The 144,179-nt window shown below is 45.1% G+C and overlaps 1 protein-coding gene across 4 annotated transcripts; it reads left to right on the forward strand.

Moving 5' to 3' along the window:
* Window positions 1-16,508: 16,508 nt before the first annotated feature.
* TNC (tenascin C) lies at window positions 16,509-110,090 on the forward strand. 4 transcript variants are annotated; one of them, XM_030858879.2, is made up of 28 exons: window positions 16,509-16,714; window positions 43,214-43,807; window positions 46,613-48,022; window positions 49,319-49,582; window positions 50,676-50,791; window positions 51,538-51,694; window positions 55,784-56,053; window positions 56,807-56,992; window positions 57,236-57,325; window positions 58,751-59,014; window positions 66,687-66,959; window positions 67,995-68,267; window positions 68,874-69,146; window positions 71,869-72,141; window positions 74,443-74,715; window positions 82,904-83,176; window positions 84,730-85,002; window positions 90,640-90,762; window positions 91,897-92,040; window positions 93,868-93,987; window positions 95,799-95,942; window positions 96,707-96,837; window positions 100,088-100,220; window positions 101,800-101,951; window positions 102,722-102,818; window positions 103,694-103,855; window positions 106,649-106,812; window positions 109,366-110,090. In XM_030858879.2, the coding sequence occupies exons 2-28, from the start codon at window positions 43,351-43,353 to the stop codon at window positions 109,474-109,476; spliced, it is 6,606 nt and encodes a 2,201-aa protein (XP_030714739.1). In that variant the 5' UTR covers window positions 16,509-16,714; window positions 43,214-43,350; the 3' UTR covers window positions 109,477-110,090. The 4 variants fall into 4 exon arrangements, with proteins under 4 accessions (XP_030714739.1, XP_030714741.1, XP_030714750.1 ...); XM_030858881.2 differs by lacking the exon at window positions 68,874-69,146; XM_030858890.2 differs by lacking the exons at window positions 66,687-66,959; window positions 67,995-68,267; window positions 68,874-69,146; window positions 71,869-72,141 and having other exon boundaries at window positions 16,510-16,714.
* Window positions 110,091-144,179: the final 34,089 nt, after the last annotated feature.

Here is a 144,179-nt window from a genome sequence, read left to right on the forward strand (position 1 = left end):
TACAATGAGATATCACCTCACACCAGTCAAAATGGCTATCATCAAAAAATCCACAAACAGTAAATGCTGGAGAGGGTGTGGAGAGAAGGGAACCCTCCCACACTATTTGTGGGAATGTAAATTGGTACAGCCCCTATGGAGAACAGTATGAAGGTTCCTTAAAAAACTAAAAATAGAGCTACCATATGATCCTGCAATCCCACTCCTGGGCATATATCCAGAGAAAAACATGGTCTCAAAGGACACATGCACCCCAACGTTCACTGCAGCACTGTTTACAATAGCCAAGACATGGAAGCAACCTAAATGTCCTTTGACAGAGGAATGGATAAAGAAGATGTGGCACATATATACAATGGAATATTAGCCATTAAAAAGAATGAAATAATGCCATTTGCAGCAACATGGATGGACCTAGAGATTGTCATACTGAGTGAAGTCAGTCAAACAGAGAAAGAGAAATATTGTATGATATGGCTTATAAGCAGAATCTAAAAGGAAATGATACAGGCTTCCGGGAAGATGGCAGAAGAGTAAGACACGGAGATCACCTTTCTCCCCACAGATACACCAGAAATACATCTACACGTGGAACAACTCCTACAGAACACCTACTGAACGCTGGCAGAAGACCTCAGACCTCCCAAAAGGCAAGAAACCCCCCACGTACCTGGGTAGGGCAAAAGAAAAAACAGAGACAAAAGAATAGGGATGGGACCCGCACCAGTGGTAGGGAGCTGTGAAGGAGGAAAGGTTTACACACACTAGGAAGCCCCTTCGCGGGTGGAGACTGAGGATGGCGGAGGGGGAAAGCTTCAGAGCCGCAGAGGAGAGCACAGTAACAGAGGTGCGGGGAGCAAAGCGGAGAGATTCCCGCACAGAGGATCAGGGCCGACCGGCACTCACCATCCCGAGAGGCTTGTCTGCTCACTCGCCAGGGCGGGCGGGGCCTGGAGTTGAGGCTCGGGCTTCGGTCGGAGCGCCGGGAGAGGACTGGGGCTGGCGGCGTGAACACAGCCTGCAGGGAGTTAGTGCGCCACGGGGCTAGCCGGGAGGGAGTCCGGGAAAAGTCTGGACCTGCCGAAGAGGCAAGAGACTTTTTCTTCCCTCTTTGTTTCCAGGTGCGCGAGGAGAGGGGATTAAGAGCGCTGTTTAAAGGAGCTCCAGAGACTGGCGTGAGCCGCGGCTAAAAGCGCGGACCCCAGAGACGGACATGAGACGCTAAGGCTGCTGCTGCCACCACCAAGAAGCCTGTGTGCGAGCACAGGTCACTATCCACACCCCCCTTGCGGGGAGCCTGTGCAGCCCGCCACTGCCAGGGTCCCGCGATCCAGGAACAACTTCCGCGGGCGAATGCACGGCGCACCGCAGGCTCGTGCAACGTCACGCCGCCTCTGACGCCGCAGGCTCGCCCCGCCCTCCGTGCCCCTCCCTCCCCCACAGCCTGACTGAGCCACAGCCCCCGAATCAGCGGCTCCTTTAACCCCGTCCTGTCTGAGCGAAGAACAGACGCCCTCCGGCGACCTACACGCAGAGGCGGGGCCAAATCCAAAGCTGAGCCCCTGGGAGCTGTGCGAACAAAGAAGAGAAAGGGAAATCTCTCCCAGCAGCCTCAGGAGCAGCGGATTAAAGCTCCACAATCAACTTGATATACCCTGCATCTGTGGAATACCTGAATAGACAACGAATCATCCCGAATTAAGGAGATGGACATTGAAAGCAAGATTTATGATTTTTTCCTTTTCCTCTTTTTAGGAGTGTGTATGTGTATGCTTCTGTGTGAGATTTTGTCTGTATAGCTTTGCTTCCACCATTTGTCCTAGGGTTCTATCCGTCCGTTTTTTGTTTGTTTTAAATTTTTCTTTCTTTTTTTCTCTTAATAATTATTTTTTTATTTTAATAACTTTATTATATTTTATCTTACTTTATTTTATTTTACTTTATCTTCTTTCTTTCTTTTTTTCCTTGCTTCCTTCCTTCCTCGCTCCCTCCCTCCCTCCTTTCTTTCTTTCTACTTCTACTAATTCTTTCTTTCTACTTTTTCTCCCTTTTATTCTGAGCCATGTGGATGAAAGGATCTTGGTGCTACAGCCAGGAGTCAGTGCTGTGCCTCTGAGGTGGGAGAGCCAACTTCAGGGCACTGGTCCACAAGAGACCTCCCAGCTCCACATAATATCAAACGGCAAAAATCTCCCAGAGATCTCCATCTTAACACCAGCACCCAGCTTCACTCAACGACCAGCAAGCTGCAGTGCTGGACATCCTATGCCAAACAACTAGAAAGACAGGAACACAACCCCACCCATTAGCAGAGAGGCTGCCTAAAATCATAATAAGTCCACAGACACCACAAGACACACCACCAGACGTGGACCTGCCCACCAAAAAGACAAGATCCAGCCTCATCCACCAGAACACAGGCACTAATCCCCTCCACCAGGAAGCCTACACAACGCACTGAACCAACCTTAGCCACTGGGGACAGACACCAAAAACAACGGGAACTACAAACCTGCAGCCTGCAAAAAGAAGACCCCAAACACAGTAAGATAAGCAAAATGAGAAGACAGAAAAACACACAGCAGATGAAGGAGCAAGATAAAAACCCACCAGACCTAACAAATGAAGAGGAAATAGGCAGTCTACCTGAAAAAGAATTCAGAATAATGATAGTAAAGATGATCCAAAATCTTGGAAATAGAACAGACAAAATGCAAGAAACATTTAACAAGGACCTAGAAGAACTAAAGATGAAACAAACAATGATGAACAACACAATAAATGAAATTAAAAATACTCTAGATGGGATCACTAGCAGAATAACTGAGGCAGAAGAACAGATAAGTGACCTGGAAGATAAAATAGTGGAAATAACTACTGCAGAGCAGAATAAAGAAAAAAGAATGAAAAGAACTGAGGACAGTCTCAGAGACCTCTGGGACAACACTAAATGCACCAACATTCGAATTATAGGGGTTCCAGAAGAAGAAGAGAAAAAGAAAGGGACTGAGAAAATATTTGAAGAGATTATAGTTGAAAACTTCCCTATTATGGGTGAGGAAATAGTTAATCAAGTCCAGGAAGCACAGAGAGTCCCATACAGGATAAATCCAAGGACAAACATGCCAAGACGCATATTAGTCAAACTGTCAAAAATTAAATACAAAGAAAACATATTAAAGGCAGCAAGGAAAAAACAACAAATAACACACAAGGGAATCCCCATAAGGTTAACAGCTGATCTTTCAGCAGAAACTCTGCAAGCCAGAAGGGAGTGGCAGGACATATTGAAAGTGATGAAGGAGAAAAACCTGCAACCAAGATTACTCTACCCAGCAAGGATCTCATTCAGATTTGATGGAGAAATTAAAACCTTTACAGACAAGCAAAAGCTGAGAGAGTTCAGCACCACCAAACCAGCTTTACAACAAATGCTAAAGGAACTTCCTAGGCAAGAAACACAAGAGAAGGAAAAGACCTACAATAACGAACCCAAAACAATTAAGAAAATGGGAATAGGAACATACATATCGATAATTACCTTAAATGTAAATGGACTAAATGCTCCCACCAAAAGACATAGATTAGCTGAATAGATACAAAAACAAGATCCATATACATGCTGTCTACAAGAGACCCACTTCAGACCTAGAGACACATACAGACTGAAAGTAAGGGGATGGAAAAAGATATTTCATGCAAATGGAAACCAAAAGAAAGCTGGAGTAGCAATTCTCATACCAGACAAAATAGACCTTAAAATAAAGACTATTAGAAGAGACAGAGAAGGACACTACATAATGATCAAGGGATCGATCCAAGAAGAAGATATAACAATTGTAAATATTTATGCACCCAACCTAGGAGCACCTCAATACATAAGGCAAATACTAACAGCCATAAAAGGGGAAATCGACAGTAACACATTCATACTAGGGGACTTTAACACCCCACTTTCACCAATGGACAGAACATCCAAAATGAAAATAAGTAAGGAAACACAAGCTTTAAATGATACATTAAACAAGATGGACTCAATTGATATTTATAGGACATTACATCCAAAAACAACAGAATACACATTTTTCTCAAGTGCTCATGGAACATTCTCCAGGATAAATCATATTTTGGGTCACAAATCAAGCCTTGGTAAATTTAAGAAAATTGAAATTGTATCAAGTATCTTTTCCGACCACAGCGCTATGACACTAGATAGCAATTACAGGAAAAGATCTATAAAAAATATAAACACATGGAGGCTAAACAATACACTACTTAATAACGAAGTGATCACTGAACAAATCAAAGAGGAAATAAAAAAGTACCTAGAAACAAATGACAATGGAGACACGACGACCCAAAACCTATGGGATACAGCAAAAGCAGTTCTAAGAGGGAAGTTTATAGCAATACAATCCTACCTTAAGAAACAGGAAACATCTTGAATAAACAATCTAACCTTGCACCTAAAGCAATTAGAGAAAGAAGAACAAAATAACCCCAAAGTTAGAAGAAGGAAAGAAATCATAAAAATAAGATCAGAAATAAATGAAAAAGAAATGAAGGAAACGATAGCAAAGATCAATAAAACTAAAAGCTGGTTCTTTGAGAAGATAAACAAAATTGATAAACCATTAGCCAGACTCATCAAGAAAAAAAGGGAGAAGACTCAAATCAATAGAATTAGAAATGAAAACGGAGAAGTAACAACTGACACTGCAGAAATACAAAAGATCATGAGAGATTACTACAAGCGACTCTATGCCAATAAAATGGACAACCTGGAAGAAATGGACAAATTCTTAGAAATGCACAACCTGCCAAGACTGAATCAGGAAGAAATAGAAAATATGAACAGACCAATCACAAGCACTGAAATTGAAACTGTGATTAAAAATCTTCCAACAAACAAAAGCCCAGGACCAGATGGCTTCACAGGCGAATTCTATCAAACATTTAGAGAAGAGCTAACACCTATCCTTCTCAAACTCTTCCAAAATATAGCAGAGGGAGGAACACTCCCAAACTCATTCTATGAGGCCACCATCACCCTGATACCAAAACCAGACAAGGATGTCACAAAGAAAGAACACTACAGGCCAATATCACTGATGAACATAGATGCAAAAATCCTCAACAATATACTAGCAAACAGAATCCAACAGCACATTAAACGGATCATACACCATGATCAAGTGGGGTTTATTCCAGGAATGCAAGGACTCTTTAATATATGCAAATCAATCAATGTGATACACCATATTAACAAATTGAAGGAGAAAAACCATATGATCATCTCAATAGATGCAGAGAAAGCTTTCGACAAAATTCAACACCCACTTATGATAAAAACCATCCAGAAAGTAGGCATAGAGGGAACTTTCCTCAACATAATGAAGGCCATATATGACAAACCCACAGCCAACATCGTCCTCAATGGTGAAAAACTGAAAGCATTTCCACTAAGATCAGGAACAAGACAAGGTTGCCCACTCTCACCACTCTTATTCAACATAGTTTTGGAAGTTTTAGCCACAGCAATCAGAGAAGAAAAGGAAATAAAAGGAATCCAAATCAGAAAAGAAGAAGTAAAGCTGTCACTGTTTGCAGATGACATGATACTATACATAGAGAATCCTAAAGATGCTACCAGAAAACTACTAGAGCTAATCAATGAATTTGGTAAAGTAGCAGGATACAAAATTAATGCACAGAAATCTCTGGCATTCCTATACACTAATGATGAAAAATCTGAAAGTAAAATCAAGAAAACACTCCCATTTACCATTGCAACAAAAAGAATAAAATATCTAGGAATAAATCTACCTAAGGAGACAAAAGACCTGTATGCATATAAGATACTGATGAAAGAAATTAAAGATGATACAAATAGATGGAGTGATATACCATGTTATTGGATTGGAAGAATCAACATTGTGAAAATGACTGTACTACCCAAAGCAATCTACAGATTCAATGCAATCCCTATCAAAATACCACTGGCATTTTTCACAGAACTAGAACAAAAAATTTCACAATTTGTATGGAAACACAAAAGACCCCGAATAGCCAAAGCAATCTTGAGAACGAAAAACGGAGCTTGAGGAATCAGGCTCAAAGCTACAGTAATCAAGACAGTATGGTACTGGCACAAAAACAGAAAGATAGATCAATGGAACAGGATAGAAAGCCCAGAGATAAATCCACGCACATATGGTCACCTCATCTTTCATAAAGGAGGCAGGAATGTACAGTGGAGAAAGGACAGCCTCTTCAATAAGTGGTGCTGGGAAAACTGGACAGCTACATGTAAAAGTATGAGATTAGATCACTCCCTAACACCATACACAAAAATAAGCTCAAAATGGATTAAAGACCTAAATGTAAGGCCAGAAACTATCAAACTCTTAGAGGAAAACATAGGCAGAACACTCTATGACATAAATCACAGCAAGATCCTTTTTAACCCACCTCCTAGAGGAATGGAAATAAAAACAAAAATAAACAAATGGGACCTAATGAAACTTCAAAACTTTTGCACAGGAAAGGAAACCATAAACAAGACCAAAAGACAACCCTCAGAATGGGAGAAAATATTTGCAAATGAACAAACTGACAAAGGATTGATCTCCAAAATTTACAAGCAGCTCATGCAGCTCAATAACTAAAAAACAAACAACCAAATCCAAAAATGGGCAGAAGACCTAAATAGACATTTCTCCAAAGAAGATATACAGACTGCCAACAAACACATGAAAGAATGCTCAACATCATTAATCATTAGAGAAATGCAAATCAAAACTACAATGAGATATCATCTCACACCAGTCAGAATGGCCATCATCAAAAAATCTAGAAACAAAAAATCCTGGAGAGGGTGTGGAGAAAAGGGAACCCTCTTGCACTGTTGGTGGGAATGTAAACTGATACAGCCACTGTGGAGAACAGTATGGAGATTCCTTAAAAAACTACAAATAGAACTACCATATGACCCAGCAATCCCACTACTGGGCATATACCCTGAGAAAACCATAATTCAAAAAGAGTCATGTACCAAAATATTCATTGCAGCTCTATTTACAATAGACCGGAGATGGAAACAACCTAAGTGTCCATCATCGGATGAATGGATAAAGAAGATGTGGGACATATATACAATGGAATATTACTCAGCCATAAAAAGAAACGAAATTGAGCTATTTGTAATGAGGTGGATAGACCTAGAGTCTGTCATACAGAGTGAAGTAAGTCAGAAAGAGAAAGACAAATACCGTATGCTAACACACATATATGGAATTTAAGAAAAAAAAATGTCATGAAGAACCTAGGGGTAAGACAGGAATAAGGACACAGACCTACTAGAGAATGGACTTGAGGATATGGGGAGGGGGAAGGGTAAGCTTTGACAAAGCGAGAGAGAGGCATGGACATTTATACACTACCAAACGTAAGGTAGATAGCTAGTGGGAAGCAGTCTCATAGCACAGGGAGATCAGCTTGGTGCTTTGTGACTGCCTGGAGGGCTGGGATAGGGAGGGTGGGAGGGAGGGAGACGCAAGAGGGAAGAGATATGGGAACATATGTATATGTATAACTGATTCACTTTGTTATAGAGCAGAAACTAACAAACCATTGTAAAACAATTATACTCCAATAAAGATGTAAAGAAAAAAAAAAGAAAAGAAATGATACAAAAATGAATTTACTTACAAAACAGAAACAGACTCACAGACTTAGAGCACAAACTTATGATTACGCGGGGTGGGGGGAAGGGTGGGAGGAAGGGATAGTTAGGGAGTTTGGGATTGACATGTACACACTGCTATATTTGTAATGGATAACCAACAAGGACCTACTGTATAGTACAGGGAACTCTGCTCAATATTATGTAACAACCTAAATGGGAAAAGAGTTTGAAAAAGAAATGTATATGTATGAAAGAATCACTTTGCTGTAGACCTGAAACTATCACAACATTGTTAATCAACTATATGCCAATATAAAAGAAAAATTAAATTAGAAAAAAAGAAAGTATTCTAAATCTAATGAGATAGAGTTACCGTTTTTAAGCCCCTGTTATGCACAAGGCAGGCCCATTTAGCCCTTGTTATCAGTTTCCTACGGCTGCTTTAACAAATCACCACAAACTTAGTGGCTTAAAACAACAGAAGTTTTTTCTCTTACAGTTCTGGAGGGAAGAGTCTGAAATGAGTTTTACTCAGCTAAAATCAACTTGTCCACAGGGCTGGGGCCTTCTGGAGGCTCCAGGGAAGAATCTGTTCCTTGCCTCTTTTAAAGTCTGGTAATGGCCAGCATTCCTTGGCTTGTGGCCACATCACTTCAATTTCTGTTCCCTGGTCACATTGCCTTTTCCTCTCCTGTAAGCAAATCTCCCTCTGCCTACTCTTATAAGGTCGCTTGTGATTGCATCCAGGATAATCTCCTTGTGTCACAATCCTTAAATTACATCTGAAAAGTCCCTTTTGCCGTATAAGGTAACATTCACTGGTTCTGGGAAATTAGGGTATGGCTATCTCGGGGGAGCCATTATTCAACCTACTACAGTCCTGTCAGCTCTATGAAGGGAGTACCCTCACTCTCATTTTACAGTCAAAGACACAGATGGGGCTCATAGGAGTGAAGGAATTTGAAACATTTCACACACTAGTAAATGGCAGAGCGGGAATTAAACCTAAGTCTGTCTATTTTCCAGTCACAGGCTTCTTATTTTATACCACTGTACCCAAAATACAGTCAGGGAGGAAGAATTTTTCTCTCCCCTTCCAGGTCCTTCTGGCTGCTCTAAGAATTAAATTGACATGAGGCAGATTAACAAGAGAAAATCAAACAAATTTTAATAACATGTATACATGGCAGAGACCCAGAGAAACCGAGTAACTCTCCAAATGGCTGACACCCTCACCTTAAATACCATCTTCCTCTAAAGACAAAAGAGCATGTTGGAGTAGCTGGGACTTGAAAGGGGAAAAAGGAAATTCATATGGAAATGGAAAAGCAAATGTTTGGTAAACAAATGTTTGCTGGGCCTCAGCAGAAACAATGGAACAGAGAGTAGACTCTGATCTCTAGGCCCTGCTCAATTTCCTTCACCACCATGCCTAACCTGTATTCTTTGCAGATACCTCTCCTGATAGCTCTCTTCTAGGACAGGCCTTTTACCTAAATTCTTTAGGCAGCTAAGCCATAGGTAAAATGAAAGAATTCTTGAGTCTTTTGGGCCTCGATTGTTTTCAGCTCAAAATAATCTCTATGACAAAGTTTGGGGATGGCAAACTTTGCTCCCCTACAAGACTAATAACACAAGACTCTATAAATGGTTTCCGTGGTGGAAACCAAAGAGCCCAGTATTTTGCACATGGAGACTTCTGCCAAACCATGCATTGGCTCTGTGACTTTAAGCAAGTCCCTTGATCTCTTCTCACCTGTATATGGGGGAAGCTTAGGTATGAGGACTGAAATAATGGCACTGCTTGGTAACTGTTACTAGAAATATAAGTGAGTATATTTGCCATCAGTCCTGCCATTGGAAGGCTGTGGGGTAGGGAAGGAGTACAGGTGAGACTGCTCCGTCAGGACCAAGACCAGCCCAGGGGAACTCCCCAGGGAGGGAAGTGATTCCCATACCTCTGTGATAGCTGTACATCAACCTCTAGGCCCTGCTGGGGGAGCTTCTAGCTCTGAGGCAAGCAATACCATCCCGCCGACTCTGACTAGGGGAGAATTTTCAAGCACCACCTGAAGACACAGAATGTGTAAAGACTTGGAAACGATGGGAGAACAGGACCCTTAAAGCCTGCTGTTGATTGCATGTGCACAGCAGGATGGAGGGGGATCTATGAAGGATGTTTAAGTAAACAGAGTAACCAGTACACTCAGTCTGGTCAACCTGGGAATCCCAAGGCCTGTAACAAAAGGTGCTATGTATTTTTTTACATGCTTACACATTTTTTTTTCCTTTAACCCTTTTTATTTTAGTGAGCTCATTTTTGGAACATAGCTTGAGGTTATCTTTTCCATCATTTAAAAATGAGAAAATAAAGGCCCAGAATAGAAAAGCGACTTACCTAGAATAGCCAATAGGCATCGTTTTGAGATTATTTTAGAGTGTAGCAAACATAAACATTTGATTAAGTGTATTTCCTTTAATCCTGAGAATAACTCTAAGAAGTACCAGTTATTAATGTACCCATTTTACAAATGAGGCACTGATAACAAAGAAGTAAAATAATTTGTCCAAGGCCCCACTTCTTTTCCTAACTAGTTAGTGGTTGAATTAGGATGGGAACAAAGTCCACGCCAGTACTTTCACAGCTCCAGCATTAGCACTGACAGACATGGCCTTCTCATGGTCTCTTGCTGCCACACTACCCGAAGAAACACAAGCAAAGCCCCTCTTGCCTCATTAGACTGTTACGCACAAACTCCATAATCCCTCAGGGTGGTCCATCCGAGTCCAAGAATGTCATTTTTGCCTTTGGCTACCTGTTAAATTAAGTACATGAGGAAGCACCCCCAATCACAGGAGGTTGGGGATAGAGCCCACAGCCTGGGTTTGGATCTTCTTGCTGTCATTTATTACTCACGTGACTCGGACAATTTACTTAAGCTCTCTGTTCCTCACCGCTCCCATCTGCAAAATGGGAATAATGATAGTATCAACCCGATGGGCTCACTGTACAGATGGCTGAACTTCATATATGCAAACTACTTAAAAAGTGCCTAACAGGAACAACTCAGTCAATGTGGGCCACTCAAATCCATCTTTGTCCACAAAAGAAATCTAAGAAAAACCGAGAAGAGAAACAAAGAAAAGGGACAAATTCAACATCCTCACAAGTATCTAACTCAGTTGTGACAAATCAGTCAAAAAAATTCAACCTGCCTTGGCTTCAAAGCTGTGTATTCCCTCCGCAACCTGCGTTAAGTCCTGAGATCCTTTGCCTACTCATATTCATCACAGCAGCCTGCGTGCACACCAGTAAACACGACCAAAAATATCCCCTCAGCTCTTCTACAACTCTAGACCTTCCAACTCGGCACTGGTCAATGCTCATCGTTTGAATCCTTCCCTCTTCCCCTTTGGCTCCAGCTAAGAGGTCATCCTTAGAAAGTATTAGCAAACAAGACAGCACCTGGCGGTTTCAACTCCCTTCTCTCCCCTGCTAACCCCTGCAGAGCCCAGAAATACTTTAGATGGAAGCTGGGATTCATGCACAACACAGCCGTGCCGAGTGTGAGCTTTCGACTGCAATTTGGGGTGGGTCATTCATCATCAAAAAAATCTGCATAAGGCATCACAGTTTACTGAGCACTTTCTCTTCCACTCTCCTACTTGGTCTTCACACCAACTCTGGGAGGGACTTGAGGTAGGGATTTCTTATCTGTCTCACTAATGAGGAATCTGAGTTTCAGAGAAGCGATATGATTTTCTCAAGATAATTCACCTTGTAAATGGTCAAGATGATTGGAACCCGAAACTGCTTGTGCCAGTCTTATGCCTTTTCCATCTTCCCCATCATTCGGCCAATCAGTCACTCATTTCATGGGAACATTAATTGACTTCCCGGTGCTTTGAGAAGGAAGGCACAGTTCTTGGCCCCAGGGAACTCTTACAGTTCCTTTGGGGAATTGGGTGAGTAAATCAGTGATAACAATAAACACTCTAATCATCTAATAAATCATTTCAAGGAAATTTTATGGTTTACCTAAATTCTGCCACAGATCACATGCCATTCTAAAAACCACGATATGCAGGAACGATATTAAAAATAATTAACTAGTGGCATGGCATAGGTGCCAACAAGAAACGGACACTGGCTCTAAACAGATCTGTTAGTAAGCACTTGAAAAGTGCCAGTGCCTACCCTCAAAGCGTTCATGGCCTAATGAGCTAAAAAGGCAGTTACACAGTATGCTAAAAATAAAAAAAGGAAGTCTGGATGAGGTGCCCTTCTCTCTGAATGTAAGGTTATGGAAACTGTCTTAGAAGTAAATCTTGAAAAATAATATAGGAACTTGCCATGAGGATAAAGTCCAGGGAGGGTTATTCTAGGGACTGGGAATGTACAAAGGCTTAGAGGCCTCTAAATTATTCTCTTGATTTTTTTACGTAGCATTTTTAAGTGGCTAAGATCCTTAGGAATCGCTCATTTTGTAACCAGTACACCAAGAGCCAGAGAAGAGCAGAGATTTGCCCAAAGTCACACGGTAAGTTATGCATCCTCAGGACTCAAACCTACTGTAAACCAAAGTTCTTTCCACTTTTCCACATTGACCAGAGAGCCTCCTTATTGGTTGATTCACCCTATTCCAGCTGGCAGGGAAGCTCTCCTCTATCTTGCCACTCATTCAATGACCAATGATGTCTTTGAGCTTTTTTGTCCTTTGCTGTCTAAGGAGAAGTGAGAAGAGATGGAGAAGAAGAGTACTGAACAAAGCCTTGCAGACAGCAAGTCGGGGAAACTTGACCCTAAACAAATCCATCTAATTGAATGACTAGCCCACTGTGTTGGACCCGAGCTCCTTCATTGCTTTGGGAGAGATTTCTGGCAAATACAGAGTCACATGGGACTTTTGGATGGGAGTTAGCACACTAGATGAATCCCAAGAAGAGGAGGAAGAGGTTGGGAGCAGTGGGTAAGCAAGGGGGGGTGGGGTGGAAATCAAGGGGTCCCGTGGGAAGTAAATGCTAGACTTCTCAAAGACATGGGCGCTCAGCTTCCTCCGACAGTGCCAGTCCTGGCCGATACTCTACTCCCTGGCTGATCTGTCTTGGGAAAGAAAAAAAAGCGTTGCATCTAAGAGACCTTCAAGGTAATGAGAATGATCTCACCTGGGGTGAGCCTCCACACTCCCTCGGGCCTCCAAACCATGCCCTCCACTAGCAACCTGTAAATGAGGATAGCAAACGAACAACAACAAAATCGGGCTTTGGCCAAGAACTCTGTGTAGAGGTGGAGTTTGCAAGCGTTCACTCTGCCCTCTCACCTTCCTGCTGAGTTGGAAGGTCTGGAGTTGTGGAAGGGCCGAGGGGCTGGTTTTGGTCATGTTTACTGGTGTGTGCGCAGGCTGCTGTGATGAATGCAAGTGAGTCAGAGGATCTCAGGACTTAACGCAGGTTACAGAGGGAATACACAGCTTCAGGAAAAAGTGTTTACCGTACTGAGCAGAGGGCCACCATAAGACACCTGATGCTTAGAGGTGCAGCCTCTGCCAGACAGGAGGATGAATGGGTATTGATTCCATAAGCGTCCTCCGCTGTAATGTCTAACGTGGTTTGGTTGCTCAGTTCTGACCTTGATGACCATCTTCTGGAAAGCAGCCGAGGTGGCCTTGAGTAAGCCGTTTCTCTTCCCTGGGCCCCCTCTCCTCACCTGTGAAATGGATGTGTTGGGGAATCTAGTTTCCCTCTTACGTTCTAAGGGTGAAAAAAGAAGAGTTTAATTATAAAGCACAGCATGTCAAACGTTCACTTGTTCCTTCATTACTTCTTTCATTCAATAAACATTTACTGAGCTCCTACGATACCCAAGGCTCTGTGCTAGGCAAGGAAAAGCAGGTGTGATCACTGCCCTCTGGAGGCCTAGCATGTAGGAAGAAAAACGAGACATACGTATAATTATACCATGTAGAGGCAATGAATGTCCTAACAGAGTTACAACATGCATGGAAGCATTTCTTGCGGAAGACATCTAGGAAGCAACATGGTGAAGTTAGATCAGAATTGGATGCCAAGTGGATGTGAGAAGGTGGAGGTGAGGATTCCAGGTAGAGTACGGCATTAGCAAAGGTTCAGGTACTGGAGAGCACAAGGTGTACGCGGACCCATTTGCCTGGAAGGGAGGCTGAAAAAAGTCCAGAGATAGATGAAAACAAGTGCCTTATCTGGGCCCCTCTTACTTAAAAGCCAAGGTATGGCTTAAGATGACACATAGGTTTTGGAGAAAACTCCTTTTACAAGTAGCCTCTGCTAAAAATACACAAATAAAGCTAATCATCTCTGGAATATATTTTTTTTTTTAAAGAATGGTAACTTTTTTTTATTTATTTATTTTTATATTTATTTTTGGCTGTGTTGTGTCTTCGTTTCTGTGCGAGGGCTTTCTCTAGTTGTGGCGAGCGGGGGCCACTCTCCATCACAGTGCGCGGGCCTCTCACTATCGCAGCCTCTTTTGTTGCGGAGCACAGGCTCCAGACGCGCAGGCTCAGTAGTTGTGGCTCACGGGCCCAGTTGCTCCGCGGCATGTGGGATCCTCCCGGACCGGGGTTCGAACCCGTGTCCCCTGCATTGGCAGGCGGATTCTCAACCACCGAGCCACCGGGGAAGCCTGGAATATACTTCTATGATAGTTAACTTAATGCTTAATAATATTCTTGTTTGTTTGTTCCACTGGACTGTTTCCTGTCTTAAGGGCCAGCCTGGTCATATTTGGCTTTGTTTTCCCTGTGATTGGCTAAGCCACTTGTAGTAGGAATACTACAAGGATGGGGGGCTGGGTTTGGGAGGTTCCCAGAAGAAGCCGTATGTTATCACCCAGCTTTCTAGCACGTGCTCTTATTCCATTTAAATATACATACGACTGCAAATATGTATTGATTATGCATTATATGTAAATGAAGTCTATATGCCATATGACATGTATAATATACTATTCTAATATTTCTATTCCCTAACCCAGGAGATAAACTCAGTAGATTCTGAGAAGCCAAGAGACATGGAAGCACTCACTACTGGTAAAAAGACACGGCCTCATGCTACTACAATATGCTTTAGCTAAAACACAGAGTTAAAAACTTCCAAAACAACCAACATTTGAATCAGCCAAAATCGTTGAAAAGTTCAAATGAACTGTCTTATGACATGACTATCTATGGGCTTTCTTGTTGTCTGGGATGGTCACTTAAGCAGAGAATCCTAGGATACAGAGAGACCATAGGGATGACCTAATCTTGTCCCCCTTTTTTCAGATTGGGGAACTGAGGCCCACAGCAATGATAATAAGTATGGGGGCGATATCATTCAGTACTGAAAATAGGCAGATAATTGAAACCTCTGTTATTCATACCTGATTTTTTTAAAAATCAAGGATCTCTGAATTAGCTCTGTGGAACAAGGAAACATATCTTCCATATACAAATATGGCAGTGATTTTTATACAAGCAGTGTTACAATCTAACAGGGCATAAAACATTGTTTAAATATCATCTTACAATGTTCCTAGGCAGTAATGTGTAACAGAAAGAACTGTGAAGCCCAGTGTTGTCATTTAAATGCTCCCCAGGTGTATTCCCTCAGTGAGGTTCCATTACTTCTCTGAATTTCAGTTTCTTCGTCTGTAAAAAGGGGACAGCACATGTGCCTATCACACTTTCTGGTTGTGAGGATGTAATGAAATAACGTCTATAAAGTACCTTGGGTGGCATCTAATATAGACTTAATAAAGGAGGGTCCAGCGGTAGGTACAGGTTACATGATGCCTCATTTCCCTCCAGGATCCCAAAAAGTCCTAAGTGCTGTGACAAGCTCAAGCGTGGGTGCCCTGGCCTGGCCTCTTCCCCCGCTCCCTCCCATGCCTGTGTGTGCCCTGAGGATACCCAATGCATGCTAACCACCAAACTCACCGATGACTCAGAGCTTGGAAAGAAGCCACAGCAGGCTGGAGAGCAAAGGCGCAGCTTATGTTTCAAAGATTAACTTGTTACTTTTTTTCTTATGGTGGGCACCTTTCAGCATTGAGAAGAAACCCTGGAGACCTTTCTTTAGGAGACGCAGCTTAGAAGACAGGACCAGGCACAGGGCATGTTCAGTGTCAAAAAGCTGCTCCCCTGTAGTGCGCCGGGGCTGGGACAATACCGCCTCCAGGCAGCTGGACAGGACCGTGGCTGTCTCCCCAAAAGAGACTCCAGACTGATCTGTGTTCCCAGTGCTTTTCCCACCTGCTGAGAACTAATCCCTTATCTCTCTGCTGGCCCCGAGGAACCCCAAACACCCCAGGCTTCCGAAAGGCTTTATCTCCTCTTTCCAGGAATTCGGCTCAGCCCCTCTGCTCTCTCCGAGGTGCCACTGAGCAGCTGCTGCCCAGCGCCCAGGCAGGCTAGCCCCCGGTCTCGTTTCCATGTTTCCAGCCTGCCTGGTGAGAGAGCCAGAGCTGCTGATTCTTCTCCCTCTCGCTCCCTGGGCTTCTGTCTCACAATTAGAAAAACCAAACCGTTTGCGTTTGCGGAGCAAAGCAAAAATCCCACTTTACTAACAGCTGCTCCCAGCCAGGGGCAGGAGGCAAGGGGAGAGGGAATTCCTACTTTTGCAATAAATTGTATGCAAATAAGTTCTTTTCCTGGCAGAGAGCAGGGAGTGAGTGCGTCTTTCATGAGCTAACCCTGTTCCGCTGGGAGGGCTGTTCCTTTAATTCACCAACTGAAAAAGTGGGAAAGGATGTCTGGAGGCGAGGCGTCCCATTACAGAGGAAGGAGCTGGCTATATAAGCCAGCCAAAGCTGGCCGCACTGGCCACAGCCTGCCTACTGTCACAAGCTCTCCCGCGTGCGCAGACACACACCCCCGCCTGTCCACACAAAGACAGCAGGCTCGGGGTGACACTGGGGCAGCGCACCGGGAGCCCCGCTGCTCACATCCAGGTACTTATTCCATGGAGCTGGTTCACTCAAGGATCTAGGTCTTTCCTAACTCCAAAAAGGTAAGTCTGTTTCATCCCATTTCCAAAGATGTGAGACACTGTTTGCATTTCCGGGACCAAATAGGTTGTGGTGTCCTAATTCTGAAACTTTTGCTTTATCTTGGCTGCTGGCAAAATGGGGTATTTGCTGTGATCGGATGCACCTTGACTTGTTTTCTACTTGCCCCCTTCCAGTCTCGTAGATTTCTGTCTGCTTGTTTTAGTTCTATGAATAGTTCCACGTGCAAGGAACTTTTTAGGAAGTTTTTATCTCTGTCCTTCTTCTGAGGGAAAGTAAGAATTTACTCTTAACTCCCTACCTGGCTGATTCACCTGTGAATTTTTGTGTGAGGGTTAAGGAAGTAGAGTTTGAAAGTGGAGTTTGCGCATGGCCTTACTTTGGGGTGGGTTGGGGGAGATTGATAGATGATGGTAGAAGAACAATAAAATTTTACATCTCAACAGCCTTTACCTTACAGTTTACAAAGAGTTGTGTATCCATCCTTGTGTTCCACAATAGCCACCTTGTAGTCAGACATGGAAAGGGATGAGGGCTGGGGGACAGAACAGAGAAGGTAACTCCTAGGGCCAGGTGGAAAAGTGCAGACGAGGAGACGGGAGTGGTGGACACTGGCTTCTGTTCTGAAGGGCCGGGGGACTCCCCAGGGATGCCTCCTGAGTCATTGATCCCTGGGCTGGGTACCTGGGCATGTTTGGGGTGCTAGAGCCAGCAGTACCCCGTATTTTTCTAGAATCACCTCTCCTTCCTCATCTCTCATCGCAGAAAGCCCTGAGAAACAACTGCCTCTAGGGATGGGAAGCACACCTCCCCTGGCCGACGGTGGAAGGAACGGAGGGGTTTCTTGTTCCCAGCCGTGCTGTAAGGGGATTAGGAACTTGGGTTTTGAGGCCAGGGATCCTTTTAGTGTCCCCACCACCAACACACATATGACCCTGATGAAAATATGTGACCTCTTCGAGCCTCAGTTTTCACTTCTCTAAAATGGGGACAATAACTTCTTTTGTCATTATGAGAACACGAAATATAAAGAGATTGGAAGAGCGAGGGCTCAAGAACTGGAAGTCTGGGTAGTCGCTGTCATTGCCCCAAACTGCTACCACTTTGGAAGTTAAAAGAGGCACTTAGCCAATCTTGGATTGTTTCTTCTGTGTTCCTCACCCCCCATACCCCCGCTCCTTGTCTTTTTATCTCACCAGGTCTGAGGGCATCTCACTATCTGGCAGGTCAGATTCTTGGCTGTATTTTACAAGCTGGAGGTTATGTCAGCACAGGTTGCGAGAAAAGGGAGAAGCCTGGGTTGGGTGTAAATGTTTGAGTTTGGGCATTTGCAGATTCTGAAGCTGTCGGCTATAAAGTACCATGCTGCCGGGGGACTCTTTGGAAATGCCTTCCGTCCAGAGGGAGAGCTGGACAGGGAGCCCCATTTGAAGAATGAACGCCTCTTTTTCATGTTTTTGTGGACCCTTTCCTCCTTTTTTATGGAGTTTTCCCATATATGCTTTAGAAATAAAACCTGCTGCTCACCCCAGCCAGCTTCCTGCCTCGTCCTGCAGTGTGGCAAGGCCAACTCAGGAGTGGGGAGAGCTTTGTTCGGGGCTATTGAAAGCTGTGAAATGTTTGCTAGCCTTGTGTGCACCCAGCCCTTGGAAGGAGATGGAAGTGAGTGTGCTCTGAACCTGTGCATTGCAGGGAGGTGATGGCATTTGGGGAAAGAAAGTGAATATGAGTATTCTCTGATTTGCTCAAACCATGTGAATTAGATAAGGATTGAGAGGGGGGTTGCCAAACTCTACAGTTGTTAAAGATTATTTTTTTCTATGCTTTGCAAAACCTAGCTTCCTTATCTCGTCTCCCAGTAACTGCCTCCCCCGCCCAAAGTGACCAACTTTCCTGCCGGCAGCTTTGTCACCCATATAAAGAGGATGACCATCTATAGCTCATAGGGTGCCTGTGACCCTCAAGTGAGATAACATGTATATCAAACTTCGCACAGAACCTGGCACGTACTAGGAGCTCAATAAATAGAGATTTTCCTTGGTTTTCCTGCTTATCAATTTACTAGGACTTATCCAAGATTAATGTTCTAAGACAGTGGTTTTCAAAGTTACTTTTAGCAGTGGAAATATTCATTAAATGAAATGGAAATGAATTGGCAATACCCTAATATATGGCAGGTAAATGTGGGCCCGATTTGATTGAAGCAGGGGCTGGAGGGTTCTAAAACTCACCCCAGAGCTCTCAGTCGCTGGGACATTTCCCCAGAATCCTGAACACACAAAACACAGTTAAAAATCATGAAGCCCGGTGGTGTGCGTTCAGGCTGCAATTCTGCACTTTGACAAGGATTTGTGCCCCCTCCATGTCCAGTGGAAGTCCGAGCAATTTCCCAAGTAGTACGGTAGACAGACATATACGTGGGGAGTTTAAAATGCTTAGCAAAGGATGATTCTTCTAATTAATTGTAATGATAGCAATAGACAAATCACACGGAGAACCCACGCTCTAAATCTCTGTATACCTCATCTTACTGAATAGCCACAGGTCTCTGAGAAAGGGACCGAACCTATCCGACAAAGGCTGAAAAGCAGAGAGAATGAGTAACAGAACTCAGAGGGATGGAGCCGGTTTTCAGACCCAGGTCCCCGTGACCCCCAAATCAGAGCCCATTCCGCCGCGCTCCTGAATGCTGCCGCTTCGTGAACTGCCTTTAGAAGGAAGAAAACGTTCTTTCTCACTAAATCCGCCCCTCCAGCCAGACTGTGGCCACCCCTAAATGCAGCGGTAGCCTGATCATATAACCAGAATGGAATTTGGAAAGGGAATTCAAGCTGTCGGAATGAAAAACATATCCCCCTTAATCTTACCCTTTCTAATGCTCACAATGGTCTATGAACACCTATTCTCTCCTTCCCCCCGGATTTCTACAAATAGCCATCTTTTCTTATAGGAAAAAATATCCAGCTGGCTTAATACATAAGTCATGCTGTAGTCACGGCAGTTTGAAATGCAGGGAGTAGGGAACAAACATTTAGCTGATTCAATACACGACCCCTCTGTGATGATAATACACACACACACACACACACACACACACACACACTCAAAATAGTTAATGTGGAAGGTTAACTACATATCACATATGTGATAGGATGGTTTGCCTATGGTTTCTCATCAAATTCTCACTCTCACACTGCAAGTTATAAATTACTAGCCCCATTTTATGGCCAGAGAAATCAAGGCCCAAGGAGGTGAAATGATGCGTCTGAGGATTTCCATAAGAGGGAAGCAGAGTTGGCTTTGAACCCAAACTTGTGGACCAGAACCCTACTCTTCTTTCCCTTATGCTGCATCGTCTCCTGATGTCAAGCTGGGCGGACCTCTATGGGACCTTGAACGATGTCTTTCGGTGGCTGGGCGAGATGGCAGAGAAGCCCTCAGCTGGCATTGGTGTCTATTGATTTTGCAGAATAGCCCTGCGTATATCACTTTTCATGGTGCTCAGAAAAGGTCAGCTCATGGTGGCAAAATTCTCTGCCTGGAAACAGAAACGTTCAAATTTCAAGCCCCGAGAGAGAGAAGAATGACACTAGAGGCAGCAGTCAGGTCGTTACTGCTGAGTTTCATGCCACCCTTGGCCGAGCTTGACAGGTGGGAGCTCTGACTGGGAAAGCAGGGCTGTACCTGTGCCTGCACCCTCTCTGAGAGCCAGGTGAATGGAGCATCTGGTTTTAAAAGAGCTGATTGGGAGATAAATTGAAATCAGTGTGCCCAGCCTCGGGGCAGTGAATCCCAGGATTGCCAGGAAATGGTTGTAAACTCTGAGCCACAAGTGCCCCTGGGCTATGGTTCAATCACTTCTCACTTTAACATCACAGGGAATCCCCTTGAATTTAATCCCAGGCTAGTACGAACACCTTCAACATGTGGGAAACATTAGATGAAGCCTCCTTTCCAAGAAGGAAACCCCTCCAAACTCCTGCAAACTATAGGCAATAATTCCATCCGAGACAAAGAGCGGTGGCCTTACCTACCATAAGGGGTTCTACACACCCTATGACCTTCTCAGTAGAGGAGAAAAGCCTATGCGCCTACCTGATTCTAACCCTGGTAACCAGACTATTTTTTTCAGTTATGCCCTGAAGCCTTGTTCTGTTTCCTCCTCTGTTGTCTCATTTTTCCCGCCTCTCCTTAACTTTAGCAACAACCTAAGTTCAATACTTCATCACTCCCTCTGACCCTCCATCACGGAAAAAAATTCAAATGCCCACATTGAAAGCAGATTGTGAATGGAAAATCCCTTCCATGTGTATTTTTAGTCTATTTGTGAGTGAAAATGAAAAAAAATCATTTCATGCCAAGTTGTCTCAGATTTTTTTTTGAAATATCCTGAAATTCACAGGCCCTTAATTATGCAGCTATGGTAACTCAAATAGCTTTGGTTGGTCCTTGAACTTCCCCTATGTCAACAGCCAGAGATATTTCATAAACTCTGAAAGCAGACAGCTTGTTTCAGAATTAACCACTGACCAACTCTTACCCTGGAGGAGGTGAGTTGGCTGCTACTGAATTCTACATGAACGTGTCTAAAACGTTTTTCAGGGAGGGGCTGATGGCAATAACTAATATTTACTGAGTACTCTACAGGCATTATGCCATTTAATCAGCAACAATTGCTTCCAGCAAGTGTAACTGCCCCCCGAATTCAAACCTAGGGGACCTAGGGCTGGAAAAGTTTAAGTAGCTTCCCCAAGGCCGCTCAGAGGGTGATTGCCGGAGCCAGAACTCAAACCCACTTCCAAGACCTGAGCAAGTGGTTATAACTGTCACACTCCACACTGAAATTCTGTTCATCTCTGACAACAGATGGGGCTGGACAGAGCAGAGCCCAGAAAGAGTCAGAGGCGTGTCTTTCAGACCCTAGTGTTATATCCAGCAGGTGGCCACTGCAGCTCTCTCCAACTTGCTCCTTCAGGGCCCACTTCCTGCAGAAACTGTAATTAAATAAGTAGTGTATGATTTCAAGTGTACTATGTTTCCCCTACTGGGCTGGAAGCTGCAGGAGGGTGAAGCCCTCCTGCCAGCCTGAGACGTGAAGCATGGACGCACACATAAGCAAGTGCTTGCCCTGCAGACGGGCATACACACCTCTCTGACAGTTCCTGCAGAGGCTCTGTGCTTCCCCCCACTGACCTCGGCACATCATAACTGCGCCGACGATGTACTCCCCTGCCCCACCTGACTGTACGCCACTGAGGCCAAGACCATCAGTGAGGCAGGAACCCTGTGTGCTGGAGCTCATTCTCCCCAGAGGTTAGCTACCTGCTGGCAGGTATCAGGTCCTCAGAAAGGTATTGTTGAAGAAACTCTGCTGTTCTAATGGAAATGAACAATAGCGCAACACCGCTTGGCTTTTGAACTGTGTCCTATGGTGAATGAAGCATTTTCACGTGCCAGATTTTTTTTTTTTTTTTTTTTGCGGTACGCGGGCCTCTCACTGTTGTGGCCTCTCCCGTTGCGGAGCACAGGCTCCGGACGCGCAGGCTCAGCGGCCATGGCTCACGGGCCCAGCCGCTCCGCTGCATGTGGGATCTTCCCAGACCGGGGCACGAACCCGTGTCCCCTGCATCGGCAGGCGGACTCTCAACCACTGCGCCACCAGGGAAGCCCCCTAGATAGTTTGAATAAAGCAAGATTCTAATGAATTTATAAATGTATAAAATAACTTCTCTGTGCATCACTCTCAGATTTTCCCAGCAACCAAATATTATTTCACAGTTAAGTAAACTGAGGCCACAAAAGGTTGTCAGTTGCACAAAGCAGAAAGTGGTGGCATTGGGATTCCTCTCCAGGCACTCCCAAAGCTGCCTGACTCCCAGAACTGTACTTCCTCCGCTGTGTCATTGGGTATTCAGGTATTATTCCCATTTTCCAGATGAGAAAAGAGGTTAGAGGTAGCAGGCTACTTGCTAGAGGAAGAGTCACATTTTCAAAGGGTGGTTCAGTAGAAAGGGTGATGCTTAACACAAATACGAGAACTGCCAGTGATAGACATTAGGCAAGGGGATGCTTCGGAGAGCTTAAATTTAACCACCCAGGGATGTGTTCCGGGTAAAATATTTGGTAGGTAGAAAAAAAGATGGCAGACTGAATATTGAGTGCAAGTCAGTATATTTTGGTTGAAAGCTCTATGCCTACGGATGCCACCCAGGGAAAGCCTGGCTGATAGCAGTGCCCTGGGGAACTCTGCTAGGCACTTCATGCAATATGCACACGCGTAACCTCACTGCTGAAGCGACACACCACAGCCAGCGCAACAGAACCTAGAGCAGCACGGAACTCCCTGCCAGCCGGAGACCCTCAGGAACACTGCACCCAGGGTAGGCACCCAGATACAAAACAACAACAACAACAACAACAATAATAAAGCCCATGAGTACAACCAGACGAGGAAGCCATGACTTTCCACCTAGGGAAGAGACGTCCAGTAGAGGCAAATACCTAAGCAGCTCCCCCTGCTGGGGAGGTGGCTCATGGTGGGCAGAGACACCTTTAGTGCTGCCCCCAAGCAAGGGGCCTGCTCTCCGAGGCACTTATGCCCTGGGTCCTGGGATGGTCACACAGAGGTAGCTCTATGCGGAGATGTCACAGAAGAATGCTCCAATTTATAGGTAGGGTGTTTAAAAAAAATTCCCTTCAACCCATAGAACGTTGAAACTGAAAGGGCTCATTGGTAACCTCCAAGCCAGGGGCTTGGAGACTAGACTTAAAAGGCTCTTCCGAGATATTAGGGGGCTGCCATGGAGAGATGGGGAGGCCAAGCACTCAACCTCATTTCAACTAAAGCCCCTCCTCTTTTATCTGTTTTATGCACTGAGCCTCCTCGTGAAATATCATATGATGAAAGTTCTGCGGCCAAAAAAAAATAAAAAATAAAAAGTTTTGGAAACCGCTGGCCTAGTTTATCTTCCCTCATTTTAAAAATGGTGAAACGGAGACACGGAGAAGGGAAAAAAAAAGTCCTTCTAAGATCTCATGCCATTTGGCAACAGGGTCAGCACTGAGTCCTAGGTCTTCTCTTGTGCTCTTAGAAGATGGGGGCAGTGTAAAAAATATCAGAGTTAGTACATTCTTTAGAAAGGAAAAATTAGCAGATTTTTATTCTCTTAACAGCTTTAGCACACATGAACTGAGCCAAGGAGTCCTCTGTATTAGCGATCTATCGTTGCACAACAAATTCCCACAAAACTTGGATCATTTAGAACAACACACGTTAATTACCCTACAGTTTCTGTAGGTCAGGATTCCAAGCACAGCTTAGATGGATGTCCTGCTTCATGTTCTCTCATGAGGCTACAGTCACAGAGTTGGCCAGGATTGGGGTCTCATCTGAAGGCTCAACAGGGGAATGATTAGCTTCCAAGCTCACTTGTGTGGTTGTTGGCTGGATTCAATTCCTTGCTGGCTGTTGGCCTGAGGCCACCCTCAGTTTATTGCCACATGGGCCTCTCCAACATAGCCATTTGCTTCATCAAAACCAGAGAGAGAGAGAGAGAGAGAGAGAGAGAGCTTGCAAACAAGACAGATATCACTATCTTGAGTAGCCTGATGGTGGACGTGACATCCCATTGCCTTAGCCGTATTCTATTGGGAAGAAGCAAGCCTCTGAGCCATCCCACACTCAAGGAGAAGGAATTACACAAAGATGTGACCATCAGGAGGTAGGATCGGTGGCGCCAATCTTAGAATTTGCCTGCTATTGCCTCCAGCACTCCACTGTCACGGATTCTGACAACTTCTTATCAATCAGTTCATCCAACCCAACTGCACTCGTACTGATTAGCAGTTGGTACTTATGGCAACCACTAGGGTGGACTGTGTCTTATTTAAGCTTCCTATCCATTTATGAGGTGGAGCCAGGTATCTTGCATTAGATGTCATAGTTCACTGGGGAGCCATGATTCCTCTTGAATATAACCCCAGAGTAGGATCTTCCAAGGCAATGACTTCAAATGTATTTTATTCAAGGGCAAGACAATTCAAAGGGACCAACCTGAAACTCATCCATTGTTCCCCCCTCCACAACCTATTCCTCTCTTAGCAGATATTATAATGAAGACGACGCTCTAGGATTAATTCCCTCTCCTTTTCCAACTTTTGGTTACTACCTCATCATACACCAAACCTGCGGACTCTACTGCCTTGACAAGTAAAACAGTTCACTGCCTCTCACCCTCCCTATCATCAGGCTAGTTCAGGCTGCGGCATCTCACAGATGGACCACTGCAACAGTTTCCCCACTACTCCCCATCCACCAGCCTTCCCTTCCAATCTGTCCCTCAATGTTGGGTTGTAGGAATCAACATTCCTAGGCATAAAGTTTTCCAAATGGTTCTCTTTTGGCCATAGGAAGAATTCAAATCCCCAGCCGGGCACTCAGTTTTCTCCATGATCTGGCCCTGGTCTCCAAACAGACCTTGTAACTTCAGCTCTCACTCATGCTTTCCACACCAACCACTTCATGCTTTTTATGCCCTTCCAAACGCCATTCCTTTCTTCCTAGAATGTCTTTCCCTGTGGATCTACCTCCTGCAGCAGAGTAGATGGCCCTTCATGTCACCCCTTCCCACCCCGTGTGTCTCTCTCTCATCACTTCATCATTCTAGAATTGCCTGTCTGCTCACAGGTCAACTCCTCCTGCCAATAAAGATTTAAAAAGGAGAATTTGTATCTAGTTTACCTAAAATCAAGTACAACTGGAATAAAACCCATTGTCTTCAACCACGGGCAGGAGTCCTTGCTGTGTCCCAGATTTGGACTTACCCTTCCTCAACAGAGTTTGTTCAGAAAGCCCAGAACTTGACATTGTTTTCATGCTTAGCCCTCTAGGCTCTCAGCTGTGCAGAGTGCTGTCATAACGCGTGACGGGGAAAGGCAGCCCAGCCCTGAGACAGGAAACCATCTCAGGATGCAGACTTCAAGGAATGCCCTTACTTTCAGAGGTGGCCCCTAGGATCAAAGTTTGAACTGCCTGGAATTTTGAAAAACCAGTACCAAGGACAGAGGAGGCCCGTCTGGGGAATTTGAGGCTGAGTCACATGAGACAGCGGAAAATCTGGCAGTTATAACACAGATCTGTCTACAACTAGTGGGAGGAAGGAGAGGGTAAAGGAGGGATGAAGATAAGGGGTTCTCTACCTTAGGGCACGGAGAAATTCACAGCCCAGGAAAAGGATTGCGTAATGGCTAAGAGTGTGGCTCTGCCATCAGAAAGCTCTGGGCTTGAGAGCTTGCTGTTTGCTCTAAGCCTCATTTTCTTCATCTGTATTAAAGGCAAAATAGTAACACCTACTCCATAAGGCTGTCGGGATGATTCAATAACACAGTGCAAGTGCATTGCTTCGCACAGAAATGCACTCCATATCAGTGTTCTATTGTTATTGCTGCTGTTGTTATCTGTTGTTGAAGTAGTTCTTGGCAATAAGACTCCACTAGAGAAGCAGTTCCCAAAAGTGTGTCCTGTGGAACAGCCTTCCCATGAGATGCACCTAAAAAAGTGTTCGGTGGCTAAAAGAGTGGAGAACACTTGATACTGTCCTGTTCTTGGAGATTCATAGCTCATATGCTCACTCAATATGTAATTCTAAGGGCTAGAGATACAATGGAAAACAAGGCATGCAAGGCCCTTTTATTCATGGAGCTTAACGGTGAAAGAGGTAGACAACAAAAAAGGAATCAAACTTAGAATACAATCTCCGGTAGATACTTGCTAAGAAGAAATCTAAAACGAGGTAAGGGATCGGTCAATGGCTGGTGGTGAGGGGGGTGCTCTTTTAATTAGGATGAGACATGGAGATGACCTTTGAGCAGAGATCTGAATGAAATGAGGAAATGAGCTCGGTAGGGAGCGGTGGGGAGTTAGGATTTTATTCGGAGTGTGATTAGAAGCCAATGGGAGATTTGACGTAGAAGAGTACGTGATCTGAGAAATCCTACAGCAGTTAGTGTTCAGCTTTGTTTAATCCAGTAGCCTCAAACTTATTTGAACACAAACACCCTTGTCCACAGAACATCTACCTAAGAACGTCTTGGAACACAGTCTGGTAAATTCTGCACTGGAGCACAAGGCTTCATAGATTTTAAAAGGACTGTAAATTTGCTCTCTAGATCTATGGTAAAAAGCCAGGCAAACCATTTGAGCTGAAATGGGCGTGCCCAGAGTGGGAAAACCTAGCTCCAGAGGTAGAGACAAGGAGAGCGTCACCCTAATTAGCAGCTCTTTTTGGCTAAGATGATCAGTGAGCACAGCCAGTCTTCAGCAGACTCTGGAACTCCATCTCGGGCCAAATAAAACTTGCCAACATCTGCCTAGAATCTAATAAGCATTTGAAAACAATATACCTTGGCTAAAGCATGCTCCAAGGGGGGAGTGTATGAAACTGGAGGTCCAGCCAGAGGCTCTGGGAGAAAGACAGAGGTCAAATATTTCTGCACTTACACGTGGACAGCCACCATGTGTAAGTGCAGCTCTGGGAAATGGAAGCTGAAGGAGTCTGCTCTCTTTATCAAGAAGCGCTCGTTTTAGTTTTCACCTTATATGAACTGCGGGAAGTTGCTTGGTGAGTCACCCCAGCGTAGTAGTTTAGAGCACACATTTTAGAGTCACAAATCAGGGTCCAAAAGCTGCCTTTGCCTCTTACGTCAGTCGCAGAACCTCCCTGAGTCTAGATTTAACTTCCAGATGGGCATAATGATACCTGTTGTCATGACAAATGACAAGATAAATGAAAACATGTATAAAAAAGCATCTGGCATAAGGCTTGGCACTAAATAGGTATGCAGTAGGCTTTCAACAAAATGTTACTTTCCTTCCTGTCCATTTCAATCTGTATTTGCTTTTATAATAAGGTCATCATTTATTAACTAACTGCTATATTCCAGCAAGTGTCAGCAAACCATGGGGTGGCAGCCTATTTTTGTAAATAAAGTTTTATTGGAACACATCCATGCTCATTCATTTATGTCATGTTTAGGGCTACTTTATCTACTATTGTAGAATTGAATGGTTGTGACAGACCATCTGGCTGCAAAGCCAAACGTATTTACTGTCTGGTCACTTAAGAAAAAGTTTACTGACTCCTACAAGTCAGTGTGTTAAATTTATGTATGTAATTTCCAATCATCACAACCTAGCAAGTTGTATATTATTATACTTATATGTATGAAGAGATTGAAGCAGAAATAAAGGTTCATCTAGTAAGTCTTCCTCCAAAAACATGAAGTCAAACTCTATACCTAAAAGAAGCTTAGAAAAATGATAGAAAAGTTACTCATTTGTATGATTCAGCCTCGATTTGCTCCTGACTACCTCTGACTTTTATCACTCTCGGGCTAAATTTCTTGACTTTCCTGTCATATGCTGAACTATATGATCCTGTCTAGAAGGGATTCCCTCCCCCACCCCTGCTTCCTTATTTATTTGTTTGTTTGCTCATGTAAGTCCATTCTTTCAAAAATGAAAGTTGTAATTTCTAGACCCTCTAAAATGCTCTCATGTCTTAACTAATTTCTTGGAAGCCATACATTTCTATTTAGCATGAGGCCCAATTTTCCATAAAGGAGAGATTTTTAAGCTCCTCTGTCTGGTACTTCTCACTTTATCTCCCTCTCACTTACTCACTTTCTTTCTCTCCAGGCCAGACTCATGGAGAATAGGCTGTTTCCAGGGGCTTTATAGATTTGCCTGACACATAGATATTGTAGCACATGTGGCTCCGTGCCTTCCCTTCAAGTTCAAAACTGTAACTAAAACGGTTACGTGCACCCCAATGTCACCTTCCCAAGTGGTCCCATTTTAGGAATCCAATAACTCTCTTTATGTCAATGATGGTGGATGTCCTGCCGATGTTTATTGCATAAATATTAATTTTTTAAACTGAACAATGAATCTTGTTTCAAAAGATAACTTGGTATAGCAGGAAAAGCAAAGGGTTTGGAATTAGACTGGGTTCTTAATTCTGAGTCAAATGATCACTGACTAGGCAACTAATTTAACCATCCCAAGTCTTCAGTTCTCTTAACAGTAAAATAAAAACAGTGCTTCCTAACTCATAAGGTTGGTGTCAGAGTTAAATGGCATCCCTAAAGTTCCAGGCACACGATACATGTTCAACCATTTGCCTCACTCTTACTTTAAATTGCTAGGGAGGCTCCATCCTGGAACTTCACATTATCACAGACCAGTCATAGCTGGGTATACCATTACTCTCATCTAACATATAAGGAAATGAAAGAGGAAAGGGTCTAGGATTTCTTCCAAATCTGTACTTTGCTCATTGTGCGCCATCAAACCTAATCCTGTGACATACTTCAAACACAAGTTTGGGAAACACTATAAACTCTCCCTTTCTTGGAGATTTCGGATAAACACAAACATATTAAAGACCCTAGAAAATCCTGAAGTAACGAAAGCTGGGTAATTTGTTTGGTATAAATAACATCTGGTTCAAAATATCATTTTCCAAATATGTTGAATTAGTATCTCTTCCCCTTGCATTAATACAACATGTTGTAACTTACACCCTAGGAAAGGCTGCTTAAAGTTACCCAGCTAGGGCTTCCCTGGTGGCGCAGTGGTTGAGAGTCCACCTGCCGATGCAGGGGACACGGGTTCGTGCCAAGGTCCGGGAAGATACCACATGCCGCAGAGCGGCTGGGCCCGTGAGCCATGGCCGCTGAGCCTGCGCTTCCGGAGCCTGTGCTCCGCAACGGGAGAGGCCACAACAGTGAGAGGCCCGTGTACCGCAAAAAAAAAAAAAAAGTTACCCGGCTAAATTAAGCCCAAGGCAAGGGTTGAAAATAATCTCTAGTTTTCAGGCTCATGCGCAGCTTCTCCTGTTCTCTCTGTAAGTCATAAAGGTCTTTCATTGCCGATAGTCATTCCGGACCCTGATCACTGAGTCCTTCTGAAATTCGGCCTTTTAACTCAGTCATGCAAACGACTCCTTAACATCATTAAAGGATGGCAGCAAAGCCGATGGTTACGCATGGGGCATCCGATTCCTGAGTCAGTCCCCCCGAATTAAATTCCTGCTCCTCCTTTTCAGCTCTGTGACCTTGAGCTGTGCGAGCCTCCGTTTTCTCATTTGTAAACTGAGGGGAAAAGGTAGTTACCTCAGAGGTCTTGAAGAAGATTCAATAAGATAATCCACGTAAGATCCGTAAAGCAGTTCCCGGCACAGATGTGTTCAATCAATGTTAGTTATTATCGTAGCATTTAAATCGCCCCTTTTTGAGAAAGAAAAAGTAGACATTGAAAGTATGTTTGCCTTGCCTGGGGTCACACACATTAATTACTGGAGTAGTCTTAGCTTTCCCTGAGAGTCTAGTTTCCTGCTTCCAGTCTTAGAGGCATATTTTCATTTCAGGAGTCAACTTTCATCAAAATGTGTCAAACTTTATTGAAGTTGATTCATACAGGCTTTTATAACCGTCAGTGACTCCATCTGGCTCCCTCAGACCCAGGCATCAGTCAAGCCGCATTCCATCCATTTAAGTATCAGCACATTGGGTTGGAAAAGATTGCCAAAGCTATCTAGTCTTGCTGTACCAAACATCTGGCGCACATACCAACACTTCTGTACCCATAGCAGACACTGCGAATCCATCACAACGCCTTTTGCCTTGAGTCCAAACATGGCCACAGAATCCTTCTCAAAGCAGCTCCAGGGCTTCCCTGGTGGCGCAGTGGCTGAGAGTCCGCCTGCCGATGCAGGGAACGCGGGTTCGTGCCCCGGTCTGGGAAGATCCCACATGCCGCGGAGCGGCTGGGCCCGTGAGCCATGGCCGCTGAGCCTGCGCGTCCGGAGCCTGTGCTCCGCAACGGGAGAGGGCACAACAGTGAGAGGCCCGCGTACCGCAAAAAAAAAAAAAAAAAAGCAGCTCCAGGCAGCCATTAGCAGGTAATTGAAGTTGACACATAAACTGAAACTTGTCATCCCAAACCAATCCAACCTCTTAACCAATACTTGAGTGACCTCTACAATATTATTGTCTATTTTTAAAAAATATGTTCAATGTTGTAGAGCTTCCTGATAGGGGAGAGGAGGAGAAGGAAAAGGAGAGAGGAGGAGAATATATACTAACATCTGGGTAGCACTTATTATTAATATGCCAGGCATTGATAACTCCTTATCACATTCACCATCTCCAACAAATCTGGAAGGATCTCTATTTTACAGTTTAAAGAAGCCATAGTTCAGAAAAGTTGCAAGACTTTGTCCAAGGCTCCCAGCAGGTAAACAGGATTTGATTTCGGGTCTTCCTGACTCTAAGGACTATTTCTTCCCTCTTCCATCACAATGCCCCTTCTCTGGTTTTGGGTGGCTGATAACAGCTTCACAAAGGCCACCATGTCATACCGCCTTTTTCAGAAAATCTCTTTTTTTAGGGTTATGAGTCCATCTATAACCTGTCCTTCTTAGATAAATCTCTTTAATTTTTTAATATTGGTTCAAAAGTTCAAGAATCCATGTTCCAATACTTGTGAAAGAGTCAACTAGATTTCTTAAAATTCTGGATGAAGGCCGAAACAGAGGAGGTCATTGTTTCACTGGGAAATGAATTCAAATCTATTTTTGAAACAATTTTCCAGAATTTTACAGGAACCTATATTGTTGCCACTTGGTCAGGCCCACTTTTTTCTTTTCTTTTCTGTCTAGGCAAAGAAATAGAAGAGAGAAAGCAAGTGCTCTGCAGAATTTTTATTTCAAAAATTGAAACCAGACCACACCAGGGCAGTTTGTGGTCTGAATGTATCAGTGGATCTAGTCATGTTTCATCTGAGCTTTTCTTAGGTATACCCAACCACAAATATGAACCTCATTATTGTGTCTGGGTGGAAATACTTTATGGATTAAGATTTGTGGGCTTAATGTGGTTGGTAATGAAACGTATGTTTGAGGGATGGGAGGGAGGAAACCATGAAGCACTACCGATGCTTACGCCAAACACTAAAGAAAGAAACACTCAGTACTGCGCGGGGAGCGGGGGTGTTCTTAACATCAGCCACGTGACCGGGGTCTAAAATGAAACCCAAAATTAAGTTCAGCAGAAATAGTGCTGAATCAGCAATGGACCGCATGTCACTAGAACGAAAGGGACTCTAGAATTGAAGCCATAAACAGCTGCTTATGTTACAGGAGAATCCAAGGCCCCAAGAGTGGATGTGACTTGCCACAGTGGTTGGCAGAACTGTGGCTCATGACTCATCTTATAGCTCTTCAATCTATGGCATGTTCTACTCCATGGCCCCACGAGAGCCCCAAATCTCCAGGAGCTTAAAAATAAGTAATGAACATTCAGCATACAAAAGGAGAAAGAGAGTGACCTAAATTTAACAAACAAAAAACACTACAATGAAAGTGGAAGGATTCCTGACTGACAACCCAGGATGCTTCCCTTGCACTGAAACCAGAGTTTTACACTGACTAACTCACAGGCCTGGTGAAGTCCACCTCCTGCCAAAGGTCCAGCTGAGTATACTTCAGTCAGACACAAAGCTTGTCTCAAAGCAGACAGTACTGGGCTCTCAAGAACTCTTGGGGTGTTGACTAGAATCTCTTAGGAAGGAGTAAGTTCTGTCTTGGCCATTTTTGTAACCCCTGTGCTTATGGCATCTGGGACATAGTACAAACTCACTGAAGAGTTGAATGAGCAAAAATGAACTCATTCCAGGAGAGCGGCAATGACGAATTCCTTGACACATCTTGCCTTAGAAGAGATCACAGGAGAGTTAATTACATTAAGGCCATCATGAAAATAAGAGTATTTGTTCATTCATTAATTCCATGAATAATGAGCACCAGCTATATGTAAATTCAAATCAAAAAATATATTTAGCTTTATCTTATTCAAATATAAATATATTGTGCACTTACTATGATCAGGTTAGAGTGCTTGGTGTTGGGTATTAAGAGATGAATGACTCAGATATGGTTCCTGCCCTCGTGGAGCTTACAGTCTATATACAGCCTAACTATGTGAAGATGAACTGCTTACAGTTTAACGTAAATACAAGATAGAATTTGCTTATTGCTCTAAAAGAGGAAAATATACATACAGGATAAAACCGCCCCAAATCATTTTTAGAATGACATGTGATGAAAATAATATTAGATCAATACTCAGAGAATTCAGAAGAGGGACAAAGTTACCTGAGAAAACTTCCAATATATTTTTTTTTTTGAACTGTATGTTGAAGGACAGAGAGATTTGCCTGCTCAGATGGCAAAGGGGCTTTCTGAGGAGACTTCAAGGCATCTGGAACCCTTCCTCAATGATAACTGAGCTTTGACAGCTTCTCCAAGGTGTCTGTCAGCATGCTTCATCTCTAGAGCACTCACAGGATATCTGGCTTCTTAAGGTCCTAATTCCGGGGTACTGATAGTATTCCCTCTTGAGCCAAGTGTTTGGAAGTTATATAGACAGAGCTTGGGTCTGGTCTTGAATCATAACTCCTTTCCTTGGTCCTCCAGCACAAAAGGCTTTATAAGGTGGTGGCTCAGAACACTTACTTTGGACTCTGATAGACCTGCGTTCAAATCCTAACTCCACTACTTAATGGATATCTGAACTTGCACAAGCCACTTAATTATCCCATGCCTCGGTTTCCTCATCTTCAAAATAAGAATAAAGATACCATCTCATATCACTTTGTAAGAATTTAAAATTGAAGATTTAAAATGCTTAGCACAAGCTCTGACAATTAAGCACTGAATGAATGATAGGTAATGATGTCTTCATTACGTTTATTATCCTTGTTATTATTTCAATCTTTTCCTGATCTTCCAAGGCCTCTTCAATCAATATTTGGGGATCCTAAGCACTTCCTCCTCCAGGAAGCCCTCTGTGAACTTCCAAGCTCAGAGTGACACTTCTCTTAGTTCCTTCATTCAGACTAGCACTGCTACTGAACCTTGCTTGTGTATGTTCTAGTTTCTGAGATTTCTGGAAACAGAGAATAGGTCCTTACTCTGCCAAGTTTTCCCAACACACAGTACATAGTAAGTAAACAGCAGGTAGCTCTTGAAAGAACCTTAACATTTGTATGCCTGCTGTTGGCTTAGTGTGTGCAGGGACACTTAAGTATACCACAAATATTCAATCCACAATACATGGATTTAAAGTCAATTCTATTTTGTGACCTTTCCGGGGGAAACTGTAAGCTTTTTGATAATAGAGAACATGCTTATCCCCTTCATTTTTGTATCCCTTATGCTTAACTCAGGGCTTGGCATATGGTAGGTATTTAATAAATACGTACTGAAAAGATGCATAGTCGGATGATGGATGGATGGATGGTGGCAACTGAAGAAACCCTATAGCACAAAGAAATCTGGACATCTCTTAACACAGATGCTCTCCAAGATCCCATTGCTGATATTTCTTTCTAGGGACCAATACAATGACCACAGACTAAGAATTACTAGAAACCTTTCATATGCACTTATTGTTGAAGGCCTCGCAGTGGTTTCGGGGAAGAGATAAACCTTAATCAAATTCACTGACAAAAAAGGTAGGATATCTGGGTTTTAATATTTGCTTTACTACTAATTAGCCGGTGACCCTTCTCTGGGTGTTTCAGTTCAGATATTCTCTTTCATGTCATGTACTACTTTTACTCAATTCAATGTGGCTGCCTGAAGCGATATATTCGTAATGACTCTCAGGGTGGGGGCATGGAAGCATGTAGGCATCAATTGGCAATGTCTGCCATGTACACTGGAAGGATGCGTGTGGGTGCCACAGGCTTGCCACCCCTGGACTCGATCTTCCACAGTTGATTCTAAGCCTGCTCAAGTCTGATGTTGATTCTATAATCCGATGTCTGTCTGTGTCTATCGAAAGTACTGAAAAACTGAGCCAAACGTTTCCCGTCAGAAGCAATGTCTTGAAAAACTAAACCACAGGCAGCCTGTTCTGGAGAAAGACCTGGCTGAGCAGCATGGACAACCACCCAGTAGCAGCACTGCCTCTTAGCCAGGGGACTGACCTGCCAGAAAAGAGCTCCACCCTGGGCTCACAGGCTTGCTTTTCTTGCTACTGAATGAGAATATGTAGGCTAGGAGGAAAACCAGGACTACAGACACAGTCTCCTCTTCTCCTAAGGATTTCGGAGTGTCTCTGTCACTTGACAAACTGAAAACACTAAGAATTTTACACTTCTATGGAAAAAGCAACAGTGGGCAGAAGGGGGCTCCCCAAAATTCTCTTAGGAATCCCTCATCCTTCAGAGACTAGCCTTCCACGAACTGCCTTCTTCAAACAAAAGACACAAATCATCACACAATAACAATAAACCGGTTACTAAGACCTCCCTCCTGTTAGGCACTGTCCTAAATATTTCCATGTGTTATCTCATTTGATCTCATTTTTTTCTCACTTGCAGTTGAAAGAACTTTATTGTGGGGTTTTTATGAGTGTTGCCATTTTACAGACAAGAAAGCTGAGGCTCAGAGAGGCAATGTTACACATCTAAGGTCAAAGCTTCTAGATGGAGCTCTATGAAGTTGCCCCTATCCAACCATATTTGACCTACGAAAATGGCAATTCCATAGGATTCAAACTGATAGCAAGTGGCAGGACCAGAATCCACAGTGTTTGGCTGATGCTAGAGCAGATATTCACAAACATTGCACAGACCCTCCTTGGAGATTTGTCAGTTTTAGCATCTACCATTCTTCCCTATAAGTATTTGTGTACCTGTCTGTTTCCTTTACTGGACTACGAACTGATTGAGAACAGGAACTACCCATCATTGGTCTCTGAAACACCTCACTACCCCTTGATCTATCCCATAGCCTGGTCTTTTTTTATATATATATAAATTTATTTATTTTATTTGCTTTTGGCTGCGTTGGGTCTTCGTTGCTGCGCGCAGGCTTTCTCTAGTTGCGGCGAGCGGGGGCTACTCTTCGTTGCGGTGCACGGGCTTCTCATCGCGGTGGCTTCTCCTGTTGCGGAGCACGGGCTCTAGGTGTGCGGGCTTCAGTAGCTGCAGCACATGGCTCAGTAGTTGTGGCTCACGGGCTCTAGAGCACACGCTCAGTAGTTGTGGTGCACAGGCTTAGTCGCTCCGCGGCATGTGGGATCTTCCCGGCCCAGGGCTCGCACCCATGTCCCCTGCATTGGCAGGTGGATTCTCAACCACTGCACCGCCACGGAAGCCCCCATAGCCTGGTCTTAACACTCATTCAACTCATCTGTTGAACGCAAGAATGAATGATTTTAAAAATGACTTAATTCCCAGGACTCTGAAATGACTGCTGGCTCTACAAGCATCTGAACTGGGCGCCAGCTACGCCACCCTACTACCTAAATGGAAAAGTGCTTCTCAGTGCTGGAATTCCAACACCCAACACTCCAACACCCAGGGCTTGGAGGGGCTTTGCTTAGGCAGGCAGTGTTTGCTCAATTCTTTTAAGACACAGGTGGTGCTGGACTCAATCAAGTGTAAGGCTCAGATATCCTCGGAAAAAATCCACACTTCAGGCTGTTTCTTAGCTTCTCTCTCTTCCTGACACATTCCAACAAGGAATTTATGGATGTTGGGAAGGACAAGGGGTGAGGAATTCTACAACCTTTAAGAACGCCCATGCAAGTAACTCCATGCTTAACTGACTGTGCACAATAAAATTCTTTTGCCTGCAGGAAGAAAAATTTAATGTGATCTGTCTCAGGTGTTGCCAAAATGATGTGGAAAGAAATTCATCTGCATTTCTAAACAGTAGGAATCTTCCTTGGCCCCCCAGCCAAGGCTGTTTGACATAAATGCCTAAGTCAACAAGATAAATATATTCCCTGAGTTACTAAAAGTGAAGTCATAAGTATTCTGAAATATGATTCTAGCCAGTTGGAAATTTTATCTTAATCTAAAAATGAAACTTTATTCTCCAGCTGTGAACCGGGAAACATTCAAAGATTGTTGATTCCTTCATCTAAGCAACGGTCTTTGTCCTGTGGTGAAGTGCCTAAAAATAACCCTCAGTTTGTTTATTCCATGCTGTTTCCAAAAGGTTAGCCATCAAACAGCTCTGCTGGAAGAAAAAAAAAAAAAAAAAGGAAGATCTGGTAACAAGTCAAGAGGCACCTCAGAGTATACAACTGTAAACCAAAAGGCTCTTGGGACACGGCTGCCATGACACTGACCTGACCGAGGTTTCCCCATTAAATATTAAATGAATGTTACTTCACAGTAATGTTCTGAATAAAAATCTATAATGCCCAAATCTGGAGATATCATCCTACACTGGCCACAGCTAATATCAAAGGAACTGAAACAAGAACTAATTTTTATCTTTCATCAGTGATGAAGGCTTAACGTTTTTAAAATTTTTATTTCGTATTGGAGTATAGTTGGTTAACAATGTTGTGTTCGTTTCAGGTGTACAGCAAAGTGAGTTAAACATATACATGTATCTATTCTTTTTCAAATTCTTTTCCTGTTTAGGTTGTCACATAATATTGAGCAGAGTTCCCTGTGCTGTACAGTAGGTCCTTGTTGGAAGTCCTAACATTTTAACACCTCCCTCCATCAAAAAAAAAAAGGCTTCAAGACCATTGTTTTATCTTTTCTTTTCTTCCTTTTTTTTATAAAGGGGAGGCAACATAAGTTTGCCAGGTATCTGCAGACCAAAGGACTAAATACAGAAGCCTATGTTTTCCCTAATCTTCTCCACAGATGACACCGAGCAATTAGGCACCTAGCCTTAGAAAGACACAGCAGTGCTTCCTGGGCTCAGGACCAGCCCTTACATTGACCATTCATGCTCTCCTCACTGGCTGTACCAACTCCACGTGCTCTCTCCTTTCCACTCCCCTACACATCTTATACACCCCAGTAGAACCAGGACGTCAGTATTCCGTACGTGTTACCCCACTTTTGCCTACATCAGGCAGCTGCAGAGGGAAGCTGCTGTTATTACTGTCTCCTTCCTCATTCCCCTCCTCACCCATGCATTCCTTGCCTTTTCTCACGCTATTGCCTCTTTCTAGACGCCTAATCTAGAAGGGCAGGTGGGTAAGGTGCAAATTCAATCCACCTGCTCTGTTGTAACCAACCACTTTTTAGAATCCCGCCCATCCTTCAGGCTCATCTCAGGTGCCACCTCTTTCGAGGTGTCTTTCTTCAGCCCCTCAAAAGAATGTAGCCACCCTCCACTTTGAACCTTAAAAGACCCAGGTTAGCCCATCTCTTTTGTTACCTATTACATCATTGTCATAGCCATGACGTAATTCCCTAATTCTCCCATGCCTTCTGGATGCAAACTTTCCTTTCTAATCTACTCTCTATTTGACCAGTGTCGTTATTATTGTTTCTATTATCATTAGCTACCATGTTAAGTACGTACTATGTGCCAGGCACTGTGCTGGTAGCTTAAGATACATCTCATTTTATCCCATCTTCTCATAACTTTATAATATAAGCATATATATATAACCATGCAGGAGATGAAGCAAGTGATACTCAGAGGGGGAAGTGAATGGCCACAGGTAGCAGCTACCAAGTGGAAGAGCTGGATTCTAACACAGGTCTATTTCTCTGCAAAGACCAGGCTCTTTCTCCCATACCTAGCCACTTTATCAGACTACTGAAGAAAATGGACTGAGTCCCCTCAAAAAGTCTGCAGCAAAGTAGTACAGAGTCAACAGAAGCAGGAGAGCCATGAGTTAATTTCGACAAACCTACCAGCTCCCAAGAGAAAGGTGAGGCAGGGCAGAACAAGATGTTAGGTGTAGCCAGAGTGGCTCCTGGGCAACCTATCTTCGGTTTTATTTGAGAAGAATCTCATGGAGAACTTGGGGTTCTAAGGTATGCAGAGAGAAAAAAGAAAAAAGATTTCATATCCCAAGTGTAGGATGGGGGAAAGGATGATGACCTGGGGCAAGCTCCATGTCCCTTCACATCTGAGGAGGACAACAGCCATAAAGACCACTCCTCACTTGTACCTGGATATGTTTGAACATGTAAGGTATGGAAGTTACAGTGCACATAAATATTTGCTTATGTTAACTAAAAAGATGTCATCTTCTCTAGTCTCCTGGCATCTGCAGGTGAGGTACTCACCAATTTTAATTAGATAGGAGACTTAGCAATATCCTACCTTTCATTTTTAGACTCCTTTTAACCTCTCAGAGCCTCAGTTTCCTCATTTGTACCATGGGCTTAACATAACCAAGCGGACTTCTAAACTTGCACTGCTAAACAGAATTTCCTGCAATGATGGAAATGTTATTTATCCACACTGTCTGAATTATAGCCACTAGCCACATTGCTATTAAGCACTTGAAATGTGAACAGTACAATTGAGGATGGAATTTTTAATTGTATTTAATTTTAATAACCACTTGTAGCTAGTGGCTACCGTACTGAATTTGAATAATGCAGCTCTGGACCAAAGAATTCAAAGTTTTCTTCCTCTTCTTAAACCTTCTCTCTCATGAAGAAATCTTTAAGGTAGTTTTTTTTTTCCTCCTCCAGATTAATTATGCTTGAAAAGGTAACAGGAATGAAGGCACCTAAAGAGTCACGAACACAATCACAGAGTTAATTTGGCTCCAAAAATTTCTTTTGATAAAAACAGAAAGTAGAGTCTGAGCCACACGTGTCCTTTTCTGCACTTAGCATATATGCCGAGGCAGGTTACAGAGCAAGGCAACGTGCATGGCCTGGATATAGCCACTTTGTCCTGGATGTGTGACCCCAACAACCTATGTATTGAGCCAATACAAAGGCTGTGTCTCTTCCTGCTGCCCTCCTTTCACCTTTGCAAACGTTGACAAACAGATCCTTTCATCTCTCCATAAAAGATAGAAGATAGATAACTAGGTAGGTAGAGTGTAGACAGATAGATAGATAGATAGATAGATAGGTACAGGTATAGACGTAGACAGGGATATGGACATAGGTATAGGTAGAGATGTAGATAAAGATAAAGATGTAGATACAGATGTAGATGTGGAGATAGGGAAAGAGATAAATATAGAGATATCTCCCAGGACACATTTGCCTGGGGGCTCTGAGACAGAGATTCCTTCACTTCACTGCAGAACTCACCCTTGCTTAGAAAAACAGAACTGCATATGCCAAGGTAGGAGTTTCAAGAGTTGGGGGGAAGAAAATCCTGGAAAAAATACTAATTGAAGTCCATATTTTTACAACAAAAGCTCCCCTTTATTGAGCTCTTGCTGCTGCCAAAGACTGTACCATTCCCACCACACACATTATCTCACGCACTTTCCAAAGTAGCATGTTTTATTGATGAAATGACTCTGGCCTGTGGTATAGATAGTTTGCCCAAGGGAGAGGAAGTGGTCGAACAATGACTCAAGACAGTTTGTCCACAAACTTGTGCTCTTCAACACTCTTCTATTTACATTCCAGGGCCTTGGAGCTTGCCATATTCTCGAAGAAGCCCTTTCTATTGGATAATTCCAATAAGAAACGTATTTCTTCTGTTGTGCTGAAATTTGCCTTCTTGTAGCCAACCCTCCTCTCCACCCCTAACATACACACATATTGGTGCTTGTTTTGTCCTTTGAGGCCACAAGGGACAAGCCAGCTCCTGCTTCCCCAGGATTTATAGGAATCACAGGAATCCTGTTCCTCTCAATCTTGGCTTTCTCAGCTACAGAATAAACATGTACAGGTCCACACTCCTTCCCCCTACAAGATAGTTTCCAGACCTTCCATTAACTGGTCACTTCCTATAAAGATAAGAATCTACTTGTGCTTTCTAAAGAATCTCTACAGAATACGTTGCTCATTCTCCGATTTTAAAAGCCCTACTGTCCGAACATGATCCTTCATGTCTAACCTAAATATCACAAACTGTAATCTAAAGTAATTTTCCCTAGGTCTATCCTCAGAGGAGACATTAACCAGCCAGTTGTCTGCATAAGAATATTTTACATTCTTTTTTTTTTTAATTTTACATTCTTAAAGATTACTATTTGCTTTGTATGTTTGCTTCTCTGGTGTAAATATTTCCAGTTCTAGTAAATTTATCTTCACAAGGTTTACCCCCTCACCCATCAGTGATTCTGCAGCTCCTCTTTGATCTAGATCCAAGTTGCTGTTGGGTTTAGTACCGGATTCAATGAAGAGGTCAAGCTTAAGCAAAAGGAGGCTATCGGCCTGGACTCATGCTAGGTTTTGTTCTTCAGGGCATAACGAAATAGCAGCTACTTTTTAATATGTGCCTGTTATGGGCTTGACACTATGTTGGGTGTTTTCTGTGCAGATCTTTAATTCATAATTCCCTCTGGAAGGATTTTGACCCCATTGTGAAAGTGAGATCATGGTTTAGAGAGGATAAATATCAATAGCTTGCCCAAGTCACAGAGTTAGTGAGTGGCATTTGTACTCAGGTGTGTCTAATTCCAAAGTCTAGACATTTTCCACCGCTCTGAAGGTATAATGGGTCCTTCCCAAAGTGAAAAAACATCCACCTGCCCTCAGACCACCATGAGCCAATACGGAAAATCCACAACCCTCAAGCATCACATTTCTTTCCTCCAAACAACGCAGCATTTGGCTGTGCCAGCGCACATACAGAGTGAAAAATCCTCACTCAACCCATACTCTGGTCATTATTTCCCTAGATTTGTTGCATTAAAGTCTCAACCAACAATTCTAACAGCCTTTTAGATGGAAATTTAAGTCATTTAACAACACACACAAAAGTGTTGGGTAAAAGTCCAAAAGCATTGCAAACTTGGCCCATGGCCCTTTCTCATAAAAAAAAAAAAAAAAGAGCTAAGAATTGATGAGAAGAGGGTGAGAAAGAAGGACTTTGTGGAAGGCAAAGAGAGTTCAAACAATTGCAGTAGAATACGCAATCAATAAATATTTGTCCGGTAAACAACTAAGATAGGCTATGGCAGTTTGAAAGAAGAGAACTTGCCAAGTTCTCCTCTTCATAATAATTTTCATTCAGTGGGCTTGCCTACATCACAGATCCACAAACTCTTATTAGGAAACTAATTTGAATGATAAAGCATACAGATGGCCACCTTCTCACTGTGTCCTCATATGGCCTTTCTGCTGTGCACAAACAGACACAGAGTCAGAGAGAGATCTGAGGTCTCTTCCTCTTCTTATAAGGACACCAATACTATCATCAGATTAGGGCCCCACCCTCATGACCTTCATTTAACCTTGATTACCTCCCTAAGAGTCCTATCTCCAAATATAGTCACACTGAGGGTTAGGACTTCAAGTATGCATTTGGGGGGGAGGGGAAGATATGATTCAGTGTACGACACTCATTAAGAATAGAATAAGTACTTGTTGGGACTTCCCTGGTGACGCAGTGGTTAAGAATCCTCCTGCCAATGCAGGGGACACAGGTTCGAGCCCTGGTCCGGGAAGATCCCACAGGCTGCAGAGCAACTAAGCCCGAGCGCCACAACTACTGAGCCTGCGCTCTAGAGCCCGCAACCCACAACTACTGAGCCTGCGTGCCTAGAGCCCATGCTCTGCAACAGGAGAAGCCACTGCAGTGAGAAGCCCGTGCACCACAAGGAAGAATAGCCCCTGCTCGCCACAACTAGAGAAAAGCCTGCACGCAGCAATGAAGACCCAACGCAGCCAAAAATAAGTAATTAATTTTAAAAAAAAAAAGAATAAGTACTTGTTGATTGCAGAAGACATCGAGGGCTCATGGACATCTTTCTGAGTCATCTCTTGCCCTGGGTCATAGTTTGGATAACTGGTTCAGGAACATTCTGTCAGGCTCTTCTAAAAACTTGACCTTTTAAGGTTTTAGAAATAAATCGAAAAGAAGAGGAATTGAGGTTCAAAGAGGTAGAATACTATTCCAACAGCCACATAACTAGTTAGATGTTCAGTTACAGTAAAAACTCAGTTTGCTTTCTAAAGTCTTTCATTTTCACCTCTGCCTCTCACAGCAGAGGAAAACCAGCAGATGGAGTTAATCTTAGATTGGAGGGTCAATAATAAGAGGGAGGAGTTACTGGACATCTATGGGACTATGGCCTTTGTATCACTCAGCGTGCTCATCCAGTAAATAGCGAAGGGCTTCATGACTATATGAATGATTTCTACTTATTGTTTTCACTTCCGTCATTACTTTAACCTTGACGTTATGATCTTCACTGTACAGAAGTGAAATAAGACAAATAAAAGTTATATAACTTGCCCAAAGGCCCAGAACTAGAGCTGAGATCCAAACCCGCATCTGATCTGTCTTGTCCTTTCTGCTGTCTCCCTATATTTCCAAATATTGAATAGTGAGTGAAGTCATTCCTTCAAGATTGCAAAATTCTTTTAGAGACCATTTTATATCCACACCGCAGTGCACACTGAAGGAATAAAAGGAGACCTTCAAACACAGGAAATATAAATGCACTTGGAATTGTAGATATTCAATGATCAGTAGATACTAACAAGCTTATTGTTTTCCTTTGTTTACTTGTAGAAGAGAATTCCTTCAAGAAGATCAGGAACAAAGGATCTGGATTCTACTCTCAGCTTCCAAATCCCCAATTCTGCCTAAGAGTGAGATACCCTAGGACCGCAGAACCTCGGGAACCTTCAGCCAAACCCACCTCCACCATGGGGGTCGTGACTCGGCTGTTGGCAGGCATCTTCCTAGCTCTGCTTGCCCTTCCTGCCGAAGGGGGCGTCCTCAAGAAAGTCATCCGGCACAAGCGACAGAGTGGGGTGAATGTCACCCTGCCAGAGGAGAACCAGCCGGTGGTGTTTAATCACGTCTACAACATCAAGCTGCCTGTGGGGTCCCAGTGCTCGGTGGATCTGGAATCAGCCAGTGGGGAGAAAGACTTGGTCCCACTGTCAGAGCCCAGGGAGAGCTTCCAGGAGCACACGGTAGATGGGGAAAACCAGATCGTCTTCACACACCGCATCAACATCCCCCGCCGGGCCTGTGGTTGTGCCGCTGCTCCTGACATCAAGGAGCTTCTGAGCAGACTGGAGGAGCTAGAGAACCTGGTGTCTTCCCTGCGGGAGCAGTGCACCTTGGGAGCAGGCTGCTGCTTCCAGCCTGCCGAAGGTAGGAGCTGGTGACCGGCCCAGCCCCTCACTGTACACGTGAGCAGGCCAGGACCCATCGGTTGTTTTCCAGAGTGGGCTCCCTGGGGAACTAGCCTCACAAGGTGTTCATTCAAAAGAGATTTTATGGACAAATGATTGTGCAGAACGTAATCATCTCCATTCTGCTCTTGGAGAGTCTTGGTGACAAATGTTTCTCAGAGGAATTTTCAGGCCTCTGAGAATTCCTGCTTTGAAAAACCCTATTTTAGTTTAAGTACGAGTTTCTAAAACTTACTTGACAATGAAATCTACTCATTCTCTACCCTTAAAACCTATGAACTTATTTTGAAATCCCTAACCCAAAGATCGTTCTCTGAAAAGTGGTGAGGTAGCCCCATCACTTCGTTGTACAAATAGGGAAACTAAGGCCTAGAAGGAAGTTGGGATTCCTCAAGGTCCTGCCGTAAGCGGCCAAGTTAGGACTTAAACTACAGTATTCCACACCCCAGTGTTCTTGCAAAGTTACAATGCTGCCTACGGTGATGCAAAATCGGTGGGAAATAGAAAAAATGTTCCAGTTTAACGGCAGCAACGATGATGATCGCAATATGAATTGAGCCCCTTTATGTACCAGGAATTGTAATTCACCATCTCATTTAATCCTTCCAACAACCCTTTGAGATAAGGTTTAATACCCCCTCTCTACAGATCTAAGAAAGGAGACTCAAAAAACTTAAACAGCTGGCGCAAGATGACTCAAAGAGTGATAAGAGATAGGAGCTTTGAAGGTGCCTGTGTGTCTCCACAACTCACGCTATCCCAGTGATACCCTGTCTCCAGGTGCATCTTTTTTTAAGGAATTGTGTCGCTTTGGAAGTTTGTCTTCATCTTCATCCCCTAAAGTTGATAGAGCTACAGGGGCTTCAACAGCTTCAAATCAGAGATGAAAATCTCTATTTCTGCTGCTCACAAAAAATACTAGGAAGTATTTTGGCAGATTATTTCAAGAGTAGCCCTAATTGTTGTAAGTGGAGAGTACTATAGGACATCCTTTAGGTTTCCAAGGCAAAAGCAACAGCAACAAAAAAGTTTTCTTTATGCACAAATGACTTTATCTTCCACTTCTGTCAACTCCCTGGCAAAACGCAGGGGGCACTTACACAATAGGACTAATGCTAAAGAATGGGTTAAAAAAAAACATGGTTAATGCAGTGCTGTCCATTAGAACTGTAATCTGAGCCATGTATGTAATTAACTTTTCCAATAGTCACATTAATGAAAGAAAAAAGGAACAGGTAAAAATGATTTTAATCATCTATCCAATATAAGTAAATAATCTTTCAGCTTGGAATCAATACAAAAATTGTTAATGGACATTTTACATTCTTTTCTTTTATGCTAAGTCTTTGAAATCCAGTGTGTATGTAGTTCCCAGTTAGAGCACATCTCAATCCAGACTAGCCACAATTCAGTTGTTCAGAAGCCACGTGTGTCTGGTGGCTACCATACTAGACAACATAGGTTTAGATTCTCACTCTCCAAGCCAACTTTTTTCTTAAAATGGACTTCCCTCCTGTTGTCAGGAAGGAGATAAAGTGTATTAATTCAACTGTATTTAGATGCAGAGAAAATGGAGTGAGTTTTGTTTGTTTCCTCTCCTCGGCTCCATGGAGACCACACCAGCCAGTGCTGCAAGTTAAGCCAAGACATTACAGAGACTTCAAACAGCCAGAGTCACAGCAGCCCTGGCCACGTATTCCTCGTATTCACCCACCACCGCAGCTTTCAGGATAGAGAGGAAAGGAGATGGAGGCACATGAGCTTTGTGAGCGCTGAGCCCAATGCAAAGCTGTCCTCACAGAATTAGAAAGCCACTCCTGGGCTTCCCTGGTGGCGCAGTGGTTGAGAGTCCGCCTGCCGATGCAGGGGACACGGGTTCGCGCCCCGGTCCGGGAAGATCCCACATGCCGCAGAGCGGCTGGGTCCGTGAGCCATGGCTGCTGAGCCTGCGCGTCCGGAGCCTGTGCTCCGCAGCGGGAGAGGACACAACAGTGAGAGGCCCGCGTACCGCAAAAAAAAAAAAAAAAAAAAAGCCACTCCTTAGCTGCCTCATTTCAGTTACAAAAAAGTTAGAAGGTTTTGGTCACATAAACACATATAACAACTTGAGTCGACCCAAAGCGCTCTGCAAAAGGAAACCACAGTAAGCACAACAGCGGGTCCTTAATGTCCTCGTTTAACCTGATTTACCCAGGGAAGTGGGCCATTGGTCCCACCTGACCGACGAAGAAACAGCTCCAGAGCGTCTAAAATTTTTTGCAAATGCAGCACAGCTATTGAGTCGAGGCATCAGAACTGAGTTCAGTTCAACAATTATTTCTTGGTGAAACACTTATTCTCCTGTATGTCTGACCTTGGCTAGGTACGGGAAAAGTAACAACACAGGCCAGCATAATGCATTGCACAGGCAGTGATTCGTACGTAACCTTTGGGTCACGGGATTACTTGGAAATTTGATGAAAACTATGGGAGTTCTCCCCAGGGATGGAAATATACACACATACACACACACACACACACACACACACAGAATCTGCATATGAACCTACAATTTCAGAGAGTACAGGTTAAGAATTCCCACCTAGTACCATTAGATGAGGCCCCAACTGATTTCACACAATAAGCAAGTGGTTTTCAAGCCAGATGGGGCCTGAGGGTGCAACCCTGCTCTGGCTGAATTTGAATTTGGGTTTTGTGGCTACAAACCAAGAAACTGGGCTGCTGGCGCTCAGTGGAGAGCCTCTGTTCTCTTCCCTCCCTGCAGGCCACCTGGACACCAAACCCTTCTGCAGCGGCCGGGGCAACTTCAGCACTGAAGGCTGTGGCTGTGTGTGTGAACCGGGCTGGAAAGGCCCCAACTGCTCTGAGCCTGAATGTCCAGGCAACTGTCACCTGCGAGGCCAGTGCCTGGACGGGCAGTGCGTGTGTGACAAGGGCTTCACGGGGGAGGACTGCGGCCAGCTGGCCTGTCCCAGCGACTGCAATGACCAGGGCAAGTGCATGAACGGGACCTGCGTCTGCTTCGAAGGCTATTCGGGGGTGGACTGCAGCCAGGAGCCCTGCCCGGTGCCCTGCAGCGAGGAGCACGGCCGCTGCGTGGACGGCCGCTGTGTGTGTCAGGACGGCTTCGCCGGCGAGGACTGCAACGAGCCCCTGTGTCTGCACAACTGCCGCGGCCGCGGGAGCTGCGTGGAGAACGAGTGCGTGTGCGATGAGGGCTTCACGGGCGAGGACTGCGGCGAGCTCGTCTGCCCCAACGACTGCTTCGACCGCGGCCGCTGCGTCAACGGCACCTGCTACTGCGACGAGGGCTTCGCGGGTGAGGACTGCGGCCAGCTCGCCTGCCCCCACGCCTGCCACGGCCGCGGCCGCTGCGACGAGGGCCAGTGCGTGTGCGACGAGGGCTTCGCGGGTGCGGACTGCAGCGAGAAGCGCTGTCCCTCTGACTGCCACGACCGCGGCCGCTGCCTGGACGGGCACTGCGAGTGCGACGACGGCTTCACGGGCGCGGACTGCGGTGAGCTCCGGTGTCCCCGCGACTGCAGCGGCCAGGGCCGCTGCGTCAACGGGCAGTGCGTGTGCAACGAGGGTCGCACCGGGGAGGACTGCGGGCAGCTGCGGTGCCCCAACGACTGTCACGGCCGCGGGCGCTGTGTGCAGGGGCGGTGCGAGTGCGAACTCGGCTTCCAGGGCTATGACTGTAGCGAGATGAGCTGCCCCCATGACTGTTACCAGCACGGCCGCTGCCTGAATGGCATGTGTGTCTGTGATGACGCCTACATGGGTGAGGACTGCCGGGAGCTGCGCTGCCCCCAGGACTGCAGCCAGCGGGGCCGCTGCGTGGACGGGCGGTGTGTGTGCGAGGACGGCTTCGCCGGCCCCGACTGCGCAGACCTCTCCTGTCCCGGCGACTGCCACGGCCGGGGCCGCTGCGTGGACGGCCAGTGCGTGTGCCACGAGGGCTTCACGGGCAAGGACTGCGGGCAGCACAGGTGTCCCGACGACTGTCACGGCCAGGGCCGCTGCGTGGACGGCCAGTGCGTGTGCCACGAGGGCTTCACTGGGTTGGACTGCGGGCAGCGCTCCTGCCCCAACGACTGCAGCAACTGGGGGCAATGCATCTCCGGCCGCTGCATCTGCAATGAGGGCTACACCGGAGAAGACTGCTCCCAAGGTGAGTACCAGCGCTCCAGCGAACTAGCGTGATGACAGCCATCATCGAGTTGGCGTGTGCTGGAGAACTCCATGTTATACCAAACACACACATACACACACACACACACACACACACCGACTCTTTGACTTACCTGTTACAGAGCTATCTATTTGAGGGCTCAGAGGCTCAGAGAGGTTATGGAATTGTCCCAAGGACACACAGCTTATACATCACAGAGCTGGTACCTGAATCTGGGTAACTCATCTACGCTGAGTTTAACACCCAGTGCCCACGAAGAGGGTAGATGAAACGCTCACCTCCCTTTTGCTAAACATCAACCTTCTTTCCTACTCTGTATTGACATGGAACCAATAATGAACTAAATCCCTCATTTGAATGGAAGTAAAAACTCAGCTAAATTGAATGGACAGTGAGATTACATAAAACAAACTGTTTTAAATGCACATTCAGCTAAAGATGAAGTGCTGATCACCTGTGAAGCAGGCCCATCTCTTAATCACCTTTTTGTTGCTGTCTTTTATCCCAAGGACTGTGAGTGCCTTAAAGGAGCATTATCCCAGCAGTTAGCACAGGGCATGTATTCAGTAAGTAAACACTGGTTGAGTGAAAACACAGCAAAGATCGATAATGCTCATGTTTAACGAGGGTCTTCTTTGTACTTCCCTCATCCACCCTTATATACCTGTCGTAATGGAGACTTTCTGCCTTAATTAAAGCCATTGGCACATAAAAACAAACACACGGCTCTGTGTTTGACATGGCCAAGCCAGGGAAGCCTGGTTGGAAGGAAGACCAGGCTGGCCGGGAGGAGAGGTACCTTCCAAATTTGATGAGTAAGCAAAGTTGAGCAAGTCCCTCTGCCTCACTCACCTCTCAGAAAAGGAAAGAGTTGGACCAGATGAGCCTAAAATACCCTTCCAGTGCTAAGAATGTATGACGTGAAGTTCAGAGCAGAAAGCGAAGCCCAGGCTGCACTTTCCCGTGCAGATGGCCTAAATGTGAACTAAGGTCCAGGGAGTGGAGAAGTCGGAGGGGCCAGTTCACAAAGAGCCCTGAAGGCCACGCTGCAGACCTGGAACTTTAGCCTGAAGGCAAGGGATGGCCACCAAAGGTTTTGAAGATGGGTCACAGCAGGAGGGTCCTTGATGAGTCTGCATTTTAGAAAGTGGAAGCTGGATTTCAGGGCTCCGTGACTGGGGGAAGAGACAGGTCCAGGGAAACAAACCAAGAGGGAATTCATTGAGTGCGTTATGACACCACCTGACCCAAACTGTCCTTCCTTATTCTTGCCAGTGTCCCCTCCCAGAGACCTCATCGTGACAGAAGTGACAGAAGAGACCATAAACCTGGCCTGGGAAAATGAGATGCGGGTCACAGAGTACCTCATCGTGTACACGCCCACCCACGAAGACGGCCTAGAAATGCAGTTCCGCGTCCCTGGAAACCAGACGTCCACCACCATCCAGGAGTTGGAGCCTGGAGTGGAGTACCTTATCCGCGTGTTCGCCGTCCTGGAGAACAAGAAGAGCATTCCTGTCAGCGCCAGGGTGGCCACTTGTGAGTGAGCAGAACACCTCTCGGCAGCCTCCACTGCCCTCCTCCTGTCCAGTACACAGCCCCCCCATAAGTTACTGCCTCACCTTTGCCCCTGCAGCTCTATGGCTGTCTTTATGCAGTTACACTAGTTAAAACTCTGGAATCCAGTTAAGCCCAATGAATTTTTAAAAAATTTTATTGACATATAGTTGATTTATAATGTTGTGTTAATTTCTGCTGTACAGCAAAGTGATTCAGTTATACATATATATGTATTCTTTTTCCTATAACCCATTGATTATTTGTTAAAGAAAGTCCTCACATACTAACTCATTTAACTCACAATAACCCTACGAGACAGGAGCTACTGTTAACCCATTTTACAGATGAGGAAACTGAGACTCTGAATGGTTAAGCATCTCATCCCATATCACACAGTTAATAAGTGGTAGAGATAGGATTTGAACCCTGGCAGTCTGAAGTACTCTATTCTACTACTACCTTTCTATGGAGCTCACTGTCTATATATTTAAAAAATACAAAAGTGGAGACATCAAGGTTCACGTTATTCTTCCTTTAAGAGTTCAACATCAGAATAATTACCTCCACTCCTAAAAAGCAAGCTGTGGCTAGAAATTGGTTCTTTTTTGCTTAGTAATAGTAACATTGGCTGCTTTTATTAAACTTGTGCTTCAGGCCAGGAACCATGGCCAGCAGTCACTGTGGGACTCAGCAGTCTCAACACATTCCCAAGGGGTAGGCATACTTAGCTCCTTCTCTTGGATGAAGAAACTGAGGTTCAGGGCATTTTGTTAACTCAACCAAGCACACAAAAGTCGTGATGATGAAGCCGAGATTCTAGCCCATCTGTATGATTTCAAAGTCTATTGTCATATTAGGTTTAAGCATGTGAAATTGCCAGTATTCAATCATATGGTTGGTCCTTATATTGATATTAATTTCCATGACGCCTCATAGTAGACGGCATCCCAGGAGAACCCTTAAATAGACTCCAGCTCTGACAGACAGCCCTGTGGGGTCTAGTGGAATCATGTCTGTCTGCTCCATCACACATGTAGTCATCTCTACCTCCTCTCTGTGCTCTTCCTGACAGACCTGCCTACCCCTGAAGGTCTAAAATTCAAGTCCATCAAGGAGACATCTGTGGAAGTGGAGTGGGATCCTGTAGACATCGCTTTTGAAACGTGGGAGGTCATCTTCCGGAATATGGTAAGGGGCACAGAGGAGTGGGCGCCTTCAACCACAAGAATCTGAAAGATGCTCACAGGCTCTGTAGACTTTTCTATCAACTCACTTCCTTGGCTTCTGGTGGGGGACAAGGCTCTAAGTAGCCCCTGTGCATCTGCATCTATTTTTAAGTGACTTAAGAAGTCAATAAGCACAGCACTTAGGGCTGAGAGCCTAAGTAAGTAGATGGCAAGTCATCTCTATGTTCCGAGTACCCATTACAGTCTTACAAATCTCCACTCAGAGGCAAAGAAGACAAGAAATGGTCTCTGTCTCAGAATGCCTCCAGGCATATCTGAGATTCAGTATCCTTTCTCTCTGTGCCTAAAAGCACATGTGAGGCAGGAAAGTGGTCCCTGAGTTCAAAGTCAAGCTCTGCCTCTTACTAGCTATGTGGAAGATGGGGCAATGACCTGACTTCTGGGATGCTGGCTTCCTCGTCTATGAAAAGAAGGACTGATTTGGTGGCTCCAGAGTTCCTTTGGTTCTCATGCCTGTCATTTGACTTGAGTGTCAAAGGGGTGAGTAGAGAGGTCTGTGGGAGGGAGAAACCAACTTGAGAGATGTATTCATGTCTCTATATCCTCAGCACCTGCCATGCTGATCAGATGCTTAGTAAGTGCCTAGTGATAGATGAAAGAGGAAGGCATGAATACAGAATGAATGAATCACATAAATGAAGGAGCTGGTACCTCCTTAGGTCTTACAAAGGTGCCTCTCTATTTCAGAATAAAGAAGATGAGGAAGAGATCACCAAAAGCCTGCGGAGGCCGGAGACCACGTACCGGCAAACTGGCCTGGCTCCCGGGCAAGAGTATGAGATATCTCTGCACATCGTGAAAAACAATACCCGGGGCCCAAGCCTGAAGAGGGTGACAACGACCCGTGAGTATCACCTTTAACACCACTGACACAAGGATAAAGCTGACTGTACTGCAAAGCATCTCTGGTTGATAACGTGCCCTCTTACAGAACATCTGTATCAATTAGCTTTTTTTTTTTTTACAAATTTATTTATTTTATTTATATTTATTTTTGGCCGCATTGGGTCTTTGCTGCTGCGTGCGGGCTTTCTGAAGTTGTGGCGAGCGGGGGCCACTCCTCGTTGTGGCACGGGGGCCCCTCATCGCGGTGGCCTCTCTTGTTGAGGAGCACGGGCTCTAGGCATGCAGGCTTCAGTAGTTGTGGCTCACGGGCTTGGTAGTTGTGGCGCACGGGCTTAGTTGCTCCACGGCATGTGGGATCCTCCTGGACCAGGGCTCGAACCCGCGTCCCCTGCATTGACAGGCAGATTCCCAACCACTGTGCCACCAGGGAAGCCCTCAATTAGCTTTTGCTACATAAAAAACAAGCTCCAAACCTTGTGGCTTGAAATGATACTTTTGCACATTGGTGGTTTGGGGTTGGACAGTTTTCCTGTTCTTGACTCGACTCACTTATGCATCTGTATGGGCTGGGGGCTGGTTGGCCCAGGATGGCCTCAGCCAGGACGGTGCCCTTCTGCCTCACATGGTCCCTCAGCCTCCGGTGGGCTAGCCTGGGCCTGATCTCACGGCGGCTGAGCAGGCTCACAAAAGACACTGGGTCACTTCCATCAAAGCAAATCTCAAGGCCAGTCCAGATTGAAGGGGTGGGGGAAAAGATCCATCTCTTTATGTGAGAAGCTTCAAAGTGACATTGCAAAGGGGCACCGATACGGGAAAACAAATAAGTGAGACTCTAGCAAATAATCTACCATACTATCTGATTCAATATTAGTACCCAGTCCTATGGAAAAGGTAGGGACAATATTAATGCTATTATTTTTCAAGAGTCAAAACTGAGGCTTAAAGAAGCTGAATCAGTTTAACTAACACCACACGGTTAATACTATCAGGGCCAGAATTTTAAGCCTGGGTTTACTTTTATGACTTTAACCCCATTACCGGTAACATTGACTAGGCTCCGGGTTATGTAGAGTGTGGATTCCATGTCTTCAACAAGAACTTAGATAAAATGTGACTCAGTGCTAAAGAGATCAGAACTTCTTGGGTGTAGAGTAGGACTTGGCACTGCTAGATCATTTGGTGGGGGGAATAAAAATCCTGAATTTGGAGTTGTTCTATCAAGAAGCAAATTTTTATAAATAAATAAGCAAATAAAATTTGCACTGACATTTGGGAAAATCTCTTTATCTTCTTCAAGATAGTATACGTGCCAACTATTTAAGGTACTGACTCTTCTTGGCAGGGGGTGATTGGACAATTTAAATCTGTTTACTAATGACAAGAAAGAACATCTTGCATTTAAATATTTGCACATTTTGTTTAACTCAGATCCAATTCATAAGATTGTCTTTTTTATAAGCAAGTGTTTTCCATCATCCTGACAACATCGCACTGTGGTAGGTAGAAGGCGGGTACCAACAAGAAAAAAATCATTAGATCACCAGAAAGCCATAGAAAAGATTAAGCAAATGCTTATTTGCTATAGAGACGGCCCATTGAAAATACAAAAGACATTTCTTTCATCTGCCCTTTTCTTTTTAATCTAAATTTAGGGATTGGCTGCTTTATTTTCTTCTTCTTGAAGGACAAACATCCCAACATTTGAAGTTTCATAATCACATAAATAACAACACTGAGAGGCAGATACTTACCTGTTTATTTTGCGGATACCTGATCTTTTCCCAGATTTAAAGGATCTTAAAAATTTCATATTTAGCTCCTTCCCTCTCAGCTCTATATAGAGATTGTATGACAACCATTTCTGATATGTAAATATTTTTGAGAGCCATCATTTAAAGGAGAAAGAGCCTGGGCTTTGGATCCAAAGAGTCCTGAGCTTGAATTTCAGCTTCACCAATAACCATCACCTTGGGTAGATCCACTTCTTTAAGCCTTAGACCCACCATCTGGAAACCGGGTTCATATATCTTCCTACGGCATAGTCACGAGAGTTAAGACTTAAACGACAAAGCACTGTGCTTGGCACATAGTGAACACAAGACAACGTTAATCTCCTGTATTGAAGGGTTCTGAACCTAGGGCGAGATCGGTGTCCTTGACTGTATCTCAACTTCTTTAATGAAAGGGCTGTTAAGAAAGGTAGTAGGTATGGTTCACGTGTTTCCTAGCACCTTGAAGATCATAGGACGGGAGGCTTCACTGCTGAATTGCAGTATTATTTTCATTGTGGATTTCACGGCTTCAACATCTGTGAGCTGAGACTAATGTATCAACTCATAGAGTTCAAAAACTAGACTCTGCAGGTTTCTCACAATCAGCTATAAATTATTCCTCCTCCTCCTCATTCCCTTTATAAAACCAAGTTCCTTTCATTTGATATTGTTTCCTCAACCAGTGCTGAAATCACAAACTTAACTATTTAAAAAAATGAAGAAACATTGACTGAATGCTTTAATATCTTAACTTTCAGCCTGGTATGTTTTACTATATAATGTTTTAATGCATTAAAATTATCTAATTAGAAAAAAAAAGAGTAAAGATAAATGGCAAAGCCTGATGCGACACTCGGGATTCAAAAAGGTCAAAGACCGGGGCTTCCCTGGTGGCGCAGTGGTTGAGAATCTGCCTGCAATGCAGAGGACATGGGTTTGAGCCCCGGCCTGGGAAGATCCCACATGCCGCGGAGCAACTAGGCCCGTGAGCCACAACTACTGAGCCTGCGCGACTGGAGCCTGTGCTCCGCAACAAGAGAGGCCGCGACAGTGAGAGGCCCGTGCACCGCGATTAAGAGTGGCCCCCGCTTGCCACAACCAGAGAAAGCCCTCGCACAGAAACGAAGACCCAACACAGCCAAAAATAAATAAATAAATATTAAAGGCAAAGAAGAAAGGGGAAATTGTAAATAGAGTAAGGATCTAGTTTAAAAAAAAAAAAAAAAAGGTCAAAGACCGACTCTCTGAATGACCCTATCTAGATTGTATAATACGGTTTGAATAAACTGTGACAAATTTGTTACAGAATAGTGAGAAAAGCACAATACTAGGAAGTTCTTATTTTTGATTGTGGTAAGAACACTTAACCGGAGATCTACCCTCTTAACACGTTTTTACGTGCACAATAGAGTACTGTCAACCAGAGGCATAATGCTGTACAGCAGACCTCTAGAACTTAATCGTCTTGCAAACTGAAACTTTATACCCCTAGGGGAAGGAGTATGTGTTTATCTGTTTGCAACAGGGTCAGACAATGGTTCTTGTTAGAAAGTGACATATGAGTGGGATTTTGAAGGATGAATAGGAGATTTTTAGAGGGAGAGGAGCAATCTCAGGAAGAAGAAACAGAGGAACAGCAAGTGTAGAGGCCGGGGGTGAGAAACAACACGGGGTGCTCTCGGAGGAGAAGTATGCTGTCAGAGCAGGAAGCCCAGAGTGGGTGGGGCAGGAGGTGCGCAGCAGGGCAGGAGGAAGGGCCAAGATGCGGCCTCAGAGACACGCAAGGCTTGAGATAGCCGTGACTTTCTTGCTTGAATTATTTTCATCAAAACTAACTTTCCATGCATTGTCAAGACAGTCATTGCCTCACTTTTCTGTTTCATTATTTGGATAGAGAAGTTACCAATTAGGGAGTTCTGCCTAATTAAAAAACCATAGAGGCTAAGTCAATGTTTTTCAAGTGAAGTAGCCCGTAAGTGTGTTTCTTCAACTTATGATGATGATGATGATAATAATAATATAGTCACAACCATTTATCATATAACCACTACATTGCAGGCCATGTGCTAGATGCTCCACACGCATTATTTCCTTTAATGTTTGAAAAAACAGAAACCCTACAAGGTAATTGTCATCATCCCTACTTATAGCATAGCAAACAGGAAACTGAGGTTCCGAAAGACAAAATAAGGTCAGTTGGCCAGTACGCACCTGAACGTACGCTCACGCATCTGGAAGGCTACAAGCCCTCTTTCTGCTCAGCCCTTGGCACTGGCCCTGACCTCTGAAACCCCTCTGTCCTCCGCCTGTCACAGGCTTGGACGCCCCCAGCCAGATCGAAGTGAAAGACGTTACGGACACCACTGCTCTGATCACCTGGTCCAAGCCCCTGGCCGAGATCGACAGCATTGAGCTCACATACGGGATCAAAGATGTGCCAGGCGACCGAACCAGCATCGACCTCACACACGAGGAGAACCAGTACTCCATCGGGAACCTGAAGCCAGACACAGAGTACGAGGTTTCCCTCATCTCCCACAGGGCCGACATGTCTAGCAGCCCCGCCAGAGAGACCTTCACAACAGGTAACGGGCCTCCCCCTGCTAACAGCCCCAAGAGAGGAAAGATTGCCAGACACCCATCCCCACTACATGTCGAGGTGTCGTCCAGGCTCCTTTTACAGTGGAAACAATGGAAAGGGGATTTTCATTTCTTTAAGTTTTATTTTAAAATACTGTAGCAATTGATTGATTAATATTACCCCAAATAACCTTCTAAGGCAAAAGAAAATTTTTGCCTACATAGAAGATTCTGGTCTGAGATTCTCAGACATTTTGGTTAAAACAAAATTTAAATAAATATTTTAATAATAAAATGCAGTATATGGAAAACATAAATGACAAAGATGCCTTCTAACCTCTTAGCCTACAGCACTATCTTAAAAGTACCAAAGTGTCAATCATTCATTCACTAAATAGTTTTTCAGAGCTCGGTAAGCTCCGTATGAGTTATTAAAAATCCAGTGATGAATACAACAAACCTGTTCTTACAGTCATAGAGCTTATTTGCAAGTTTCTGTACAGTTTTTATTAAGCACGAAATCGGTGGAAAACGTGAATGATTGAGGTAACATGTGCTTTAATAATGAGGAAAGTGTCAAGTGTGTAGTATTTGTTTAGATGTGTGCATTAACTATTGAACCAGAGAAGTGTGTGGGCAATTCTGTCATTTCTCTCCAATGGCAGGCACCTTTCATGTCTCACCTTGAACTGTCAAGGACTCCCTCTCTCCTGATGCCTGGTGTTCTCAATACCAATGCCCCTTCCTCTCCCAAACAGGCCTGGATGCGCCCAGAAATCTCCGCCGCATCTCCCAGACAGACAACAGCATCACCCTGGAGTGGAGGAACGTCAAGGCGGCCGCCGACAATTACAGAATTAAGTACGCACCCATCTCCGGAGGTGACCATGCCGAGGTAGAAGTCCCCAGGAAGCAACAAACCACAACCAAAACTACACTCACAGGTGAGGTCCGCATCCCTGACCCAACTGGCCCTGGGGGCATGTCCCCACGTTGCAACCCTCCAGAGAGTGAATAAAAACGGTTCCCACCTACCCATCTCATTTGGGCATCAGTGAGTCAGGCTGTGAAACAGTCCAGACATTGAGAAATTGTAGCCTTCAGGGACTAGTTCAGGGCCATTTTTATGGCCTTCTGAAAGTCTGTCCAGTTTTGGGCTGAATCTCAACCTGCATGTTCTCTCTTAGGTCTGAGGCCAGGAACCGAATATGGTATTGGAGTGTCTGCCGTGAAGGGGGACAAGGAGAGTGACCCAGCCACCATCAATGCGGCCACAGGTGAGACCCGCCTGGATTCCCACCTCCACGGGACTACCATCAGCAGACACAACAGGGTCCAGGAGGCAGGAAACCTACTTACAAAGAAACAGTAGATGCCCAGAGGGAGGTGGGGCTTCTAGGATCATCCAGCCCAGATGTCCACATTCCAAAGTAGCATAGGCACTCCCCACGTGAATGATCCTAACGCCACTCTCTACGCAGGAAGGGGGACGGGATGTTTTACAAAAATTGGAACCAGACTTTATAAGAGATCTACAAACTTTTGAAAGCTGGCAACTGATTCAATTTTTTATAAACCACTGACTAATCAAAACACATCTGGGGGCTTTTCTCTTAGCAAACACTTAACTTATATTGCATACCCTCATCACATAAATTATAAGTGGCAGGAGCGTAGTTTAAGGCAATCTTTGCTCTTACGTATTGCATCCTGCAGCTCCAGCCTCTGCGGGAGGATGCTGAGGGGCTACAAGATTTGAGGCCACTGATTCTTTCTGCAAGTTTGTTTGTTTTTTCTGGAAAATTTGTAAAGAAAGAAAACTCTTCCCTTTACCTCTCCACCAGCCTCCTATTTATCTCCCCCCGGACTGTGATGATGAGGGTGGCTGGTGTGGGGAGATCATTATGTAGGATCCAATGCTGAGCACTTATACATATTCTTTTTTATCTTTCATTTGGAGGTAATTGTAGATTCACATGCAGTGTAAGAAAGAATACAGAGAGATCTGTACCCTTTGTCTAGTTCCCCCCATTGGTAAAATTTGTGTAACTGCAGAACACTATCACAACCAGGAAACTGACATTGATACAGTCTATCAACTTTATTCAGATTTCACTCAGCTGTGTGTGTGTGTGTGTGTGTGTGTATTTAGTTCTATGTTATCACGTGTAGATTTTGGAATCTACCACGACAGTCAGACACCAGATAGTTCCAATCCCAAGGATCGCTCTTGCTATACTTTTCTATAGCCAAGGCAACTCCCACCCTCCCCTTCACCTTAATCCTTGGCAATCACTGATCTGGGCTTCATCCAATTTTGTTATTTCAAGAATGCTACATAAAAGGAATCATACAATATGCAACCTTTAGAGATTGGCTTTTTCGCTAAGAATAATTCTCTTGAGATCCATCCAAATTGTGCCTTGTATCAATAATCAGTTCCTTTTAAAGGCATTTGATTGAGTATCACTTCATGGTATGGATATATCACTATATTATTTTTAATCTTTCAAAAACTCAGTGAGGTACCGTACAATAACAGAATCTCACAAGGGTGAAAACTGAGACTCAGACAGCTGAGTCACCTGAAGCCACACAGCGCTACGGCAGACCTAGGACTGTAGCCCACAACCAGCTTTCAGCCCCAGAAGCAGTCCTGCCCTGAAGCCTGAAGGGTGTTCAACTCTCTGTTTTCCTCCCAGACCTGGACGCGCCCAGGGACCTTTGGGTTTCTGAAACTACGGAGACCAGCTTGACCCTGCTCTGGCAGGCGCCACTGGCCAAGTGTGACCGTTACCGCCTAAACTACAGTCTTCCCTCGGGCCAGCCAGTGGAGGTGCAGCTCCCCAGAGGCACCACCTCCTACGTCCTGAAAGGCCTGGAACCTGGGCAGGAATACACCATCCTCCTCACAGCAGAGAAGGGCAGGCACAAGAGCAAGCCTGCACGGGTACAGGCATCCACAGGTGAGGTCAGCCTCTGAGCTCTCGCCGCACCCTCTGTTGATTCTGAGGTTGCAGACCCATCAGCCAGATTGTCTTCAAATGAGAAGACCAGATGGGAAGACGTGGGGATGTCTCTACTCATGACTGCTCTAAATCCCATGTGAAAGAGTTACTTACCTATCTTTTCCTCTTGTCAACTCATCAACAGCAAAGTTCCCTAGCTGGGCAAGCAAAGTGGTTTTTAAATATTTCCTCCTAGGACAACTTAAAGCATCAAAGTTTGTGTTTGTCTTTGGTTCTTTTCTTTTTTTTTAATTTTGTGCATTTCAGAATCTTTTAAATTTTTCTCATTTTCCTCCCTCTTTAGCACAATTAATTAACTTTTCATTTTATTTCTTTTCAAGATGACCAAGATGTTGGGAATAATTCCTTGTTTTTTTCCCATTAATTGTTTTTATTCCAGGTCTTTTGCTTTCCTCTCAGGTTACCTGAAACATTGCACACGGTCCTTTGAGCCTTCCACGGTGGCCTTCTCATTTTCTCTTGGTCATTAAGAGGTGAACTTTGTTTTTCCACGACAGCTTAATCCTGACCTCCAGTATCCCTTCTAGCCCAAGTATCCTGTTCTTTGTACCTGCTTCCATATTTTCTCAATGGCTAAATTGAGAAAAAAAAATCAGTTCTTCCTATATGAAAATATACACATTTAACTTTGGCCCCCAAATATTCAAGAGGTTCAGGGGAAAAATGTTACTTCTTCAGGATCTGACAAGTAATAGTCTTTAGTTTCAATTCAATAAGTAAGTATGTATTGAGAACCCACTGAATATATTGTGGTATGCTGATACTGGAGGGGAAAAAAAATGGGTTATGTACTTAGCACTGCTATTCTGACTCATGTGCACTTACTCACAGTCCCTGGGGGAAGACCAGATGGATGTTAGACAGCACTCAGCCGAGGAAAGGGAGTGACTGGGCAGCACTCAGCCGAGGAAAGGGAGTGACTGGGGGAGTCAGGAGCAGCCAGGGACGGTGTCTTGGCAGAGATGCTATTCCAGCTGAGTCTCCATAAGCAGAAAATGTGCTGCACTGACGGGCATATCTGGAAATGCCTTGAAGCGTCTTTGTCATTTATGGATACTTTCACGTGCATGTAACAGAAATCTCAAATAACGGTCACTTAAGCAAGATACAAGTTGGTTTCCTCTCTCATAAAGTCAGTCTGCGGTTATAGGTGGCTCAGGGATGGCACAGCAGTTCCAAATGATCGGGGATCTGGGCTCCTTCTAGCTTTCTGTTTCACTAGTCTTAGTTCTTGGCTTCCATTCTCAAAGTCACCTCCATGTCACAATACGGCTACTTCAGTACAGCCTTCACATTTGTGTTCTAGGCAGCACGAAGAAGGAAGAGCCAAAACCAAAAAAAAAAAAAGTAACTTCTAGATGAGAGTCTTTCTGGAAACCTCACCAATGACTTCTACTTGCATTTCACTGGCCACTTCTAGCCATAAGTAAGTCTAGGAAAGGTAGTCTGCTGGCGGAGCAGGTTGCTGCCCACACAAAATCGTGGTAGTTTGCAAGGAAGAGAGAGAGAAGGGGTATTTAGGAGACAAAGAGCAGCCTCTCCAGAAAGTCTAAAGTGAGCTCAGGTGCTCAATTCTGTTGACTCCGTGCATGGACTGCTTCCCACACAGCTATGAGATGATCATCAAGGATGCGTGGCGGTGGGGGGTGGGTAGCTTGATCATAGATGAGGGGGGAGGGGAGGATAAATTGGGGAAGAAATAAATCTACGGTAGAGATTTCAATGGTTCAGCTTTATAAACATGAGTTTGTTATAAGATGCGAAGGGACCACAAATGAATCGGAGAAACAAGAGAGGGAATTTCTTCTTCTCTTCCCTCCTCCTCTCCCTCCCTCCCTCTCTCTCTCTTTCCCTCTCTCTTCACTTTTCCCTGAGTTTTACAAATGCTAGATTAAAGAGAGTTTCCTATCTCCACTCAATCATCTTACCCTCTGGCTATAGCCACTTTATCTCCTATCTCCAGCAGGGAATCCCCAGGCTTTAGCCGCTCAGGGAGATGAAAGCTTTCAAGTGAATCACAGGCTGGAATTACTTTGTCTCTAACTAAGAGCCCAGTTTTGGCATCCCAAGGGCTCAGTGGTTTCTTTTCCCCAGCCGTGCCTCCTTAACACTGTTTCAAAGAAATCACGTTGCATATTTAAAGACATTCTTCATGACAGGAAAAATGTGCAAAGTCCCTTTTATGGGCTCTTCCCCCATTGTCTCTAGAATATTTCTCTCTATGGCTTTCTCCATAGAACGATTTTATTTTATTAAAAGTGAGGTGGACATTTCTCTCCATCTCCTGAAGTCTATCTTCCCAATAAATATCTCCTACAATATCCTCCCAGTAAATATCTCCTTCATTTACTCAGTCAGGAATGCCCTACAACCATGCTCCGTGCTAGGTCCCGGGGATACTACAGCCATGAAGACAAGTCTGTGCTTCCAAGGAGGTAACTGTCTAGTAAACAGACACCTTCACTTGCTGTAACTAGGCAAGCAGGACTATGCTGTGGAAGGCGTAAAGAAGCAGAAGTCCAGGCACCCGGCCTTGGTAAACACATGGGGAGAAAAAAGAAACAGGAAAAGTGGGAGCGCTTAGAGGAAGGTACCATGTGGTTATGAGTCCTGAAATGTCAAAGGGTTGTAGGTTCAAAGGTCAGAAGAAAGGGATTCCCAGCTCTGCATTACTCGACTCTGAATAGCAGAAGTCTGCAAAGTGTCGCTCATTGTCTGTGGGTTTTACAGAGAAGGTGTGAAATTGGCTGCCCCAAAGCGTTCTTCCCAGAGAATTCCAGGGCTCTAGTCGCGGCACCGAGCCAAAGCGCAAGCCTTTTCCTTGATGCAGCACCAAGTTAAGTTAAAAGTATGCCTCACCTAACTGCCCATCACACCTGAAATACAATGCAAAGACCCTATCACAGGCTACACAGCCCTGCGGAGTCTGGTCCTTCCCATCTCTCTGACCTCACGCCCACTACTTGTCCCCTTGCTCATTTCACCGCGGTCACCTGGCCTTCTCGCTGTTCCTTCAGCATGCCAAGCCTGCTCCTACCTTAGGGCCTTTGCACATGCTACTCCTGCTGCCTAGATACCACTCTTCTCCCAGTTCTACACCTAGCACCTCCCTCATTTCACTCAGCTCAGGTCTCATCTCAACAGACCTCTCTGTCAACCAGTCTAAAACGGTGCCCTATCCCGATTTACCCCTTCATGCTGCTCCAGAGTTCCTCATGACACTTGCCTGACGTCACTCACTCGTTGGTTTACTCACCTATGGCCTGCCTCCTACTTCTAGCCAGAAAGAACTCTGTCTCCTTCATCCAGCGCTGCAGCCCCAGTACCCTGAACACAGCCAAACACGGGGCATATGCTTCACGAGCATCTGGGGACTCCAGCTCCTCCAGAGGCAGTATTTCCACGGAATCTTCTGGTCCTTTTCTTTCACCTCTGTATCAAAGGCCCAAATTCTCTCTCTTAAGGATTAAGGGAAGGGAAGTCATTCTCCTGGAGTCTTTAATTAAGCTTACTCTGGATAAAAATGGAAGGAAAGAAAGAAGGAAGGATGGGGGGAAGGAGAAAGGGACAGAGGGGGGAAAAAGGAAGGAAAGAAAGAAAAAAGGTACTATCCCTGTTAGCATTGAACAAAATGAGTCTGTGCCAGGCATCTCCCCCTCTGGCCCCATATTTGTATTCTAATAAACTCAACAACACCCTGCTTGAAGTGGAGGCCATGATTTTCTTTGAGCAGTAAGGGCCATAAAGCAGGGAGGATATGCAGAAACCCAAGGCCAATAAAGCATCCTCCCACACCGCGTAAGACTTGACAGTGATACCCCAGTAATTCTCAAGGGTTTGGGAAGCAGAGAGGTGGAATTTTGTTTTTAGCCACAGCTGCAAGTAATAGAAAACATTCTGCTCTAATTTTCACTTTGATTTTCTCATGGAGCAAACTGAAATTTAGTCAAATATCTATCCATGCAACAAGTATTTATTTCTTACCTGCCATGGGTCAGGCAGTGCTGGTATAGAGAACAGAAAGACACAACCCCTCCACTCAGGAAATGACACACATTGCAGTGAGAATGACAGAACCAAAACCAAAATTATAGGAACGTAACTAGTCTGCTTAGAGGAAAGTGTGGGAAGCTACAGGAGCACAGAGGCAGATACCCATCCCAGACCTGAGCAAAGTGAAGGCAGCGTATCAGAGAAGGCTTTTTGGAAGAGGTGATACTTGTCTGAATCCTAAAAAAGGAAAATGAGTTGGGCAAGTGGAGAAGGGAGTGACGACATTTCCAGCTGGAGGAACAGTATGTGAGAAGCTCAAAGGCATGAGAAACTTCATGTTAGTGAAACACCAGCCATACAGTCCTGCTGTATGATGGAGCTGGGGATAACAGGGTACAGGGTTACAGACATTATCAGTACCATCTACAAAGGGCAGTGAGTATCATGCCGAGGGGCTTGGGTTTCATTCTTGACAGTGTGAAGAGTCACCAGAAAGTTTTAAGGCAGGCAAGGCTTTTAATTTCAATTAACTTTACAAGATGAGATCCAAGCAATTTAATCTACCCTTAGGGGTCCTGAGGCTTGAATTTGGCCATCCCGCTGCTGTTGGAGAATCACTCTCTCTCCCATCGGTGAGCACTAAAAGTGGATTCCTCATCAGTCAGCACTTGGTAATCACCATCTACAAGATGGTGGAAATCTAAAGATTTACAGTTGGCACAGCCAGAAATTCCCCCAGGCCAGCTGGCCAACTCACCAAGAGCACAGAAATGGGATTCTGAAATTCTGATTTCCCAGGCCCACTGACATTGTTCAGAGGGTAGATGCCAGTGCACAGCTGGAAGAAAAAGACAACAGCCTTTTCATAAAGAAAGGCCAAGAAATTCACTATGGAACTATACAACGGAAACACTGGGCTTCTGGGGCCGTAAGCCCACAAGTGTGTCATTTGCTGTTGAAATGCAGAGTCCGCAGTGATGAGCAGCCTCTGGTCTCGATCTCGACTGTTGTCTGCTGTATTTTTATTCACGTTTTCCCCTCTCTTTTCATAATTCTTACCTGCCTCCCTTCAATTTATCTACTGATTTTATTCATTGAAGTTACACCTTTTACTTATCTGTCTAGCATTTGTTTAGTGAAGGGTTTGGGGTCGGGCACCAAAATCACCCACCCAGCAGTGGTCACGGTCACAGCACTAAATATAACTGATTTTTTTTTTCTTGATCTGCCTAACCCCCTCCCCCCGCCACACACACACAAAAGTGGAAGAATAGCCAAAAATTTTGGTGGAAGTATCATCACCATGACTATTACCATTTACTGAGCAACATGACGTTTTATGAAAATTACTCTATCCACTGTAAGAAGAGATGAAGCAGGATGTGAAGGACATTGTATAAAGTATCCGTGGCATATAAAAAAGCTGATTTAAAGAAAACAATGGTTCTCATGAGGAAGAGACATTTTCTAATGTGGATCTCCTCCTCTCTGCAACCATCTTTACTACAACAGCTTAATAGACGACCTGTAACCCCACCATAACCCCTCCCTCGCCCAGTTAGGTAATTCTCCCCACATCTCTTGCAACCTGGTACCTGAAATCTCTTTCATGGAAAAAAATATGCTTTCTGTCATAATTAGAGAAAGAACTTAAAAGGCAGTTACCTGAGAGGAAACACTGACTTAATTCACACAAGGGGGGGTCAACTATCAATGTCAGCTAGGTTCTTGACAAGAAGTTTTGACAGCAGCAGGAGAAAAAAAATAAGAAAGTGGGATAAAAAGGAGAGTTTACGGGCCACAGAGTTCATTTCCTTAACTTTGCAGTTTGGCTTAGATTGGTTTTTGTCTGATGTCTCTTCATGCATGAGGGCTCTTGGAATATTTGAAAAGGACACACTCCTGAGTTTAGTTGTGCTGAAATCCCAAGGTCAAGGAGATAACTGCTACAACTGGAGCACTGTTCCTGGCCTCACAAGGGCCACTGGGTTAAAAGATAGCTGAGCTTTTCCCCTTTCTTTCCCCACAAATAGATACATCACTTGGAGCTTGGGGGCCTCTTTTTCTCACGTAGACCATGTTTGTGTGGTTAAGAACTGCTATGGGGTCTTGGATAAGGGCTCCAGGACACAGATTTGGGTTGAATGAGGAATCTGTAGAATGAAGGTCAAGGTCAGGTATGGCAAACGTTTTCTGAAAGGGCCAGACAGTATTTTAGACTTTTCAGGCCATATGGTCTCGGCCTCAACTCCTCTACTGCGCCACTGCAGCACACAAGCGGCCATCAGCAATGTGTAACTGTGCAGGCACGGCTGAGCGCCAATGGGATTTTACTTATGACATCAAAATTTGAATTTCATATACTTTCATCTGTCATGAAGTATTCTTCTTTGGATTTTTCCAACCATTTAAAAATTTAAAAACTGTTGTCAGCTCACTTATTACCAAGAGAGGCAGCAGGCTGGATTTGACCCTCAGGTCATAGTTGGCAGACCGCGGTTCTAGATCAAACAAGATTTGAAGGAGTGTCAGCTTTGCCAAAATGGAACAATTAGGAAGAACCTTCCCCAGAACGTAGAAAAGTCTGAATCAAACAGATTCTTGAAAAGAAACATTTTCCCCTCTGAAAGGATATCTTCTATCCAACTGCAAGCTAAGGTTTTCAAGTGAGACGTCTGCTTTAATGGACAGATAGGACTGATTTGAAATGAGCAGCCAATGTGAGGCATATAGAGAGAAACAACTTGTTCACCTAAATGAGCTCAAGGCAGTTCTTACTCTGTTGTTTAGAGGATCTGTTTCCAGAGAAAATCCTTTCTTCCTAGGTGATGCAAAGTCCATTTAGGCTCTGCCCTGGGCAAATTATCACCTTGAAGGCACATGCATTCAGACAAGTGAATGTTCTGTGCTTTGCTCATTCTAGAGATGAATAAAGACAGCAAGTTTTAACTGAGCTTAATAAGCTATTTCTCCCAGGGCCTCAGTCTTGCTTTCTATCCAATGAGGGACAGCTTTGCAAAGACTCAGTGACTTCCTCTGGACAGTCTTACTTGTACTGTGTTAATTTATCTCTGATCTTTCTGAAGTGGTTTATGTAAACTGATTTGAGCCCCAGAAGCTGACAAAAATCCCAACATAAAGAGACTAAAACATGCCTTCCAGGAGAGATTGAGGAAGCACGGAAAGGAAGAGGATCTAAGAGGAGGCAATTTCCTCAAAACACAGAAGGCTGGACGGCTCAGGCCAAGGATCCCGAGCGTAGCCGAAGGCTGTTCCTATGATCTCACCTTTAAGATGAGAGCCGCTTTCCAAAGTGGAAACTGCAGCCCAGAGCAGTACTAACACAGACGTGTAGCATTTTCCAAATCCACAGGACACTGCTCAGCAGAAAAACACCGCATTCAAAAGTCAAACCCAAACACACAACACGGCAAAATAAGTATTCTATTGATTTATCTGTTGGTGTTTTGATGGCAACAGCATGGCTCAGGGATGCAGGTGGCCCTTGGGGCCCCCATGGTCTCGCAGCATTGGCAGCGGGTTTGCCATTTCTGAGTTCCCAGATGGAAAGCATTTCAGGAATGATTTAACTGACCCCGTCTCTGTCATTATTCAGACCACGCCCCTGAAATGGAAAACCTCACCGTGACCGAGGCTGGCTGGGACGGCCTCAAACTCAACTGGACCACAGCTGACCAGGCCTATGAGCATTTTGTCATTCAGGTGCAGGAGGCCAACAGGGTGGAGGCAGCTCAGAACCTCACGGTGCCCGGCAGCCTGCGGGCTGCGGACATCCAGGGCCTCAAGGCCGCCACCCCTTACAGAGTCACCATCTACGGGGTGATCCGGGGCCATAGAACACCAATGCTCTCTGCTGAGGCCTCCACAGGTACCTCTTACCTTTCTGTCTATAGCTTCTGTTTTTCCCAACAGGAATCTGCCCAAGGATAATCAGATGCAACTCGTTTTTGTTTTTGTTTTGTTTTTTTTGCGGTACGTGGGCCTCTCACTGTCGTGGCCTCTCCCGTTGCGGAGCACAGGCTCTGGACGTGCAGGCTCAGCGGCCATGGCTCACGGGCCCAGCCGCTCCGCGGCACGTGGGATCTTCCCGGACCGGGGCACGAACCCGTGTCCCCTGCATCGGCAGGCGGACACTCAACCACTTCCCACCAGGGAAGCCGCGCAAGTCGTTTCTGAATAGATTTGAGTTCCTTAAGTAATAGCACTATGGTGCCTAATGATGGGAAGATATCAAGCCGCACAACTCCTGGGGTAGCTTTCTCACTGCACCCCATGTGAACCACAGCCTCTAGGGCTGTGCATAGCCCAGCCTGGGGACTATACACACAGCCCCAATGGCAGGGACCTTTGGCTTCACAAACAGGCTCCCTCCTGGTGAGGGATGTTAAGGCATTATATTTAGAAGGAAAAAATAATAATAATCTCTTTGTCTGCCGGAGGCTAGGTCAATTCCTTAATGAAATAAGATCACAAATGTTTTCCTACGCCTCACCCCCTTGGCTCTATTTCTCAAATTTAGGAAGCTGCATGGTTATCTAAAGAAAGTCACATTTAAAAAAAAAAAAAGTAATATAAAGCCTATTCTTTCGTTAAGGAGTCCCTGGATCTTGGTGTGTGATTTGATCGTTAAACTAGTTCTTTTTTTAAATATTTTATCTTTTTTATTTGCATTTACTATCTCAACATTTGCCCATTCGTTGTTTTTTTTTTTACATCTTTATTGGAGTATAATTGCTTTACAATGGTGTGTTAGTTTCTGCTTTATAACAAAGTGAATCAGTTATACATATGTTCCCATATCTCCTCCCTCTTGCGTCTCCCTCCCTCCCACCCTCCCTATCCCACCCCTCCAGGTGGTCTCAAAGCACCGAGCTGATCTCCCTGGTTTTTTGTCCTTCTCCAGGAGAAGCTCCCCATTTGGGAGAGGTCACGGTGTCCGAGGTGGGCTGGGATGCCCTCAAACTCCACTGGACAGCTCCGGAAGGAGCCTACGAGCAGTTTCTCATTCAGGTGCAGGAAACTGACACAGAGGAGGCAGCCCAAAACCTCACTGTCCCGGGAGGACTGAGGTCCGTGGACCTGCCTGGGCTCAAGGCAGACACTCACTATAGAGTCACCATCCGCGGGGTGACTCGGGACTTCAGCACAACCCCTCTCTCTGTTGAAGTCTTGACAGGTATTCTAGGCTACTTCATTAATTTGCTTCCTCCCACTGTCTCTGCTCAGGAGGCATCAACACTCTTCCCTCCTCTAAACTGGGTTCAGCCCCTACCCCAGTGGGAAATACCGATGAATCATCCCTGCTTCCATACAAAGGTCCTGTCCCTTATTTGGCCGCGTCCTAGTCCTAGCATGGCAGCCAATTCCATGGAAAGTTCCACCTACTCTTCTTTTATATAAATTGAGGTGACTTTTCTTTTAAAGCAAGTTTCAGTCGTAATAGCTAAGAAGTTGGAAAGCACGCTCTGCGAGTGGGGAAAAAATAAACGTTGATCTGAGCTCATTTTAAGAATGCATCAGAGGACTCCCCAAAGCACCATTTGTATGTCAAGAATGGAAGTTGTGAACAATTCTGAGAACTATCTTTCATTTCCAAAGGCTGACTAGAAAAGCCCTGGCTTTAGTGCCAACAGAGTGTCCTCAACACCGGCTGTAAATCACGCGTCTGTGATCAACACTCATCAAACAACTCACCCCAACCTCAGCCAAAATGCCATCTCACCTGAATCCCAGCATGCAACTGCCTTTTTTAGTAACTCAGCAACTCTGTCTTCTTATGCAGAGGAGGTTCCAGATCTGGGGAACCTCACCGTGACTGAGGTTAGCTGGGATGCCCTCAGACTGGACTGGACCAGCCCAGATGGGATCTATGAGCAGTTTGTCATTGAGATCCAGGAGGCTGACCAGACCCAAGAAGCTCACAGTCTCACGGTTCCTGGCAGCCTGTGCTCCGCGGAAATCCCAGGCCTCAGGGCTGGTACCCCTTATACAATTACCCTGCGCGGCGAGGTCAGGGGCCGCAGCACGCAGCCCCTTGCTGTGGAGGTCATCACAGGTATCTGACCCTCCTCCCAGACCAGGGACCTGATTGTGTCAGCCAATTCACTGGAATAGAGAAAATTCCCCATGTATCAGGGTCCTCTCTCAAAGCTGTTGGCAGGCAGCGTGAACACAAGCTCTAACTCCGGAGGGTGTGGGTTGGCATTCCACCTTTCTGGCCGAATATTCTTGGGTATCTCATTGTACACCTCTGAGCCTTCATTTCTCACCTTCAAATCAGAGATAATACTCCTACCTCAGAACACTGTCTTGAGCAGTAAATGAGATAATGAACAAAAGTACATAGCAAAGCACCCCTCCTGTAGTAAATTTTGAATGCCAAATAGCTAAATTTATCAGATAGCAACGTATCATAATATAAATAGCATAAACAGTAGGGCTGTGACACAAGAATAAGGTCAGAACTTTCTAGAGAAATCTTATCATAAGTGGCCTCAGAGTCACTTACTGACATCCATCTGGTAGTCAGACCTCCACAGAATAACCTTTGAAATGATCTACCATCTTCTGCTGAAGTTAGCCAAGTCTCTCTCTCCTTAACAGATCCTCAAGGCAGGGCTATTTCTAAGAAAGGACAGTCACGTTTGACTTCAAAGTTTTTGATTCAGTTTGGAGAGGAAAAACAATTCATCTCAGTTTGTCCCCTGAAGATGTGCAACTCCATCTGTTATAGAAAACTCTGTGCTAGTCATGCGGTTTCTAGAAACAACTTTAAAAAAAGTCATGGGAAAATGAGCCCGATTTGGGGGAACAGGGTTTTTATGCTGGGCCCTAAGCCCATGCCCTTCTCTACACATACTGTGTTTTGAAAATGCAGCCCAAATAACCTAATCAAATGAATTGTTTTCCTTGCTCATACATACCAAATAAACCTGGCCCTTGCTAGAAACGACATGCAATTCCCCAAATAAGAAAAGTAATGTTGCAATACACCTAAACGGGCCCGATTATCCACGGCCTGTGTTTCCCAGAAGATTGTCAAACCAGACAAGAGCAAAAGGGGCCTTTGAGACACCTGGGATCTGGGAGCAGGGTGCTAACGATCCGCATCTGTAGTTCGTAAACGTTTTGTTTTTAGCAGCACATTCCTTTTGCACGTGAAATCTTACAAGGAGCCCCACTATATGACAGATAAATGAACAGCTATTCTTGGTGAGCTGGGAAGGAGGAGAGGGCTGCCCACACTCGCCTTGTGCACTGAATCCTGGAATATCTCATACTCTTTCTGGGGGAAATCTTGCAGATATTTTCTTTTCTGACTTCAAATCCATGGCCACTTCAGCCTTAAAAAGAGAGGCTGGGAGATTGCACTTAACCCTGAGCAGCATTCCACTAAGTAGTGAGTGTTTCCATATCCGGAACCCAAACTTTCTAAATCAGCAATGACTACGTTAAATTTCCTTCCTACCTTGTAGAAAAATGAATAGTGGGCCCTGCTCTGCACCATTTGCTGAGCAAAACGTAATCACTTTTAAGGAAGAGTAGGCACAAACGGCCTTGTTTGTGATGCAGACATTCTTCAATCAGACACAAAGTGCTATCAGGAGAAGGGGGGAGGGGGAATGCAAAGCCAAGAATCCAGTACAGTACGGAAACTTTGATCTCTGAAGGATGAGAAAAGTCCAGAGATAAAACATCGGACTTGTCCAAACCTGATTCAGCACATGCTTTATACACCCCGTCAGACAGCCTGTGGCCAACAATGAGATGATCTCTCCAAAGTCCAGTACTGAGACGAAGCAGGTAATTCTCTCCCACGTGACCAAGAAGTTCCAAGGAGAAACATCGAAACAGTGATACACAGCTCTGCATTCTCGGAGCCAACGAACTGAGGATAGAAAATACTAGGGAAAAAAATTCCAGGAAGCTCCAAAAGGCCAAACTTGAATTTTCCATGTGCTGGTAACTACACACATAGCATTTACATTGCATTAGGTATTATAAGTAATCTAGAGATGATTTTTAAAGTATACAGGAGGATGTGCATAGGTGATATGCAAATACTACAGCATTTTACATGCATCCTCAGCTTGTTATCTATGGGGGTCCTGGAACCCATCCCCCAAGGGTACCAAGGAACAGCTGTGTGTCTGTTAGGCTGCCACTTACCAGGTCCTCACTATGTATCAGGTGTGACGTCAGGTATCTGTCAGGTATAAACTCAGAGGTTTATAAATATTATCATCCAATCATCACACATTCCAATGAAATGGTACTGTCAGCTCCAATTGAAGATGAGGGGCACAAGGCTCAGAGATGACCTGGGTGACATGCCCAAGATTACGCAGCTAGCAAACATCGGTGCTGGAGTTCTAACCAAGGCCCATCTGCCTCCAGAGCCTGTACTTTTGACCAACTCCTACTTCTCTTACCCTGACCCACAATCCCACATTTTTCATGGGCCTTTAGGGTGCTAGTCATGCATGATCCTCAGAGACCTCCCAGCAGTGGGTTGTCAGCGGTCGTGACGGCATGGCCATCTCAAGGAGGAACAGTGTAGATGTTCCCTTTTCTGACCATCTTCAACTCCTGAAGAAAGCTGTGGCCAGATTACCACAGTTCAGACAGGAAACTCCCCGAGACCAAGAATGACCACACACACAAACATAAGAAAATCTCTTGCCCCTTTCTTTCTTCCCTAGAGCTGGGCTGTGGGACGTTTGGTTTCTTCGCTTTCTGTTTGCAGCACTGACAAATTCCTCTCTGTCCTTCTTCAGCGGAGCTCCCCCAGCTGGGACACTTAGCCGTGACCGAGGCTGGCTGGGACGGCCTCAAACTCAACTGGACCACAGCTGACCAGGCCTATGAGCATTTTGTCATTCAGGTGCAGGAGGCCAACAGGGTGGAGGCAGCTCAGAACCTCACGGTGCCCGGCAGCCTGCGGGCTGCGGACATCCAGGGCCTCAAGGCCGCCACCCCTTACAGAGTCACCATCTACGGGGTGATCCGGGGCTATAGAACACCAATGCTCTCTGCTGAGGCCTCCACAGGTACCTTCCTCTCCCTGTCCATGATGCTTTCTCTCCAAGAGGCGTGTGGGGAGCCAGCTTCTGTCCATATCTAAATCCTTCCCATGCGCCCATCAGCTACTGAACTTGCATGCTCACACACCTCCCTATGGGCTGCGCCTTGGTCCAGACGCCTCTGACATCTCAAGAATGAACGTGCAGATGCTACCTCTTCTGACCTCTAGCCTCTCCCAGACCTTACCTATCCAATCCTATAACTACATCTCTTCTAAAGGATGGCTTTCCATTTCACGAGACAGCCCGATGGTCTTAACTCTTTTCTCCAGTGCTTGGCTATAACTAAGAGCCGACCCTTCCGACGTGTGAGTTCTGGTGGAGCACAGATTATTTACCTTAGAGAGTCTTTTTCCTAGCTGCCAATGCTGCTTTACTATCCCAGATCCCTCAAGGGTATGGGCATGTGGTTCTTGCATTTAAAAGAAATGTTTTAATTTAAAAGTTTCTTTAAAATGCACTGAGTATAATACGAGAACTGAATTACCCTCCTCCTCCGGGCAATTCTCTCAGATACTCAAGTCACTGTTAGAACATCAAATTAGCAAATAGCTAGACCAAAAAAGAAAAAAAACAAAAAATCACACAATTATGACTGGAGACAGTACCAAAGAACAAGCCATTCATTAGCAGAAGTACACACAGCAGCATTTGAAACAAAGAATGTCCGGGCTATGAATGTCAAAGATCTGATGCCCTTTTTGTTCTTTTAATGGAGAGTTGCTCCCTGGACTGTTGGCCTTTGCATGGCACACTCCCAGCCCGGACCCAGGAGGGTGCCTTACAGTTTACTCATCACTCTGCTCCAGTGACAGGGCATTCAGTGTTTCCCTGCAGCCTGCTCAAGAGCCCAGCCCTCCCCAGCACTGGTTTCCATGTTTCATCTTCCCGTGTGCCTCCGCTGGTGTGAAACTGAACAGAGGCTGTCAGGTTTGGTTTTTGCATATGCCTGCCCCATTTTCCTATAATTATTGCAACTAAACTTTTCTGCAAACCTGTGTGTCCTAGTGGATTCTAGCAAAAGCTCTGCATTTTAGCCTCAATCATTTCAGTAACTCTCGCTGAGATAAACACACAGCACAGACAACTGCTGCATGAATGGTGACCCTGAAATGCCTAAAAATTGCAGCTGAGGCTGCCCTGGATGGACTCAGGGCTCTTTTATCTAACATCCATAAACAATCCCGTCTCAGAAGGCAAAGAAATCACCCGCCACTTTTGATCTTTCCTGAAGATCTTGCGGTTTGGGTGTTCTTAGTATTTATATATATATATTTTTTCTTTATAATGATAGCAACATTCTTGCTCCTGACAAGTTGGTCTGTGGGGAAGAAGGGCCATAATTCCATCTGACCTGCGTTTCACCAGATCTCTTGGGACGGGAAGTCTTTCTCCTGCCTTGCTAGAGAGACAATACTAGCTTTTCAAATCTTGCTTCTGCCTGCCTTCTGCACATTTTATTCCTGTTGCTTGGAAAACCACTGGTAGGATCATCTCTGAGACAAAATGTTACTTCTTGGCCAAACAGGGTTGCCTGATGGCCTTGTCCTGGCTCAGCTCTCTTGGTTGGCAATGCAATACTAGCTTTCTTGGCCCATGTAGAAGCAGTTAAGAAAAGACAAGCTATTTTAACAGAATATGAGAACAGCTGGCCCTTGTCAGAAGTATGATGAAAATACCAAGATTTACATTGACAAATTGCCAATTCCCTTTAAGTCACAAAATCAGAAGCCTCAAGGTACCACCTTGGGAGGGTAATGGCGTCAGAATTATTTAGTCGTCATCTGAACAGATGGGAGCTCCCTCAAAGCAAAGGATGTCCGCTGGCTGCAGCCAAGTACTTGTGGTCTCCTGAGTGCAATTTAAGAGACTAGAAGCCGCCAGCGCTCGTATCTTTTGACCGATGGCCAGCATCCCTGAGGTGTGGCTCCCAGAAGCATCTGGGCTTCGACAGAACAGGTCCTGCTGCCGTCACTGGGCATGTCTCCTCACACACGCCAGATCTCAGCCAGGCCCTGATCTTGTGTGGCAGCTCGGGAGCGGGGAAATCTAATTGCCATACCTTCCTTTTTGTACTTTTCTTTTAATAAATCCCCTTTTTCTCTCCCATTGGCACTGATTGGTAACATCTCTTCGTGTCACCCTAAGCCTGAACTGTCGGATCTTTCTAGCTGGCTATGGTTCTGTTAACAACTGCAGTCTTAAAACCCAAACGCAATGATTAACTCAGATTTATTTGTTTCTTCTCTCCTACCCCTCCTTTTTCAGCCGGAGAACCTGAAATCGGAAACTTAAATGTTTCCGACATCACTCCTGAGAGCTTCAATCTCTCCTGGACAGCTACCGATGGGGCCTTCAAGACCTTTACCATTGAAATTATTGATTCCAATAGGTTCCTGGAAACGATGGAATATAACATCTCTGGTGCTGAACGAACTGCTCACATCTCAGGGCTCCGCCCTAATAATGATTTTATTGTCTACCTCTCTGGACTCACTCCCAGCATCCGGACCAAAACCATCAGTGCCACGGCCACCACAGGTACATGCACATTCGCCCGCTCCTAACACCCTCTCTCCAGAATCTTTTTTGCAGGGCAAAGCCACTCCTTCCTGCCCATTGAAGCACAGGCCACAGGGCACTAACTGTTCCGTGACACTAGGCTGGAGCACTATTTAACATAACTCTCTTCCAGCAGCAGCCCAAATGGTGACTTTCCTAATTTGTCCCTGACCAGGACATTTGCAGCATAAAATGTAGTTTGGTCCAGAATGCCAAGTTGAATCTGGAGAAAAGAATTCTCCTCATCAGTAGCCAAAAAGCCATGATGAGAGCTGTCCTTGACTTGGAAAGACGTCTATATTGGTCAGAGAGGTCTTAAAACTTATATTGTGTGTTATCCAACTGTCTTGTCTTCCTAGTGCCTTTGACTTCCTAATACCCAAATATTCCAACGATTTAATGAAACTGAATTGGGCAAGTGATGAGAAAGAGCAAAGATTATTCACCACATGAGTTCACGAGGAAATCATGCCATTCAGACCACTCCAATTCCAATGCCACCTCTAGGAGAAAAGACCAGAACATGCTGGCTTGCTTCCAGAACAGTGAATGGCAGATGGCAAAAATAAAAGTAGAGTTTAAATAAGGAATTTGGTCAACAAAAGAGTGAACCACTTTCACCAAATCCGCGGTATCTGTGACATACACACTATGGGAAATGCTCTCTGGAATGCAGCAAAAGACAATTCTAAGTGAATTCAGAAAGGAGAGCCTTGTCCATTCAAAATAGCATTCTTAGCACATTTTGGACAATGCCTTCTCTTGAGAGATAAAGTTAGATATCACAAACTGAAATTTAAAGTTATTTGTGGAGTAAGCACAGGAGAGTCTTTTCTTCTTGATCACAAAAAGGGGTCCCATATTCTAGGGCAATTTAAGAAAAAGGGTTAACATTGTAGTATCAAAAGCATCTATCATTTAAGTCACTCACAGCTGAGGGAGAGTCTGCCCTCATTCCACATGAGTCCACAAAGTGTTATCAGCATGGACCACAGGAAAAGCAGTGAGCCAGCAATATCTAGTTCTCAGCCCAGCCAGATGAAAGTATACCAAAACCTAGGGAAATTAGTCAAACACATATATTTCTTCCTCACGGCTCAAGTTGGTTTTCAAAAAAAGGCGAGTGTCTTTACCAGAGGGTTAAGGCTAAAACTTTATGGATTTAGTCTTACATGTTTTGATTTTGACCCTCTAATAGTGTTTTGTTTTTTTGTTTTTTGTGGTTTTTTTTTTTTTTTTGGCTGTGTTGGGTCTTCATTGCCACGCGTGGGCTTTCTCTACTTGCAGCGAGCAGGGGCTACTCTTCGATGCAGTGCTCGGGCTTCTCATTGCGGTGGCCTCTCTTGTTGAGGAGCACGGGCTCTAGGCATGCAGGCTTCAGTAGTTGTGGCTCATGGGACCTAGAGCATAGGCTCAGTAGTTGTGGCGCACGGGCTTAGTTGCTCCGTGGCATGTGGGATCTTCCCGGACCAGAGCTTGAACCCTTGTCCCCTGCATTGGCAGGCGGATTCTTAATCACTGCGCCACCAGGGAAGTGCCTCTAACAGTGTTTTGAACTGACACACTTTCGTATTTTTTTCTTCTTGCTTTAGTAGCTGAACCTCTCCTTAGCTGCCTCACTGTCTCAAATGTGACCTCGGGCAGTGTGTCCATCTCATGGGTAGCTCAGGAGTCTGCCTTTGATAGCTTTCTTACAGAAGTTAGGAATTCTGACCACCTCCAGGAAATGGTGGTGCGTTCTGTGCCCGCGGCGTCGTCACCAACCTCAAAGCTTCTCTGATCACGCTGCCCACCTTCACGGGCTGATTGGCAGGCAGCGTGCTCAGACCCCGATGGCCCAAGCAACCACATGTATTTCCCACGACGGGTTCTTCACTCTCCCTTGAACTTGCCCCGAAGAGCGTTCCAAAAAAATCAACCTCTACCCATTTTTCACCCTCCTGGTCCCTCCAGATCCTTCTCAAATTTGAGAGAGACATCCAAATCAGAGCTTGAAAACTTTAAAAAGAAAAATTCTCACCCCAAATTAAGGAACTTCTGTGTCAACCTCTTTTTTCTAAATACCCACTCACATCTGGAGTTGCTCTGTTTGTTTGTATAGCGTTAACCTGATGTGCTCTGGTTGAATTTCCAAGCCATCCTTTCATCTGATCTCGAATAATCTTTTCCAGTTCCCATTATTGTCTGCCTGTGGTCTTTCTAATCAAAGTTTGCCCATGTGTCTTATTCAAAGGGGTGTGTGCATGCCATTGTTGTTTTCCTCGGTCAGAACGATCTACATTCTCTTTCTCTCCACCAAGATTTTAAAAGCAGTGTCACTAGCATGCAGAGAAAAAGACCCCCAAGCACACCCCAAGTCCCACACGAGAGGACCCAGTGGTCTCATCTTGTTCTTGAGACTTTTGTCTGCATTCCCTACAGACTGCTCTGTTTTTGACATTTACTCTATCAAGCATGTTTTGTCATCCACTGACATCTGTCACAAAGTGTCAGAGTCTTCCTTTCATCTATCATCTTGTTCAAATCTTGGTGCATGTGGTGAGCATTCAGAGTATTAAGTTTTTGAAAATGTCTGTCTTTCCTGGAAGCAGACAACATGTCAAGAAACTGTTTCAAAGGGTTAGAAGTGGTAAAAGAAAAACACCCCTAGCTTGCATGCAACACTGACCGGCCCCTAACTACCACTCTCTGAGTTCTCTTCTCGCGACTCGCTTTTCAGCTTGGTTGCATCATTTGGGAGACAGCTAGAGGTTAAGCTAACCTTGCAAACCCAGGTCTTATTGGGTTTTGGCACTGCCGGTCTCTGTCTGGTAGCATGAAAAGAGTCCTAACGTGCGTCCTTAATTCAGGAGATTCCTTCCACAGCAAAATATAAGGAAAAAGCAGACAGAGTCCCATTTGAAGGATTTCACTTTTTCTGTGGTTGAGGTAATTTGCCAATGCTGTACCTGAAAATTATAGCATCATTAGCTTCTCTAACTAATTGCTAAGGAGGAAATCCCATGCCATTACTTACGGCTGTCCTCTGCTTCTGAGCCAGATTCATTTGTCCTTAGAGACTTTATGGCATTGAGTTATGCTGTGCAGTTGTCCAGTTAAAGTTTATCCAGATGAGCTCCTTCTTTCCTCCAAATACTGGAGCTGCAGCAAAACAACACCCGAGTCCTTGGAAGAAAGAGTCTGCTTCTTCCCAACCCTAAATCCTGACCCTAGTATCTCAATCCTCCAGGACTGTTGCCTCTCTCTAAAATACAGTCTGGGTTGAACTTATTTTAATGTTAGTATTATTTGATAAATGTGCATTTAGGTGGCCAGACCATATACATCCCAGTTGAAACTAGCAGTATAGGCCCCCTACATTAAAAATGAATTGTTCTCATCACTGATTATCTAGATTTTAAGGGACAAGAGAAACTTAACCTCAGGGGAACCATCCATCTTTCCAAATTATCCAATAAGTGAATTTCATAATCAGAAAATGCAAAGTCTAACTTCAAGTTTTCCTTTAACTTTTACATATACCAGGAATTTTTAAATAGAGGACATTTTCACCTTTATAGTGTTTAGAGTGAGATGTGGATTTTCCTATGGTTCATACATTTGGGTTTTTGACTACTACAAAGAATTTCTCTTCTGTGGATATTAACCTTTAATTTCTACAATCCAAATAGATCACAGAAGACTAAATCGGGAAACTCCAAAGTAGCGTTTTCTAAGGCATGTTCAGTGGCACACCAGCAACTTGAGATGTTCAGGGAATATTCCTCAGGAAAGGTATCCATTGATAAGCTTATGAAATGCTGGGCTAAACAAAATTAAGTAGGCTTCTTTACAGAACCAGCATTCTGAGGCCTTTAAAATGCTAGTATGCTTCGTGAATCTCTAGGGTGAGATATAATATTCAATATAATGTGAAGCTATCTTTTCTTGGAACATCTTACAGAGCTAGTGTCCCATCACAAACCTTAGAAAATGTACTCTTAATACATCTTTACAATAATTCATCTACTGCTATAATGGCTTCTTCACTTTTCTTCATACATGACCAGCAAGTGGTCACGTCTCTACTTAAAAAAAAAAAATGCAAGTCCACACCTGCAGAGAAAGCAATTTATTTTCTAACATTATAACCAACGCAGGTGTGGACACAACCTAATGCACTACCTTTCTGCAAATATTCGGAGGGATTGATACTTTCATATTCTATGGGTACGTTCTGTAGAAATCCTCTGCTTCCTCTCATAATGTGTCTCTCTTTCTCTCTGCCCATGTTCCTTTCCCTCAGAGCCAGAGCCACTGCTGGGCGTATGCTAATCCTTAGCAATATTACCCCTGACAGCTTCACCGTGTCATGGACCACTCAAGCCGGGCCTTTTGCAAAGATTGTTATCAGTGTTAGGATTTCTCCCTCGCTGCAGGAGCCCCGGCAGTTCACAGTCTCAGGAGACGCACAGCACGCTCACATCACAGGCTTGGTGGAGAACACTGGCTGTGACGTTAGTGTGGCAGGGACCACCTGGGCTGGGGACCCCACCAGACCCCTCACTGCCTTTGTCGTGACAGGTACTCATTCAGAGGTTCTCGCTTGTCTGTTCAGAATTCTAAAATGGGGAAAAGAAAGAGGATAGGCATTCTAAAGGGAAATTCAACCCCAAATATAGCCTTCATTCCACATGTAAACTTCTACGTGAAAAGAAAGCAAATACTCTTGCAAAGAGAGACCTTTCACAGCCACTCTTAGGAAATGGAGCCAGTAGACTCAACAGTTGTATAAAACTGCCAGGGAATCCTGTGGCCAGTTTTATAGGTTTTCTGAGTCACGGTTTGGAGATCCTGGCTGAAGAGTGAGTTCTAAGTTACAAATGGCCCAAGGCAGGATTTTGTCCATAAGTCATGCTAGGTAAAGCAGCCCATGAACTACCTGCCCCAGAAATAAAATAATTTATCTTTTTCTTCTAAAAAAGTTACTTCTTAAGATTGACATCTACAACAGATTAAGGAAGGTTCAATCTAAGATAGCAAATAAATCTCAATTTTAATTAAACCTTAACCATTCATTAAACTCGACTTCTTACTTCTCTTTGAATTACAAAAACAAATGGTTTTCTATTTCCTTTCCTGAAATTATCCTAAATCCATGGCAAAGGATGCAAATGGTGTCAATTTACCAAGTCTCTAGCCTGAAAAGCCTCAGAAAATATTTAGAAGTCTCTTGCCTTCCACTAATGATAATTTTTAGGAGACCAACTTTGCTGGCTGATTTTCACTTTAAACCAGGCCTCTCTTGAGGTCTGAATTGCTATAAATTGCTATTTATCTACATAAGTAAAATACATTAATAAGTTCAATTACATATTTAACTAGAGGCAGCATGGTTTCCTAGAAGAGTGGGGATCTTCAGATCAGGCTATGTGGTTCCTAATCCTCTCCCACATCTTTTTAGCTACATAACCTTGGCCAGTTCTTAACTTCTCTGAACCCCACTCCTTTATGTATGAAGAGAAGATATTCAATTCACGGGCACCTCTGGCAGCCTCTTCTCAGGTATTAAATGGATGTGGTGCAATTTAACTGCCTGGCATCCCGGAGGCATTTTACAGTTGCTGGGTCCTTTCCTCTATCTCCCAACAATATGAGGAAAGCAGTGTTCTCAAAAATAAGCAATAAGAAAAAAAAAAAAAAAGGAAGAGAAAAGAAAGAAAAGGAAAAGCAACAGCCTAGATAGAAACAATAGACCTCTGCAATCATGACTTTCCTATTATTATTATTATTATTTTTCAATGTTGGGGCAAGGAGTGTATTAATTAATTTATTTGCTTTTGCTGTGTTGGGTCTCCGTTTCTGTGCAAGGGCTTTCTCTACTTGTGGCAAGCGGGGGCCACTCTTCATCGCGGTGCGCGGGCCTCTCACTATCGCGGCCTCTCTTGTTGCGGAGCACAGGCTCCGGACGCGCAGGCTCAGTAGTTGTGGCTCACGGGCCCAGTTGCTCCGCGGCATGTGGGATCCTCCCAGACCAGGGCTCAAACCTGTGTCCCCTGCATTGGCAGGCAGATTCTCAACTACTGCGCCACCAGGGAAGCCCTTTCCTATTATTCTTAAGAGAACACTACACGTTTTCAGGTAAGATCAGAGAGTAGTTATGCTTTCTGTCCAGTTAGCTAATGTGAATTCAATTGTTCAGTCTTCAGATGCAGAACAAGTAATTCCTTAGTGGGGTGAGGCGAGGAGTAGCCATGACTAAGAACCTCACTGCCCAGGAGGGGAAGCATGGCCGGCCACGGATCCCATCAGGCCCTTATTTGTAGCCTCTTGCAGGACCTCCCACAGAACAGAGAGAAGAAAGGGAGGCTGGTCTTGGGAATCCTAGATCCAGTTACAGCATTGTCTCAGCTAATCCTTGATGTGAAAAGACTCTGCATTTTAAAAGAAGCACATTTTAAAAAGAGAAAAGAAAAAAAAAAACTGAACATAAGGGACTATAAATAACAAGCCCTTGATGGACTAATTAGCCTGAACGCCCTCCTTTTCATCAGAATTCTCCGCTTTGATGGCATGGAAGTGCAAGGAGGCCAGTTATCAGAGAAAGGCGCCACTTATCTAAACAAAGCTCTGCAACAGAATTTGAAACCCTTGCCTTGCAGACAAAGAGGCCTGTTTGCACAGTATATGTGATTTCATCTTTGTCTTTGATAAGAGTTATGATTTGGGGGAGATCCTTATTTGCTTAAAAAAAAAAAAAGCTTCAAGACAAACACCAAGTGGTTCAAAATAAGTACTGGAAATCCAAGCCACAGCAAAATTTAAACCTCCGCTTAGGGGGTTAGGGCATTCATTTACTCGTTCTTTCAGTCACCAAACATCTCTTTTTAAACATTTTTCTTTACATTCCATGGATTAGACTCTGGGCATTAGTGTAAGGTCGTTTATCTCTTTGAATGCTTCCATTTAGCTTCAGTGAAAAAGCAGGCTCTAACCTAGATGTGGCTAAAGCAGCCTTGGCCATGGAATTCCCATCCCCAGGCCCACTTTGATGAAAAACAAACACATGCACCATGACTGTGTTTTGTTTTATTAGAGGGGAGCCACTGGACCTTCTCCACTAACCCTGCTTATGCCTCAGGTCTTGCCAGCACCCATGGGGTTGACTAACTATTAGACTTTGGCTTAGGGTGTGGAAAGAACATTGAACCCGGAGTCAGATGATGTGGGTTGGATGCCAGCTCAGCCGCCTAGTGGATATGTGACCTTGGATAAATCACTGACCTCTCTACTTCCTTTGCTGCCACGGGGGAGAAGAGGGGGTAGTAATATCTACTTACAGTGTCATTGTGGGGACTCAGTAGGATGATGGATGTGAAGCCTTGTCAACTGGGAAGTATTGACAGAAACCAAGCTGATATAAGGTCATTCCTTTGGGGCATCCCTTGGCACCTATGAAATAAGAGTGCCTGAGACACAGATGTCTGGTGAACGAATGAACAAATAGTGACAGAACTTACTGAAGAGCCTAACTTTATCCAGGAAAATAAACAGCAAGAGAATTAGCAAATCTTAGTATTCCTTACTGGGCCATAATCATAAGTGGTTACATTCGGACGCATGAAAAATCTTACCTCATCCCTTTATCTCAGCTGGTGAGGATGTATGTCACTAACTGGCCTATTCAACTTAATTCAAAATAGGAACTAGAAGTGGAATAGAAACACACAAAGTATACCAAAAAGGAAGTATACTTTAAAAAATAAAATTAAAAAGCTGATGTCCTTCAAGACTACATGTTAGTGGGAAATAGACAAAGGAGTCCAAACCCAACACAGGATATTTGATTTTATCAGGAAAAATTCATGGTCTTTGGAGTCAGACCCAGCTAAAATCTTGCTCTCTCACATACTAGGCTCTGTGACTTTGGCCAAGTCAGTCAAATTCTTTGAAGCTCCGTTTTCTTGCCTGTATAATGGGAATAATATCTATCTCATAGGCTGGTTGAGAGATTTACACAAGACAACATCCTCTGGCACCCAATAAGCTCTTATGAAATATGCACTTTCTGAGTATACAACGTGTTTAATGATTGAGTGGGTATCTACCAGTGCTCGTGGAGACTTGTGCTTTCCCAGCAGAGTCAGTGCTGCTAACCTGAGTTATTTTCACCCCTCCATTCTTTCAGAGGCCCTGCCCCTTCTGGAAAACCTAACCATTTCCGACATTAATCCCTACGGGTTCACAGTTTCCTGGATGGCATCGGAGAATGCCTTTGACAGATTCCTAGTAACGGTGGTGGATTCTGGGAAGCTGCTGGACCCCCAGGAATTCACACTTTCAGGAACCCAGAGGAAGCTGGAGCTTAGAGGCCTCATAACCGGCATTGGCTATGAGGTCATGGTCTCTGGCTTCACCCAAGGGCACCAAACCAAGCCCTTGAGGGCTGAGATTGTTACAGGTATTTTGGCTCAAGTGAGCCATTTTCTCCTCTTCCTGGTTCCCTTCCATGTAATCCATCTACGAGATCACCACGGTTTTAACACCCCTGTCCATGTTCCCTACTTAATCCATAGATGTGGCCTGTTCCTTATGTCACCCCCCCCAACACTTTCTCTTGTCTTATGTCTCTAACAAGCTCTCCCCTTCTCCCACTCCAGATACGAGAAGGTCGAAATGTTTCCACTAGGCATCCCAAATCCTTTAGGCCATGTCTTGTCTGTAGCTCTTGCGTGCTTACTCCACGTCACCCTCCTCTGTGTTCATCATGGCTGGTCCCCAGCTACATTTCAGCCTTCTCAAAAGAAATATACCAACGAGTATATTTCAAAAACTTATTTACTACGTTTGTCACCTCAAAGCCTCAACTGTGGTCTTGACAAACTTCCCAGGTGGGCTTGTCATTGGAAAACCAACTGTGAACTTATACTGGTAAACACTAATATCATCGAGATTCTTCAGTACAGACTAAATGCATAATTTTCTCAACACTAATACTTCCTAGAGAAATATAGCATGAACAACTTTAACAGTCCACAATCTGTATTTCCCAAAGTCTTTCTAGAGCTTACTAACTCCATATTCAAAGGTACTACTTAGTGAAGAAGTTCCATGTTCAAATAAGTTTTGGAAACATGGAGTTAAACATAGTTTAACAGGATCCTTGACCACAAGGCTTTAGAGAACATTCTAATGTGCATGCTTCTCTCCAAGAGGGACTTACCCAGGCAATGTTTCCCAAACTTATTTTACAATGGATTATGATCAAACAGGAATAGTTTGCTCTAAGTGTACTTTGGGAAACTCAGCTCTAAATTTACCTTGACATTGAGTTTTGTCTAGTTAAGGCAATTCAAGATAATACCTTGGGTCTGAAGTACGTAGCACAAGAGGTTCCAAGTCTTAGTTCTACCATCTGAACACTTACTGAATGGTTAACACAAAGCAGGCCAGTCAAGAGTAGGAGGCTTCTTTAGGAAAGCAGCTCCAAGAAAAAGACCAAAAGGAACATAACACTTGTAACATTTTAAAAGCCATTTTCCTCAGGATCAAGGGAGATATAATCAGTAGTATCATCACGGGCAGCTCTACAGATCATTAATGCTGGTTTATGTGTCTTTTCAAAAAGAAAAGAGGGTCTCACAGAGCACGGGCACTCAGCCACTGGCGGACAGAGAGCAAATGTAAACAAATTACTGACTTTGAACTTGTTTAATAATGCATGGGAGGGGCCACTGCTCAGTCCAGATGTGGATTTACAGAATTGCTTTTAGACAAAACTCACACGTGCAAGCACCCACTTGGCTTGTATTGAATGTGTCAACTCCATCCTTTCCCTCTCCTAGATCTACTAGACGTGTTCGTGTTTGATAATTTTATTTTCGGTATCTCAGGACACTTCTACCTCTGAGAGCTGGGGCATCACTCCATATTGATACCCCCACTGGAGAGAAGATTGCACGGGCTGCTGAATGATATTCTCTCTCCTCCTTCCACCATTTTCTCCCCCTCTAGAAGCCGAGCCAGAAGTTGACAACCTTCTGGTTTCAGATGCCACCCCAGACGGTTTCCGTCTGTCCTGGACAGCAGATGAAGGGGTCTTCGACAGCTTTGTTCTCAAAATCAGAGATACCAAAAAGCAGTCTGAACCACTGGAAATAACCCTACTTGCCCCCGAACGTACCAGGGACATAACAGGTCTCAGAGAGGCCACTGAATACGAAATTGAACTCTATGGAATAAGCAGTGGAAGGCGATCCCAGCCAGTCAGTGCTATAGCAACAACAGGTACCGTATATAAATGGGAAAGAATAGAGAAAAGTTCTCTGTTCCTCTTCTCACAGGGCTGGGAAATTATAAGAGCTTCGGATGCAGACAAGCTTGTGTTTGAATCCTGACTCCTGAGTATAGACTAGGTGACCGTGGCTAAGTCTTTACGCAAAAAGTACGATGCCACTTACTTAATAGTGTTGTGAGGATTAAATGAGATAATTCATGGAAAGCCCATACAGAGGCCCTGGCACGCAGCAAGGGCTGAGCAAATGAGAGCTATTAACATTTTTATTATTGTCATTACGATAGTCATTGCTTTTTTCTTTTTTTTAATTCCAAAGGCCCTTCCTTCTACCTATTATCATGTTTTATCCAGAGGTATACTTCCTTGTTCTTTGGTCAAATGTTCAAACTATGCAGGGAATAATGAAGAAGTGGTACCTCCACCTATAAAGATTAATACTTATAAAATGCTATGTGTGAAATGGTCAGTACTCTGATCAAGAAGGAAAAAAGAGGAGGCTGGCACGGTCGGCAGGCTGCTCCTCACGAGGCTCCGTCATTTTATCTGATACTCATGGCAGCTCTAAATGGCACTGGAGGGAGAAATGAAAATCCTTTTCAATATGAGTTGTTTCAAGGAGAACGAAAAAAGATGGTTATAACATGACTGTTTATAATGATAATACTAAGACTAATATGACTCTTTAAAGAGAAAAGGAATGACCTTCCACAGGTAGGGTGAATTCCTTCAGGAAACTGAGGCAGGTACAGAAACGGAGCATTTGCTAGAGACCACTGCTTCAGAGGAACCAGGGGGAAGAATCACAGAACCACAGGCAGAGGTAGAAGGGACCTGAGAAATGATGTAGCCCAGACTCTTCTGTTTGTGCATGAAGAATCTGTGGCCCAAAAAGGTGAAGTGACTTGCCTAAGGTCACACAGCCAGATTTGGGGTAGAACCCAAATGCCAAGTTATTTTAATATTATTAAATATAAGTGGGCTAGGTGACAGATAACCAACGAATAGACACACTTGCCATCTCTGACAGGCAAAGAGCATAACACTAGCCAAAACCTTCCCTTTGTCCAGAGATGAGTATTTTTTGATGCCAAATTTCAGGACCTAATGAGCTCCGAGAAGCCACCTGTAGAAATCATGCTCAGTATTTGTAGACATGCGACAATTCAGCCAGAAGAAATACCCTGTTTCTTATTAACACAGACCCTATCCCAGGGACGTGGCTCCTTGTGTCCTCTTCCCTGTGGCTTCCCGTAAAACAACTTCAGATCAGAGGCAGAGGCTGATTCTGCCCTTGGTTTATAAACACTGCTTTTCAAAGTTTACTTCTGATCACTGGTTTTGTTTTGCTGATCTTTTTTTTCTAGAGGCTCCGCAGTTCTAAAGCAAAAATGAAAACGAATAATCATGAGGTTTTTTTTTTTTTCTCCTAAGAACAAGAGAAAAGAAAAGGCCCTCTAGGAGTGCCCTTTCTTTGATTTTTTTTCTCTGGGGCCTTGTGTCTCACAGCCGAAGAGAAGTGTGTGCGTTGGTGTATGCGTGTACACACGTGTGCTCCGGTACCTGGCGAGGACGGGAGAGGTGACTCTTGATCACAGCAGACGTGCAATTCACCTCATCAGCTTCGTAAAGTTTCCCTTTTGTGTTTTCATTCTTTCTCCTTGTAAACCCTTCTCTCTGTTCCTCTTTTTCCCTGTAAAAGCTGCCGCAGGTTCTCCTCTCACTCCCTGAACATGAGCTGGCAGCCCTGAGTGCCCCAGCGCCAGGGAGCGTGGGTAGAAGCAGTGTAGCTGAAAGGTTAAGCCTGCAGCCTCTGGGCAGATCCCCTGGAGTCGGATCCCTGCTCTACCTCTTCCCACAGCTATGTGAGCGTGAGCAAGTCTCCTTCCCCTCCCAGCCTCAGTCCCCTCATCTGGCCAATAGAATTTAACTCCAAGGTCAGCCATGAGGTTCATGTCACATCATAAATGTCAAGTATTTAGTTTCCTTGTCCACTGTAACAATATTAGCTAATATTATGTTTGGGTGATTTAACATACATTTTATTTTATTTTTTTATTTTTTATTTTTATTTTTTTGCTGTATGCGGGCCTCTCACTGCTGTGGCCTCTCCCGTTGCGGAGCACAGGCTCCGGACGCGCAGGCTTAGCAACCATGGCCCACGTGCCCAGCTGCTCCGCGGCATGTGGGATCTTCCCGGACCGGGCATGAACCCATGTCCCCTGCATCGGCAGGCGGACTCTCAACCACTGCGCCACCAGGGAAGCCCATACATTTTATTTTTTAATGGCCCAGTTGGTTCAAAATTCAAAAGTTAAAAAAAAGGATATATAGTGAGGTCTCTATTCTACTGTGTCCCTGACACCAGTTGTTCTATCTAGAAGCAGTTGTTCTATCTAGAAGCAGTCAGTATTACCACCTTCTTCTGAATCACTGCAGAAATATGCTATACAAACAGGTAAGATTAGACATAAGTCTACGTTCCCTTTTTTTTTTCACCTTTTTCTTTTGGTGTGGCGGTTAACATACCCACTCTTCCACACATTGGGGGTGTGTGTGTGTATGAGTGTGTGTGTGGGTGTGTGTTCCTTGCTTATTAATAGATCTCAGAGATAATCCCATATGCCTTATTTATTTAACCATCCCCCTACTTACAGACCCTTAGATTATGGGTTGTTTCTTTCCTCTGTCAATCTCTGCATTTGCAGTGGCTCCTCTTCCCCTCCGTGGTTTGAGCCACTTCTTCACAGTAGCCTGGGCTCCGCTTTGGGAAGCCCAGAGTTGCCAGGAGCTTCTTTTGCCTCTGGGGAGTTAAATGCCAACATGCCTCTGTATACCATCGGGAAGGTCCCCAGAATAGACAGAAAGTGGTTCAAAATCCAAAACCAGAGTAAGATGGCTCACCTCGGGGGTAGTGAGGACCCTGAAACGCTTCTTTAACCTGCACCATCACCACCCCCAAACACCCCCAAAGCCAAGGGGGCAGCCCCTCTCCCAACTCCCAGAATGTGCCCCCTCCCACTCTACCTCACTTCTCCCAGCCAGGCAGCCTCCCAGCTCCCCCGCTCAGTTGCAGTTCAGATGGACTTAAAACCACACACCACACAGCTGCAATGGCATCGTGTCTGGGGACCTGGGTCAGCGGGTCTGCAGAGACACGTGCTCAGAAGTCCTCCTTCCTAAGTGAAACAGGCTCCTTATGCCTAGTGCCTTTGCCTCTGACTCTCATAAAGTGTAAACTATCGATTACAGAGCATGCACTTCATGCCACACACAGCAGGGCAACTGACACACTTTACCTCACTGACTCACGTGACACAGACAGTCTAAGCGTCACATTCAGCCCCATTTCACAGAGGCCTAAGGGGCTAAAGTGTTTTTAGCTAGGAAAGCCAGAATGGAATTCAAACCCAGGTCAGTGTAACTCCAAAATCCTTGCTCTTAAATCACACTGGCTACAATAATCGTCCCCTGAGCTTATCACGATTCACATATTAAGTATTGAATAAAAATATGTCGAAGGGAGAATTTTTTAAATGATTATGAATGGTCACATTATTAAAGACATTTGCTCCAGATTTGGGGAGGCAACATTTTATGCAGATAACAGACAGAAGTACTCTTCATCCTCCTTGAGAATTTCTAGCAATTCCAAATGTTTTCCTAATGGAATTTTTATTGAAAACCAAGAGTCTTCTTGGAAAGAGAGACAGAGGCATTGCCTTTCCTGGGTCTCCCTAACTTTTCAATAGATATGATTTAGTTGTTCTCTGAGGCTCAGCCTTCAGGTTCCTATTGACCATCTCTTCCGCTGTGGTGCTGGAGACCTGCAGGCCCTATTTATGGCAGAAGGACACACGCTAAAATAACAAATTGTCTTCCACACCTAGGAAGGTCTGTTGCCTAAAAATGCCATTGACCCTGGAATTCTACCACTACTGTGCCATTCTTCAGATGACACATGGCTATCTATCTTCTTACTGTCACTTTCATCAAGCACATCCCTCAGGAGTGCATGACAGATGAGGTTACTAATTCTTATGGTTTTTCAGCCAGGGCAGATAATATTGCCATTTTGCAGATGAGAAAATTGGGATCGAGAGAGGAGAGCTGTGGCCACAAGATACACTTTCTAAAATGTGCCAGGACCTGCCCCAGCGAGGTTCACAGTCGGACTGAAGGTCAGAGTGGACTAGCCTGGCAGAAGGAGAGCCCCAGTGCCGGAGTTTACACACCCCAAGGGGTTTTTTTTCTCATTCTGCCTCATCTAGATCTTTCCTGGGGGCTACCGCAAAACTCAGGTGGCCCCTGGAAAAAAGAATCGCGTGGGAAAGAAAGAAAAAAGAGAGGGCCAGCATGTTTACTGAACCCTTACTGCGTGCCAGATTCTGTGCTCGGGTTTCACATCCATTATCTCTGCTAGGTCCTCAAAACATTCCTGAAGGTGGGCACCACTTTTCCCACTGGAAAGATGGAGACGGAGCAACTGAGGCTCTCGGAAGGGAAGGGGACTGCCGCGGGTTGCCCAGCCTCTCCGTGGTATTTGGACAATCAAGATCTTCCAGGCTCCAGAGCCCCTGTGGCTTCCAAAGCTTTCTAAGGAGAGGGCAAAACCCCAGGCAGCCACAGAATCTGAGGGTGGCTAGCAGGTCACAGGAGAACGCCGTAGGAGGAGAGAAAAAGACAGAAATAGAGAGAAAAAAAGCTCCCCAAAGTGGGCTGTGGGTTTCAGAACTGAACGATCAATGTGGGATGCAGAGGGGAAAAGATGAGGAAATGAGTTCCCTGGAGACCTGAAAATTGTTTCCTGAATTCTATGGTTAAGCGTGGTCAGCTGAAGAGGGCAAAACGCTAAGCCAAAAACTACACAGGGAAGAACCAAAGGAAACTGGGTTTGCAGGGGAGGCATTTACGTAGCAGGAACCGTCCCTCAGGCATGGCTTTCCCCCAGGTAGACCCAATATCCAAGGGGTGTTTGCTTTGGTGAAAGGTCTGAGGTTGCTCCTCTGGCTCTGGACCTCCATCCAGTTCTGGGAATGGGTGTGTCGAGGTCAGTTTCCATGTGAACAGTATTTCCAAGATCCCAGGGCTGTGCTCAGCTCTGCTCCTGGGACTTAGAAAGGTCATATCACAAGAATGTTCATTGGAGAACTTAGCCTCAGTTTAGTCCTCTGTAAAATGGCTACAACCACACCTCAGTGGTTTCTAAATGAGGGTTAATCCTTATAAATTGCAAAGAACTGTACAATTGTCAAGTCTTGGTATCATTTAATAAAAGGAACTACAAAGCAAAGATATGAAAAATTGCTAAACATCAAAACTTAAAGGAGGGTGTATTCCAAGCTGTGAAACCACCCTCACTTCCTTAGACGTCAGCTATGGTGCTAACTAACGTTCTTGAATGAAACCAAATGGCAGCTCTACAGCTCTGGGCCCTGTACCTGAATGAAAGAACAATTGTTTCCATCAAGTCGTAACCTAATCACAGATCACCACATTCTCCATCCTAAAGGCTTGGCTGGGACATAAACTAGGGACTGAGTTTTCTTGGATGAGGAATTGGGGAAGGATCGCTGATGAGCAAGATACTTAACCGTTTCTGGGTTTCTCCTGTGCTCTTTCCTCAACAGCCATGGGCTCCCCGAAGGAAATCGTTTTCTCAGACATCACTGAAAACTCAGCCACTGTCAGCTGGAAGGCACCCACTACCCAGGTGGAGAGCTTCCGGGTTACCTCTGTACCCACTGCAGGAGGTAGGGCACTTGGGGAGGGGAGAGGGAGGACGATCTGGAGGGTTTGGGTGGAACAGTGAAGAGACCCTGATAATCCCATCCTCCCAAACATCATGGCCAAAGAAAACTGCTTCTTTATAGTTGAGATCATCTGGATAGACTTCATTTGTAGAGTCCTATGAGACCCTTGGAAGAAACTATTTTGTGAAGGGTCATGTTATGAAGATCGTTGCCAGGCTCATAGTCTTAAAGTTCTATGAGCTGTAGATCCCCAATAATGTTTTCACACAATGACAGAAGACTCTAAATCCATTGGCCTTTTTCTCTTTGAACGCACTCATCTGCAAAGCTGGTCTTAACCTGGATATAGGTGAGGTGTTACCTCCTGGTCCCAAAATCTGTCTGTCTCAGCGTAGGATGGGAAGCTGTGACTTAGCAGAGTTGGGAGTTCTAGTTCAGAGCACACCGGCTATAAAAGAGACCAAGGGGGTGGGGGGAGCATAGTCAAATATGTCTAAAGACATTCTGGGAGGTAGTGAGCTCCCTGTTAGTGGAAGTGTATACAAAGATGATAGTTGATAACCTCTTCAGAGAAATGCGGTAGCATCTCTGTGGGCAGTTTGGCCAGCTGATATACACGCTCCTCACCAGCCCCCAAGTTCTAAGAAATATAAACTTTGGACTTTTTCATAAATGTAAGAGTACAAGCTTGACCATGACCATTTTCTTCAATAATAGAATCTCTGCTAGTAAGGGATGAGTCTATATATTCTTTAGCTAATACAATGGATTAAATATATCAGATATACATTACATAGCAAGCTTCCCATATTCTTTGTGGGAAAAATAGGTAAATAAAATTTGTGCAACATGGCCAGCTCTCTACTGAATGGAAACTTGCCATTTTTAGCACATTGTGACCTCATGGTTTTTCCTCCCCTGGCTCAGTTTTTGGCATCTTCATGGATGGAAAAAACATTATACAAAAAGTAAAAACCTCTTCTCTTATGCCAGAGGGTAGGAGCAACTGAGAAGTCAAGAAAAGTGTGTTGGATATAGTTTCACTGCCAAATCGGATACACCCATTCTTGAAACAACCGTGAATAAGTTTCAGTGAGGTTCACCTTTCCCCGTCTTGCTTTTACTGTGTTCCAGGTACACCCTCAGTGGTAACTGTGGCTGGGACCAAGACTCAGACCAGGCTGCTGAGACTCTTACCTGGAGTGGAGTACCTCGTCAGCGTCACCGCCCTGAAGGGCTTTGAAGAAAGCACGCCTGTCTCAGGGATGCTCACCACAGGTATTTTTCTCACCTTCAGCATTATTTCTCATGATTCAGAAGCTAGAAAAAAAGTGTTTTTTTCAGGAAATTCTCGGGGAAAGTGGGCTGGATTTGGCGCACCAGCGGTCTCATTTCTGGTCCGTCTGTAGCCTCTTCTGAGCTGCATCCTCAACCTCCCTGGGCCACCGTTTCCCAGGGTATTGTGGGGAAAAATAGCACAAGCTGGGGAGTCATGCTGACCTGGTGGAAATCCCACGTCCTGCCGCTTCTAGATACATGAGCTGTCAGTTAATTTCTCGAGGGTCTAGTTCCCTACTCTGTAAAATGGGTGCAGTTCTGCTTCCTTTGCAGGAAGCTGTAAGAATCACGCAGAACTGTATATGTAAAGCGTCTGCAAATATAAAACATGACTGTCCACATTAATCCACTTCCTTCCCTTCCCCGATAGTGCCAGGACCAGTGTGAGGAACCCTCCAAGCAGGTGCTTCACGCAGACACTCTAAAGTAACTACTCTGGATCCGGCAGCTACTGTATTTCAGGCCCTGTTACTAAACCCTTCACGTGTCAACCCTATAGCTATTACCCTTCCCATTTTACAGACGAAACAACTGAGACCTGGGGAAATTCAATGCCTTGGGCAAGTCCATATAACTAGTAAATGCTGAAAGCAAATTTGAACTTAGGTCAGTCTGACTACAAACTCTGTATTCTTCTAAAATAAAGGATGATTTTCCCGTTATAACCTGATTTGTACAACACACTGTAAGGAGGCAAAAATAATGAATGGCATTGAAGGAGAATGAAGTGGAAAATTTCTCTTCAGGCAGCCATGTTCCTAAACAATTTATCCTTTGATATATGAGCAATTATCCAGCCTAATCCGTTAAAGGATCTAAAGAATGGGCCTCACAGGAAAGTTTAAAAATATCCTAATAGTCTTAAAAGGGTTGCTAATATGCAATTAAAACCTCCTGTCTGAACCCAGAGTTCTGCACACTCTGCCACACAGACCCTCGTTTCCCCCCTAGAAATCTGTCATTCACGGGTTCTCCATGGCAACTGGTTGCAAAGTTTGGATCTGTTTCCTCCGGAGGCCACGCTGTCCTCATCCGTTAAAGGAGATTCTCTATGTGAAAGATGAGACAGGAAGGACCTCAGAGTGGACGGGGAGGGTCCCAAATCACTCTACCACCTCCTGACTCTCAGGCCAGTCACTTCATCTCTTGGGGCCCAGACACCTCATCTGTAAAATGAGCTGATGATGGCTGCCGCACCCCCCACCCTCCCAGGGCTGTCGTCCTGGAGAATTGAGTCATAAATGTGAACAAAAGCGGGAACTAGTCATATTTAGGTTGGTTTCTAAGAAAGGGGATGTTGGGTTGTAGCAGTGGTGAATTAAAAGGGCCAAGGCTCTAGGACTATCCATCTTTCCTCAGTACAAGTCATTTGGAAATCATATTGAAAACTCCAAATAGCTTTAATAGTCATGTTAATAACAACTGCAATTATTGAGTGCTGCCCCTAACACAGTTCACACACATCCTCTAGTTCAGCGGTCCCCAACCTTTTGGGCACCAGGGACGGGTTTCGTGGAAGACAGTTTTTCCATGGATGGCGGTGGGAATGGTTCAGGCGGTGATGCGAGCGATGGGGAGTGATGGGCAGCGGCAGATGAAGCTTCGCTCGCTCGCCCACCACTCGCCTCCTGCTGGGCAGCTCGGGTCCTAACAGGCCGCGGACCCGTACTGGAGTCCAGGGGCAGTGTAGACAGCAGAGCAGCTGTGGTCTGATGTCCTACCCCATGACTGCCCATCCCTTCAACACATCACCATCTTTCCTTGCAGCTCTGGATGGCCCATCTGGCCTGGTGACAGCCAACATCACCGACTCAGAAGCCTTGGCCACGTGGCAGCCGGCCATCGCCCCTGTGGACAATTATGTCATCTCCTACACAGGGGAGAGAGGTAAGGTCGTGTCCAAGACCCTCCCCACCCTGAGGAGTGTCTGTCCTGCTGTAAACTCTTCCCGTTCTCCCTTCCTTGTGCCACACTTGGTGCATGGTAGCAAAAATGCATGGGTAGACTGGAGAGTCCAGCAACGTCCCTGTGGCTCTCGACTTGCCCCCTCAGAACAGACTCATGGGCTGGGACTGGGGCTGGGTGGGTGGCTGTGGAGGCACCGGTTCAGGCGGTGGCAAGAGAGGTCCTACCCAAATCCCCTGCTTGTTGTCAAGTGAACGAGCATCAGAACCATGGTTGTATCACGGGAGGCCAGCAGGCCATTTAAGGAAAAGCAGAGGGTGCGTCTCCAGCCTCTTTGTCCTCTCCTGCTAGTTTCTCTGCCGTCAGAGTGAGTCACCCTCTCCAGGCAGTAGCTCTCACCTCTTACAAAGAAGGAGTCCAGAATCTGAAATCTTAAACAGACTATTTCAGGTAGCTCTGGGGAGCCCAGGCTTCTTGGATGCCACAGACAAGGCCCATTAGAGCAGACCTGATTGAGAAATCAGAAATTGTTTTTCCTTGTCTTTGCAACCATCTGTGCTAATTTACTCAGTTGGGGATTAAACACTTGTTTGGGGCACCAGCAAATCAAGGCTACCAGAAGGTAAAATTAAATACAAATAAGAGAGAAGGAAAGATTCCTTTTCAATGAACAAATCCATACTTTTGTCATGAGCTAGACTAGAAAAAATATGTTGTTATTTTAATCTCAAAGTATATGTGAGTTTCATATTTTATGGTTCAGTATTGTTCTACTTTCAGTAACAATACGAGAGGGCACCATAAGCTGTGCTGGGGCCTCTGAAAATCTTAACTCAGCCCGGGTAACCACTTACGAGAGCTCCTTGTGAGGACAGAGCAAAGATGGGGCGGGGCCAGAGGGATGCTTGGGTTTATTCTTTCTACTTCTCTATTTTTACATATTCCCTGTGAGCAAACTCTTCCAAGTCAGGGGAGATGATGTTGTCTCACCTAAAATAAATCAGAGTATAGTTCGTGGGAATCATGGAAATTGTGGATGCAAGTGTAGAAATTCCCTAGAGTCCAGACGTGTGTGTGAGGCTGGGGGTGTGGGCTCATGACTGATGAACAGAGTGACCAGCTCATTCCACTCTGCCCTGGACCTTCCCAGTTTTAGCCTTAAAAGTCCCATGCCCTGGGAAACTTCTTAGTCCTTGGCCAGTCAGGATGGCTGGTCACCTGTGATTAAGAAGTAAGCACATATACCCTGGGCACCATGGTTTGGGGTCCACTGTTGGTCCTGACCCAGTGGGACTGAGAGCCAGTAATCAGGCTCTGGTGTGTCTACGCCACCTGATTTTTGTGATGGCCCAGCCTAATGATTTGACATTTGGCAAATAAAAGGACATGAGAGTAAGTGGGAAAAAAAGGGGAGGGCAAGCAATGGGACAAATTAAATTTGAGTAGCCCAAGTCTTAGAGAGGTTACCTGCAGCTCTCCTGTAACTGGGTCCTGTGCCTCAGCTGCAACACTGTCCCAGTGGCACCATGTGCAAAAGTCTCCTGACCCCCAGGGCCCCTTCCTTCTGACTTGGTGCCTGGAAAACTCCAGTACCGTACGATAAATCCTTTGTATATGAAGTGATCGCTCGAGAGAGAGAGACAGGAGTGTGAGTCATCTCAGAAAACAAACCTGCTTTTCTGTAGGGTCACTGAAAGTTTCTATGTTAGAAGGTGTGTGTGCTCTTGGCCAAGTCCGCTGATGGCCCAGACAGCTGACTGGTAACTGCCACTGTGTGTATATTTCCTGTTTAGAGCCAGAAATTACCCGCAAAGTGTCCGGGAACACGGTGGAGTATGCGCTGACCAACCTCGAGCCTGCCACGGAATACACGCTGAGGATCTTTGCAGAGAAGGGGCCCCAAAAGAGCTCAACTATCACCACCAAGTTCACGACAGGTACAAAGACATCGAGAGCTGGACAATGCCCACCCACAGCCTCTATCTTTAACAGTATCCCTCTCCAACTCTTATTTCCCCAGTCAGCTCCCTGTAATGTGATGACGTCAGCATCGGCTAAAGTCACCGGTGCCACTCTGTCAAGACCTTAAGAAACACACCATTTCCTTTTGCACTGAAATGACCTTGCTCTCCCCATGGACTAGGAAATGATTTTCAGAGGAGGGCTTTAGAAGTGGAAAACCAGTCCCCGCTGACCCTAAACCCAGTATTTAATGATCCATGGTCTAGGCAGGGAAATATTTTGAAGAGAAAGATTTTAAAGGCAAGTTTTCCTAGATGTCCACTGGGCTTTTATACACTGAGATCTTTTTACAAACTGCAGCAAACAGAGAAACAGAGGCCACGTCCTCTGAGTAGGGGTAAGCACCACTACCAGCATTCAGCTGTCCTCTTCTTCAGAAACAAGGGGGCTTCTGATTACGTTCATGGCTGCGTCTTTCTTCCCGAATCCAACTAAAGCCAGTCAATATCCCGTTGGGCTCAGGAAAACGTGGCCCTTGGGATGAGATGAACCACAGACAATGGACGCCTTTGGAGGTCACCTGGCTCAACCTCTTCATTTACAGATGGGGAAGGTTTTGCCCAAGGTCATATAAGTCAATGGTAGGCAAAGGACTTGAACCCAGGCCTCCTGATACCCAGCTGGGGACTTTGTCCTACACCTGCTGACTTATCTAACATTAAATTCTTATCTTCTCCAGACCTCGATTCTCCAAGAGACTTCACTGCTACTGAGGTTCAGTCGGAAACTGCCGTTCTCACCTGGAGACCTCCCCGGGCATCTGTCACTGGTTACCTGTTGGTGTATGAATCTGTGGACAGTACAACCAAGGTATCTTGAAGTATATAAAAAACTCCCCACTGCTGGTCGAAACATTTACGGGATCCTCAAAGGAGGGAAGAACTATCTGCACGCTGTTTCTCCTCTCCCAGTGCAACTGGGGAGCTGGAAAAAAATTAGTAGGAACTGGACACCATGCCAGACCTTCTGAATCATAAGCTGCAGCCTCCCTGTCTCATTTTAACCAGACTCCAGTTTTGACAGCCAGCCAGGGTCAAGAACCACTGCTCACAAGACCTGAGGACGTTTTAGGAGCTGGACTCTTTGTCCTTAAATGTTTTATTGAGCAAAGGCCAAAAGCTTCTTCTGCATCTTTGCCATTTATCTCACAGACGGCATCATTCCATTATATAATGAGATATATATCACCATGGTCTTATGACATCAACTGTTTACAGCAATTTTTATTTATATTCCCTACCCATGATTTTTTTTCTTCTACTTTTTAATTTGAAATAACTTTAGGCCATCACACAAGCAAAAGAAATTTTCTAACCTTTACCTTCTAAAGTTGTTTTTGACTTTTTAATTTTGGCCACCATCCTGTACACTTCCAAAATCTTTTACTTCTTTTCTGCACATTGATCTTTTGCTAGCATATCGTTTGCATTTCCTGTTATCTTCTTCTCTTTATCTCTAAGAATATATGTTCTTGGCATTTTTCTTCCACAGCCTACATAGTGTTTCCTCCAAGGTCTCTTTTCTGGTTTGCTGCCATTTGGTTTGGTTTGGGTCTCCATCTTTCATGTTGGAGACTTCCACCTAATGCCTGTTGGTCTTTCTGTACTGGAGCCAAGAATGAAATAGCCGATTGGGAGGTCTAATTGCACAGACAGGTCTTGCCAACTATGGGGCTCGCTGTAGAGTGATTGGGCAAATACCCAGCAGTTTTCCTGGGGGACTCCCAAGCATCAGGACTGTAAACTATTTCTCTCGAGCTCATCAGTCTCCTTGGAGGATCCTCTACCTCCTTCGAAGCAGGCTGCCAGGAGCCTTGCTGGAGAAGGAGCCTGGGCTCCCACTGTGTACACACCTTCACCTTCACTTCTCCTGTTTCCAGCGCAGCACCCGAGCCTCCCTTGCAGCTGGGCCTGATGGATTTGAATCCAGAGTCTCCCCTCTGGCTCAGCCTCTCCAGGGAGGAAACCTCAGCCTTTCATCTGGGCTGGGAAGGACAGTCACCCAGACTGTTGGGGGATGGAGAGAGCTGGGGATCTGTTTATTATACAAAGTTTTAAACAAACCTTTGTTCAGCCATGCCCCACACTGGCCTTCAAAGCATCTCTGCTTTCGCATACATTTCATTCCTGAACTTGCCGGGCTCTGCAGCATTGTGGCTGCACCCACTAGTTAGTTAGCTCCTGGCTTTCTCCATTCTGTCACTTCAGCTGTCACTCCACCACTCCACACTTTCCACTGATCAAGATTCTGGTGACATCAAGTACCTGTCTCCTCTGCCATTTCCCTCATCCTTGTGAATTTATACTTTATATCTCCTTTACTTTCATTTTAGTGGGTATCAGAAGCAAGTAGAGATAAACTGTCTTGTTCAATATGCCACGTTTAACCAGGAGTGGACACACATCTCTAGTTACCATTACGGTCCTTCTTGGAGTCGCTGTAACAATGAACTAACTCACTGTGTGAACAGAGGCAAGTCCCTCGCCTTCTCTGGGTGTCAGTGTTCACATCTGTAAAATGAGTGCACTGAACTCCCCAGTCTCTAAGGGCCCTTCCTGGTCAGCCATCCTAGGATCCACTGTTTACCTGAAGTCATGAGTCTCATTTCGATCTACCCTGATTGCCTAGAAAATAACTTTGAACAGCAGCTTAGAAAGCTGATAGGTAATTTTATCCCCAAGTAATTCAAGGAACCCAGCTTTGTACCTGATTCTTCCCCAAGGACTAGACCTGGGGGCCACACAAAGGTCACTGGGTCACTGGTATCAAATAGGCACTCACCCGGGTTTACTTCCCTGCATGACCAGTCCCCAGCTTAATCTGTTTCACTCAAGAAAGTCAACCTGGTAGAGGAGGCAAGAGTCCTGGACAGCATGTTAGGAGACAGGATGCAAGACCATCCTCTGCCACCAACAAAGTATGGAGTGAGTGCAAGTCTTTTCGCTTCTTTGAAACTACTCACACCTCCAACACCCACCCCCCAAACCCTGCCGCACTGGAAAAACCAGGATAACTTCACTTTCCCGGTTGTGAGGATGCCGAACAACCTTCCAGGGGCCTCCACACTGATCCGTTACTGCCTAAACCCAGTGGGCTGTGTTTGCTTTACTAGGACTGCAGGTTGCATTCCCATCCCTGACACCAAGGTCATCTGCTAAAAAGGTGACTTTACAGGCACTGGAAGGTAAAAAGAGGATTTGAAAAGCAAGAGGATCTCCTGCAGAACTGAAACCGATCCCCCTCGTCCGGACAGCAGCACAGTGACCAGTCACAAACAGCAGGTGTAGTTAGCGTAGGTCTACAGCAGCTGTACACACCTGCCTGTCCTGGACATCTCTGTTCTAGAAAAGAGACATGCTGGGTCAGCTTGCGCTGTCATCATGCCGTGCCTCCTGAGCAGCTGTAATCATCTCCTGACTCAAGAGACCCCCTGAGTGACTATGCGTCAGAATCATCCAGGGAGCTTCTTAAATATGCACCTGGTCAGGCTCCACTTCTGGCTCTTATGATGCAGTCGTTCTAGGATGAAGCCCAGGCACTGTTTTATTTTAAAGCTCCCCAGAGATCTATGAAAAAGAGCCATATTAGGGACCACTGACTTAACTGGTCTCAAAGTCTAAACCTTTGCCCTTTGTGTGATTCATCTTCCTACCAGATGAAGCTGAGATCATGGCATTCCCTTTTTCAAAAACCTTTCAGGAACCTCCATTCCTTATCATGATAAACTTCAAATTCCATAGCTTGGCACTTAAGGCCCTTTGTAATCTGGTCTTCGCCCACCTCTTCCACGGCTTCCCTAACTGAAGTGTGGCTGAGGTAGGTCGCTGCCTCCTCATATTACTTGAATTTGCTCTGCCCCTTCTGGCCCCAGGAGCTTTGCTCATGCTGCACTCTCCCCATGTCTGAAGCCCTGAAGTGAGCATGGAGCCTGGCACAGAGTGGGACTCAGCGGATTCTTGCTGAATGAAGAAATTAACGGATGGGTGAATAAGTGAATGCATCATCTGTACTCTGAGGATTTATGTGGCCAAAAGCTATTATATTTTTCTTCTGCCCTTAGGAGGTTGTTGTGGATCCAGACACCACCTCTTATAGCCTGGCAGAGCTGAGCCCATCCACCCACTACATGGCCAAGATCCAGGCACTGAATGGGCCCCTGAGAAGCAAGATCATCAAGACCACCTTCACCACAAGTAAGGGGCTCCGGAGGAGACTGAAACAACCCTCCACTTCTCCTCTAACTGCTACTTTAAATGTTTCCATCAAATTTCTGAAAAGAATCAATTCCCCGCTATTACCGGAAAAGCTAGAGCAATGTGGATGCAGGAGGTTACAGGCCTCGTGGTGAAAGGGAAGGAGGGCCAGCAGTGAGAACAGCTGGATTCATTCCCCATCTCCACCATTTGCTCTGCGTGACTGAGGAAAGTTACTGCCATTCTACGAGCCTCAGTTTCTTCATCTGTATAATGGGGTTAATAACTATCCCTTCTTCATAAGGACCGTGTGAGAATCTCTGTATTGTATTTGAACTCCCAGCCCAGTGGGTAGCCATTGTCAAGGCTCATTATAAGCTCAGTGTTCTCCTTCAGGCATTTACAAAGCCTGTTCATATTCAGAATCACCAACAGTCCTCCCACGAAGCTGGTACGTTGGGCCAGGATAATCATGCCCAGTTTTCTGGTGGGAAAACAGAGGCTCCCAGAGACTAAATGACCTGCTCAGGGTTACACCATGAGTTGGAGTCAGATCTGGGTTCAGGTGTCCCAGGACCAGGGAACCACCTCCACACCCGGCCACTAGGTCTCCTCTGCAGGTGGCAAATGGGCAAGCGCTCCATTGGTGAAGAGGAAGCATGCTTCTCTGAGGAAGGGAGGAGGGGGTCTTTGCAGAGCCCTGAACCTGGGTAAATGGAGTGTATCCCGGCGCTGTCTCCCGCCCTTCGCACTTCACTCTAGTCACTCTACACACACCTGCTGAGGGAGGGGAAGGGGCAAAAGCACCTCTTTGCCAGATCTCACGGCACGTGTTAGGAGCACAAAAAATACGAGCGTGCCCTAAAGATGCTCCCAGACTAGGGCTGTGAAACAGACAAGAAAACTGCTAACGAAACAACCTCAGGTGAAGGTAAAGTACAGTGAGGAGGTCGGACCAGAACAAAGAGCTGCTACTGCCATCAGTTCTCAAGCCCACCTGCTAAGCACAGCCCCAAGATCACTCACTGCTTTCGAGTTTTTAATTTTTGCACCACATTATACACGTGGAAGTTCCCCAGGCATGCTTGTGTTAGCCCTCTCAAGTCCCCGGGCTCAGAAGGCAAGGCAGGGGCAAGTTCAGGGCTTAGAACCCTTGTCTTTGGCTTCAGGATCCTCTGAAGAGCCTGAGATGCATCCAGCCTGGCAGAGGGTCCTCACCCACAGTGAGCCACCAGCCGGGTGCTAGAGACCCAGCCATCCTGGCCAGCACCTGGGTGTTCATTGGGTGCTACCTGACACATGGCCCTCACAGCGGTTCAGCTCTCCTCCCACTGATATCACTGGTGGCTTCCATCAGTATAAGAGACTGAACTGGGTCCCTTTTATCCGTAACCTCTAAGCCTCACCGCACCCCCCGCAAAATAGCTTTAATCCCCATCTTGCGCGTGAGAGAATAGAGCCTCAGAGAGGTGGGGCTGCTTGCCCAGAGGCGTCTAGTCAGTGAGCACTCGAGCTGCGACCTGAAAGCCCCTGCCCCAGTCCCGCTCTGAGAGAGCCACTCTTTCTTCTCATCCCGCAGCTGGAGTCCTGTACCCATTCCCCAGGGACTGCTCCCAAGCCATGCTGAATGGAGACACGACCTCTGGCGTCTACACCGTTTATCTGAACAACGACAAGACCCAAAAGCAGGAAGTCTTCTGTGACATGACCTCTGACGGGGGTGGATGGATCGTGAGTATCATGGAGACAGACTCCAGAGCTCTCCGGCAGGGGGATGGGGGCAGAGGAGAGGCCGCGGTCCTCCCCGTGCCCTCCGACGCTAATGTGCAGGAGCTCTCCAAGACAGCGCCTGTCACATGGAGACACTCAGGGATTCTCTCTCAAAGTAATGGGAAAGCAGCTGAGCCTAAAAACCAGCTCCCCTGTTTCCCCGTCATTTATCTCATTTGATCCTCAAAAAACTCTGTGATCTATAAATGGCAGTGGTCATCGAGCCCCTTACGTTTATGACTTAACGTTGGCCATCTACCAGGCACTGTGCGAAGGGTTTTACATGAATTATTTCCATCCCGTTGCCATATGAGCTGGGTAGTATTCTTTTTAATTATTAAACTTTCTTTCTTAGAGCAGTTTTAGATGGGCAGCAAAGTGGAGCAGAAGGTTCGCTGAGGTCCCGTGTGCCTCCTGCCCCCACAGGCACGGCCTCCTCCACTGTCAGCAGCCCACACCAGAGGGGTTCGTGTGTTACACGTGACGAACCTACACTGGCACATCACAGTCACCCAAAGCTGGGTGGTGGTCTTACTAATCTGTATGTTTCGGGTGAGAACACTGAGACTCAGAGAGGGGAGGCGACGTGCACTGAGTCACGTGGCGAACTAGTGAGGACAGAGGTGGGGACGGGGGCTTTTCCTACAGTGGCTGTTTCTCCCTCTCAGAAAGAGGCCTTCTCTTTCCTTCCATAGCTTAAGCGCACCCAGATTCATTGGTTATGTTTATAGGTGTTCCTGAGACGCAAAAATGGACGTGAAGATTTCTATCGAAACTGGAAGGCCTACACTGCTGGATTTGGGGACCTAAAAGAAGAATTCTGGCTTGGTAATACAGCCTGCGTGTTTGTGTCCCAAATGTCCATTTCTGTCCTCCTCGTCATCTGTCCTAACCCACAGCGAACTGTGGGAGAGGAAATGGGTTACGAGGAAACAATAGCTCTGGTGGGCGACACAGGGTGTCAAATTCTCTATGGAAAGACTTTAAATTCTCTGGGTCATTAAAAATAAAAATCCAGCCAAAGGAGAGCCACTAGCCAGGCCTAGCCTAGCCTCAAGTCAATCACTGGGCCATTTAGAGAATTATCCTCACTGATGTCCTTCACTGCTTCCATCCTATGCTAAGTCCCTCAGGGCCACAACCTCTAAGTCTCATAGCACCCCACAAGGTACAAAATTCCTATCTTGCACGCACCTGGGAAAACAGAGCCTCAGAGAGGTTACGCTGCTGGCCATATCTAGCCAATCAAGAGCTGAGCTGCAGTGTGAACTCTCCCAAGCCAACACGACAATGCCATCACCCATCCATCCATCCACGCAGCCCACACTGCCACAAGCGACCGGCACAGGGCGCCGTCCTACGTTCCAGCACCCAGGCCAGGGAATGTCCGTCCCTGTCCTCCATCGCCTTTCACTTGTAAGGAGCTGTAGAGTTTAAAAGGTGCGCGCTCCACCTTATCTCCTTTATCTTCATAATACGTTAGGCGGTTGGCAGGGCAAAGATGTCAACACAATTTTAGCTGAGGCCCAGAAACCGTATATATCTCACCTGGTGTTGCAGCAGCAAAGAGCAAACCAAGCTGCAAGCCCAGGCGCGACGCAAACCTCCTTCGAGCACACGCGGCCGCTGCTCTTACAGGGTGCGTAGGAATGAGGGCCTCGGTCACTGCGCTTCTTAGGCAACCCCTTGCCTGTCGTCCACAGGGCTGGACACCCTGAACAAAATCACAGCCCAAGGGCAGTACGAGCTCCGGGTGGACCTGCGGGACCACGGGCAGTCAGCCTACGCCGTCTACGACAAGTTCAGCGTGGGAGACGCCCGGACTCGCTACCGGCTGAAGGTGGAGGGGTACAGCGGGACAGCAGGTATGGACAGACATCCTCAGAGTCCAGGGAACCGCAAAAGCTTCTCGGGTTTTCAGCCAGCTCCTCCACTCCTCATTCCTTCCTTCATGGGTCCATCTGTTTATCGACAAATAATTGAATCCCTACTAGGTGCCAACCAGCAGAACTACAGTTGAACAAGGTTGGGTAGATATTCTGGTCACCAAAACATAGAGTAGGTTGGGAATTAGGACAATCAGGACGGACTTGTAGCTATTGTCACTCAAAATATGTCTTTTTCTTAGCCATGTTTAGAGATCTGTTTTAGACTGAGAAAAAAGCAGTCTCTTGGGAGCCTTAATACTCATCTACTGCTGTGCTTCTCAATTTGTGACACACATATGACCCACTGGGGGAGCCTGTTAGTGTGCTGACACAGTATGTCCAGGGTGAAATCAAGATGCTGCATTTCTGCTGAGTTCCCACATGATGCCACTGTTGGTGGCTTTGCTGGTCTGTGGCCTGTACTTTGAGTAGCAGACAGTCCACTCCATCACCCAGCTGGAGGAATCTCTTCTAAGACATTCCTGCCACGTGGCCATCCAGCCTCGGCCTGCACACCCCCATGACCAGGAGCTCACCACCTCTCCAGCAGTCCTTCACTCCTTGACTGGCACATAACCTGGTTTGGGTTTTGAAGGTTTCTTTGCCTTGAAATGGCCTTTGTGTGGTTTTCTGACACCACATCATAGGAGAAACAAATAAGGAAACGATATGCATTCAGGCCCACCAGGTAGCAGCTTCTTTTGCAGATACTTCATATCATTACCCTCTTTTAGGTCTCACCAAAAAAAAAAAAAATTATATATATATATATCTCCAGGTGATATTGCTATTATACAGATGAGGAAACTGAGGCTCAGAGAACAGCTGTAAGAGCCTGTGGACGGTGGGCCCACGGTACAAGCCTGGCTGCTGACGAGTATTCTTGGTAACAAGGGGGATCAGGTGTAAGACCGTGACCACGCCATGTCACCCCTTGCCCACTTTGGGGTGGTTTTCAGTTACGTTTATTGAAACAGAAGAGACAGATGCTGTAGCACATTCCCAACCTCTCAGCCCTGAAAGAATGCATCCATAATGGGAAAAGCCTCCACGCAAGATTTGCCAAAAGCCAGGCTCAACCTAATGAAAGACAGAGCTCTTTAGAGATCAGTCTGGTGGAAATGAAGACAGAGACGCAGGGGTGAAAATTGTTTTCATTCTTGCATCCCTCCAAGAATTCTGACATTTTATTACCTGGCAATAAATACGTCTTTTGTTGAGATGGCTTCAGGCAGGAGGCGCTGTTACAGGGCAAGCAAGGCACCGGGGGCGGGAAGGTGGCCCCCGCCCGCCTCCTTCCGTGTTTGCAACAGAAAACGAGCCACGTTTTGCCCCTGCACTGAGCTAACCCTTGGGGCTACATCCTCCTGTGCGTATCGATGGCAAGCAGCCCCTCCACAGGAAAGCACCTTGTTTCATCAATATCTAGCTGCCATCCTCATGCTCTTGATAGCTTCATCAGTTAGCAAGGCACCCGAGTCCCTCTGACAACTTGCTCCAAAATATCAGGATAGAATGCCTTGATGTCTTGAAATCTTTCTGCACTGCATTGACCAGGGCTGGGAGTGAGGGGACACAGAAAGAAATGGCACTTAAATGCTCCTAAAATTCAATATATTCAATTGCAAACTAGATTCCCATATAGCACTATATATACATGGACTTTTTGTCTAAGAATCAGGGAAAACTGGTCCCATAAACACTTTGAAAAATAACTGTACGATATACAAGCTATTCGGTGACATCTAAAACCCGAAAGGCTTGATTATAAGTATGGCTCTGTAGGCTGAGACTCAAGATAGACTGTCTCAGGATAGCTCTGGAAAACCAGCATGGCAGAGTGGAAAACTAAACTCATACTAGAACTTGATAAATATTAGATGGGTGAGTGAATAAGTGAGTGAATGTGAATTAATGAATAAATAGACAATAAATAAATAAATGCACGAAAAGAATTGTTTTAAAGTATGGCTCTGAATACTTGCATTTGAGGGGAAAGCACACCATTACTGAATACAAATTTCCCACCTTACTCTCTGAGTTCCTTTACGTACAGTGAATGCAAACACAATCATAAAAATAGCAACAATCGGGCTTCCCTGGTGGCGCAGTGGTTGAGAGTCCTCCTGCTGATGCAGGGGACACGGGTTCGTGCCCCGGTCCAGGAAGATCCCACATGCCGCAGAGCGGCTGGGCCCATGAGCCATGGCCGCTGAGCCTGCACGTCCGGAGCCTGTGCTCCGCAACAGGAGAGGCCACAACTGTGAGAGGCCCGCGTACCGCAAAAAAAAAAAATATATAGCGACAATCATGACCGTTTGCACACCACACTACCTGTTTAGTGTACACCTTCGTATCCATTGCTCCAACAGCCCTCTGAGGTGGATCAAATCAATGTGCTAGTTCCATTCTACAGATAGGAAAACTGAGGTTCAGCAAGAGGCTTGACCTGTGCAGGGTCACAGCTAAGAGTGAAAGAGATGGGATTGGAGCTAGATCCTCCAAAGCCACCTGTACCTTCTACCTTCTACCACTTTATGCTGCTTCTATCAGAAACGAGGCTCGGGGATGACACTCATGTCCTATCCAGGCCCACGCTGGATCCTAATTCGGGGTCCAGTGTTTGAGGCCGGCCCACCCCAGGGCCCTTCAGTTGTCACCCTGGCGCTGCCCTTCACAGCCCACAGGGAGCTCCAGCTGGGCTCTCAGTCTGCGCTTTCTCTCTCCCAGGTGACTCCATGGCCTACCACAACGGCAGATCCTTCTCCACCTTTGACAAGGACACAGACTCGGCCATCACCAACTGTGCCCTGTCCTACAAGGGGGCTTTCTGGTACAAGAACTGCCACCGCGTCAACCTGATGGGGAGATACGGGGACAATAACCACAGTCAGGTGAGCAGACAGCGAGGCCCTGGGCAGGGCTGAGGCCAGCAGGCCAGGAGGGAGAGATCCCCATGAGACCGCAGGCCAGGAGAGATCACAGAGATAGCATGTCTTAACCCACGAAGATCCCAAGGAGAACCACTGGTCAGGGAGACACCAAGCGTAGCCAGCTTTCCTCAAATTAAGTCTTTGTCTGAACCCCAGAAGGAAACAGATGAAAGTAGAGGCCATCTAGGTGAACCAGGGGTGATGCAGGCCCAGGGCGCTGCTTCCCCACCCTGGCGTAGAGGCACCTCCAGCACCCCAAGAACATCTCAGAGCAAAGACCACAGATTTTAAGTCCCTTCCTTTTCTGATTCCTAAGATCGAGGCCCAGAAAAAGGTGACTTCCCTGAGGTCACAGAGCAAAGCTGGAGGCAGAGTCAAACCTTCCAGCTCTCCAAATTTCCCTGCACCACACAGGATGCTGTGACACAATTTCTGCAATCCTAGAAACGGATGTTTTAGATTCCCTGTGGAGATAAGTGAGCAAAACCAAATTCAACCACCATCTCACACTGAGTCCTGCCTGCACGAGTAGGTGCCTGAAAAGTGGGCAGAGTCTAGTGGGCCCAGCTGCTTAACCACGATGGTCCTTCTCAGCGGCCATCCCTGCTCCAGGGAGGAAGGACGGGTATTCACCCAGACTGATCACCCTGGGCTGGGCCTCAGCAAGTCTTACCCAGTCTGCAACCTGGGATCCCTTTGTAAAAAGGCAAAGGTACAAATAACACCAAACAGCCCCAGGAGTTCTGATGGGTGGTCCCGGGCGGGAAGCAGCATCTCGTCATCTTGCTTATTTACACTTCTGTTGTTGGGTTTTTTTTTGCTTTTGTTTTTACCTGCTGCTCTCTGCTATTAATGCTTTTGATACATGTGTTTATGTTGACTTGACTACCAGCAAATGCTTGTCGTGACCTTAAGTGCAGACCTTACCTTGACATAATTTCTGACACTTTTCAAAGCATTCTCGCCTTGTCTCCCATGTGCATCACTTTTACTCTGTAAGGGGACCAGGACATGGCTTTTCATGCCTATTTGACAGAGGAGGGAAGACTTGAAGGACACCTCTGGACGCCAGTCCTGTGTTTTCTCCATCTTATCATGTGGCCTCAATAACACGTCCACTCTGAGAGCTGCTGTATTGCCTTTATCTCCTGTCCCCTAACACCAGTGTAACACAAAGTCCTTTGGGAGGGGGAGAAAAAGCTACATGCCAAGAGGAAACTTCTTTTTCCATCCAATTTTGCAAGAAGGAGATGACGTTAAAGACCACAGAACAATTATGGGAGTTCAGTCCCAGCTCTGGCTCTGTGTGGCCTCTGTGAAGTCACTTTCCCCCTCTGCCTTCAGTCTCCACCATAGTACGAGGAGGGCTTGCTTCCAGCTCTGAACCTCTATCAGAGGGGAGAATGAGGGCAGAGGAAGGCAGCACAAGGACCAGGTTGAGTAATTACAGACACATTTGCCCATAAAATGAGTCAGCACTTCTCAAGCCCCATCCCCCTGTCAGATATAGAGACTGTCCAATACCAGTCAATGCCAAAAAATTACAATCAAACAAAACATCGATATTTTCCCTCATTTCACCAGCCATCATCTCCTCTGTGGACATGTTCCCTCCCAGCCCTATGAAGCTTAAAGAGAAGAGGTGTCAGTGCGCAGGGTGGAGGCCTTATAGGAGGACTCTCTGAAGCTGACCCCCACGCCCAGTAGGACAAGGGGTCTGTGGGATTCCATGGGCAGAGTCTACCATCTGTAGACTTTGCTAAAGAGTCAGACCTGGAACCAGGAGGCCCGGAAGCAAATATAGTCTTTCCTTGAGGAAAATCTTTGGCCAAAATTCCGAGAATATCTCTCCCTTCTTGAGATTGGGGAAGAGTATTTACGGAGCACCTATGATGTTTCCAGCACTGTGGCAGCTCCTGTACTGACCCATCTTCACAGCATCCTGCCAAGGTTAGCATTATTGGGCCTTAAGAAAAAAATAATGAAACTGAGGCCCAGAATGTTTTGATAACTTGTTCATTTATATCTCTCAAGTAAGAGCACTAAGGTTTAACCTTATATGTCAGGTTGCAAAACTTGTGTCCATGTATATGCTCTTTGTGCCGTTCCATAGGAACCCCTATTAAAACGCTCCATAGGAATCCTGTGAAGTGTAGACACCCCTGCATATAGCTACTCAATTCTGTAAGCTCCAATCATGATCCGAATTCCTGCAGCACCCAGTCCTAATGACGGTAAGTTTCATCAGCCACCACTGTATTTCAAGATGGCAGATCAAAGCTCAATGCAAACTCAGGTGACTTCTGCCTAAAGTAAAAAAACTGAGTCTGAGTCAGCCAGCCCCTCTGAAAGTTTTCACTACACAGATCAACAAACGGATTGGCAAGAGACAGCTGGGAACCACCAAACGGTCTAGTTGAAACGGAACTCGTCTTGTTCCGTCAACGAGACAGCGATGGTCGGTGAACACCTTGCCTGGTGGAAACCAATCTGAAGGTCTTCTCTTTTTCACAGGGTGTTAACTGGTTCCACTGGAAGGGCCACGAGTATTCAATCCAGTTTGCTGAGATGAAGGTGAGACCCAGCAACTTCCGAAACCTCGAAGGCAGGCGCAAACGGGCATAAATTCTGGGGACAACTGGGGGAGAGAAGAGTAGGGCCCAGAGAACGAAAATAATGTTACCAAAGCACCGATGTGAGCAGTCTGACTATTAAGCCACACCTGGGCATTTGGCAGGAGCTAAAGTTGACCATGGATCACCCAGGCCGGCGGCGGCAGCGCTGGCCTCACCCACTCTGCGATGACTTCCCTTCACACCAAAGACCACAGTGTCCAACAGGTTTCCATTTTGTTGTTTGATTCAGCAAAAGTCTTCCAGTGACAGCATCACAATGATTTTCCTTCTCTTGGGTGGCTCCGGGAATGAGAGCGGGGTAGGCTGTACAGTGGTAGTTTGTTTTAGAACCAGCTATATTTTACACAAAGCTGTATAATTAATTATCATTATTTTTGTTAGCAGTGATTCAATGTGTGTCTTGAAGCCGTCCCTTTTTTTACATTTCAGAAAAGCAACACTGTTTCGATTTTAAGGATATGATTAATGTTATTAATATAATAATGATGATGATGATATAAACTAAGGATTTTTAAACAGATCTTCCTTTCCAAAACACATCTGGACAGTACCTGATTGTATTATTTTTTTTGTTTAATAAAAGCACAAGTACTTTTAAATTTGGCCATTGGTTTTCCTTTCATTGTCGAGCCTGGATTCCACCAAAGCCACCAAATTCCACCAATATATTTGAGCAAAGGAGGGATGTTGGAAGGGAGAGGAAAGGAGGGATGATGGCCAAGCAGGAGGGGAAGAAGGAAAGGGAGACTACAGGCTGGGAGAGAGGAAAACAGTTTTGAACAAAGCTGTATAAGTTTGGGAAAAGCTTATAACTTAAGATACAGCTTCCTGCTCAACACTTCCAAGACTAACAGTTTATCGTTTCAAAAGGCACTTTTAGGGCTTCCCTGGTGGCGCAGTGGTTGAGAGTCCGCCTGCCGATGCAGGGGACACGGGTTCGTGCCCCGGTCCGGGAGGATCCCACATGCCACGGAGCGGCTGGGCCCGTGAGCCATGGCCGCTGAGCCTGCGCGTCCGGAGCCTGTGCTCCGCAACGGGAGAGGCCACAACAGTGGGAGGCCCGCGTAGAGCAAAAAACAAAACAAAACCAAAAAGGCACTTTTATACCCATTTTCTAATGCAGTCTCCTAAAAGTTCTATGACATAGATGAGGTGACAATTGTTATCGTGCAAGGGTTAAGGTCCCCAGAGGCAGACTGCCTGTGTTCAAACCTTGGCTCCACCATTCCTTAGCTCCCTAACCTTTCTGTGCCTCAGTTTTCCCGTCAGAAAAATGGGGATACACAGACTTCTTAATTTCAGAGCATTTCTGTGGAAAATAAATGATATCATCCCCATGAGGCCCTTCGCATGGTGCGTGGCAGATATCAAGTGCTCATCAGCATGGGCTGTCGCTACTCTCACTTGATAGATAGTGGACTGGGGGGCGTCATAGGATGGAATGACTTGCCCGTGGCTATCTCCCCAGTTAATAACAGAACTAGGATTTAAACTCAGGCCTTCTGGCCCCAGGGTTCTTTCTCTCCCCCAAGCCTCTGGTGAAAAATCTCTCCTTCCCTGAGCGTACGTGTGCCGCGGTGCAGAATGAGGAGTGTGGGAGGCTACCTGACTCCTTCATCAGGCTCCCACAACCGTGCAATCTTAGAGAGAAAGTCTGTTAGGAATGTCTCCTTGTCCCCTGCTCAGCGTCCCCCAAAAGGAAGAGAGGCTGTGTCGCCCAGTCTGGTCCGACTACATCTAGTGATGAAGCGAACTCACTGCCCGGAAAAGCAGACCTGTTTGTACTCAGAGAATGTGAGTCAGGACCGCACATTATACATTTGTCTTTTAAAACAAGGATGGTGGTGGGCGTTGCAATCCTCAGTTCACTCTCTTGGGGATTTTCAACAAATCGACTTATTTAATGAAAATGTTTGGGCTGATGACCTCACTCAGATGGAATGCGATGGCTCCGAAACAAGGATCAGAGGAATTCGTGGCTCCAGCCAGATCCTTTGCTGCTGAGCTCATCCTGCTTTAATAAATGCAGACGTGTTATATACACAATCCGCTGCTCCAGGTCATAAGACTCGTTGCCTACAATCCAGCCATAGCAACACTGGCCTTGCTGTGTAAACTCAAACAAACTGACTCCCTGCAACAACCAAGCCTTAAGTGAGGGGCTTAACCCCCTACTGGCTGCTGACGTGGGAGCCCCCGAGCCCCAACTTAACCGCTCCGGAGAGAGAGACAGATGTCACTAAGCGGGTAAGGTATTCCCCAGAAGCCACACAAGAATCGAAGTCTCTTGGTGAAGACGCTGCATCCAACAACAGTCCTTAATCACGGCCTTCAGAAGATCGCAGACGCCTCCACATGGAGACAGGGTAGGCAGAAGGCCCGAGGCCATGGCATTCAAAACCACCAGGGTTTCAGACTGTCTACACTCCACAAGTTCTGGTCAGAAGTGTGGGCTCGGTATTCCTCAAACACATCTTTCAGTGGCTGGCTCTGTGGCTTTGTTCAAGCGCCCTCCTGCATCTTGAAAGGTCTTGTGAAATTCTACTCCACCCTCAAGGTCCAAGCCCACTGCCACCTCCATGATGCACTCTGTAGCTCTCCACTGAAAGTGCGTTTCCAGGGTGTTTGGTCCCCCTTTTGCCCCTCCCCTATCTGCTCTGCTCCCCTCTCCGTGCTCTGTATCCTTAAGACCACCCTTTATGAATTAGACCAATGGACTCCCATGCCCCCAGGCTTCCAGCAGGCAGCACAGGGACATGGAAGGGAAGAGACTGATGGAGATGGAGCGGGGGGCGAGTCGGGGAACCCCTTTTCCAGCTCCATCTCTACAGCATCATGGCGGGAGGGCCATCATGGTGGGAGAGTTTCCCTCAGAGGAGTTACAGTACCTGTCAACTGACTGTCTCCACACAACTGCTCCCCCCCAACTTGCCCCTTCAGGCCAGGGGTGGTCTCTGCACATCAGCTGCTACTAGACCTGGGGAACCGTGCTGGCCTTTGTGGTTCTCCTCCAGCCTGCCCACCCCTTTGGAAATAGGCCCTCTAGTTAAACTTTTCTCAGGGACCCTGACAGGCGTGCCCATTCTCGGGGATACCCAGGCACTAGGCACCACTGTTACAGTTGCCTGCTGACCTTATCCCATCAGTTCTGCTCATGCCTCTCTCCCTGTAGTACACGTTGGTCATTTATTGGCTTCCCTGCATCCCAACTCCTTTCTGCTTTTGGAGAATTTCCCATTGGGTGAGGGCCCTTCCTCCCACGATGGAAGCCACAAGGGAAAATACTCTTTCCTCTTCCCCATGGTAGCCGGGCTCGGGCACACAACTTGAGCTTGGTCCGCTGGATACCTGCGGAGGGACTTCTAAACTTCAGCAAGGAATGCAGACCAAAGAGCCTCTGAGGCTGCTTCCCCACACCTACTATCACAGCATCTACCCACACAGCCCCGTCCTTTGCGACTACCATCCACCCCACCTGCTCCCTTTCTCGGCCTGCCCCTCCCAAGCCTTTCTCCTTCTCACCGCACCTCGCCAACTCCGGAGTGTCCAGGGGGCTCCCTGTGGGCTGTGCTGAGCGGCTCTCTTCTCCCAACATTCTCATTTCCCTTTGCATTTGAAAGTCAGTCATGAGTAACCCCCATGTGCCCAGCACTAAGTGAACAAGCCTGCCCTCATGCAGCCTCCACACCGGGGAGAGGATGGCAATGTGAGTTACCCATTCACAGCAGACAAGTGGACGTATAACTGCAGACTGAAGGTATGCTCTGGAAGCGAATACGAGACGCTAGGAGAACATCTACTGAGGACCTGACCAGGATAGCTTCCCTGAGGAAGAGCACACGAATTGGGAGTCTAAGTGGTAAATAGGAGTTCACCAGTGATCGAGGCAGGGGAGGCAGAGGGCAGAACGTTTTTAGAGGCCCCGAGGCTGCTAGCCTGCTCAGAAAGAAAGTCAGAGGCTCAGGAGAAAGAGAGGCTGCAGTGGCAACAGGAACCCTGTTCTGCAGGTTCTTCTGATCCAGAATGAGGATTTTAATCTTTTTCCTAAATGCAATGGGAAGCAACTAAGGAATTTTGAGCAGAGAAGTATTATGCTCATGTCTGGTTTTGTTGTTTTTTTTTTTAAATCTTTTTGAGAATGAAATAATGCCATTTGCAGCAACATGGATGGACCTAGAGGTTATCATACTAAGTGAAGTAAACCAGACAGAGAAAGACAAATATCATATGATATCGCTTACATGTGGAATCTAAAATAAATAAATAAAGATACAAATGAACTTATTTTCAAAACACAAAAGAGACTCACAGACATAGAAAACAAACTGATGGTTACAAAAGGGGAAACGGGGGTGGAGGGAGGGATAAATTAGGAGGTTGGGATTATCATATACATTCTACTATATATAAAATAGGCAACCAACAAGGACCTACTGTATAGCACAGGGAACTCTGCTCAATATTTTGTAATAACCTATAAGGTAAAAGAAACTGAAAAAGAATATATATGTAAATGAATGAATACAGGAATGAATCGCTGTGCTGTACACCTGAAACTAACAAAATATTGTAACTCAACTATACTTCAATTAAAAAAGAAAACCACCTTTTTGTTGCAATTTGTCTTTGGGCCGGGAGGTACAGATGAGAAAGAGCCGTAAGGAGGTCACTGCAGGAGTCCAGTTGAAAGGTGACTGAGTTTACATCTGTGGTCCTGGAGATGGAGCACATAGCTCTGAGAGACGTTTAGAAGGTAAAACCCATAGGGCTTGAGGTCTCGGAGAGCTTCTCCATGTCTACACCCCATTTTTGAGCTGCTCTCAATTCCTATGGGAGATTTTCCCTGTCATCTCAATTAAGCCAGACTAATGAGGGATGTGGGGAGCTGAAGTCAAGCCTCCATTAGCTTCCGGAACAGGGGGGGCTACAGGGTGCCGAGGAGCACTAGGCTCTTCAGAATTTGAGTAGGGTGAGCAGGAGAATCGGGGAGGCCCTGGAGGTTACTGTGGCAATGCCAGGGGAAGCTGTGGCTGGACACCAAGGGTGACGGTGGTGCAGGGCCTGGCCTTGAAGGCTTTGCATCCTCTGAGCGCAGCTGAGAGCTGGAGATATTTAGGCCAGGAGACACCAGCGTTGCCCTTTAGAAAGCTCACGCCTGCACTAGAGAGGCATCTGCCTGTGCACCTGTGTCCTCTGGCCCGTGGGGTGCTGCACTCCTCACACATGCGTCTTGCCAGGATTTGGGCTGGTGTGGTGTTTTAGTGGCCAGCACAGGGCTCACTCCCTCGTCCTCCTCCCTCCCCAGAGAGCCCTGCAAAAGAATTTAGACCTTGGAAGGGAAGCAGGGAAAGCTGTCCTCTTGAGAATCGCTCCAACCCCACCAAGACTGGAAAATACATTTCAAGATGCTTCAGAAAGAAAACACACACACACACAGGCAAAATAAGGAGCTCCCACGTTAGCCCAGTACATTTGCAGTTACAGGCAAAGAAGTTGTGTATCAGAGTAATGAGATGACTTCCCCAAGTTCACCGGCCCTGAAATGCCAGAGCTGGGACTAAAACCTAGGTCCGCTGACCCCCGGGCTGCACCGCCTTGAGGATCACCCATCCATCCGCAGATCTATTCCTGCACCCACTTTTCTGTTCAGCACACACGGAACACCTGCCATTTGCTGGTTCCCTCACAACACTCACAGTCTGCAAAGCTGATGTGATCATACCAACTTCTTTAAGTAATTGTATTTGTAGTCAGAGCCAAGCTCGAATTCCAAGTTTTCCAATTACTGAATGATCTGGGTCTAGTCACTTAATTTTTCTGAGCATCCCTAAAAATGAGAATGAAGAGGACCTATGCTGATGAGAATCTGTGATGATTTAAAAGAGAATATGGGAAGCGCCTGGCCTTGAGAAAATGCTAGCGCAGATCTGTATTTGACGTTGAAAGACCTTTGTCCAAAGCCGAGCGTCCGGGTGAAATACTGAGGTCAACCAGCAGGTGGCAGCCTACCCCGGCTTTAGGAGAGCACATCCTTGCGGATGTGTTGACGGAACAAGGGGCTCCCAGGCTCACAGACACTTTCAGGAAAACACCTTCCCTACTGTCACTCTAATCCCTCTTTCGAGGAGGGGCTGACACCCAGCCCAGGGCAGCAGGGCATGGCAAGCACCTCTTCTGCTCTTTCCTCCCCCTCTGCTACACAAAGCCTCCTGTCAACAACCACAAACCCTCTTGCTTATCACCTCTTACAAATGTACGCTGTGTGGGGAGGGGAGGACAGAGTGGGGACAGGGAAGGAGGGTTTCTGGCCGACGTATCCAGTCCCCACTCAGATTCTGCAAGGACCCCTGGCGAGGACCCCCCTTGCTCCACTGTATTGAAGTCCCATCACCAATTCACTTTCGCCTGCTAACCCCGATTGCTGCTTGTGAAGGCCAAGCTCATACATTTTCTCCTGTCCTATGTCTGTTCCTTTGGCTTGTCCCTGGCCCCGCAGCAACAAGACCTCTGTCCTCCTTCCCAATCGCTTCTCTCTGCAGACAAAGTGAGGCACGTCTAGAATTGGGGGCTAGTTCCTATTGCCATGGGTCGCTGTTGTTTTCCTTTCCCTTCACCTCTAAAGCCTGGTTTAGATGCCGATCCCTCCAGATTATCCTGAGCAGCTTGGACAGCATTGAAAATGAAGCCAAGGACCCTCTGTCCCCCAGAGCCATCCTCCTGAAATGCTGAGTTGTGTCATCTCATTCCACTGCTTAAAGGCCTCCAAAGCTCACCTTCCGGCTTAGAGCAAAGCCAAGGTGTCACAGTGGCCTTTGAAGCCCCGAGTGATTTGTGCCCCGCTGCTTCCCTGACCTCAACCCCTCTCTCATGATGCGCTAACACACTGGCCTCCTGCCGTTCTTCAAACCTAGCAAGCACTCTCCCACTGCAGACCCTGGGCCTGTAGCACTCCGCCACGCCAACCTCCCCCCCCATGCATGGCTCACTTGTTCATGTTCTTCAGGTGTCCTCCCAATGTCACCTTCTCAATGAGTCTTTCCCTCACCTCCTACGTAAACACACACTCACATACTCACGTGTGCAAAAACACATGCACACATGCCTTCCCATCCCCAGTACTCTTCTTTATTTTTCTCCATAGCACATAATTTCACCGGACAGACATACTACTGGCTTACTTAATTGCGTGTATGTTTTCCAGAAATCAAGCTCCGTGACAACAGGGACTTTAAATGCGTTTCCCCTCTGCTGTAACCCCAGCACCTAGAATGGAGCCTGTTCTGTTTTTCTCAGTCATTACGTGTTTACGGAATACATGATCAGACCTGAGAGGAGAGGTCTATTAGCCTCACCTTATTTTTCTATTCAATTCACTGAGTATTGACTTTGTCCCCAGATCATCACTGTAAATGGAAACAAACAAACTCAGAAAAGAAGTAACTTCTCCAAAGTGCATGCAGTCAATTTGGATTTATACTCAGTTCCCGTTCACCCACCTCATTGCCTTAACAGGTCAGAAGCTAATGGTGGGATTTAAAGAAACAGGAAAGGAATTGCTCTATCAAAAGCCCCAGACAGCAGCCTCTCCTAGGGAGGGACAGGCTATGGGCGGAGACTGTCTCACAGCCAAGGAGGGAGAAATCCAATAGGACATTTAGAGGAAAAAAACACCATAAATTTCAGTCATTTCAAAGACAGGGGATAATATGTGCCCAGTGAAAATTACTTCTGCAGGGACTCTCCACACATGTGGTCTCTTGGAGAGCATCCTCCAGTTTTGGACAGAGGTCCTACCACCCCACCACACAGAGAGCCCTCATTTCTCAAGGATTGATGGGAAGTGAGCAAAAGCAGCTGACCGCTCAAGCCTTTTATTTGCAGGCGTTAGCTTTGAAAGGTTACTAAAATAACAGAGAAAAAGAAAGAGAGAAAGGGAATTTTCCAGGTATGGTAGGAACATCACTAAACTGGATTCACATAGCTGTGGGTTCAAAAACTTCTCCAAAAAGTGTCTCTATTTTCCAGTGCAAAATGAGGCCTGGATTATCCCCAGAGGCATTTAGCTTCTCCGTGTGTATATTTCTCCACAATCAAGGTCTTCTAAGCAATTAGCATTAGAGAGAGTAGACCAGGCCCCAGGTGTGCAAATGAAATCTGGGAGAGAGGGACATAGCAGACCCAGCTCAGTAGAGGCAGAAGACCACACTCCACCTGGGCACCTTTCAGGTGAGCATCAGAGTCAGGTATGAAAAGGCATCTATCTCCACCCAAAAGCCCAGTTCAGGGTAGCAAAGAGCTTCCAACTCAGTGCAACACAGGGTTAGCTTCAGAGTGGGCTGCAAATTCCATGAGGGCATGGACTGTTCTGCTGCGTTCACATCCACAGGACATGGAGCTTGAACACAGTAGCTGCACAATTAATGTTTATTTATTAAGAAGTCAATTTATAACAGCTGCCTGGATGTTACTGGGAAGGACAGTGAGGTCACAACCAGGCCCATTCGAAAAGAAGGGTGCGCTCAATTAATAGACGTTTCATTAATATATTTGTCATTCTTTGAACAGTGCATATTAGACAATCAGGATAGTGGGAAGACGACAATCCCCAGCTCTTTAGAGAGAGAAAAATGGAATAGTAAGCAGGTACATAACCTCTGTCTCAAAATCTCTGAAGGTCTGCCATGGAAAGGAAAGGGCAGACATTCTGTTAGGTGACAGAGGGAAGAACGAGGGTCCAATGGTTAAATCTACACGGCGACAAATGGCACTCAGATAAGAAGAGAAATTGCAGTGACCAAAGCCATCCAGAGAACAGGCAGTCATAGAAGCAGCGAGCCCCTGATGCTGGAGGGACCCCAGGTCTTGGTAGTGGTTAGACATTAAACAGAGCGGTATAAGGTCCCTTCCAGCCTCAAAGCAGACTTACTCTGTACCTCTGGTTCAGTCAGCTGTTTCATACAAGGCGTCCAGAATGTAGTTCTACTCCAGGCTTTCAGGCTCCATCCTGAGTCTCTAATACAACATGAGGAAGGGCTGTCAAGAAAGAGGTAAGACAGTGAAGTAAGTCAGAGAGAAAAACAAATATCGTATACTAATGCATATATGTGGAATCTAGAACAATGGTACAGATGAACTGGTTTGCAAGGCAGAAATAGAGACACAGATGTAGAGAACAAACAAATGGACGCCAAGGGGGGAAAAGCAGCGGGGGGGGGGTGAATTGGGAGAGTGGAATTGACATATATACACTAATACATATAAAATAGATTACTAATAAGAACCTGCTGTATAAAAACTAAATAAAATTTTAAAAAAGAAAGAAAGAGTTAAGACACTACAAAACCCAGATATTGTTCTTAAGAAGAAAGTGGCCGTCTGGGAAGACAGGAGGGGTGAAGAAAAACCAGAGAGCTGCCTGTCTCTCTGCTCAGACAGAGCCCTTCCTCCGGGGAACACCCTGGGGAGGAGCCATATTTGCAACCTGGCAACACCATGAACCTCCTAAGATTTCTGGGTTTAATTAGTTTCTCCGAAGCAAGCTCCTTACAGAAAAAGAAATATGCAGCCTCAGCCATGACTTATTGCCAGAGAATCTTACTGCCTTGCCTCCCTGGGCCAGGATTTGCTCCAGGAGACTGCTCAAGGCCAAACTGCACTTTCTAAACTTCTCTTAGGAAATTATAGGAGGTTTGCTCAAAGACACAGTCTCCATAAAGGAGATCTTAAGTGTAAAACATATATAATATTATCATTCAGCTCCTTATCTCAGTCACCACTTCATCCTTTCTTCCCCACTTAAGCTAAATACCACAAGCATTCAAATGGAATTTAAATGGCTTCGTGTACAGCATATAATACATGTTTTTAATACTAAGTCTTGAGATCAATCATAACAAGACCACTGGGCAAGGAGCTAGAAGAGTGCCTCTCCAACCAGACTGCAGGTGTGGAGAGGGCAGGAATCATTCCTTGGCAAACTCTGGCAAGGAAGATAGAGATATGCTCAACCAATGAATGATGGCTTCAAGCTCTGGCTCTGCTGCAGAATTAGCCGTGTGACCTTGGTTAAATTACATAACTTCTCTGAGCCACAAATGCTTTCATCTATAAGTAAGAAATAATAATAGCTACCTCGAAGGATTACAACAAATGCAACGATGTCTTTGCAATAATGTGTATGCAATAGCAGAAGCAAGAAGAACTACAATCCCGCAGCCTGTGGAACAAAAACCACATTCACAGACAGAGAGGCAAAATGAAAAGGCAGAGGACTATGTATCAGATGAAGGAACAAAAAAAACCCCAGTAAAACAACTAAATGAAGTGGAGATAGGCAACCTTCCAGAAAAAGAATTCAGAATAATAATAGTGAAGATGATCCAGGACCTCGGAAAAAGAATGGAGGCAAAGATCGAGAAGATGCAAGAAATGTTTAACAAAGACCTAGAAGAATTAAAGAACAAACAAACAGAGATGAACAATACAATAACTGAAATGAAAACTACACTAGAAGGAATCAATAGCAGAATAACTGAGGCAGAAGAACGGATAAGTAACCTGGAAGACAGAATGGTGGAATTCACTGCTGCGGAACAGACTAAAGAAAAAAGAATGAAAAGAAATGAAGACAGCCTAAGAGATTTCTGGGACAACATTAAACGCAACAACATTCGCATTATAGGGGTCCCAGAAGGAGAAGAGAGAGAGAAAGGACCAGAGAAAATATCTGAAGAGATTATAGTCGAAAACTTCCCTAACATGGGAAAGGAAATAGCTACCCAAGTCCAGGAAATGCAGCGAGTCCCATACAGGATAAACCCAAGGAGAAACACGCTGAGACACATACTAATCAAATGGGCAAAAATTAAAGACAAAGAAAAATTATTGAAAGCAGCAAGGGAAAAACGACAAATAACATACGAGGGAACTCCCATAAGGTTAACAGCTGATTTCTCAGCAGAAACTCTACAAGCCAGAAGGGAGTGGCATGATATACTGAAAGTGATGAAAGGGAAGAACCTACAACCAAGATTACTCTACTTGGCAAGGATTTCATTCAGATTCGATGGAGAAATCAAAAGCTTTACAGACAAGCAAAAGCTAAGAGAATTCCGCACCACTAAACCAGTTCTACAACAAATGCTAAAGGAACTTCTCTAAGTGGGAAACACAAGAGAAGAAAAGTACCTACAAAAACAAACCCAAAACAATTAAGAAGATGGTCATAGGAACATACATATTGATAATTACCTTAAACATGAATGGATTAAATGCTCCAACCAAAAGACGCAGGCTTGCTGAATGGATACAAAAATAAGACCCATATATATGCTGTCTACAAGAGACCCACTTCAGACCTAGGGACACATACAGACTGAAAGTGAGGGGATGGAAAAAGATATTCCATGCAAATGGAAATCAAAAGAAAGCTCGAGTAGCAATACTCACATCAGATAAAATAGACTTTAAAATGAAGAATGTTACAAGAGACAAGGAAGGACACTACATAATGATCACGGGATCAGTCCAAGAAGAAGATAGAACAATTATAAATATATATGCACCCGACATAGGAGCAGTTCAATACATAAGGCAACTGCTAACAGCTATAAAAGAGGAAATCGACAGTAACACAACAATAGTGGGGGACTTTAACACCTCACTTACACCAATGGACAGATCACCCAAACAGAAAATTAATAAGGAAACAGAAGCTTTAAATGACACAAAAGACCAGATAGATTTAATTGATATTTATAGGACATTCCATCCAAAAACAGCAGATTACACTTTCTTCTCAAGTGCACATGGAACATTCCCCAGGATAGATCACATCTTGGGTCACAAATCGAGCCTCAGTAAATTTAAGAAAATTGAAATCATATCAAGCATCTTTCCTGACCACAATGCTATGAGATTAGAAATGAATCACAGGGGAAAAAACCGTAAAAAACACAAACACATGGAGGCTAGACAATACATTACTAAATAACCAAGAGATCACTGAAGAAATCAAAGAGGAAATCAAAAAATAACTAGAGACAAATGACAATGAAAACACGATGATCCAAAACCTATGGGATGCAGCAAAAGCAGTTCTAAGAGGGAAGGTTATAGCTATACAAGCCTACCTCAAGAAACAAGAAAAATCTCTAGTAAACAATCTAACATTACACCTAAAGCAACTAGAGAAAGAAGAACAAACAAAACCCAAAGTTAGCAGAAGGAAAGAAATCATAAAGGTCAGAACAGAAATAAATGAAAGAGAAACAAAGAAAACAATAGCAAAGATCAATAAAACTAAAAGCTGGTTCTTTGAGAAGATAAACAAAATTGATAAACCATCAGCCAGACTCATCAAGAAAAAGAGGGAGAGGACTCAAATCAATAAAATTAGAAATGAAAAAGGAGAAGTTACAACAGACACCACAGAAATACAAAGCATCCTAAGAGACTACTACAAGCAACTCTATGCCAGTAAAATGGACAACCTGGAAGAAATGGACAAATTCTTAGAAAGGCATAACCTTCCAAGACTGAACCAGGAAGAAAGAGAAAATATGAACAGACCAATCACAGGTAATGAAATTGAAACTGTGATTAAAAATCTTCCAAGAGGGCTTCCCTGGTGGCGCAGTGGTTGAGAGTTCGCCTGCCAATGCAGGGGACGTGGGTTTGTGCCCTGGTCCAGGAAGATGCCACATGCCGCGGAGCGGCTGGGCCCGTGAGCCATGGCCGCTGAGCCTGCACGTCCAGAGACTGTGCTCCACAACGGGAGAGGCCACAACAGTAAGAGGCCCACGTACAACAAAAAAAGAAAAAAATCTTCCAAGAAACAAAAGTCCAGGACCAGATGGCTTCACAGGTGAATTCTATCAAACATTTAGAGAAGAGCTAACACCCATCCTTCTCAAACTCTTCCAAAAAACTGCAGAGGGAGGAACACTCCCAAACTCATTCTATGAGGCCACCATCACCCTGATACCAAAACCAGACAAAGATGCTACAAAAAGAGAAAATTACAGACCAATATCACTGATGAATATAGATGCAAAAATCCTCAACAAAACACTAGCAAAGAGAATCCAACAACACATTAAAAGGATCATACACCACAATCAAGTGGGATTTATACCAGGGATGCAAGGATTCTTCAATATATGCAAATCAATCAATGTGATATAACATATTAACAAACTGAAGAATAAAAACCATATGATCATCTCAGTAATTGACAAATTGAAGAATAAAAGCCATATGATAATCTCAATAGATGCAGAAAAAGCTTTTGACAAAATTGAACACCAATTTATGATAAAAACTCTCCAGAAAGTGGGCATAGAGGGAACCTACCTCAACATAATAAAGGCCATATATGACAAACCCACAGCAAACATCAGTCTCAATGGTGAAAAACTAAAAGCATTTCCTCTAAGATCAGGAACGAGACAAGGATGTCCACTCTCACCACTATTATTCAACACAGTTTTGGAAGTCATAGCCACAGCAATCAGAGAAGAAATAGAAATAAACGGAATACAAATTGGAAAAGAAGAAGTAAAACTGTCACTGTTTGCAGATGACATGACATTATACATAGAGAATCCTAAAAATGCCACCAGAAAACTACTAGAGCTAATCAATGAATTTGGCAAAGTTGCAGGATACAAAATTAATGCACAGAAATCTCTTGCATTCCTATACACTAATGATGAAAAATCTGAAAGAGAAATTATGGAAACACTCCCATTTACCATTGCAACAAAAAGAATAAAATACCTAGGAATAAACCTACCTAGGGAAACAAAAGACCCATATGCAGAAAACTATAAGACACTGATGAAAGAAATTAAAGATGATACCAACAGATGGAGAGATATACCATGTTCTTGGATTGGAAGAATCAATATTGTGAAAATGACTATACCACCCAAAGCAATCTACAGATTCAATGCAATCCCTATCAAATTAACAATGGCATTTTTTATGGAACTAGAACAAATCATCTTAAAATTTGTATGGAGACACAAAAGACCCTGAATAGCCAAAGCAATCTTGAGGGGAAAAAATGGAGCTGGCGGAATCAGACTCCCTGATTTCAGACTATACTACAAAGCTATAGTAATCAAGGCAATATGGTACTGCCACAAAACAGAAACATAGATCAATGGAACAAGATAGAAAGCCCAGAGATAAACCCACGCACCTATGGTCAACTACTCTATGACAAAGGAGGCAAAGATATACAACGGAGAAAAGACAGTCTCTTCAGTAAGTGGTGCTGGGAAAACTGGACAGCTACATGTAAAAGAATGAAATTAGAACACTCCCTAATACCATACACAAAATTAAACTCAAAATGAATTCGAGACCTAAATGTAAGACCAGACACTACAAAACTCTTAGAGGAAAACATAGGAAGAACACTCTTTGACATAAATCACAGCAAGATCTTTTTTGACCACCTCCTAGAGTAATGGAAATAAAAACAAAAATAAACAAATGGGACCTAATGAAACTTAAAAGCTTTTGCACAGCAAAGAAAACCATAAACAAGATGAAAAGACAACCCTCAGAATGGGAGAAAATATTTGCAAATGAATCAACGGACAAAGGATTAATCTCCAAAATATATAAACAGTTCATGCAGCTCAATATTAAAGAAACAAAGAACCCAATCCAAAAATGGGCAGAAGACCTAAATAGACATTTCTCCAAAGAAGACATACAGATGGCCAAGAAGCACATGAAGAGCTGCTCAACATCACTAATTATTAGAGAAATACAAATCAAAACTACAATGAGGTATCACCTCACACCAGTTAGAATGGGCATCATCAGAAAATCTACAAACAACAAATGCTGAAGAGGGTGTGGAGAAAAGGGAACCCTCTTGCACTGTTGGTGGGAATGTAAATTGATACAGCCACTATGGAGAACAGTATGGAGGTTCCTTAAAAAACTAAAAATAGATTTACCGTATGATCCAGCATTCCCACTACTGGGCATATACCCAGAGAAAACCATAATTCAAAAAGACACATGCACCCCAATGTTCATTGCAGCACTATTTACAATAGCCAGTTCATGGAAGCAACCTAAATGCCCATCGACAGACAAATGGATAAAGAAGTTGTGGTACATATATACAATGGAATATTACTCAGCCATAAAAAGGAATGAAATTGAGTCATTTGTTGAGACGTGGATGGATCTAGAGACTCTCATACAGTCATATGTCATACAGAGTGAAGTAAGTCAAAAAGAGAAAAACAAATATTGTATATTAACGCATGTATGTGGAACCTAGAAAAATGGTACAGCTGAGCTGGTTTGCAGGGTAGAAGTTGAGACACAGATGTAGAGAACAGACATATGGACACCAAGGGGAAAAAACCACAGTGGGGTGGGGATGGTGTTGTGCTGAGTTGGGCGATTGGGATTGACATGTATACACTGATGTGTGTAAAATTGATGACTATTAAGAACCTGCAGTATAAACAAACAAACAAAACAACTAATACTAAACTTTCATTGGCTTATTTGTATGGAAATATTTTATATAAATGTTTCAGACATTACATGAAATTTCTAAAAATCTTGTATGTTCTTGAATAATGTTATAAGTCATAATTCTAGTTATTACTTTAAAATGTGTATCTCAGAAACAACTAAATTTCCTTGTCAGTTGCATTATTATGAACTTTCATCAAATCTTTAACCGTGGTCATTTTTAAGTCTTTTGTCATTTACAGACAGTTCTGGGTGTACTCTGATGCTTTTGCAAATATGTTCTTATAAGAGGGTTTCATCTTCAAGGAATTCATGGAAAAGACTCTGACAAGTACAGGTTTCTGGTAACTGACTATACTGCTGAACTGAATGAGTAAGCATTTTCAGAACTCTAATGGAAAACTGATGAATTCATAAAAGTGCTAACAGAAGATCAAGATGAAAAAAAGATTAATTACATGGGACTGAGTGAACTGATGAGGATGATTATAATTTTTGTGACTTTCTGTTTGAATTTAAAAAAAATCCCACAAGGACTCAGACGCAAATAATAATAATAATAATAATAATGTGTATGCCAGAAAGTGTCCCAGAAAGTGTCTCGCACAGACTTAGGGCTCAGCAAATGGTATCCTCTCCCTACTGACTGCACACACTGACTGACCGGTGAATGTCTGCCTGGCTGATGTATAGACGGAGCTGACGTGAATGCTTGCAGTTAATTTAGGAAGAGCAGACAGGTGAGTTCATGTGCCTTGGGTTCAGGTAGCTGCTCCGTGGAAGAGTCTGGGGCAGAGGGAGAGAAGGAAATCTAAAATTTAAGGATACCTCTGCTAACTGTGAGAGGCAGCTAACACTCATGATGTGTTTTTCGTCCACACTATGATTTTTTAATTTAGTGTTTCAGCTCTAAAAGGCAAAGTCCCTGGATCTGCCAGAGGATTCACGTAAGATTCACACATCTGACAGCTTTTCATTAGTAAAACTGGGTACACAGCCACAGGAAATTCCACTCAGAGTCACTTATACTTAAAGGAACCACATAATAAATTCCTATTGTGTCTGGTCCGCCCTCCCTGCCCCCGCTGAGTTTATTTCTGCAAATGAATGTGTATCTGATGCCGTTATGAGGAGGAGAAACATATGTCATCCAGCTCGACCCCTCACCGCCTTAACTGCAAGGAAATTAAGGGCCAATTCATTGGCCACTATTCCAGTCATCACAGCTCAGGTCTGGGGCATAAACTATTCCTTCTAGATCCTTCTAAGGGTTTCTGTTCTCTTTTTCATCCCAGTGATTTGATTTTGCTTCTGTTTAATCCATAAACCATCGCAAATCTTTCTGCAAAAAGGTAAGATAGATCTTTAAAATAAAAAAGTGCACACAGGTTCCCAGTGTGGGTTCCCGTAGTTTGAAAACAATATCTGATTTCTCTCCCTCCGAGTCATCATCTTTAAATGAGTGATGATACTAAAAAATAATAACTTCAAACACTTAAAACAGCTCCAGATATATGCCAAGTACTGTTATAAGTGCTTCCCATGTAGAAACTCATGTAATTTTCACAAAAATCCTAGGAGGTAAAAAATGCCATTATGTCCATTATTCAAAGGAGGAAACTGAGGCACAGAAAGGTTAGATAACTTCAAAACTACACTCTTGAGGAGGTGCTTTACTTAATGCAATTAGGATTAAATGGAACACTTTAATTTAGAACCTCATGAACTGGGAACCATGAAGACAGCTGTGGATACAGTCAGGCTGCCCTCCATATCCACGGTTCCACATCTGCAGCTCCAGCCAACCACAGATCCAATAGTACATATTTACTGAAAAATATCCATGTATTCATGGACCTGTACAGTTCAAACTCGTGTTGTTCAAGGGCCAACCGGACACTTAATACACTGCAAAGCCTGGCAGTGGAGGCTGCCCACACAGTACAGACACGGGTGATAAGGGTAAGGAATAAGTCTTTCCTCTCCCATTCAAGTTTCACTCTCAGGAACTGCGGAACCTGACTGTACAAACAACAAAAGCCAAGAGGTTGTTTGCTGTAGCTGAGTCAGAAGGGAAAAAGATTCATACACATAAGAGCACACAACCTAATGTTTTCTCTGCCTACAAGGCAGACACATCATTCTGCAGGCTCTTCCTGACTTGATGCTTTTCCCCCAGTGTGGAGAATTGAGATGGGTGCTCGAGGTCATTGTGAAAGGAACACCTGCCTCCCCAGCTTCTGACCACAGTCTGTGACTCACACTGTATTCAGGCAAGCTGGTCCTGCTGAAGTGGCTGCTCTCACATGCGGCTCAGAAAACTATGGTCAGTGGAAGGCAGTCTCCTGCTGGTCTGCATTCCAGAGCCTCCAGAATTCTAGGGGTCACTTCAGGATGCTTCCCCTTTGGACCAAGACTCAAAAAGAGATTCTTTCCTGGTCTTAAAATTCCATCACCTTCAGGGCTTCAAAATGACCTACAGGATAGAAATGCATCTTCATTGAGGTATGTACACAAGTTGTCACTTCTCCCAACCTTTAGTGACATCATTGGTGTGGCCACACTGAGGGAGAGAAACCCAGAGGCAGGCAGGTGCTGTTTAAATGACAAAGCAGGACCAGGAAGTGCATCTTGTCCACTCCCAAGAGACTCCTGCTAGCCTGACATTGTCTGCAGAAATAACACTGGATCTTCCTTCTGGTCTCCTCCTAAGTCCCCACTTCCTACTGCCTGGTTAGTTTCTGCTGGGTGCTTACCTTGCCTGCTGTGCCTGACTGACATTTTCTACCCCAATATCTGATAATCAACCAAAGTTTTAGCATTCCTTTGGCACCTGCTCCCTGCACCAGCATTGGCATCTGGTCCCTAGTTTTCTGTAATGACCCCAACCCAAGCCTGGTGCAGGTCCTGTTTGAACCTGTCCCAACACCCAGACCCATGTACCGGCTGATAGGTTTTAAGCTACACTGTCCAGGCTGCCAGAGAAGTCCTGGAAAGAAAAATATTGGGATGGAGTAATCACAGGTAGGTGTCTACAGATAGGATGCCAGGCAAGCCCCTTTGGAGAAGGCGACCTTTGAACCTAGACCACTAGTGTGGGCAGGAAGAGCAAAAGGCCACGAGTGAGAAGCAGCTTGCAGCTTGCCGAGCATGGGTCCAGCAGACGCTTCCTGTATCCGACATCGTCTCTGCCATCAGTGTGGCTGCAGTGGACAGGTTGTCCTTCAAGCACGTGCCTCTAAGTCTCTCCATCCTCTGCCTCAGGGCTTTCCTTCAGAGCCTGGGAAGCCCACTCAGATCTAACTCAGGAACGTTTCCAAAGTGGGAGGTGGGACATCCCTGGGATCCCTCAACTAGTGACGGATGGGAGGCCTGGATGAACGCCCAGGCTCCTCTCCTTCCATGGGACAACTCTGAGGCACGTCCCGCAGGCCTTCTCGCAGGAGCTCCAGTGGGATGGAGCCATGGCCGCCCACGGCAAGACCTGAAACCAAAGCACACACTGGTCCTGCCCCGCTCCCTGCCTCACCCTGCCCACGCCCTCACTCCTGCGTCCTAGGACTACCTGCCAAGCTCTTGTCTCAGGCTGTGCTTTAGGCCTGATAAGCTGAGGTGGAAGCTCATCGTGGCTATAGTGAGAAACAGGAGGGCTATGTAAGACCAGGTCCGTGAGGTCAGTCCGAGCCAAACCATGAACGGGCCATGGAGAAACTTTAGATTTTAGACTGCACTGCCCAGTGGCCAAGATGGTGGAGCCCAGCCTGGGAATCCAGCCCACGGGCCTTCAGGTGGCAGTGGTGGCCGGGGATCTGGCCTGACTGGACCTGGCCTGCGTGAAGCCCGCAAAGATTCAGGGAAGTGACTGGGAGAGGCAGGGAGGGGACACTGAGGCAAAAGTCCGCTTATTGAAATGGGGCCACCTGGGAAGCCGCAAGGTAACGTTCTGACTCAACGCTTATACGAGTGCCCAGAATTCATCTCTCTAGCACATTGGACATGGCATGAAAATAACCGCAGCTTTCCTCACTGCTGTCTCTTTTCAATCTGCTCAGCAGTTTTCATAATGAGCCCTTTTGTTCTCAAAACGACCGTGTAAGGCATTCTCCCTATTGTATAGATGAGGAAAGTGAGCCCACTAAGCCCTAGAACCAAGACTCGAACCAGACGTTCTAGGTTCCAAATTCCATGCTCTGGCCAACCAACTACCCTGCCAGGCTCCAATGGTGCTGCAGCCCGGGTTCAATGTCAGCCACTGACCCTGCGGCTACAAGCTTGATAGCTGCAGGTGGGAGGGGTTGGGAGAGGTGGGAACTGTTTCCCAGCGTCAACATGTACATACAGCACGTGTTCACCACACCACCTGGGGAGAGATGCTCCCTGTGCCTTAAATCACAGCGGCAGTGACCGTGTCCTAGGCAGTCACACTGCAGCTGTCTTTCCATCCTTGAGGAATGTTCCTCAGATTTGTCATCTACTTTTAGGGCCTTAAAGAAAAGGATTCCAGGTCGGGGTGGGCAGACTGCTTAGTTCTTTGACACTTAGAAAATAAACCACCGCCATGCTTGTATCTGCAGGGCACACGCCCATTTATAAAACACATTCCAGGGAGTGAAGTCTCAGTGCTGAGCACGGGCAGAACAGGCTGCATGATTCCCACTCCTGAGAGGAGCAAACAGGATCAGAGATGTTGAGAGGCAAGACAGTGTGGTAGGAATGCCAGCCCCCGGCCACAGAGCGAGGAATGTCCACTCTAGCCCAGGCTATGCCCCTGACTGGCTCTGGCTCACAGCTCCCTACTCGCCTTGGACACTGACTTTGCAGGCTGCGGGCTGAAGAGGGAAGAGTCTGCAGATGCAAGGAGGCTGACTCCCCCAGACAACCCCGGAGAGCAGAGATCAAACCCAAGAGCACCGGGCCGTGATGTGAGCAAGAAATCAATTGGTATAGTGCTCTGCCACAGAGCGTATGGGGTTGTCTGCTGCGGCAGTTAGCCAACCCTGGCCAATACAGTCCCAAGAAGCCAGGATGGCTTTCTCCTCTGACCTGAGTCCAGCGGATTCAGCATCTCCATCTGGTATGTACCAAGCTGGACTTCACTGAACGTGCATTCCTTGGCTTCTGGGATATTCGTTCCTGCCCCCAGTCCTTGCCCCCTGCCCTTCTGCATTGCCCCTGAAATCAGTTAGACAGCAAAGCCATACCCCACCCAGCTCTCCTCCCTGTCAGAGAAGAGCCAAAAGCCAGATGAAAGGGCTCCAGGCACAGGAGACCTGGTACTGAACTTAGCTTGGCTTCCAATTCACTATGTCACTTTGAGCACGTTTCCTCGGCTCCTTGGTCTAGCTTTCCCATTATTATGAGAATTACAGGGTCAGCCTCACTGATACCAAAGAATCCTGCTCACATTTTTTTTTTTTTTTTGCGGTACGCGGGCCTCTCACCGTTGCGGCCCCTCCCATTGCGGAGCACAGGCTCCGGACACGCAGGCTCAGCAGCCATGGCTCACGGGCCCAGCCGCTCCGCGGCATGTGGGATCTTCCCGGACCAGGGCACGAACCCGCGTCCCCTGCATCGGCAGGTGGACTCTCAACCACTGCGCCACCAGGGAAGCCCCTGCTCACATTTTAAAATCCTAAGTAGATCTCTCAAGGCCCAAGAGAGAAGGATGTAGGTTAATTAGTCAAAGCTGCGGGATAATTCACAAAGGTGATTTCCCCAGACTCTGAAGGAAAAAAGATTTCATTGAAGTGGAGAGAACTGTCGAGTTGATGTCATGTTCATGAAGGCAAAAGATCAGACCAGTTCCATAGTAGCAAGTCCCAGTGTTGGAGAGGTAGCGGAAGAGAATGGAGAGGCCCCAGGCTGTGGATCTGGACAGACCTGGGTTCAAATCTTGCCTTCACTCCTAACTGACTGTGATGGCAGGAATTCACTTCACGTTTCTAAGCCTCTGTTTCATCACCTGTAAAACAGTATATCTCAGAAAGTCGTGGTAATTAAATGAGCTAGTTTGAGTAACACATATTGTTAAGTCGTGGCAGGAACTTCCCTTTACTCTTATGCTAGGGTGAGGGAAGAAGCTAGTTTGGGAAAGCAGGGGGAGCATTTCATTCATTCATGTATCTATTCATTTATCTCAACATCATGTGTCAGGAGCTGGCAATACAGAAATGAATAAAGCACAGCCCCCAGCCTCAAGGAATTCAGCTTCTAGGTGGAAAGACAGACACACACATAGGTTATTGATCCCCTAGTGTGAACTACTGCATACAAGTACAAGAAATACAGCAGTCCACTTCTAGAAGCATGCCATAGAGAGATAAACATGTGTGTCCATGAAAAACACGGACAGCGGTTCCCCCCTTATTTTCGGGGTATACATTCCAAGACCCCCAGTGCATGCCTGAAACCGTGGGTCATACCGAACTCTCTATACACTACGTCTTGTCCAGCATCATTACTCTTGCACTTTGGGGTCATAAGGGTGACTTGAACACAAGCACTGAGATACCACAACAGTCAATCTGATAACTGAGACAGCTACTAAGTGACTAATGGGTAAGAAGCACTGGACAAATGCCTGATTCACATCCTGGGTGGGACAGAGCAGAACGGCACGAGACTCCATCAGAACAGCAAGCAATTGAAAAAGTACAAATTGTTTATTTCTGGAATTTTTCCATTTAATAGTTTTTGGACTGTCATTGAGCACAGGTAACTGAAAGCGCAGAAAGTGAAACCATGGAGAGCAAGACCACAGATAAAGGGGGACTACCATGCAGAGCTGTCCACTGAAATCTGGCTATAAATCTAAAAATTAGGGAAAAAAACTAAATGCCTATCAACAGGAGAGTAAATAAAATGTAGCAGATGAATAACTAGAATCATCAGCATGTAGTCTCATGAAGATTGAATGAAAAATGCAGTTATTGCATTATAGATACAGGTGGGTACCACCTGATTAGATTTTAAAACACACACAAAATATTTTGTATTTTTCACGGATGTGTGCATTTGTATATATAAAGGTATTTTCCAGTGGACTAGAACACATATCAAACTCATGAACCTGGTTGCTTCTGGGGAAGGTAGGAAGAAAACGGGTCTGGGGATAATGGTCAAAGGGGACTGTAATTTCATCTGTAGTGTTTCACTAAAACACGTGTCTAAAAAACTAGAAACAAATACGACAAAGCCTTAGCACTTGTTAATCTGGATAGTGGTAACGTGTATGATATTATTCTTTATACCTTTCTACATTTTTTTTATTTCTCAAAATAAAAGTAATGAAAGCATAGCAATGCATTGTACAAAGAAGAGTGTTAGAAGCGTCCGTCCTTCAGTTAGCCTAAGCTGACCTTGGAGTGAATGTCAGAAGGCCATGGCCAGAGGGCAGGATCAAGGCTGGTAGGGGTCAGTCAGCGGTAATGGAGGACCGTGGAGAGTTCTGGTGCATCATGTTAACACTTTCTAGAAGTCAGCAGAAAACTTTGAAAGATGAAGACCTAGTTTTCACTCCTTACCACTTACTAATATAACAAGGTCACAAATGCAATCCCCCATCAACTTTGAAATGTATTACTTTCTCTAATGAATCTAGAGGCCTAATCTTCATGCCAGTTAGCAGATAAAGTGTGGATTTTAAATTTTATATAATTTATACTTAACTTACGCCAATAATTTAAATAAACTCTTTAGAAACTTCTCCGTTTCTCTAGGAGAATAAGGTCCAATCTCGAAAGCGATGGTTTTCACCTGCCCCTCCAGCTTATGGAACCTTAGGATGGAAGGGAAATGCTGGAGCCCTGAGGCACAAAGCCAGTTGGAGGCTGGTGTCAGAAGTAACAACCTTGATCTACCTAATTGCAGACTGACCTGCTAGTGCTTGCAACTGATGTCTGCAACAGGTGAAATTTGAGGTCTGCTGTGCTTCTCTCTCTGCTTGGGCAAAGTCTGGGTGCTCCCTGGCTAACTCAGCCCTGCCACTTCTACACCTTTCTGAGGTCTGGCTGTGAGTCCCTTTGACCTCAGACCAACTGGTTTGTTATGTCTGCAGCCTTCTCCACAGAACTACCTTGGTCTTGCTATGAAAGATCTTCTAACCAGTACCCCACCCCAGCACTCAGCTGTGCACAGCACATGGGAACCAAAGGCAGCTTGAAAGGACTAAGGCTCTTGGCCTCACAGATGCTTCCCTGCCATGTTTACTCTTAGACAGCTGCCCTTACATTTGTATGATAGCCTGTGAAGCAGTTCTGCCTGGCGGCTCCACTACCACAGAGTGGAAATAAGAACCACCTTCTGTTCTAGATGTTTCCTTCATTTATCTAAACGACTTCTCTTTTCTTGGTCAAATGCCCACACAGGATGTTTCAATCCCCTCTGCTTCCCACCCAGTCTCCTTTCCATCAAAGCCTTAGTTGATGTGATGGCCGATTTTATGTGTCAATTTGGCTAGGCCATGGTACCCAGACATTTGATCGAGCATGTCTGGATGTTGCTGTGGAGGTATTTTTTAGATGAGGTGAACATTTAAATCAACAGACTCTGAGTAAAGCAGATTGCCCTCCATAATGTGGGTGGGCCTCATCCAATCATTTGAAGGTCTTAAGGAAAAGACTCACCCCCCTTCAAGGAAGAGGGAGTTCTGCCAACAGTCTGCCTTCAGACCCAAGCTACAACACCAACTGTTCCTTGGGTCTCCAGCCCGCTGATCACCCTTTTTTTCCCTCTAGTTTTCAAGGCTATGGTCTTACTAAGGAAGACAAGTACCTGTAATCTGAGATAATGAACTTGAAGGAGGTAGGAGACTACAAGGAAACCATGGTTAAAGGAGAAACATGTGAATTTGTTCTTACAAGTTTTCATCGCTATTACACTATGTGACCTTGGACAAGTCATTTCACATCTCTGAGCTTCTATTAGTCTCACAAAGTTCCTCAACTAATCAAGATATTATCATCCTTAGGGTTAGTACTTGTTTTTGGAGGTTCTACCAAGCACCAGTCACAGTGCAATATTTAACTGGGATCCTGGGATTGTGAGTGTTGGAGTTTGAGGTTTTGCAGAGGTGGGGATCAGATGATGAAGTTGGCACTCAAGGGTCACAGTTAGGGTTGTAAAGGCCAGATGGACACAAGGTAAGTGTTAGATGACCAAGTCATGGCTGGATTATAAGATCCAGGTGGAGGGTAGAGCTGAGACCAGCACGTGGTCAGCTGTGATAGGACCAGTGATGTGGAAGCAGGGGGAGCACAGTTGAGAGACAGAGAGTAAAAATGGCTATTTCTTCCCACATCTCTTGTCCTAGAAGACGGGATCCTAGTAAGTTTGTCTTTGATCCAAAAAAACCCATCTGTGATAGAGCCAGATTTACCTTCTGCCCTGCCAGGTAAGGAGCGGATGTTCTAGCAAATTCACCCATGGAGTCTGAGGATGGGAAATTCCCCTGGAAGCCCAGAATGAACCTGGGCCAAACTCTGGGCTTTTTCTGAGCAAACATTTTGAGAGAAACCAAAGCAATGATGATGTGGAAGAGCGACCGGGGCTGTCCCCTTTCACAGAAGCAAGGCTGATGAAAACACAGGGATTAGAACAGATGAATCATTGCCAGTCCTCTCCCTGAGACCGTTTGCTAGTGGCAACCCAATAAATACCGGATCTCCGAAAGCGCTGACGAGTCACCCCCCGGGCCTGGGAGTTAGAGAGCTCGCCTCCGAACTTGGTGGGAGGAGGAAGCGGGAGTGGAGACGTGGGGGCGTATCCCCCTTCCCGAATTCATGCTCCTCCTTTTGGTAAGATAATTTCCTACTCTTTCAGAAGTGTGGGTGATTCTAGAATCTAGATGAATGGTGCCTGCAATCCCAACCTTCCGTCCCTCCGGTGTGGGTGGGAATTCATGCTCCTCTATGACTTCTGCCCTTTGATGGCGAGGAGGAGTATGCTTGGAGGCAAGGGGCATCTGCTCTGCTTTGGGTTATTAACAGTGAGGACAAATTAAAGGTCTTTAGAGCACGTCCTCAGACAGAATCTAAGGTGAGTAGAGCTTTAAAAGAGGCAATGTTCAGTTTGGTGTCTTGACTACAGTGGTGGATACACAAAGTGACATTCGTGGTAGAATGTATAGAACAACACACACAGGCACAGAGGCACAGAGACAGAGGGAATGAGAAAAAGAGAGACAGAGAGAGAAGTACAGGTAAATCTGGGGAAATCTAAATAACATAGCGGGTTGTATCAATCTCAACATCCTGGTGTCAATATTCTATCATACCATGGTTTTGCAAAATATTACCATTGGGGGAAATTGGGTAAAGGATACACAGAATCTCTCCATACTATTTCCTTAAGAAAAGACAAGTTTATAGAGGTATGATTCATGTAACATACAATTCACTCATGTAACGTGTACAGTTCAACAGCTTTTAGTATATTCACAGAGTTCTACATCCATCACCACAGTTTCAGAACATTTTAATTATCCCCCCAAAAGAAACCCTGCCTCTGTTATCTATCCATCACCACAGTTTTAGAACATTTTAATTATCTCCCAAAAAGAAACCCTGCCTCTGTTATCTATCATTCCCCAACGCCCCCATACCCCTAAGCCATAGGAAACTGCTAATCTACTTTTTGTCTCTATAGATTTGTCTGTTTTGGATATTTCATATAATATGTGACTGGCTTCTTTCCCTTAGCATTTATTGTAGCATGTATCGATATTTCATTTCTTTTTATTGATGAACAGTATCCCATTGTATGCATACACCACATTTTATCATCTATTCATTAGTTGATGGACATACGGGTGTTTCCACTTTTCGGCTAGTATGGACACTTTTACTATAAATACTCTCTTAAACGTGTACCTAGCAATGGAATTGCTGAATTATATGTTTACATTTAACCTTCTGACAAACTTCCAGACTGTTTTTCAAACAGCTGCACCATTTTACATTCCCATCAGCAGTGTGGGAAGGTTCAAGTTTCTCCATATCCTCACCAACACTTGTCATTTTCTCTCTTTTTTTATTATGTTCATTCTGGTGGGTGTGAAATGGTATCTCACTGTAATTTTCATTTGTATTTCCCTAATGGCTAACGAGGTTGCCTGTCTTCTCATGTGCTTATTGGCCACTGTATGTTTTCTCTGGAGAAATGTCTTTTCAAATCTTTTGCCCACTTTTTGAGTTCTTCATATTATTATTATTGATCTCTGTATTATTTCTAACAATGGCACATGAAGTTACAACCTACAAAATTAAATTTTTTGAAAGACAGAATATTGGGGAGAATGGAAGGGTATTTAGGGAAAAAAAAAAAAGCAGCAAAGGGCTTCCCTGGTGGCGCAGTGGTTGAGAGTCCGCCTGCCGATGCAGGGGACACGGGTTCGTGCCCCGGTCCGGGAAGATCTCACATGCCATGGAGCGGCTGGGCCCGTGAGCCATGGCCGCTGAGCCTGCGCGTCCAGAGCCTGTGCTCTGCAACGGGAGAGGCCACAACAGTGAGAGGCCCGCGTAACGCAAAAAAAAAAAATTAAAAAAATAAAAAAATAAAAATAAAATGCATCTCAAGAGTGTTACTCAGACAGCAATTTAAAGACTTTCAGGAATACAGCATGCTTCAGTGGCTCTATGTTCCTATAAAAAAAAAAAAAAAAAAAGCAGCAAAGTTTCAACAAAGAGGATATACAGTTGGTAATCAAGCACATAAAAGACATTCAACATCATTAGCCATTAGGGAAAAGTAAATTAAAACTACAATGAGATATAACTACACACCTGTCAAATTGGCCAAGATAAAAATTAATGACAAAACCAAATGTTAGTGAAGATGCAGAGAAACTGGGTCACATACGTTGCTGGTGAGAGATGTAAACAGCATAGGCACTCTGGAAACCAGTCTGCCAGTTTCTTGTTAAAAAAAACATGCAACTGCCCTAAAACCCAGTAATCACACTCAGGCATTTATTCCAGAGAAAGGAACGCTTATGTTCATGCAAAAACCTGTGCAAGGTTATTCACAGAAGCCTTATTTGTAATAGCTGGAAACTGAAAACAACCCATCCAAAAGCTGAATGGATAAACCGCAGAACACTACTCAGGGGTAAGAGGAACAAACTATTGATGCACTGAACAACTTGACTTGTGTGAATCTCCAGAGGATTAAACTGAGTGAAAAAACCACCTCAAAAGGTTGTACACGGTATAATGATGTTTATGTAACACACTTGAAATGGCAAAATTATAGAAATGGAGAACAGATCAGTGGTTGCCAGGAGTCAGGAATGGGATGGGGTGCAGGAGAGGGAGGTGGATGTGACTATAAAAGGGCAACACCAGGGGACAGACCCGTGGAAACGCTCTACATCTTGATTATATCAATGTCTGCACCCTGGTTGTGACATGGTGCTACAATTTTGTGAGATGTTACCAATGGGGAAAAGTGATAAATCCAGTAACACACCAGATCTCTTGGACCGGTCTACCTTATCTCTAATAGTAGTGAATCTACAACTATCTCAAAATAACAGTTTAATTAAAAAAAGAGAGAAAGGCAGTTCCTTCACAGATCTACTTACAGTTCTACCAGTTATTGTGAGATTTTTGGGCAAATTAACATTGTCAGTTTTTCCACCTGTAAAATGGGGATAATATCTACTCAGGATGGTGGTAAGAATCAAATAAAAATAAAAGTGAAAAAAACTCGTAACTAATGAAGCATTACTACCACTACTACTGCTACTACAACTACCTCTGCTATTACTAGAATATTCTCTGTCCTCAATATACATCCCTTAGTGGATATCTCAATATCAGAAACGTCCACTCATCATCATCTGACTTCTCTGTTGATAATGTAGCCATTGTGAGAAAGATACCAGAACACACACTAATTCATACTCAGGCGGGAGTGATTGTGGTTGCTAACATGAAATCATTCAGGTGCTTTGAAGGGCTCAAGATTGGGAGGACATGGCCAAGATCTAGGCACTCCTCAAGACTTCTCAAAAAGGAGGGGCAGGAGAGAGCCACCCTGGAACCAGGTCACAAGTTTGATGGACTCTTAGTACCTGGAGGCTGGGACTTTTGCCGTATGTGCCTGAATATAAGTTTACTCTTAACCTTGTGGCCTGGGGAAGACCACTTCTCCCTGCCTGCTAAGCAGGAATAACCATGCCTGCCTTACAAAGCTGGTCTGAGGACCACCCACGTGAGATAATTCAGTGTTTCCCAAGCTTCAGTCATTCCGGCACCAGCAATCTCATTTCTACCAAATTCACTTAACTCCAGAATTGTCAATTATTTACTGTTCATTTTTTTTCCATTAAATCAACATTCCTGTTTACCCAACTACCCTTCTTTGTAAAAGAAAACAAAAACAGATGCCTGTTTGTTCACATTTTAACATCTTTGAAAGCAGCATGCTTATACTCAATGGTGTATGATGGTCAATTAGTAGAATGATATTTCTTTCTTAATGGAATATACAATAATGATGTTTGTATAACCAGCAGCATTTAGATTCTATTATATATGGAATGTCACTTCTTTAAAAAACTAGGTTGCTTATTAAAAATAGAAGGAACAATTTAAATGAATAGATTTTATTAAATTACACTTTAATTGAATTTCCAACAGAATTAAATTTCAGCTAAAGCACGCTGCCTGCAAATATGTTAGCCTGAGACCTGCTCCTAATCTATTTAAAAAGAGAAATTTAGTGAGCAAAGAGGGTTAGCAATGACCTACTAGCACTAAACTGATAGGAGCTTCATGATGAAATATAGTATATAAGTCCATGTTGCTGATAGTTATGCTATGCAGCACCTAAAGCTGTCTCCGTTAGCAGCAAGTATCTGCCTTTAAAAAGCACCTGGGAAAAAGCAATGAGTACCCTAGCAGACAAGACTTGCCTCACTGCTTCTGGGAACTGGAGGCAATACACTTAGCACCCCTAGCAGGATAGAAGAGTACATTGTAGTGGGTCCACAGAGATACTATGTAGCAGTTAGAAAAGTCAACTACAAGTACATCATGGAGGTGGATAGAGTCTTAAAATAAAATATTGAGTGAAGGGAGAAGAAACTGAATAAAATATATATCATGGCACCATATATGTATAAATTAAAAGCTTACACATTCACCGTGACTACTACACACTTTAAAAAGTATACACATATCCTTATGATGGGGTGGGGGGAGGATAAGGGAGGGGATCAAGGGTACAAGGAAGAAACTAATATTAATAAAATAAAAATGTAACAAGAGGCTGTTGTTCCAATGATGATACTATGCTCTGAGACAGAGTATATAGCTCAACTATCCCTATAAAAATATAACTCTAAATGTAAAACTCATATCAGTATCATATGTGTATACAGTAGGCATGCAATGAATGCTAATTGCTTGACTTTAGGATAATCTACAAAGACTGTCTAGCGTGCCTTCAAGAATTCCAAGTGGTACTGAACTCTCAGTGGCTGTTTCTAGGTTGATGTCACACATCCTCTGAGTAGCCCCCTGGATTGGTCCTGGTCCCCCTACTCCTACACACACGCACACACACACACACACACATCCTGAACTCCTCTAGTTCAGGATGACCCACAACGAACAATCACTCCTCCCCAGCACCATGGGGTATCTGAAGCCAAGCTGACCTCCCTGAAACAGACTTCTAGAGCTAAGAGTTGAGCCAGGTGGACACTGCTTAGGGACTGATTCCCACTATCAAATTTTACAGGTGGGAAACTGAGGCCAGAGAGGGCCAGAGACTTGAGGAAATCGCACAATGAGTAAGAGGCAGTTCCATGACTAGAACCAGGCTGTTTTCCTTCCGTACATGCACACATCCTCCCCCTTCCACACACGGCCTGCAATGCCCTTTATCTGACCTACCAATATAAACCAGTGGCAAGGCTGCTGAGATAGAATTTCCATGTTGATGGGGCAGATATTCACGTCTAGGGTGTTGCTCACCGGCCCCTGGGGAACTCAGACATCAGGAGGCCAGGAAATTGCTATGGGGGCCATAAGTACCCTTGCAGGCTAGACAGAAGTGATAACCAACAAGGGTGTCATTTCTTAATGCATAATCACTAAGATGATCACTAAGAGTGATAGAAAGTCAGGCCCGTAGGTTGCCTAGCATCTTTGCCTCAGAGAAAGGGTGGGTGGTAGATGTAATAAAAGTGGTGGTCGGGGGAGAGGCAGGGGCATAAGTCATTTTATGAGAGTTGTCTCATATTCCTGAAGTGTAAACTACTATATCCTTCTTACAGATACTAAGAGACTTCAGAAGGCTAAGTAACTTGCCAAAATTATTCATAAAGCTAGTGAGAGGCTGAAAAGTGACTTCACAAGTGTGTCTGTCTCCAAAGCCTTAGTTTCCCACTCCCCACCCACTCCTTAGACCCCAAGAAGACAATATGAGGTTCCATGGAGGTTTAGAGAAGGAGGAGCTTGACAAGGGGGGTAGATCCAGGAGAATTTCATGTGCCTCCACCACTTGACACAGGTCTTAAATGAAGAATATGATTGGTACAGGTGGACTGGGGAAGGGCGTTTCAGCTGGAGAGAACACAGGGATGGGAAAGCACAGTGCATGCTTGGTCCACCAAGCGGTGGTAGGATGAGAACCTCACGTGAGGGAAGTGGAGCAGAGACAGATGGGTATGAAGGATGGCTCCCTGCAGATGGAGGCAGACACAGCTAGTTTACCACCCAGTGTCCTCTGATTTGGTTCAATGAGGCAAAGTGCCCAGTTCAAAATCCCCCCGCCCCCTCCCAGACATTCTTGCAACTAGAAGTAGTTGTAAGATCCAGTTCTGGCCCATGAAACATGGGCAGAATCCAATGGCTGGAGCTTGTGGCTAACCTCTTTGGAAGGAAATGCCCCCTTTGGCATTTGGTCTTTCCTTTCCTGGCACCTGAAAACAGCTGTGACGCCTATAGGAGGAGCAGCCATCCTGTCACCTGAAATTGAAAGCAATATTCTAGAGCTGCAGATGCGAGGGCAGAAGGAAGGAGCCTGGGTCCTCGATGACTTTGTAAAACTACTTACTTTATAGTGGAGACAGATGGAAACTCAAGTAGTCTGACTCCAGAACCCACTTTACAGTTAATTTGACCAGTGTCTCTGGCCGGGGGTTGGGGGAGGGTGGTCTCCTTTCATTGGAGCTCAACTCTCAAATGACTACGTAGGAAGCCTTGCCTGAGCCCCAGAAGAAATCAAGAGGCCCCCATTTTGTAGGTTTGTGGCTCACGGGTCTTTTCCCCCAGGCAGTTACCACAATTATTGGTGCCACTGTTTGTATAATGCCTGTGTCCATTACCAGATTCTGAGCTTTGCAAGGGTCTAGTCAATATCTCTATCTCCATTTGTCTATATCCACATTCACATTCCTATCTATATCCATATCAATATCCACATATCTATCACCTATCTGTCTATCTATCTAAAACTATTGTGTCCCTAGTGCCAGCACAGTGCCATGTATGGCATAAGTCCTCAAGTCTTTGCTAAGTAAGTGAATAAATGAATGAATGCATTGAACGAAAGCCATGAGTAGAAACGATATCTTCAGGCTCCTCCATTTCCTTTATTTCTACTGAGAAGACATGGATAAGCACGTTGGAGAGTCCTTGGTTCTTTATAAGAGCACCGAGAGCTCCGAGGATTCGGGGGCTGATTATTCAATGTGTCGTCTCTCTAGGGACTTCCTCTGAGCACCACCTGGCTTCTTAGGGTGCAAACCGATCCTAAGGGCATGTCTATTTCCCTCTTTAGGAGAGCTCTGGTGGAAAAAGGTTGGTCCCGCCTGAAGTCTGGGGATCTGGTGGGTGTGATTACTGAGAGTCTTGCTCTCTGCCGTTGCCCTGACTGTCCCCCACCACTGTTCGATCCCCGGGGCTGGTGGCAGAAAGCAGCAAGGCTTTCTGCAGCTCTGAATCAGGGCTGCCTTTGCATCATGCCCTGTCAAAGCCACATCAAAGGCTCGAGGTGGGTTGCCGGGTCTACACTGAAAGTCCTCGGGAGCCACAGCTCAGGGAGGCTCGGGGTTCCTGAGGCAGCCGCTGGCTACCTGGGGGACCAGGTACTTTCCTGAAGAGAACACATCATTTAGCTCTTCCTGTGATTTTACTGTAAACTCTTGGTTTATTACGCATCTAAGAGGAAGGACGGGGAAAAGAAAGAGACACAGATACAGGGGACGTTTGATCTGAAAGAAGCGCAGCAAATAACACCAGGTTCTTACATGTTCAGAGCAGTGAGACACAAGCTCCCTTCTGAGAAGTGGAGACCAAGGCCCAGAGAGGGAAAGTGACTGCCCGTGGACCAGGAGGCTGAGAGGCAGGAAGAAAAATCCAAGCCTCATGATGCTTTGCCCACTGCTCTTTCCACACATCTGGACAGCCACTTTTCCTGAGACCCCCCAAAGAAGGAAGGGAGGCAGCTTCATGCACTGAGGGCCACATAGCTCATGGCAAAGTGCACTTAGATGTCCTCCATTCTACCAGGTGCCAGTCACTGCATCGGGCATCTTGAAAACACAGAAATGAAAAAGCCAAGGGCTCTACCCTCACAGAGCTCCCAATCCAGTGGGGGAGACAGCTACACGCACAGCTCAAGCCAACGCCAGGCGCACTGGGAGAAGGACTAGAAGGGCACAGAGGAAGCATGGAGGGGGAGGATGGGAGAGATATGGTAGACTGGGAATCAAAAAAGGTCTCCTGGCCTTTGGGGTGAGCGTGTGTTCACTGGAGGAAGAAAAGTCACTGCAAGCAGAGGGATACACACGGCAAAGGCCTCAAGGCGGGGAAGTACGCGGTTACATACTGGTGAGTCAGCGCTCTGATGACTCTTAGCTTGTTTGCGGGTGACAGTTGCAGAGAACTAACTAGGAAGGTAATTCCAACCAGCCCTGAAACCCCCAAAGCCAGGAACCTGGGCTTGTTCATGTCCGAGTGCCCAGTACAGGGCTGGGCACAGAAGAACCAGGCACTGAACGAACAGCATTGGGGCCTGATTGTGGAACCTTTGGGCCTTAATGAAATGTACAAGAGTGTGAACAACGTCATCTACTACTACCTTGGAGTTTGTGTAGAAAACCCCCCACAAAGACCACTTACAAAGCAGTACCTATCAAATACCTTATATTCTGAAGCATGAACATTCTATGTCAAGACTTGAGGGCAGGTGGCCAGACTGACCCCGTCATTCACCTGCAGGCTTTAAGAAAGGGCTTGCAATTCATTCTTCCAGAGGATGAAGAGATCAAAGAACTGGAGCCTTTATAGAGAAAGCATTTGCCGGGGTGCTTTGGTTTCCTTCATCCTCATCCCATCACAGGGGAGGGGAGGGGAACGCACTTCCCCCAACCTCAATCCAAATGAAGGGTCTTTCCAGAGGCTACACAGAACGTTCCACCCGAGGCCCCTGGAGTGTGATGGGTTTGAACTCTGGTAGGGAAGGGAAAACTACCTACTGGATCCTTCAAATCTCAACTTATTTTATACTTCGTATTTCTGAAATTGAACATAAATAGGACATATTTACATTCAGAACGTATTTGCAGCACGGTTTTTTCACTCGTTGGAGTGATTTGTAGATTTGCCCTTGCTGTCGTATTTAGACCTAGTTCATTCAGTTTTAATTGCTATAGGATATGCCATCATGTTTCATTTATGCATTCCTTTATTCTTTTTTTCTAAACTACAAAAGGAATGGATGATCAATACAGAGAACTTGGAATATAAAAGAGGGGATTTTTTAAAGCCTATTACACAGAGTGGTGATTTAGACGAATCAGTCCTAGAAGCAGTCTGCAGCATGGAGGCTGGATTGGTGAGGCAGAAACAGGAGGCAAGAGAGAGAATCCTGGTTTGAGTTAACAATAACCTCGGCACACAAGTGATGACTGGGAGCCAGGCTTCACAGCCCGATTTTGCTCAGACTGCAAACCCCAAGCTCTTTTTCAGGATGTCATGTAATATATCAGCAATAGGGTGCCTGTCAAGACACCAAACAGGGTGTCTGTTGAAGAGAATGGATTTTAAAGTTATGCTAGTCATTCTTCTATTTAGGTATGGAAAAAGAAATTGCTTCAAAAAACACCTTCTGGGACCCCTGAGTTACATAAATGTAGGTGACACTCAGGGGCAAGGAGAGTCAGGA

The sequence above is a fragment of the Globicephala melas genome, chromosome 6 (assembly GCF_963455315.2).
Source record: "Globicephala melas chromosome 6, mGloMel1.2, whole genome shotgun sequence".
NCBI lineage: Eukaryota > Metazoa > Chordata > Mammalia > Artiodactyla > Delphinidae > Globicephala > Globicephala melas.

Bases quoted from the DNA above. Each gene is read 5' to 3' on its own strand.
- TNC (XM_030858879.2), top strand. From the start codon at position 43,351: ATGGGGGTCGTGACTCGGCTGTTGGCAGGCATCTTCCTAGCTCTGCTT. The intron at 49,583-50,675 runs GTGAGTGAGCAG...TCTTCCTGACAG, and splicing joins CAGCGCCAGGGTGGCCACTT to ACCTGCCTACCCCTGAAGGT. The intron at 106,813-109,365 runs GTGAGCAGACAG...TCTTTTTCACAG, and splicing joins GGGACAATAACCACAGTCAG to GGTGTTAACTGGTTCCACTG.